Below are 144,179 nucleotides of genomic sequence, written 5' to 3' on the forward strand. Positions count from 1 at the left end.
ATGTTACCAGTGTCCTATATGTTACCAGTGTCCTATATGTTACCAGTGTCCTATATGTTACCAGTGTCCTATATGTTACCAGTGTCTATATGTTATTACCAGTGTCTATATGTTACCAGTGTCCTATATGTTACCAGTGTCTATTGTTGTTATGTTGGCAGTATGTACAAGGAGAATAGCAGAGAACCAAGAATCGAGCCCTGTGGAATACCAGAACTGATGTCGTGTTTGTCTGAGTCAAACTCGGCTAGATTGACAAAGAAACTTCTGTTTGATAAGTAGGAGGAAAACCAGGACAGGGCCGTACCAGACAGGCCTATCCAGTGCTCCAGACGCTGTATTAAGATTGAATGATCAATCGTGTCAATCAGTGGAAGTGTCCTATATGTTACCAGTGTCTATATGTTACCAGTGTCTATATGTTAGCAGTGTCCTATATGTTACCAGTGTCTATATGTTACCAGTGTCCTATATGTTACCAGTGTCTATATGTTACCAGTGTCTATATGTTACCAGTGTCTACTATATGTTGCCAGTGTCCTATAATGTTACCAGTGTCTATATGTTACCAGTGTCCTATATGTTACCAGTGTCTATATGTTACCAGCGTCTATGTTACCAGTGTATATATGTTGCCAGTGTCTAATATATGTTACCAGTGTCTATATGTTACCAGTGTCTTATATGTTACCAGTGTCTATATGTTACCAGTGTCTATCCAGTGTCCTATATGTTACCAGTGTCTATATGTTACCAGTGTCTATATGTTACCAGTGTCTACTATATGTTGCCAGTGTCTACTATATGTTGCCAGTGTCCTATATGTTACCAGTGTCTATATGTTACCAATGTCCTATATGTTACCAGTGTCTATATGTTACCAGTGTCTACTATATGTTGCCAGTGTCTATATATGTTACCAGTGTCTATATATGTTACCAGTGTATATATGTTACCAGTGTATATATGTTACCAGTGTCTATTATATGTTACCAGTGTCTATATGTTACCAGTGTCTATATGTTACCAGTGTCTATATGTTACCAGTGTCTATATGTTGCCAGTGTCTATATGTTACCAGTGTCTATACTGTATGCTCCCAGTGTTGTTAGGGTCCTACTGTATATGTTCCTAGTGTCCTATATTCCTAGAACATGACAAAGTGTCCTATGTGTCCTATAGCCGCTAGCAAGTGCCCGCGGTGAGCAAGAGTTCGCTAGCTGTAAGATGGGCGGATTAGGTTGTCAGCTGTTTTGACATTTTATCTGTTTTTTAACTTGCACATACTGTAGTAGGCCTACTTGTGCATTGGGCTAGCTAACATTAGCGGGCTGGCTGCAAGCGGGCAAACTTAGCCACACAGCGCATCGCTCACGAGTCACAACACATCACTTTGAAACGGGTTGTGAGCTTGTAGATTGGCAGTTTTCAATTTATTGGCCTTATCTTGCCTAAACTCTTGGCATTTCTTACTATTTTGAAAAACATTTTGAAATAGTGAAAATAGCCGATCTACATCGACACGCTGTGAGCTTGTAGATCGGCTATATAAACTAAAAGTTTAGGCACAAGGCGTAAGGCCAGATAGGGCCCAATTAGAGCCAAAATAGACCCCTGAGGGACTGCAGTCGAACTAAATATGTATAGGGTTTAAGCCGTATAAGTAACATAGAATCCTGGAAACATTGGTACTCTCCCGCTCCCACTCTGTCATGTCGTCCTCATTTTCTCCCCCGCTCCGTAGCCTTGACTTCTTCCAGTCCCCCATTCGTTGTCTCAGGGGGAGCCTGGCTGCGTTTGGATGTGTTGGAAACTCTCTCCCTCTGCTCAGCTCCACTCCACTGTTCTCATCTCCCCGTTCTCCCAAGAGGCGAGTATAGTTTGCCTCATTAGGAGCTTCGCACCTGGATTCTGAGAGGTTCCCTTTTCTTTATTTTTTCTCATTGCAGTGCAGTGGAGTCTGTGTCGGTCCCCGGAGGGTTTCAATGGAGCATCCACCATCCAAGACCTATAGGAGAGCTGTACTGCAGCTAATGCAGATACAGCACTGTTACAGTATAGCTCTGACTGTACAGTGGTACATCTGACGGTGGCTGCCCGACCAAGTCCTCTGAGGAGTTGGACAGGATTGCCTGTCCGCAGCGTTTCCGCAGGCTCTGGCGCCGGTAGAGGGAGGTGAGCGAGGAACTGTGGCGCCGAAGAATTGGAAAAGTAGACTCACAAAGCACTCAGCGTCTGCTGAAGTCAGCAACATTGACAGACACCTGCCACTGCGAGAGTGTGAGTGTGTGTGTGTGTGTGTGTGTGCGCGTGCGTGCACGTGCGTGCATGCATGGGGATGTGTTTGCATGGCGGCATATGGGTTTGAGCTGCATGGGGTGTCCCACCATGCAGATAAAGGTGGTGACATCCCATCTGATTTGGTCTTTTTCATTGGGCGCCCGACCTCATTCACATTCTGTACCGTTGGTATTTCCACACTCTGCCAAGTCATATCTCTGACTATATCCCTGCAGCAGCCTCACACACCAAGAGAGTATTTTTTGCCCAAGTACAACCACTGCTCATAGCGCTATATGGAGATTGGGATGGAAATTTGACCTTTTAAATGTTGATGAAAGGAATAGGAGCATGGTCTTTTAAAGTTTTAGTATACACTTACTGTATGGCACTTGTTCTCTTCACGTTTATGTCACAGAGAATCACCTTCTTCTAGACCAAATACTGGTTAAAACTGTTATTTTTATTATTATTTTAACCACTTGAAAAATTCTGGAGCGACCATTCTGCAAAAATAGCAGTTCTACAATCTTGCAATTAATGCTTCGCAACCTAATATATAGCCCTGGGGGACCCCGGTCAACTAACCATATAGGTTTTAAGAGGTTACATTTTCTTAATACTATCATACTACATGAGATGCAAACATAGATAAATGTTAAGACTCAAAATGCCAAAACATAAAATGTCCCCAAAATGCTGTTGTTTTTCATGACAAAATGAAAGCAATGAATAACAAAGATGCTGTCTTCTAGGGAAGGTCTTGTACCTTTGTGTCAGTCATCTACATACACATTAACATCCACACATATCACAGGCCAGCGCTTGTCAGTCTAAAATGAGATGATTGAGCACAAAACCATGTTGTCCTTGGATACTGTATATGTGGAACACCTCCTGCAGGCTGCCAGGTGTCTCCTGGTAATGCTTCGCATGTTTTTCTCACCAAGAAAGGAATTTACTTTACATCTTGGCAAAAGTTATTAAGTACCCGCCGTGATTTATGGTTTCGTACAGTTTTCCCATTATAACTCTCACATTAGGCGCTGCCTCTGACTCATAAACAATGCACTTTAAATAGAAGGTGAAGGGGTTATATGCAGTAAAAGTGAAAATAACACGGAGGAATTTACTGCAAAGGCTCCTCAGTCCCTACCACTCAGTCTGCCCTTTACATACAACCCAGGACTTATTTTAATTTATAAAATAAAAATATAACCGATATGGTATGTTACTCGATAACAAGTAGGCTATACATTGTAACCCTATACTGTCAGGTATAGGACACCTAATGGCACGATGTCAAAGTAGTTATTTGAAGCAGACGGATCATAGTGGACACTATACTGTAGTTACACCTCCTTTGTTGCTTACTTTGACTTCTATCATTCCATACGTGAACATGGCTTTGTTTTGAAGTCTAAATATAGCTGATTGTCATATAGTACGCCTGTTCTTTTACATCACACAAGCTTTGCAGCGTTTGTGATTTCTAAAAAAAAAATGTTCTACTTTGTAATCATTCTGTCAAAGCCGGCTCACATCTCATATTGCATGGAAAGCGTTGCAGGAAATGCGAGGCCTGCAGGCCGGCCCTCTCTGCGCCCGATCATAATTGAGGGCGGTTGGCCGTGGCAGGCAGCGATGTTTTGGTGATTTAAGATTTAATGTTACTCTGCATCCTCCAGGAGGATGTTGGTTTATCGACCGTTTATAAAAGACCGGGAGGCTGTGTCTTTAGGCCCACAGGTCCCGGCATATCCCTGGCTATTGATCCGCTGGGGGTAATAGACCCTGGGGGGGGGGGGGGGGGGGATGGGGGGGGGCGGGGGGGGGCGACCCTGGTTGGGGGTCAGCTATAGGTCTGTGGGATAGGCCACCCGGTGTCAACCGGGCCAAGAGGACACGCCGGGGCCTCGTCTGTGATGTCGAGAGGTACATTTGATATGCAGAATTAGATTCATCGATTTAACTTCCGCGGAGGAGGTATATATATGAGGATGCAGATCACGCCGAAGCGTGAGGTTGAAATGCCATCCGAAACGGATCTTGTGTTTTTCAAAGATTTTGCGGGGTGAAGCATTGGATTCCATACTGAGAGAGGGTCTCATGCTGTGCTGCTATTGAATGGAGGGTAAAGAGATATGCAGACGGAGAAGCCACCATGTCCCTGACAAATTCGTTATATTGCAGTCGCCGTCCAGGTGAATGGAGTTGCGTTCTTTGCTCTATAATAATAATGCCCTTTTGCTATATTAGTCACTGGAAATGTATTCTCATCCATACCTACAGTATATCTCCATACAAGACCAAAGCTCAACATAGAAATGTCACCACATAACCACTTAAACTCTATTATACTTTGTTGACCGGAGTCCCCCATACTCATCCTTTTCTCCATTTCTCTCTACACCAAATGTTTTAGCTGAAAATAGCGGATACAATCTTCCTTGTAGATCTGCTATTTTTGCCGAATGTTCATCATTTATTTATTATCACATTCCCAGTATGCCCCATATACATCGTCATAAAATAGCACTTCTAAAATCTCTCAACCTATTGAGATAGCATAATGTTGTGAGCTATACAGTAGACATTGTATTATAGTGTTATTTTCACTATAGCCGATTTGAAGCTTTTACAAATGTTGACATTTTGCATGGCTTTTAGAGAGTACGTCATGTACGGCCGCCACATCTATGGGATGCAATGTTTCTTTAGAGCACTAAACGACGACATAAGACATCATAAATACAGTGGGCACGTCACGAGTGTTATTTATTTAGATTTTCTTTTTTTAGATTTTCACACTTTGTGTGTGTGTGGTGTGTGTGTGTGTGTGTGTGGGGGGGTTATTATTATTATTATTTTTTGCTGCCCGTGTCAATGACCTGGATCAAAGATCCTCTTTTCAACGGAACCCTGCATTAGCTGACTAAAGGTAGACCGGCTACGAGGCTGATATGGTTCTAACGTCTCATCATCGACTCACTGCCTGCGGTGCAAATCGCATTATTACCGACACGACAGTCTCTGACATATCTCCCGAGGCCCTAACCAAGCTTTTCCTATAGGCTACTGAACTTCGGTTAGAGGACGCAAACGTCCCAGGAGGAATGCTGTTTGTCATCTATCGTCATCAACACCGCACAGGCTGATATATATTTTTATGTGTTTTAGTTCGGGGTGTTTTTTTTGCGACACTGCAGAATGTGTCTAAAAATAAGTGGCATCTATAAATGGCTGCTCGTGATGCACGGCTTTGGTTCCTCTTCCTATTTCCTTCGAACCATCTCGAGGAGGAAGAGACACACATTAAAATGTCAACAAGCACGGATCCATTTCGCCTCTTAAATAAAGCCAATTTGTGTGTGTGTGTGTGTGTGTGTGTGTGTGTGCGTGTGTGTGTGTGTGTGTGTGTGTGTGTGCACTCATGGGGGCTGGGGCACTTGGTAAGCCAAGGAGTGAGCGTGTTGATTTCAGTCCAGTGGAGCGACTTACTGAGAAAATCCGCATAAATTCAGGGAGGCATCTCAAACCCAGCTATTGTTAAAAAAAAAAACCCAAATCCTATTTGCCTATTTGTTCAGCATCCGGGGTTGATATTCAATTCTGACAACTCTGACAAAAGAAATGGAACATATTACTGGGGAAAGGACTCTAGAGTATCTGTGAGTCTAAAGCCTAATTTATTATACTCCGTTGTACGGCGGCGTCGAATCTACAAGCTCAATAAATTAAGCATAACTGAAGATCTCACACAACTTAACCAGAAAACTTTTCAACCCATTTTAATAGCTTATTGCACAAATGCACATACTTACAATCAGGGGGATTCATAAAATATCCATTGGCATTATATACTCTAACTAACTACACAACAGTATCTGTACTACACATAATGACAACATTGGACAAAAAAATATAAATCAACTTTTGCAATAGCAAACAGGGAAATCTGGGCAGTGCTTTCCTCATGTAAGTTTCAGTCATGTTGACACACCGGAGTAAAATCCGCCACACAAAACAAATCGACTCTTGTCGGGTGGAAAACTTGTATGTCCTCGTTTAATTTTCTTATATTGTAAATTAATTAATCTATTTTATCGAACAACAGTGTCAAACAAAATTAGTGAAAATAACCGATCTACAAGCTCACAACCCATCGCATTGCGAAGTGATCTGCTATTTTAGCTATTTCATAACAATTTGGGTGATCTATGGGTTGTATATATATATATATATATATATATATATATATATATATTAACTACATTTGACTTACAGGTTCTCATTTCCATTTCCTGAAAAGTGAAAGTTTTGGACATACAAGGTTTCTGCCTGATGGCGACAAAATCAACATTTTCTTCTCTTCTCGAGTTTCATACGCTAGAGGGTGAAATGACATGCAGTGCCGTTATCATATAGCCTACTATCATCTGTGAGGATTTTGATATCTTGTAATTAAAGCACAGCATCATGTCTACATCCATAGAAAATAAAACTGTGGTAACTGCACGTGTGTGTGTGTTTGCGACTTTGCGTCCATGTGTGCGTGTGTGTGTGCGTGTGTGCGTGCGTGCATGTAAATAAAGATTGATGCTAAGCTAATTGTGGCTAATGTGTCGCCCCTGAGGTTGCTTTTGTTGCTTGAACTTTTACCATGCCTGGCTGACAGCCACGCCCCTCCTGGGGAGAGAGCAGGGTCAGTTGGGAGGGGTGGGGTGGGGGGGTTAGCAGTAATTATAGCCCCTGCAGGAGTAACCTGATGTACACATCTGGTGCATATTAACAAACAACACTTGTGCATACATTACAAAAGATGTGACTCACGTCACATGGCCCTGGATGTATTGTGTGTGTGTGTGTGTGTGTGTGTGTGTGTGCGTGTTTGTGTGTGTGCCCGTGCCCGTGTGTGTGTGTGCCTGTGTGTGTGTGTGCCTGTGTGTGAGTGTGTGTGTGTGAGCTCTGCTGTCATGCTGGCGATAAAGTGTCCATCGTTGTCTTCAGTTACAGTTTTTGTCTTTTTTTCTTTAAGTGAAACGTCTCCTCTGTTACCCTGCATGGGAAGTGATGTGAGCACAGCAGGTGCCTCGTCTCACATCTCTCTCGCTCTATCTCCTCACCTCCTCCTGTCTCTCTCTCTCGCTCAAACTCAAAACGCACGAGCGCACGCAGGCACACGCACACACACACACACACACACACACACACACACACACACACGTGCGCACACTTAGAGACGGTACTTTCTCAGGAGCTCTGATTGCCACATGTACTTCCTCTCCGGAAAGTGCTCCGGGATCCTAATGCGACGGAAGTCCTGGATGCATTTATCCAGCTCCTGCTCCGGCGTCATCTTCTCCTTGTTGGCCTTCCTCTTCGCCGCCTCGCGGTCCCGCAGGTGGCCGAAGGTGCGCACTCGCAGCCCGTCCGTCTTGCGGCGCTGCATCTCGGCCTGCTGCAGCATGTTGTGCGCGGCGGGCCCCTTCTTCATCATGGCCCGGTCCAGCGTCTGGACGTTGTTGTTGTGCATCATGTTGGGGGGCAGGGGGCGCTGCTGCTGGCGCGCCACCGGCCCGCAGATGACGGTGCCCTGCGGGGAGCTGGCCTCCGACTGCGTCTCGGAGCAGGACGTGGACAGCTCGTTGAGGGACGTGCCGCTCTCGCCCTCCCGCTCGCTCTTGTGGCTCTTGCAGCAGCAGTCGCAGTGGGACGAGGACCACCTGGAGGGGCCGCCTATGTACACAACACACACACACACACACACACACACACACACAAACACGTTTCAGTTAATATACTTGTGTGAGGATGTTTGACGTTTTATAGGACGGTGATTTTTATAAATGCAATCGCCCCCTTTCGCCCGCCACCACCCTTTTTCTCCACTCCTTGGCTTATACCAAGAGCCCCAGCCCCCCCCCATAAAGGCCGAAAATACCAGAGCTGCGAGATCACCGTGACCATGATGTAGAGACTGGCGTAGTAGCCTATAAGAGCATAACTCCAACCCCAACCCCTAAATCTAACCGCTATACTCCTAACCCTAACTCCAACCTGAATCTTTTCCGAATTGAAAGTCCTCACAAGGATAGCAATACAAGCACAAGCACAAGCACACGCACACGCACACGCACACGCACACACACACACACACGTCAGTTGTCATAAGCATACATCACAGCAGATGTATACAGTAAAGATGTGGAGTACTGCTGCAGCGGTGTCTGCATGTGACACACTCCAGCAGTAATGAAAGGGAACGGATTATGTAGCGATCAAACACAACCTGACAAAATGTCCACAGCCATTTGAACGTCTTCCAAAATACTGTATATAGGATATGATTTAAACATTGTTATGCTGGTTTCAATGTACAGAATGTTATTTGAAAATGTTAGAGTGACACTAGTTTACCTTGGATGAAGATCCTATAGTTTCATACAGGCCGGTCGGTCTCTCTTATGATGAATTTAGCTACATAGAAATGTCTATTTGTATGTCTCTAAATGTTTGTATGTCTTTAAATGTTTTGATGAATTGAACAATGTGGACCCTGTTGTAAACAAGTGTAATGCTTAATTGGGTCGTCCACTCACAGTTGACAGTCTTTGTATTGAGTTTGTGCTTAAAATGTACTGTAAATTCTACAAACTGTTAATAAATATTTCAATCAATCAATCAAACTCTGCATTCTATGTGATCGCATCGCAGTAAGTATAAGGCATTCATTCACGAGAAAAGACAAAAGAAAAGTTGAAATATGGAGATACGATGTATTTTGCTCGACAGCAACGATATAAGAAGGTGTAGGTTCTTAACTTTGACCTTTAATAACTGAGCTTTGGGGTAGCAGTGGTCCATGCTATGCATATTGCTCTGTCAGAGAAGAAGACCCCCAGAGCGCTCCACTGAGCTCTGGGGGTCCCGCGGCAGCGCTAGCCTCGTAGCCAAAGTAATCAGCTCATCCTCGCAACGTCTCATTAAAACCATAACCTGGCCACCCCGTAATAAAGAAGACAGTGTATTGTTTCGGCGCTGTCGGGGCAGAAACCTCATATCTCAATTAGGGCTGTCAAAGTTAACGCACTATTAACTAGTTAACTCACAATCCTTTTAACGGCACGATTAACGCACTGTGAAGTTTGACAGAATGGTTGAGAGATGCATGGCAATTTTACACTGAAGAGTTGAATAATTGTTAAACAGCTGCATTACTTAAGTTAATTTAAGAATTAGAAAACATGTTATTTTGATCAACATGGCCTGTTATCTCTCGTAATGGTACCATTGGCCATCAATACAGTTCTTTAGTTTGGGTCTGGAAGGCTAAATGTCATCAAATGGTGGTCCGTGGCTCAAATGCAGAATAAATAATGGACCTTGATATGAAAAATCTTGAAAACCACTGATTTAAGGTATATTTAGAACGGATAAAAAATATGCGATTAATTTGCGATTAATCACAGTTAACTATGGACAATTATGCGATAAATCAGATTAAATATTTTAATCGATTGACAGCCCTAATCTCAATATGTTTTTTTTAAATAATTGAATGCCCTACTTTGATTTACAAGAGTGTGTGCAAAAGTATAGCGAAAATAGCCACTCTAGAACATCACATGTTGGCAACGCGCCGCCATTATAACCTCGTATAGATTTGCTATTGTCAAAACTTTTGATATATTTTTGAGGTGAAAGTCGTTAAAGTCTGTCTGGGGTGGGTTTCATTTTTAGTATAAATCATTAGCAAGAGCTTGTGACTAAATAATAACTACATTGGATCCACGTGAACACATGGTTATTTTAACAGTGAGTGACCATTTTTGGACATACAAGGTTTTCGCAGGAGATCCTGCTGCACGGTCAGATGGGGTTGCAGCAGCGACGTCGGCAGAATAAACCCAAGAAGACATCATAATAAGTCATCTCTGGCGCTGCGGAGCCGTAGCAACAGAATGGGGTCAGTGAGCAGTGGGCCGGTGCCAGGAGACCACTGTGGTGCCCTGTTGTCATGACCTTACTGTCACACACCATGGATATGGAGCTCAAGTGATTCTCAATCACCCCCCCCCCCCAGAGGTCCTTGAGGAGGGTTCCAGGCGGGGGTCCCCGAAAATATGAATGACTGATAGTTAAAAGGACGACTTCATTTCACCCATTTTCAGAATATCTTCATGTAATTGGTTCCCACTGAAGCTCATGATAAAATGGTATCGTTTTTTTCCTACTTGGTCTGTGTCTCACAGGAGGACTGTGGACACTTCAGAAAGCTGCCTGCTAGTGACATCACCATTAGGCAGGTTTATTTGTGTGTGTGTGTGAGAACATTAACCAGACCTTTAGCTGTCTAATACCTAAATATACATGGATAATAAAATGGACGGACGGACGGATACAGACAGACAGACAGACAGACAGACAGACATTATCTCCATACCTACAGTGCATGGAGCAAATGACACACCACATCGAACCAACTCATGTCCTAATAATAAGTATAACAGAACTTTTCCTCCTACTCACTTATCTTCCTCCTGCAGTTTATAGAAACATGAGAACACATTACTGCTGGCTGTCTGGTCTAGTTTTCTGTATAGAAGGAACCAGGTTTCTGTATTGTGCTCGTCAACTATACAGTTTTTATAATAGATTGTCAAAAGGCATTGTTGTGGTGTGTCTGTGTGTGTGTGTGTGACTGTGTGTGTGTGTGTGTGACTGTGTGTGTGTGTGTGTGTGTGTGTGTGTGTGTGTGTGTGTGTGTGTGTGTGTGTGTGTGTGTGTGTGTGTGTGTGTGTGTGTGTGTGTGTGTGTGTGTGTGTGTGTGTGCGTGCATGCGTGTGTGTGTGCGTGCGTGCGTCTGGAGGGGGAGGGTGCAGTATCAGGGTTTCATTTAAGTTGACAAAACCAATACCTTTCATTCTACATTATGAAAAATCCTAGAACTACATTTCATTTGATTATCAAAAAGGCACTGAAACACAAACACACGCACTCACGCACGCACACGCGCACGCACGCACACACACACCCACACACACACACACATGCACTGCAGACTGCAGAGTAGAAATATGGTTTGATCGCTATGAAACAGCAATGTGTACTTGTGTAGGAAACAAATGGACTCTGGCCTAGGCTTGGGGAAGGAAAAAAAACCACTCCTAATAGCTTTTCCGATGTAATGCTGTAAACTCAATGGCAATGATATCTCAGTGGGAGCAATAATTCAGCCATTAGCTCCTTCCACTGCATACCAATTTATATCGAGCAGAGTTCAAGAGGGATTTTAAACCCCTCTATGTTCATTGTAGTAATGACCTTATCGCCAGTGCTATGATTGCGTTGGGCTGATAGTGGGAGACACCCTAACAGCTTTTTAATGGCTAATCCATGAGCAAAGAGACCAATCAGAACACCAATTTCCACCCACAGAAAATATGCCCCCCCCCCCACCCCCCTTGAAACCGCATGCAAATCGTCGCTGTCTGTGTGAAAACCTCATTTGTCCAAAAAATCTTCCTTTGTGTTATTATTAACAAATTAATTAATTAGTTCTTAATTAGAACTAGGGTGGGGAGAATATAGGTAGAAAGTAGACATATGGACATAACAGGTTTCTGCCTGACAGCAACGAAATGGAGGCCGATGTTTCAGCAGTGAAACAACCGGAAGGGAGGAGACAGCAAGTATATTATTTCCAGTGGTGGAAGAGATACTTACAGAAAAGTAGCAATGTTACTAATGTGGTACATAAAATACCCTGTTCAAAATGTTACCTGAGCATAATGCACTTAACGTATTGCCATCAAACTGTGCTTAGTAAGTAAGAGTACTAAAAATGAGAAGATAATAGCCAACCTACAGGCTCACAATGCAATACGATACAACACGTTGTGAGCTTGTAGATCGGCTATTCTCAAATTTCTGAAGTATAAAAATAAGGCTTAAGTGTTCCTCTGGCGGGGGCAGCGGCTCAGAACCTCTGAACAGCGCTCAGCGGGTCAATGGAGACCCAATTGGTCTCCGGTTCCAACTCCGATGTTGCGGATTTTCCCCCTGGACCGCCCTGGGGTTTAGGAGGTTAATGCATTTTAATTATTTATATCTGCCAAGTAACTAGTATAGCTAGTACTTGTAGTGGAGTAAAAAGTACAATATTTGGTTCTCGGATGTTAAAGTTAAAGTTTTAAAGTAGGCCCTGTCACGAAATAAGCGAAAACAAAAATTACCTTGAAATTGTACTTACGTGTAGTACTTGAGTAAACATACTTAAATGTTACTTCTAAATGGATGGATGCGAGTCCAGAGGGTCTGCCTGTATGTCTAGGATTCCGGCCAGCAACCAATAAATAGCATCATTAATGTTCAGGCCAGTGCAGGGGGATGAATTGTAATGTAAGTTAACCACTGACAGGCAGGGAGGAGCCGGCTCTCGCACTTTGGGTCGACTAAAACATTTGACTCTTGTCTAAGAAATGAACCTCGAACAAGGTCCTCAGGGTTTGATTTGTAACCGCAAAAAACAGAGGGGGGAGACATTTTCTTAATCGCTTAGGCCTACTTGTTTGTATATGAAAAATAGCACATTTACAGGCTCAAAACACATCGTTGCAACACTGTGAGCTTGTAGAGCTGCTATTTTGTACTTTTTGCTACAAAATTGATTTTGATACATTTAGAAAATGTGCCCAAAGTAAGGGGTTAGTGTGGTCAATAGAGCACGATAGCACTACATAGACAATTTGGCCGATATCGATATCTGATAATATACAGGGTCCAATCGGCCAATACCGATATATTACATTATTAAATATTATATTTATATTGAGCTCATTGCTGAATTGTTTTGATTTTCAAAGCACATTATCACATTATTATTGCATCAATCAATCTGTGAAATATCGGTCAAGATCTGTGAAAAGTATCGGAATTATTTTGACATCAGTTCAGTTCGATACCAATATTTTTCTGAAATATCGTCCGATATGGATATACCGATAATATTGTGCATCACTAGTGGTCAACATTATTTTGTGATTGTGATATTATAAAATATCAATATCAATTTTCAAACATATCAGACTGTCACTGTCACATAAATATATATATATAATTATATATATATATATATATATATATATATATCCCAATTTCCAACCAGAGTTAAAAGCAGAGTCATCAATTTCCCCCTCCGAATCCAACCCTGAAGGTCTGGTATACGTACAGCATCTTGAACATGCATGCAAAAAAAACAATAATGATGGTGGTGAGCTGTCATGTGTAAAATGTGGCTTTTAAAGTGCACCGTCTGGTGTGTAGCAACGTTGACGTCTTTACATTTGATGGTCATTAAGACAGGACTCTGTAATAAATCTTGCCAGGAAACGGCGTAGTCACAGGCACGCAGTATTTAAACAAGTGGGTGCGTATTACTATGGTATCTTTTCAGGGAAGCCATTGATTTTTAATGTGCTTTTCTTCAGATCTATAGAGCCTGCACAACAGATCATATTCCAGGCCCCATTAAAAGACTGGGGCTTCACTTCTGTGGCTGTGTGTGAGTGTGCATAACTAACTTATAAGTCATGAATAAGACAGAGCGATGTAGGCTGTCTGTTGTTATCTGCACTGTGGAAGGACAGGGAGAGAGCGCGTTTTACGTCGGTGCAAGGCAGCGCTGCCACTGCTGTCAGTGGCAACCGGTTAGTTGCACACAACTGGTGCCACTAACTGATCATTTGGTCACACAAAACATTTACCAACTGAGGAGCACCCCCAGTGACACAGTGAGTAAGAGCATACATGCCACAATAAGGTTATAGAGTTCTGACCCTGGTTCGAAACTGACCCTAGTATAGGCAATATTTATGAGAGAAAGACCATGAAATTAACAAATGACCATTCTAAACAGCTGAGCAGAGTGCTGAGGGATTGACATGTATCTCTGTGACATGTTGCTTATAATGCAGATTTTAAACTCGAGTCAGAAATCCAGTCATTATGACAAAAGTTTGCAGATTCTCTGTACTCCATCATTCTAGACAACGCAAAGACAATACAAAGACGTATTCTATTTAGGCGTATGTATTGTATCACCATAGCGACAACATGGTTAGTTGGCATCATATTCATCATTGCCTTTAAGCCTAACATTTGAAATAAGCTAAAAGAAAGCTCTTTCTGCGCAGCGATACCTCAACACATTATCGGGGACAGTATTCAAACCACTGACCTTCAGGTTCACAGGTTGCTTATCTAACCATTGTGCCATGAGAGAGAGAGAGAGAGAGAGAGTGTGTTGTCTGCTAATTCCCCCACACAGTAACTCTGTCATTTCTCGACCGTTTCGGACGCGGGCGGCTCACCGGAACTGGGCCGGCACCCTGGGAGCGTTCCTGTGGGTCTGGAAGTTCCGGGTATACCCACCGGGGACCCCCACATGGAGTTGCACCACTCAGTTCACACGGGTGTGATTTTTTATTTTAGCACACAGATTTGGGCAGTTAGTCACAAACTGGACATGTGCTGTCGTCTCCACTTTCTGCTTTTTCAAATAAATGTAATTTATTCTCCAAAGCACTTGATGGTGCCAAAGTGCTTCCAGTCCTACCTTGGCATGTGCCAAAACTGACCCAATAGGCATTGACAGCCTTCCTTTACTACCTCGCCTATATTTGGCCATTAACTGGTATATGTGCCAAAATTGTCCCAGTCGTCATAGCAGTGCCACCTACTATTTATTTTATGGCACTGGATGGGGCGGGTGACAGAGAGCAAGAGAGAGGGAGAGAGGAAAGAGAGAGGGGAAGACGGAGAAAGAGAGATATACAGAGAGAGAGAGAGAGAGAGAGAGAGAGAGAGAGAGAGAGATGTTACAAGGATATTTTACTACTATATTTAACTACTTCATCTCTCTTAACTTAACTTAAATCTCGCAACTTTATGGAAATTCAATGTTTGCGTCAGGGACGGCTCCAGGTGGGCTGGGGGGGCTTCAGCGCCCTCTGGTGAAGGCCCAGGCCCCCTAAGCCCCTCTCCCCACAAACCCAATTGACTGACTTCAATGTAAACCAAAAATAATTAGCCCCCCTGCTCTGAATAGGCAACCCCCCCCCCCCCAATAGTCCTCCCAGTCACAACTTTCTGGAGCTGTCGCTGGTTTGCATGTCTGAATATTAATTTTTTCATTTGAACACAAACCAAAAACAATTCAGTCAGTAAATGTGTGGATGTAGGCTACTTACTGTAGGAGTTGGGGATTGAATGCAGTGTTCTGTGACACAAACAGCTTGCATGCAAATGTCAGTGGATTTATTGCCGAATTATACTGTTTGTTTTGTCTCTGTTGTCTATATTGACTCATTCGTGTTTGAGATGGAGGAAGGGTGGAAGGATGTGTTTCTTTTAGCAACCTATTCATCTGATGCTTTTGCAATCATGGAATCTGTCAGATGCATGGCAACAAATTGAATTCTCCACCATGATTGATCGATTTTAATTAAAGAATTGTAGTTTATACAGACGGATGGACGTATGGACAGACAGACAGACAGACAGACAGACAGACAGACAGACAGACAGACAGACAGTCAGACAGACAGACAGACAGACAGACAGACAGACAGAGACTGGTGATCCATAGCCATCATCATCATGTTTATCCATCACTAACAGAAATGTGAGTCAGAAGACCATCAGGACAACAACAACAAAGGCAGACAGACAGAGGAAACCCCACTGGGTTGAACTCTTCTTCAAGGCATTGTGCAATGTCAGCGAGCTGTAACAGCAATCCAAGCAATCCATTGCATACAGTGGCTTCAGAACCCGACAGCCTCTCAAATATGAAGTATCCAATCTCAGTGGTAACATGCTCCGTGGCCCCAATACAAACAGATAAAAATAGGACTGGGGCACAAAGCAACCTTTCGAGAGCTAAGCTGCTGCCTGCATGATTCAGACCAAATCTGGCTGAACTTTTGAATTTCAGAAGATATAAGTTTTTGTTTGTTTATTTGCTCGCTTACTTGCTTGAAATCCCTTTTTTGTATGCCATCTGTCTTCCCACAATAACAGCCTGCCCTGCTAAGCAGTGTGAATAATCCAGTAAAGACACTTTCATTCTCAAACACTGGAGTGATGACATCATTTTGCATGGTTTTAGTTCAAGCACATTGTATATTCTAGCCTTTGATACAAAACAATAAAGACAGAAACAATGCACAAAGCACCAAAGCTGTTAGTAAAACCCCAAAACCTTGTCATATTTATACAGCCAGGCAGAGTTAATCTCATATCATGTAATGTAATGAATTGCATTTCATAGCGCTTTTCCAAGTGCTGAAAGCGCTTCAGTTCACAATGGTTCATTCATTCATACATTGGGTGGTGAAGCGGCGAACAGTCGACGGCACACATTCACACACTAATAGTGGCGAGCTCACACCAACCAACTCACTGGAGGCAATGAAGCGTTCAGTGTCTTGCCCAAGGACACTTCGACACGTGGACAGGAGGAGGAGCCGGGATTAGAACCGCCGACCCAGGGATCATTGGGCGACCTGCTCTACCTCCTGAGCCACAGCTGCCCTGAAAGTACAGTTACTTGAGTACTGTATATACTCCAGTACTTTAACTCAAGTACAAATTCGACTGAGCAACTTTCACTTGGAGATGAGTAATATTTGACCAAGAGTATACCCATACTTTGACTCAGAAACTGAGGTTGAGTACTTTGGCCAATGGCCACCACTGCATCATGTAAGCAAGCAGAGGTAAAATGCTAGATACAGTTCTATTTTTTATATGCTTCCCATCTCCAGTTACCCAAATGATTTCGTCCTGCCACCGCCTCAGGAGGATGAGCATTGTTTTTATGTGCTTGTTAACTCGCAAATTAGGCCAGAGTGTCCTTGCAGTGGAAAAAGACTTCTGTCTTATGAAACCAATGCCAGTCCTTGCTGGGAACCCATTATTACCTCCTTGAGTGTCAACCTTTCAGCAGGTGACAGACAGGTCTCAATCATATTTGTTATACTTATATAATATAGAGAAAGGACTGCCCCGCCCTGACCTATTCATTTCAATGAAGTTGAAACCAGGGGGGCAGTCAGACAGATATTTTGTGAAGCCACTAAGAAAATCGGGACTTCCTGAAAGTTCATATAATGGCCTGTTGGCGCTGTCATTGGGCCCAAAAAAACCCATAGTATTACCATGTATTTGGGCCAAACTTCACCTAGACTGTATTACCTTAATAAACATGGTCATGAATACTTTCTGCTTCCAGTCACTAGTTTAAAGTCTCATAAAGTTGCGTATGTTCTGAGGGGCGTGGCTACCGTTACAGTCTATGATCGGGAGCCACCCCCCGTTCGAGTCAAAATAAAAACCAACGAAGAAGAAGGGGGCCTTGTTGTCTGGGCCAGCCAATGGCCAGCTGGGCCCCAAACGGATGTACAAAGATGGCGACTTACAGTTCAAGGACTGACAGGCTTCATTTTACGTCCATATAAGACCCGGAGAACACTTTGTCCATGTTGGTTGAAACCAGCACACAAAGCTCTCTGATGTACGCTTTTTCCGTATTTGAGCAGAATGAGCACCAATCAGGATTGCAATCCCAGATTTGTCCACAAGGCCACGGCAGCTTCACTGTTCTATACTGCGGATCAATGCGGGCTTGGTCTCAATCCACAGACCCGTGCCCAGCGGACCCAGTCAGCACCTCGCTATACCTATTACAATATACAGTATGTCCATAATATTTGCATACATTTGAATATCAGATTCCAAATTACCTTGGCTCATTCAGACCACGCTCCTGAAGCAACCTTTAATCAAATTCTTTATGATGAAAAAAAAAGAGCTAATGACATCAGCAAGATGTCCATCTAAGAAGGATTGATGGTGACAACCCAAGGGCACACTGATGCTCACGCTGCCCGGGGTATTTGCTGTCTGCAGTCCGGTCCCTGAACCAAGTTACAATTGAATTCCACTGGCTGACTGACGGTGACAAGAGGGCGTTGTCCCAACCCGGAGTCAGAAGGGTGACTGGCTGAGTGTCTCCCATGACAGAGAAATGAACAACCCCTGAGGCTCTGAGTCTCTCCCATGACAAGAGAAATGAACAACCCCTGAGGCTCTGAGTCTCTCCCTGACAAGAGAAATGAACAACCCCTGAGGTTCTGAGTCTCTCCCTGACAGAGAAATGAACAACCCCTGAGGCTCTGAGTCTCTCCCATGACAGAGAAATGAACAACCCCTGAGGCTCTGAGTCTCTCCCTGACAAGAGAAATGAACAACCCAGGCTCACAGATTGGAATGTTTTGTGTACTCTCCCTCCCCACAGGCCTGACTCCTATACCCCAACCCGCAGCCTCCCATCAACGAGTACTGATGGAGTCAGATGAGTCAGGGAGAGAGCAAGAGAGACAGAGAGAGAATAAGAGAGTGAGGGTGGGAGGGAGAGGGAGGGAGAGAGAGAGAGAGAGAGTGAGGGAGAGAGTGGGGGAGAGAGCATGAGGGAGAGAGCGAGGGAGGGGAAGATTGAAGGAAAGATGGAGAGAGTGTGTCTTGGAGAGTATTGGAGAGCTCTAGTCATCACATAAATGATTCCCCAGAAGGTGGTGTGTGTGTGTGTGTGTGTGTGCGTGCGTGCGTGTGTGTGTGTGCGTGTGTGTGTGTGTGTGTGTGTGTGTGTGTGTGTGTGTGTGTGTGTGTGTGTGCATGTACATGCGTGTGTGTGTGTGTGTGTGTGTGTGTGTTGGGGGGGGGGGGGGGGAGTTCTCTCCCTGTCAGTGCAGTGAGTGCAGAGGATACAACATTCAAAGACATGGTGGGTGTAAAAGTCCGACCTCCGTCATCAGCTCTTCCGTTCATTGCTGTGGCAGTAGGTGGCCGCAGCGGTCCCACCACGAGGAGGAATCCTCGCTGGGACCTTTAAACGGTGTTGTCATTTTGTTCTCCAAATTGGCTACCTTGCACACGCAGGTGTACAGACGCCAATGCAATCACTGCCTTACAAAGACATCATTCAGAGGCTTGGACGCGATCAATGATGCAAATTAAACCATTGTCTCTGTAAAATATAGCTGATACGGCTGAGGTAGAGGTCAGACCGAGTGTTAAAGAACGACCGGCGGGCCAAAAATGCCACGCGAGCCGGCACAACTGCTAATTGGCGTGGATGAGATTCAGGGTCGATGGGATTCTTGCTATCTGGCTTTGTGCTTCACTTCATTTATATTATATATCGAGGGAGGGGAGGAGGTCCTCGCAGCATTCCTCCTGCATATACAAACACCAGGCACTGTCGCTGGCATTTCAGTTGATAAATAAAAATGACATGTCTTGTTTTGCCTATTAGGCTTTCTTTGTAAACAAAGAATGCTGCAGGGCAGATAATGAATAGCTTATATAAAGCCTGTCACTGAAATATATACGAAATTCATATTTTTTTCTAACTATAAATGCACCAAGTTTCTGTGTGTGTACTGTGTGTACGACTGTACACACACACGTAACTCGAGAACCGTTCGCGCCACCTATACTTCAGATTTGACACGCGCGTTCCACACCCCCACAGGGATGTGGTGTCGAGCCGGTCGGAGGACCAGGACCGCCACAAAAGGCCTCTGCCCAGGGCCGCAGCTGACATCACAAGGCCTCTGCCCGGGCCAGACTCCATATTTAGTAAGTAAGTAAGTAAATTGTATTTATAAAGCACCTTTCTTAACAAGGTTACAAAGTGCTGCACAGTGAACATAATAAAAATCAATCAAAATTAAAACAGGACAGTGTAATGATACATTCTATCTACAAAGAGTAGAACAAGCAATAAGAACAACATGATCAAGGTCAAATAACATCGGGAAAGTGTTTCCGGAATAAAAACGTTTTCAACAAACTCTTAGAAATATTGACAGACTCAGCGTTTTTTAAAGTGCAAGGCAGGGCGTTCCATAATGTAGGTGCAACTACTGCAAAGGCACGGTCACCCTTTGTCTTTCGCTTAGTCCCAGGAACCATGAGGAGGCCTTTGTCAGAGGATCGCAGGGATCTCACATTGACCTTGGGGGGGCAGAAGATCACAGATTTAAGGTCCATGTAGTGCTTTAAAAGTAGTTAAAAGGATTTTAAAATCTGCCTAAAGACGTATTTGTCCCACCGACTTCTGACATCATTTGCATAGACTCCATATTTGGGCATGCCTGACAAAGATCTGTCCAGAAACGCCACAAAGGTCCTCGTCCACACGAGTCCCACGGGCACCGCTCAGTAAAATAATAATTGACAGGCCATACTAATTTTCTATAAAATTGTGCGAAAGAGTGATGCCAGGTTGAAAGGATAGAATAAAAGAGCATGGATAATGATGATTATGATGGAAATCCAGCTGCTTAGCCCGCTTTTATATTAGATGAATGGAAACGACGAATCAGCACTTATGCAAAAATAATTGCAATTAGCTCCAATAATTGCGATCGGGCGATTATGTAATAATTGCGATAGGCCTGCACGCAGACATATAGGCTATACGCTCCATCGCGGGTAGCTCTGATAGGACAGTGTCCTTGTGTCTCTGGGGATGACAATCTGAGAACCCACCCGCAAAGAATTAAGGAAAAACAGAGCCCTCTTTTGCCCTCCTTTGAATTTGAGCAAGTCAACAGTCTGCCTCGAGACACTACAGGGATCATAAAGCCTGTTTTATGCTTTCTTTGTGTGCTGTGTGTGTGTGTGTGTGTGTGTGTGTGTGTGTGTGTGTGTGTGTGTATGTGTGTGTGTGTGTGTGTGTGCGTGTGTGTGTGTGTGCGTGCATACGTGCGTGTGTGTGTGTGTGTGTGTGTGTGTGTGTGTGTGTGTGTGTGTGTGTGTGTGTGTGTGTGCGTGTGTGTGTGTGCGTGCATACGTGTGTGTGTGTGTGTGTGTGTGTGTGTGTGTGTGTGTGTGTGTGTGTGTGCGTGTTTTAAGAGGGTCACCAAATCTAATCCATAATGACGATTGATTACATATCAAAACAAAAACTCTCTCCCATTTCCTTCTGGATCTTTTCAATATACTGGGGGGGGAATACTCCAGGGTGAGGAGGCTTGTCTAGACGGAATGATGGAGCATCCATGGTCGAGCAGCTCTGGTGAGAAGAATGGCAGAGGCTTGCGCGTCCATAGACTCCATACCTCACTCCAGACCTCTTTAGACTGACGTGACTTTATTCATAGGAGCTCCATTCATCTCGCGTAAGCACCGCCAATCCATCCCGGCTGCAACCAGCCTCTCTGGGAGGCTGGGACGGCCCAATCTCAGCCTCCATTACACCCAAGCAATTGATTACCTTCCCGTCTCTTGCTGTCGTCTTGTGGCCATTGTTCAGAGGCCATTATGCCCACAAATCATCCCATTTCGCAGGCCAAAAGAAGACTGCACATTTATATTAACAGAGCACACCTGGAGAGCGCAATCATTCTCCATCTGTGTGTGCCTCTCGTTTTGACAGACACCATTTCACAGCTCTTTCAGAAGAGGGAAAATGAAATTGTGTCTGACATTACCTGCACTGCTGTACAATGATTATGTTCTCTGCCACAGTGATGTGGAAGCAATATTGCCAAAGCCTGTTCCGAGGCCATGTTATGCCACAACAGTAATAGCACCTCATCTTCTATTCTGAATTTCCCTCAGCATAAACGATGACGAAACAAAGTTTCTCCCTATGGAAAATATGCCATATTGTTAAGCAGTGTGTTAAAACAGACATTAAACTAAAGGCTAATGCGTTTAATCATCTTGTCAATTTGGCTTAATCTCTCAGGCAATTTAAAATGGGACATTGCTTGTCTTTGATAATAAGTTGTAACTCTCCAGTGGTTTAGTAGAGACAAGGTAATATTGTAAGAGCTCAGATTGCTTTTTAATTAGGCAACATTCTTCCCATCCCCCAGAGATAATTAGTATCATGGAGCCTGGTCCCAATGCAAATAGGAGGTTAGAGACATTTATCACCATGGCAATAATGTTGTCACTAATAATCTACAACCTAAACGTCCCCATCATAATAAATGACCTACATTTCAAGCAGCTCAACAAATAAAATCATAGGTTCATGATTGCCACAGTGAAAGCCTCTCTTGTATGCTTGACAGTCAGCTTCTCCCAGCAGAAAGCAATGAACCCATGATCACGACACGATGATTCCAAAGCTTCTAATCACTTGAGCCACCACTACAAATCCTGTTCATTCTGACACACATGGAAAATGCACTCTCTCTCATAACACTTTAAATGCAAATGTAAAGTGTCATTCCTATCCAATATAAAAGGTGCTATACCAACTCTAACCAACCATATACTTAACCTCAATATCCCTGGAGTCCCTATTTTGTTGATGCCACGAAAATTCTCAAACATAGCCTAGGCCTGCCTGCTTAATTGAACAAGTCGTCCACTGGTGTGGTGCAGCAAAAATAGCAGATCTACATAATGCATTGCATCGTTACGTATTATGAGCTTGTAGATTGGCCATTTCCATCATATGAATGGAATATACAGTAAGTGTTTCATGCAATGACATTGCCGTCTCCTTGTTGATTAATTGAAAGCATCAGTGTTCTTTTTTCTCTGAGACAGAAAGGAGACACCAAACGTGTATTCCTTACTTGGCAGGCCTGCAAATAATAATTGACAGTACGATGTCTTTACGTCAAAAAGGGACAGAGTCCACCCCACTGTCGCAACAGATGAGCCATTATCAGCCACTCAGCCCCCGAGGCCAAGCAGTGAATCAGCGAATGTCTGCTTGGGTGTCATGATGCTGAAAGGAGTTAGTGAAGCCTGCAGGAAACAACTGGTGCATATGACAGGAAGGAAGGACCGTGTGACTGGCATTGAGGAACCCATCGGTCTGGGAGAGTAACTCCCAATTTGTTTACTGCACTGCACTGCCTTTCCCCAACCCATCCGAACAAACCCAGAAATCCACAATCCCAGCTTTTCGCTCCGTAGAAGCCAAGTGGGAGCTTGCAGCAGCACCAGGCAGGCAGCACATGCTGCTGAAAATAAAACACATCTGTTTTGAGTGCTCCCAACGGCGCGCTTGTCTCCATTCATTCCTTGGTTCAAGTCTACCTGACCCAGGTCTGCAGGCTGCACCCCACATTCCGAATCGGGTTACAGTATTGCTCTGATCAGGGGAGACCGGCCAGGTTTGCTCCTGAGGAGTGAGGACTGTCCTGTCAAGTCAGTCCATCATTGAGATATTAAGCCCACCTGTCTTTTAACTCTCTCTATCTGCTTCCCCTCAGCCTCAACCTTGTCTGCTCTCCTTCAATTTCTCTGCTGTCTTACTGAGCTAATTCTCTCTCTCCCAAACTCACCTTCTCCTTTACTTAATTTTTCTATTTTTGCTCTCTGCCCCCTCCTCTCCCTCTCCCCTTTGGCTCCCTCCCTCTCTCTCTCTCTCTCTTTTCTCTTTCTCCCTCTCTCTCAGCCCATCTCTCACCCTGACTCTGAGTACATGCTCTCTCTCTCTCTCGTCAGCTCTCATGCAACTTTTACTCTCACTCCCACTCAATCACTCATCCGTCCATCTGCTCTCCCTTCTTAGTGCACTAAGTATAAATTATCCTTACAGTAGGCCTATGTCTCTGTTCCTCTCTCCTCTTTGCTCTGTTCTCTAAAATGCTTCATGCACTGTTTCTCCCAACCGGGAGGCAAACTCTAACCTATACTCTTCCCTCTTCCATAACCAATTAAACCTATTTATCATATAGTGACTAGAATTGAATGGTGGAGTGATGGCTTGGCTATAAAATCCTATATGAATAGTGAGGTCAAAGCGTGTCTCTGTGTTTTCATTTAACATGGGCATGCACTTCATTAGCAAACCATATGCCTTTATGTTGCTCAATCCACCCCCACCACCAACCTTGACCTACTGTGCTTTTTAGTGCTTTTTAATTGGCCATATGTTCCAACTTCTCTCACCTCAAATAAAGGAATGAGTGTGGCTGTAATGATGGTGTAGTTACTAGTTATTGCCAAACGTTGTCATTTTGTGTGTGTGAGGATACAGCAGCAGCACTGAATGAGGAGTTTTGCGGGCCAAATGGTATTAAATTATGCATAACATATGTGCCCCCTTAAGCTGCCCGCATCCAGGCAGTCATCCATGTTTAAGTACAGTGTATGCATAGCCACAGGGGATCCAGACATACTGTAGAGTGACTCACATCCCCTGAAACCAGAGGTCAGGGTTGCCTGCCTCTAATGTCGGGCAGATTAAAAGTCATCCTCTGTAAAAGATGCAAAATGAGAGTGGGTACTAAGAAGTAAGAACCGACCCAATCATGCCTCCTGGCGGTGTGAGCCTGCCCTGGACCATCGTGCAAACAAACGGGCTATGCCTCCCAAAAGCAATGCATATTATGATTATGTAACAAAAATATACACTTACGGTAAAAGACATACTGTGTGTAATTGGACCAGACTCTGTCGTCCGCGTAATGAGTGATGGGGGACGCGGTCAGCGAAGAATTGCAGGCGACGATGTGAAAGCCGCCCTCGGACAGCATATCAAAGGCTCTCTCCAGGTGTCTGAATTTGAGGTAGACCCTGCACGTGTAGCGGTCCGGTGGCCTGTCCGACTCGCGGTTCTCGCTCAAGGTGTCACCGAAGACCTCTTTGGCCAGACCGATTCTGCCGCTGATGAAAATCCTGGGTACTTTTTTGGGCGCTTTGGCATCGACGACGTGACTCTCCCTGCCCCCCGCGGTGCAAGTCCCCTTGTAGCCGACCGTGATGTAGCCGTACCGCCGGTCGAGGGAGTAGGAGGAATAGAACCTCTGGTCGCTGCCCTGTGACGGCTCGTCAAAGTCACTGTAGTAGCAATCATCTGGAACTAGTTTGGATTCGTCGGAGGACAAAAGTTTGCCCAATTCGGGCAGCTGGAAGTATTCCGCCTCTCGTTTCAACCTGCCTTTCTCGGGGAAGTGGTCGGGCAGGACAATCTGCTTGTCTCGGAGGTAATCCAATACATACCTAAACAGAAAACCATCTCTGTCGATGAAGTATCGTCCTCTAAGGTCCCGCGACAAGTCATTTGAAGAGCCCTTCTTATTAGAAAACAGCTTTCCAAGTAAAGAATTCGGGATGCTCGTCAAGGTGGTGTGCCGGGTGTAGTAAACCTGTCCACCTACATTTAGTTCAATGACATCTGACGGTGGGTTCTGAACTGACCCTTCCTCTTTTGCAGGCTGGGTTTTGCAGTTTTCACTCAATGCCATGTTCAGAATCCGTTCTTATTGCTCGGAAACCGGAGCTTCAATCACGGAGCGGCGCAAATGTTCCAGAAGTTCAGCAGCATATGGGATGCAAATGCATGCTGCCTGTCGATTTCCCCCACACCCACATATCAGCACTGATCCAAGCTGCAAAGCATGCCTCACAAATGTCCACGATAATCAACCCTCGAGCTGTGCCCAAACTGCCCATGTACTGTTTAACCCCATGCGTAAACGTGCCTATCCGCGGTGCCTCCCTTTTGCACGGAATCGATTATTTACAACTACAGAACGCATCATGTTACACTTACACACATCTGCCACCACCACGAGTCATGGCTGTGACTGCATATGCTATGACTGTAATCCTCTCTTCACACAGACATTTTCCACGACGAGGGAAAAGTTTTTAAAAAATATATAGCCTATATATCTCAGAGTTTCCTTTGTTTTTGTTTGTTTTTGAAGGAAAAGGTTCACCTTCACGTGTCTGGGTCCTCATCTAATTAGTCCACCGTAATTGGAAATCTGCGCCCCTTATTATTCGTCGCTTGTCATAAAATGTGGTGCTGGAATTGAGACTCCGATGTTACTGGGAAAGGCGGTGGGATTTGGAGCCCTGTGCGCGCCCATCTCTCCAAAAGTGCAGCATAGGTAGGCTACGGTGGAGCTAGCCGCGTCGTGCGTGCACAGCGCGGCACAGCAGAGCACACATGATGATGTTGCTCCAGTCCAAGCTGGGTAAGAGGGGGGGGGGGGGGGGGGGGACGTCCCATGAAGTAATGTCTTACATCATCTTAAAGGCAAATTACATTTAGGCTGCCGAACGGTCGACGTAGAATGAGTTCATTGTTGTGAAATTGTATAACACAGTCTATTTATATATTGATGTCATTGAATGGGGTAGTGATGATAATTGATTGTTCAGCTGATGCAGGATCTATTTAACCTTGAGTTATTTTTGTTCATTTTAGGACATATATAGGACACAATGCAACAACACAACAATCCAGAGACTATCAGTGAGGTCACAACAAGAGATGGAATTCAGAATGTGTGTGTGTGTGTGTATGCGTGTGTGTATATGTGTGTATTGTGTACAGTATATTCAGGCTTAGCCTTTTATTTATTTATTGCAGTGTTATTGAAAACAAAACATTGTACTTTTCCTTTGCTTTTCTGCATGTTCATTTGCTGAACCTATAAAACAGAAAACAGTGGTGAAATAAACGCTCTGAGGCCTTTTATTATTCTTGCATAGCAAGAAGGCGTTGGTTGGTGATGAAAGGACCCTTGACACATGGTTTTGAGCAGGCAGTGGTCACACTAAAACACTGATCATTCAGAATAGCCTAGTGTGCTGTGGATGTAGGGGTTGCTATAGCAGCCACGATGGGGACTTGAGTGGGATTCAAAACAGTGGGGATTCAGAGCTGTGAATATGCCATATGGAGCCAGCCAGGTCTCTCGTTGGCTACAACCTATATACACATAGTGGCTCCCTTTTCCATGTCAAGGACCCCAAAGTTGACACTAATTAGCCCGCAGACCCCCATTTGAAAACATATGCCAGGGACCCCCATAAGACGGCTCTAGCAGTGATTCTCACCCCATTTAATTTCAAGGACCCCCTGCAGTTTGACATGAATTCTATACGAGTCTACGGACACCCATTTGATGGCATTTCTATCTCTGGGACCCCCAATTTAAATTGTAAAATCAATGTTAATTTAACTCTGAGAATGTACAAATGGAACCAAATGGATTTGTACACTCAGAGTTACAGACCCATAAGGGTCCATTTAGTTCCAAACTATCATTTAGCTGGGGACCCCCTGGAACTCCCTCAAGGACCCCTGGGGGTCCCCGGACCCCACTTTGGGAACCACTGCACTATAGAATGTTTTCATGTTTCATGGATCGCCTGGCCTATGTACCATGCACCGTTGTGGTTGGGCTTTCATCCCCAAAACTATTTTTTACAGTCTATGGTTTCAACTGTAATCCTGTAATAAGTAGTAGGCTACATGTGCAGATGTTGTTGGAGGTGGTCTGGTCTCCCTATACTCTTCCATTGAGAAATAATAGACTCCTGTGTCGGGATGAACCTGTGTAGTTTATGGCTGCTCCAACAGTAGTGGCAACATAAAAAAAAAAACCAAAAAAACAGAATGTCAAAATATCTACCACGGTGGCTGGGACCAGAGCCATAGAGTAATGGTTGAGACAAAGCAGTGAAAGGTCCTGAAAGATACATAACGTTAGTCTTACCCAATACCCAATCTTTCTGTTTTAGGAACACAAGGCTGCTGTACTTTATACCTCATACTTTAATGCTTAGTACAAGCTCACAACTTGTCGCAAAGCAAATATTGGTACATTTAATTGTGTATATAGGTCTGAAATGGTTTTGTAATAATCAAAATTGTGGCATAAAAGTACAATATTTGATAGAATATAATTAAAATTATAGAATTATAGAATATACTCCAGTTAATTAAATATTCCTAAAAATCATGCAGTACAATTGTACATTTCCACCACTCCTGGTTGACAAGTAGTCCTGCCTGAAGCTTAATAATGATAACTGTATTAATATTTGATACAGCCAGTTTCTGGAGAAAATGGAATTAATGTGGCCACAAAAGCCTTGAAACTACAAGGGTATGAAAGCAATGTCGCTGCTAATATACGTCACGCCCAGCTGTCAACACATTGCACAGGTCTCCACCAGGATAGGAATGTAGGACATTGCAGCTTGCCTTCATCTGGTGGTTGGATAAAAGGGCAACAAAAGTAAACTAGAGAGACTGTGTACCAATTTGCGCAATGTTTGGACAAATGCTGTAGGTGTACTGTGCAAAAACTTGTTTTGCACAAAGCGGCCTCCTGGTGGCACTATAACAGGCCGTTCTGGAAATTTTGGGGCAGAGGTTCATCGTTGGCATCCAGGGAGTGTGTGTGCAAAATTTTGCATCGACCGGGTTAACGGTGCCGGAGATTAGCTGCTCACGGACACACGGACGGACGGACACACGGACGGACGGAGTGCAAAACATACTCTCCCCCCATGCCTTCGGCCTGGTGGAGACAATAAAAAGTACACAAACCTGTGGACTGGCGCCCTCTACTGACAGTGACGTCAGGACTTGAGGGATATTGCTTGCTTATAGGTGCTGACCAAACAAACAAAAAAAGTCTAGAGAATCTTCTCTCGCTCATCGTCCTATTGGAACTATTTTCTCTTTGTCACTCATCTTGCTTTATTTGCAGTTTTGCAATAATACTCCAGGTTCTATACGGTGTGAGTTTCATGCAACTTCAGCTTGAATAATGTAAGACAATATGAATGCATCCCAGCTGAGTGTGAAGTAAGAAACATAACTGTACCATGGATTATATTATTATATACACTCTTCTTGTTCAAGCTAAAACATAATAGGCCTACTAAATTCTGAACCGCTTAAACCCTGCAGGGATTTGTGGGAAAAATAGCAAAAATAAAGAATCTACATAATAATCTCACAACGACCCATGTCTATAGAGCATGGCAGTTCCAACCCTCTCATGACGACAACAGGCCCGGAAGAGAATTCCCCAGTCATTTTTCCCATAGATGTTTCAATTTTATTTATTTTTATTGAAAGACATTTAACCCTCGGAAAAGGCAACTCTTGTTGTGACAAATCATGACAATAAAAAATTTTTTGGGCCGATCAAATAATTAGAAAGAAGAAAAGTGTTGTACCCTGCCCTTTTTGAGTGGTGCAACCACTCCATTGCGGAGCTATGTGTGTCTCTGGCTGGGTCCCTGGCTGGCTGGCTGGCTGTGGCCGAGCACGAAAATGGTTTGGTCGTTTTTCACCAAACAGTGTTACTGTTGCGCAGCCTAACACACACACACACTCACACACACACACACACACACACACACACACACACACATTAACTGTATATATGATGATTTGGGGTGTGACAATACTGTGACAGTACAGTACAGGGACCCCCTGGGGACGCCCACACGGTAACTGTCATTTCTCGACTGTTCCGGACGCGGGCGGCTCACCGGAACTGGGCTGGCACCCTGGGTGCGTTCCTGTGGGTCTGGATGTTCCGGGGACCCCCACACGGAGTTGCACCACTCAGTTCAAAGGGGTGTGATTTTTTCTTCTTCCTAATTATTTGATCGGCCCAAAACGTTGTGTTTGTTCTCATGATTTGTCACAACAAGAGTTGCCTTTGTCCGAGGCTTAAAAGGGAAAAATGAATGGGGAATTCTCTTCCGGGCCTGGCGTCGGAGTGTAGATTCTCGTCTTACACAAACATTACATTACCGTTGACGATGAATGGAGATTTTACGTCATATATGAACGAGCAAATCGGCTATTTTTGTCCACAGAAATATTAAATTCCCATTGACAATGAATGGAGAATTTACGTCATGGGTAGATGAGCAAATCGCTATTTTTGTCCTACACAAAGATTCATTCCCATTGACAATGAATGGATGATGTACGATGATAACAGCACCCCTCACGTCAAACGGGTGTGATTTCTGAAAGATTATATGACATTTTCTTTTTAAATATTCACACACCGTGCCCAAAATAGGGATGCAGTTCGAAAGTGGTTATAAGACGTTTCATTGCAGGTCAGGTGCAGGGGTTGAGTGTCGGAAATTGGTAACATTTACTCAAGTAATTATGTGCTTTTACCTTAATTATTTCCATAAAAAACACTATACTACTACATCTCTGAAGACATTTTTTTACTGCCCTAATTATTTGACATGTTCAGTTATTAGTTACTTTGTAGATTTAGATTAGTAGTATTAGTTGCGACGCATTGTGAGCGTGTAGATCTGCTATTTTCAAATGGCCGTAACTAGTAACTAAAGTTTTCAAATAATTGTACTGAAGTAAAAGTAAAGATTTTGGCTCAGAGATGAAGTGGAGTAGAAGTAAAAGTATTGGAAATTGGAAATACTCAAGTAAAGTACAAATACCTCAAGACTGTACTTAAGTACAGTACTTAAGTAAAAGTTACTTTCCACCACTGTATTACACCCAACGCCAACCAATCACATTACAAACCTATACCAGCTGCAACATTAACGTGACAGACACATTGATGGATTACTAATTACAGTTTATGTTTTTACTGTATGTGCTGTATTTTCATGCCAATACTTTACTTTTACACAAGTGCAATTTTGAATAGGCCTACAGGACTTTAATTTGCAACAGAGCAATTTCTACATTCTGATTAAGTAGATCATCTGATTATTTCTCCCACCACTGGGTTGGTTTCAGAGGAAAACCCTGTTTCTATGTCAGTCGTTCTCAAACATTTTATGTCAAGGACCCCCAAAAATATATGTAATTGGCCGCCGACCCCCATCTGAAAATATATAGTTCCAGGGAAAATAGCAGATCTACAAGCTCACAATGCGACACATTGTCAACTTGTAGATCAGCTATTTTCATCAAATGTGAAATTGGTTCAAGTGGTTAAGTCAATTTGAGGATAATCATTAGGATGGAATCTGGATGGATTAGGCCATGGATACCCATTTGATAAGTTAATTGTCTCTGTCTGGGATATATTTAATATAGAATACAACTGATTTTGCCATGAGATTATGCTGCAAACAAAGCATCTATAATTTACTTGTGTGACTCTGTGAAGTTAAATGCCCCTGCGTCTACTCTAGCTGTAATACCCAAACAGTAATTGTTTGGGTATTGTTTCTACAGCAAGCCGATAAAACCTTTTAACACTGAACTACATTTATTGGAGCATTGTTATTGCTTTAATTTTGTGTTAATGTGTTTTGCTGGACTACTCAGCACCCAAGGTAATACTGTCTAGACAAAAGAGACAAGAGAGCATTGATTATTCACTATTTAGTGAAGTTTACAAGATAATTGTAGTTCCTAACAACTTCAAATGTTGTTTCTTTTACACAAGTGTACCAAAGAGACGGTAGGTTTCATCATAACCCAGCAGTTAGGCTCAGTGTTTGCCAACAGTTACTCATTGTTTGGACTGAAAACAAGGCTGGGCTAATTGTGTTGATCTCATAAATCTGATTTGGGTTGTGGCCATTTCAGTTCACAGGAATGTTCACCTGGGCCCCTAGAGGGCAGTGTTGCATGTATGTGTATGGAGAAAGAGAAGCAAGGCTTTTGTACCTAATGACTTCTGCAGGGGGGGGGGGGGGGGTCATCTCTCAAAATAGTCCAGTCCAGGGTTGAGAGACGTTAAACACTGTATAGGGTCAGAGTAATTAGTTCAATGTTCCATTGTCTGTCCTGATGAAGGTCTAAGTGACCGAAACGTCGACCTAATAAAGTTAGCGGGCAAGGGTATCTGTCTTTCAAAGATAGTCTTTTCAAAACATTAATGTTCAACATTAAAATCTACATAAAATTACAGCAAGATAACTTCTATAGTTCAAGTGCACTTGAATACTGTCCTGAAGCTGAAAATGTATATATATAGTGACTCATATAATAGACTATGTGACTATGTGACAACCAGGTATAGTCTGGTGACCACCGGAGAGACAGGTGACAGCCGGAATGTAGACGGCACCCCGGGAGCAGTATGGGTTAGCGCCCCAGCCTGCATCCTCCGTGAGGAGGAAGCCCAAAAGCCTTCGATGAGGCCTTTAGGAGGGCCATTCGAGCCACAAGTGGAGTCTGCAGTACTACCGTTGCCCAGCGGTGGAGCCTGCAGAAACATTGCGGCTCAAGACTCCACCACTCCTGGACCTGAATGAAGTGTCTGGTGCTGGGAGTCTGGTGCAACGCACAGGTCCTGGCGATACTCCTGGTGAGAGCAGGAGTGGACCTGGTGAGACGTAGGAGGGGCCTGGACAGGAGGCAACCCACAGAGCCTATAGTCCCTCCACACAGAATTGTACCTCTCAGTCCCGGCACAGTAGTTCCGGTCTTCCGGAGTGGTTCCAACGGATTGTGCGGCCCTGTCTTTCCCTAGTGGGTCTGATCGAGGGTAGCTACTGGGACGTAAGTTGGGACTTGATCACCCCGGCTGGGTCACTCGAGTGAGGGGTATATGATGTTCGAGACCCGAAACCCTGATGACCTTGGGATACATCACTGAGGAATGGATACGTCCCAGTTGCATCCAGGCGATGTATTTTCGTTCTATATAAATAGCTAAAAGAGACCATACGAGTGTTCTGTGTGTATTTTCTTGTTTTTCTTATTTATCTTCTTAGAATTAAGAAGGATATCAAGATATTTTTTTATTTAAGGAGGTGTTCTCAGATATTGGCTCCAAAGTCAAATATGTTATCTATGTCAACCATCCTCAAACAAGAATTACATTGTAATAACATGTCCCATTGACCACGTTTTAAAATAATAATAATACAGTGGCTCCCTGACCAGCCTTTCATTCACAATGAACATAACATTATGTTAATAGTAACATTATGGGTTGCAGATTCACTACAGGATAGATTTGATCACAGCTTGTGGCTTCACAGATCCTTTCCTGTTTGGAGATATGGTGCATGATAAACAACTCATTTCTCCGAATAGCAGGACACAGTGATAACATCTATGACATATGTCACTTCATATCAAAACACGATAAACAAATATACTTTATATTAACATGCTTGTCAATGTGTTAGAGAAGAGCAAGCTTTTACACATGCAATAATGTAATTGTAATGTAATTTTTGAATTGTCATGTTGGTTCATTCTTGGTTAAATTAAATGGAAGTGTCCTGAAAGTCCATGGGCTGGGCTTCCTTGGAAGCATGACACTTTAGGCTGTATTATTCCTGCACTAAGCTACACTCATTTTATCCCCGTTTCTCCACTATGCTCAAAATGTAACACGACAGAGGGCTTTTCTTTTTTTGGCCGTGCTCCAAACCAACAACATTTTGGAGTGACATCTTTAAGTTTTTCTCAGACGTGTATGACTGTGTTATCAACCCATACCCCTACTGTGCTATTCTGGGTGGATTTCAAGACCTGTCATTTCTACCTCATCACATCCAATTTCACTTGTTTGGTATTATATTTAAAACTTATTTCATTAACAAATATCACTTACAGTACCTTTAGTTTAACCGTATGAACCCTAGCCTCGCTATTCCGTGGCAACTTTGGCAAAGCTAGCACATCTACGAGCTTGTAGATCGGCTAGCTTTGCTATTTGTCGTACAACAAAGCATACAGTGTATGCCATAAGGCAGCAGTTAAAGCGCTTTTGTGGAATTCAGATTCTTCAATCAAAACTCATTGACATAAATATTTGATCTTTAATGGTCAAACATACAGAGTTGGAATAAACAGAATTGGGAGACAGTTCAGAAGAGTAGAAGGCAGATCATACGTCATTCTCATAGTCAGCAGGATTCTTCCTCTTGCCCTGCATATGGACGTTGTTTCCCCAGGTGTATGTCAGGTACATCAACGTCACCTCTGCAAAACAGTTAGCACAGAAACACATCTGATGAAAAAACTATTGGTGTGAGTTTATAGGTCTGCGAAGGTTAATCAATATTGAAGAATTCTCTTTTTTTTTTCCTTTTAAACAAATCGATTTTGTAGGAATTTCGTGTTTTTTTTATAGCAAATCTACAAGCTCACAACACGAGGCATTGTGAGCTTAAGTGGTAAATCAGACAAATCCATGTATTCGATTATAATAAAAAAAAAAATCATACTAATAACATTATTTATAAAGGCGAATGTTTCATGATACAAAATCTATACAGATATGAATACTTACGGGGAGACCATCTGAAGACAGAAGAAGTAAACCGTCTCCATACATTGGGGATTCCTTTAGAGAAGTAGTTGGGGAAAGCCCTCTGTTCAAATGGGGAGATAGTGAAGGAAATGATGTGTCTGACCTTGGCCAGGTTTCCGAAGTGGCGACCCATGATGTCCACAGAGCTGAAGTGAAATAAATTGTAAAATGTTACAATCTTAGATAAACCAACCATAAAAAGACACGAACAACAGTACCACTCGATTGCACTGGAAAAGCATGGGTACTACTTTAAAAAAAACATGATCCCAATAGATTTTAAAAGGCTAAAGTCAATCCCTGCATACTGAAACTTTTATTATGCAAGTGAAAAGTAACACATTTCACATGAACATTCAACATAACGTAAATCCCAAAACGAATCACTGTTGGGCAGAAATCTATCTCCATATTTAATCTTAAAAAACAAAACAATAATGGCCTATGTTATGCTGTCATAAGACCCCGTCATACAAAAGTAGACAATCTAATAATCAATGTATGGATTTTTAAAGATTCCACTCATTCCAGGAAATATATGAACACTCTGGTCCACACACATCCCTTGACTCCTTCAAAACCGCTCTCAAAGGGCACCTACGGACGGCTGCAATTCGAAACCGGCCCCCGTAAAATCTGAATCCCCCACTCACCTGTTTTCCCCTCACTGTGATGATTTCCTGTTTTTGGCTATATACATAAGTGTATATTTGTACGTATCAATCAATCAATTGGACATACAACCCTTTAATAGCGATGATGAATTTCGCAGGCTGTTTGACTATTTGGACATCCGTTTATTTGGAAAAGCCCATGATGCATATGACTGCATTAGCATTTACATTTGACAAGCCAAAGGTAAACAAAGGGCAAGGAGGTTAGCTAGTAAGCTAACTAAGGCTAACTACCTAACAGAGTCCTCGAATATTTAGCTTTTTACTTTCGTCAACACAGTTGTTTAATAGAACTATATCAAACTATATCAAACCCGTTACACAAAAATGGAGGACTATCTTAAATATATTTGTTATTGTAGGTAAATATACAGTGTCACATTTATGACATTGAATCTCACCGTTCAGCTGCTGCTCGAGATTAAGGAAGCCTTGACCGCTGACCGGATGCTGTCTTTCGTATTTCCGTTGCATCATTGGGTAACTGCGAAACATCGACTTTGCAGTTTGCACCTGTTTTAGAGTAATTAATTAATATATACTCTAAACTATGCACACAACTTTATATACTGTTAATCGAATAATAAAATGGGAATATCTTTTTTCTAAATATAATTTATTAAACCAATGTTGAGCATATTTTGACTTTATTTTATGAGATTTATGTATGAATTATTTGTGCTAAAAAAAACTAAATATAATCCCCACTCCCCACTGTTCGTTTACAGGCTTTTATTTGCGTTTGCATTCGGCATCATCAACACTAATATCATAGGGCTAGCATATAGATCATATGGCTCTAATGCCGATTGCTAACGTACGCGGCTTGTTGATACGAGGTCTCGGGTTCGCTTCCCGGCCACTAGCAACATATATAATTATGTGTATGTCTCTATAGCCAAATTCCAAATCCAATACCCAAAATCTCACTCACTCACTCTAGCATAGTGGTGTTACGATTCGTAACACCACTATGCTGGAGTGAGCGTGGTTAACTGCCGAAATATGTGACCATCTTGTGGACTAAACACGATTTACGTGGAGGTCTTTAAATACCGCTAGAGTGAACTCTGCTAATAAACAAACCACAATGATTTCCGTTCGGACCATAGACTGGTTCGGACACTGAGATTATATGAAGTCCACATGATTGTCACATATTTCAGCAGGTCACCTGGAGTGAGCGAGTGGCCGAGATTTGGGGTATTGGAATTTGGTTTATGGGTAGCAATACATTACAAATAGTTTATTTTATGAATTTAAATGTCCAGATGAATATTGAGAATACACAGGATCAGTTTACTTTAAACAATCCACTCGTGATCCTTTCATAGATTAAACCTTTCCATTGGCATTTTAGACGCTACTGCCATCATGTGGTGAAGCAGAGAAAATAAATAGCTGGCAGTACCACATCAAGTAGAATTAGTAGATCGTTTCATTGTCATAAAACCATTGCCAAGAAATACATTTATTCCATCCATGGGATGTTATGAATGTATTCCATTTGTCTTTACTATATGTTTATTGGAAATATTGACATTACTAATTCAGTATAGAGCAACTGAGAACAGACACCACAATCTCTGCATGCTAACTTTTTTTTTTTAATTTATATTCCTTTTTTTCAAAGTTTCTCATAATGTGAACAGTCATCCATCAGATGAACACAGACATAGTACATACATTCAATTTACATAAATAGACATGACACGCATTTAGAGTTAGACAGAATTGTCAGTACAAATTCATAAGTATGCTGTCATGTGATGACCAGAGGTAATAAATAGACACTATTTTTGATAGATTTCCATTAGGGAAAACAGTTGTCAGACAATCATCTGTAATCCCAAGGGATAAAAAGGAATGTAAAAGGTATGACATATTACCGTGTTAAATAATAGACAGACCACCCACCACCTAAAATAAATTAAGAAAAACTTTAAATAACAAATTATACATTTTCTTCGTCAAGTGCATCAAATTCTCTGTTAAAGAAACACCCCCACCTATTAATTAAATAATAGAAAACAAATCAAAGAAAAATAAATTACAAATTTATTCATTTTCATTGGAATAAAACAGCTCACATCAACGTTTTACAACTCCTAACAGACGTCATTGAGCCTAGGCAGGTTATGTAATGGTCAACATCTAGTGAATTAATCCACTGCTAAGAAGGGTTTATGGTCGATACGCTGTCCAGCTTGTACTTTATTCAAATACATAATGTAGAAGTGGACTTAGCGACAAGTGCACCTGGTGGCCACCATATTGCTTAAATCCTTAAAGACATAGGATCCATCCTTATCGAATATCATGACACTCAGAGGTCTGTAATGGGAGGGGACGCACGAGGGTCTCGGCACAGAGGAGTCCAACTTCTCATAGATTATGTTCTGTACCATGGTATGGTAGATGGATCCGTAGATGAAGCCCATTGGACTGGGACACTGGCCCCTGCAGTACCTGGGGTTATACTTGGGAGGGAAAACGATCCAGTGGTCTAGTTTGAGCTGACTGAATCTCACTCTGAAGTCATACAAGTCACAGTCGTTTGTTTTGAACTCAGAGCTGGGACGAAGGTCCGGTAGCTGAGTCTCCAGGCTCTGCTCACCTCTTTTGCTCTTTGGAGATTCCCTCCTGATTCTACTCCTGCCGCCAATCCTTCGTTTGGGTTTGAACTCCTCCCGGTCAAGTTGGTTCGCTGAAGTAACAAGTCTCTGGGCTGCTTTCCCAGGCGACCACTGATGGGCATGCTTGCTGGGGTCATTGAGATAGAGGAGGAGAGATAGAGACCGCATAGCGGGTTCTATTGGAGTTTTGTTCTTGTCCCCTGCACAGCTCAGCTTGATGAGCAGATGCAGGTTCTTCCTCTGAAACCTCAAGATTGGGAGGAGAAATGTGCTGATATCAACCTCCACCCAGTTCTCCCTGCGACGTCCGTTTCCACTTACTGTGAAGTTGGTAGAGTGGAAGCCGGGGCAAAGCATACACTGGTTCAAATCCTTCTGCTGCTCTTTGACCTTCAGGTAGCACACAGCAGAGAGAGGCACTTCTTGGTGTTGGTCAAAAGAAAGCAATAGAATGGATCTCAAGAGCTGCTCATTGTCTCTCAATTGATCCAGGTTGTAGAAGACATCCTCCATAAATAACTCTGTGGGGGATGAAATCATACATCAGTACAGTACACTACACTGTCAGTCAATCACAAAAATAGGTACAAAAAGAAAACCCTCATCCATTTAATTATTTGAGTTTTGCACAGAAAATGTCAGCACATTTGGCCAAGAGCTATGGCTGTTTATCCCAGTGGGTGTTTTTTTTGCTAAACTAATACTTTGAATGGATTCAGCATCATGAAAACTCCTAGCCCTCCAAGCAGAACCCAATGGTACTGAAGTTTCTGACATTTTGTTCGACCCAGTCCATGGGGTCCTGTTGCATCACTACCATGCCACCTGGTACGCGGCCATTCATAAAACATAAACAACATGGATGACGCCTGTCTGCGCTATTTGACGACATTTTTCCGTGTGAGGCTTTCTGAATATGTGAAGTATAAGTACCAATACATGCCGCTGCGAATATCTCCTGTGGCACGGAAGCCGTATTTTTAATCTTTGTTTGACCGATTTGGTCGCTTTGATTCTTCTCTTCCTTCCTTGTTTATTGACACCTCATTGTACCGCCTATCTGGCTAGCTAGTGGCGCTATAGCTATGACACAGCAGATCAGAGGCAGGGACGTAGCCGCACAAGCCAACCGCACACCGGGAGGCGGTACAATAAACGGTAAATAAACAAGAAGAAATAAAGCGACCAAATCGGTCAAACAAAGATTCAAAATACTTAACGGCTTCCGCGCCACAGGAGATATTCGCAGCGGAATGTATAGGTACTTAAAGTTCCCGAATTCAGAATAACTTAAACTAAAACAGGCCGTCAAACGGCGCAGATTCTATCTTAGAGAGCATGTTTACTTCCGCGTTCCGGAATTCCCATACGAAAATATAGTCATGACCAGGGACCCAACATAAAACTCATCAAAATTTCAGAAAAGCTTTATGTAGGGTCCCGACTCCCGAAAGGGGCTAGAAAACTCCCTAGTTTGACACGTCACATGCTACATAAAGCATGATGAAATTTAGATTTTCTTTCTTTCTGTAGGTTGTTAATGGTATGGTCACATATTATGCAAATTATGAAAATTGCTCAACATATTATGCAAGTTAGCATCCGGCAGTTTCTACATGCTTTGGACCCATACTCAACATTTCTAACATAAAACCTTGGTGTACTCAACGGGGCTCTATGGGCTGGCTATTTGTTTTTCAAAATAATTTAAATGTCTGAAACATTATCATCAAGTGACTTACTTTACTTAATCCTCTTATCATCAAGTATAATGTGTAAACAACAACATTTTTGTTGTTTGTTCCAGTGATGGAATGTCAAACGAATCTACGAATCAACAAAAAAGTTGAAGACCCCTATACAGAGTTCAGTTCAGTAACAGTCTCTCTGTCTCTCCAGCAGAGTCTAGCTCTTTTAATAGTAAACAGAAGATCATGAAGATGTATTTTCAGGTCAGGATAGCCAACCAATTTTGTCCAATCAGGAGAGAAACTCAAAAGCATAGTAGGCTATATCATCATTCATGAAATTACACAAAGAAGTAACCTACTGGACACACACACACACACACACACACACACACACACACACACACACACACACACACACACACACTTTGTCTTTGTATTGAGTGTACTGTAATGTAGGCCTACTGTAATTCTGCAAACTGTTAATAAATATTTCAATCAATCAAAAAAAACACACACACACACACACACACACACACGCTTACCTTTGCTTGGGTCCAGACATTCACCTCGAGGCTTTATCAGTCGAATTGTGTTGATTTGGTTGTTGTCCCAGTCCCCCCCATTCAAACTCCTGCGCTCCCTCGACAGCTTCTTATGAACATCTCTCATGTATCTTATATATCTGTAGTCAGGTTTCATCAACATGTCTTCTTTTAGATCTGTGGTCCAGCTGGTCTTTCCGTGCTCTGACATGGCTTTGAACAATGAGGAGAAGATGCGTGCATGAGGGATCACGTCAACATCTAGAGATTTCACCAGGAGGCCACAAGGTCCACTACTGACAAGAAACACTAGAACAAATGCACGGACATAATGGAGTAAAACTGACATCAGCGTTTGTGTCTCCATTACAAAATAAAACATAAAAAAGGGGAAAAGAAAGGGGAGAGTTCAGGTCATCTGAACCACACGCTGAGTGCCACTAAACCCCAGGTGTTTCCAATCAATCATCATCAGTAAAAACTGACGGGGATGGATGATTGACCCAGCTGTGATTGACTTGTTCATTAAATAGCCTACGTAATGCTAGCCCTGATACATGACTGCCATGATGATTATCATGACAGTCATGACGTAACTGCACCCTGTTTTTTGCACTCGCTACATTTACAAAAAATCCGTATATATAAACATTCGGATTACAAATATAAAGTACTCACAATTTGTCCCACGGGTGTTAGTTAGTAGCAGCGCCAGCGATTAGAATTGCTGCATCCCGCGTTGTTTAATAAAAAGCATTTTTATCCGAGCGCCCCGGCTACTTTTTTCAAACGGGGTTCGTTTGGGAAATCCACAGTTGCACACCGGGAGCGCACTCGCCTATTATTCTGTATTGGCAGGGCGGTCAGCGTACATATATCGAACACACCGAGTGCCACCCTCCTCCCGACCGATAGGGGCGCGTAGTTGAAAGCCAATGGCAAAATAACAGCTCGGATAAAAATGCTTTTTATTAAACAACGCGGGATGAAGAAATTCTAATCGCTGGAGCAGCAACTAACTAACACCCGTGGGACAAATTGTGAGTACTTTATATTTGTAATCCGAATGTTTATATATACGGATTATTTGTAAATGTAGCGAGCGCAAAAAACAGGGTGCAGTTACGCCTTGACTCTCGTATGAATACGAGAGTCAAGAACCAGGGCTAACGTAATGCCGTGGTTCAAAAACACAAATTGATAATTTATATTTTAATAGGCAGCGAACCAGACCCTAATTGAAAATGTCTAGACCACCTCCAATATGTCCCAGACATACGCATTTGTAATTGTATGTCCCAGACAAATGCATCTTAATTGAAACTAACTGTTGAAACAGAAGTAGATCTTTAATGGAACCTTTAATCTTTAATGGATTTAACTGATTTATTCTTTTCAGAATCAGAAAGACTTTATTGTCACACCTAAAACAAATAACGGTAAAAGGGGGAAATGAATGTGCCGAATTTCATGGCTCTATGATATCACAATATAAAAGATCAATACCTAATAAAAAACTAAGGTGCTAAAATGTATGTATGCTTTTGTAAACAATAATTACAAATATGAATAAACATACAACTATCTCTACACTCTTCCAACTCCCTGGCATCTCCCTCACTGCTCTTGTCATATTCTAGCTTGTTGTTCTTGCAAAATTTGCCATGGCAGTTACCACAAGCAGATATGCACTGTGCATTAAAATGCAGTGTGTACACTCCCTCTCATAGTTGCAACTGACTAACTTCAGAAGATAGTCTGGTGTGATGGGGTCTGTTCATTGACGGTACAGACTCATAGCCTTTGTCACGGTCAAGCTTCCATCCATACTCCAGTACATTACGGATGGAGATTATGGATGGAAGCTTGGTGGTGGTACACTGGATGTACTGTACATCCAGTGATGGACTTTGCAGCAGCAGCCAATCTCTGGTCTGGATATAAGCTCGGAGAGAGTGCTGTGCTGCGGCTCCTGTTGTTTGGGGCAGTTTTTCTGGTTTGATACTCCCAGTAGCGGTAGTAGTTCTGCAAGACTGAAGTGGAGAGGGCTATGGAAGTTTTGGACATCCAAGCCAACAAGGAGGAGGACCTCATCACAGCCAGCTGTGAACTATTCAAGTTCATGTTCCATGGGAAATCGCACGAAAGTTTTGGGGACTGGAGACTTGACATCTTCAGCTACTAGGAGTATAAAAACTGAAAAACTGCCCCCAACAACAGTGCAACACGAGCAGCAGCACAGCACTCTTTCCGAGATTATGTCCAGACCAGAGATTGGCAGCTTCCATTCACTCACATAGCCTACTGGAGAATGGATGGAATATTGGTGACAAAGGTGACATATTAGTTATTACGCATGTTTGGGACATACAAAAGCAAGTCATTTTTACTGAAAGGTAATGGCTGGAACAGATTCAGCACCCCAAAAGAAACCTATTTACACACCTCAGAAGCTCATAATGTCCTGAATTTATCCTAGGCCCTACGTGTGTACCCCAACTTTGATTGGCTCCCACAAAGTTTCCCAAGGGAGTTGGCTTGGAACAATTTTTCTGTGATAGTAGACACCTTTATGAACACATCTCTGAAGAAAGCGAGTGGTAAGCATTTTTTTTACCAGATATGCCACAACTTAAGCTAATTTTCCCTAACTATAATGGGACTGATCAAGGGTAGCTACTGGGATGCAAGTCAGGACTTGATAACCCCGGCTGGGTCGCCTGAGTGAGGCGTATGCTGTCCGAGAGACCCGAAACCCTGATGACTTTGGGATACATCACTGAGGATACGTCCCAGGTGCATCCATGCGATGTTTGTTGTTATAGTATGTCATTTTAATCATTAAATATACAAATGTAATAAACACTATAACATATAATAAACACAACATATTGCTAAGATAGTGTATAGCATAGTATTACATGATTTACTATAACACTAATAGTATGGCATGTTTTAGTAATGACATCTTGTAATATTGTTTGTGCACAAGACAGTGAAATAATGGTAAGGTCACAGGAGTCAGAATGAGATTTAAACAACTGGTTGAGGAATGAGCCTCCAGCTCCTTTTCAACCAATACAATACACAGTATAATTGCTCCAAAGATCAAACGTGAAAATAATTCCTTCCCCAAGAAGGTTTGCACCTTGAACTTGAACTCAAATGAAAGTTTCCCCATTAGCTTTTAAGTGTCCCTACAGAGGTGGAGAGAGTACTCGACCCCAGTACTAGTAAGAGTACAAATACGACCTGGTCAAAAGTAGACTTGCTTTTAAATCTACTTAAGTATTCAAGAGTAGATGCTTTTAAATAGTTACAAGTACATTTCTTATTTTTCACACACACACACACACACACACACACACACACAACAATTTGCTGTACTTTTTCACAATTCAGTTATAGGACACAACTAGTGTGAGAGCAGAAGTGGGGAAATATTTGTCTTGGAAATGTACTTGAGTAAGAATAATAAGTATAAAAAAAATCAAATACTCAAGTAGAGATCCTCAGAATATGTACTTAAGTACAGTATTAAAGTACATTTACTCAGTTACTGTCCACCTCTTGGTCCCAGTTGTCAGAACTGATAACTCCCCTCAGCTAGCATTCAGAATGTGACACAAGGAACACAAAATGCCTGACAGAAAAGGCATTATAAACTCAAAATAGATGGTTTGAGAATTCCCACCCAACTCCCTTCAGTCAGTAGATTTTGACTGTCAATGAAACAAGCACTGTGATGGAAAAGCTCATTTATTTAATGAACAAGTGCTTGCTGTGACCATTAACCCATTCTGAACGGGCACCCATTTTGGTGTTGGCATCACGTTATGCTTTAGCTATTGAAAAATAGCAGATCTACAAGCTCATATCGCGCCACCGAGTGGCGCGATACGAGCTTGTAGGTCTGCTATTTTTTGAAAAATCGAAGAGCGACTGACATTTTTAGAATCTGATCTCAGGTCAGAATGGGTTCATCAGGACCAGTGTGTGTCTGGCGGAAACCTCGTGTGAATCTGATCTCAGGTCAGAATGGGTTAAAAGCTTACCGTTTCCATTGTTCAGAATCAAGTTAATATCATGTCATACATCACATACAGTTCCATGTTTTGAGAAGTACCACACAACAAAGACATAGTTCAACATTTAATCAATGGAGGAAAAGATCAACAGGAATTCACACTAGAGAAATAATACAGAGGATATAGAAAAACTATTATTTTGAGACAAATACACCACATTTTTTTTTACAATGGATTATATGTACATAATTGAAACTTTAAGCAAAAACAAAGCTTTAAAGAAAGCATATACCAGTGAACGTGATCCGCCCTTAATTTCTCAAAAGTTAATGTCTGCATATATTTTATACAAAATAGATTTTCAAACAATATTTGGGTAGTGCAAATTCTTTCTTTTCTTTTTTAGATTCAAGCTGGTTGATTACTTTCACAAACAGTTTGTGTGGAAAACTAAACAAAACAAAAAAACGGACTATTTTCCTATTCACAGTATTACACAATTTGACCAAAGCCGTCAAGATAGAATACAAAATGTGTTACAAAACAAAGTGCTGTACACTTGTCCTCTAAGAGCTAGAGTTATGTTGAAATATGCTGAAAGTTTGACTGTTATTTGCTTTGGTCACCTTGTATTCAAAACTCAAATAGGCTTTCCATTGTGTGCAGTCTGCCTGAATAGTCTACTGACACAAGCATACATCTTTTCCTGAAAATCTGGCCTGCAGAGATAAAGGATAAGTGTTCAAACTCATCTGAGTGAATAGCTTATATTTTAAAGTAAGAACAATACATCAAAGGAAGCAGTTAAATGTCTTTTCATGCAATAATGAAATAGTATGTTTATCTGGCATTTCCTTTGCATATTCGGTTGTCCTCGTAAAACGTCTACAACAGGAAGGTGACCGTAGCCTATATACGTTTGAGGAGAGAGGCAAGTGTGTTTTTTGTATATCTGTTAAAAAAAGAGGTTCTGAACAGCAGCAGCAGCAGAGTTGTGAAGACGCACTGGATGTGAAAGTAACCGTTCTGCAGTTTAAAAAGGAAGGTTTTCACAACTATCTATTGAATCACCCAAAAGGAAAACACAATCATTCATTTTGGGACATGGGGGAGGAGTTGAACGGCTGGGAGGATGACACTTGTGATGACATAAGCCCGATTTATTCTTCGTCGCGCGACGGCGTCGCGTCCGAAAATAGCCCGTCCATGAGCTCACGACGTGTCACATTTGCAACGTGTCGGGAGCTTGTAGAATGGCTATTTTCAGTGTATGATGGAGCATAAATGAGGCAATCGGCATGGCAGCACATACACACCCGGAAAACTTACCTGATCAGTCTTAAAACACAAAACACACAAGCACACCATGTGGGGGAGTCCAAACTAAAAACATGGTTTTTGTTTTGTTTTACAGTCTACCAGTGAACATGGGTGACCACAAACACTTTCATCAAACTTCAACCAATGGTGACCTGAGCACGGGAGTTATTAAGTAATGAGTATCACCCCAGTAGCTTCACATTGGATGTTGGCATTAGAGTACTGTATCTATGGTTGTGTGTGAGAATGACATTTACTGTACTGCTCGATCTCTGTTCCAATAGGTTATCTATGAACAGAAAATGCAGTTTTCAAATGACTCTTAATAATCATAACAACATCTCAAATTTATATAGCGCTTTTCTGAGTACCCAAAGACTCTTGATATCCAATCATCTAAAATATGGACAGCGTGCCACCTTCGGCGCTTTTTTGTTAAGAAAAAGAGCAATATGCGTTCTTTCTTTAGAGGAGTAGAACAATTTCGGCTTCAAGATTCAAATTCATTAGTAAATTTTGTGCTTTCAAACACAAAAACATAATAACAGGGGTATTAAAGACAGCCATGACAAACTAAGCAGACAAACCCAAATGGCGCCAAAATGACAAAAAAAATAAAATAAATGACAATATCAACATATTTCAAACTCCCATTTACTTTCATAACACAATGAGTTACTGGTAGACCTATGTTATACTATGTATTTATACAATTAACGAGTGAATCTCTTGCAGTAGAACATAAAGCTGAAATAAATTGATCTTTGTTGTGATAATTTTGTTTATGTAGTGAGTGTTAAATAAATTCTATTTAAAAACAAGTTTACTTTCACAAGCTTTACTGTTGGGATACATGTTTCTCCTCTGATACAGTATAAACACTGACTTCTGATCAAAATGATTTAAAACAGGCAGAAAAACAAGAGTTTGGCACTGAAATCGTTCCCAGAGAATGTAGGATGGAATCTGCCTGCTATGAGCTGAGCGTGCAAGGTGGAGTCACATACTAGACAGAGTGCTTTCAAACATTGGGGTTTGTCTATGTATTAACACACGCGCGCACACGCACACACACGCTGCAAATATATGCGATTATGCGGCTTGCACACGTGCACGCACACACATCATACACACAATAAGAAGCGCTTAACATTTATCACAAGGTGCCTAAAAAAAGGTCTCTAAAAGAGGTGCAGGGGGCCTGGATGGTAGATCTGAGGTTCTCAACAGCCGTGTGAGGTTTTACCAGATTACATGCCTGCCACTGGTGGTCCTTAATCACTTAAACCCTATAATACTTAGTTAACCAGACGACACTAAATATCTTCCGTGAAAAAGCCGTTCTACAAGCTCACGACGCTTTGCGCTGTGAATTTATTAGATCGGCCATTTTTGCAGATTGTTTTGCCCCCAAATAGGGACACTAGCCCATTCTGACCGGGCACCCATTTTGGTGTTGGCATCATGTTATGCTTTAGCTATTGAAAAATAGCAGATCTACAAGCTCATATCGCGCCACCGAGTGGCGCGATACGAGCTTGTAGGTCTGCTATTTTTGAAAAATCAAAGACACTTTTAGAATCTGATCTCAGGTCAGAATGGGTTAATAATGAAACTGTCAGGATGTAATAGACATTTTTAGAATCTGATCCCAGGTCAGAATGGGCTAGGGTTCAGTGTTTATAAAAGGACTCAAGTGAGGGATCACGTTTGGCAAAATTGGGACTGCATGTGAGGTTTCTATTTGTCCATCGTGACTTGTAGCTCCCTAAGAAAAAGGAAATAAAAACTTAATAAATGATGTCCACTTTCCCATCATTCCGAGCCACGGTTGAACCACAGACACCAGCCAGCCTGGAACATGACATATGTACCATTCTAGTACATAAAAGCCTAACATGCCCTCTATAATCTGATTGGCCGACGCAGATTTCTCTTACATTCCAGTCACATCACATAATTGGGGGGGGGGGGGTCTTGACAAAGAGACAAACAATACACCATCATCCTTCTGTACAGAGATCAGTCCAGCCTCTCAGAAAGCCTTCCTTCACAGTCTTTTTTTAAAGCCTTTAAGTAAGGGGTGTTAAGTGCTCAAACGTGTGCCGAGGGAGGGAGTTCACGGCAGGAAGTTTTCCACTCCGGTTTAAAGATCACTTCTTTTCTGTCGTGATATAAACGCAGAGGATGACAAAGCTGCCACTTCGGTAGATGAAAGTAGTTTCAACAGGAAAAAGTGTAGACACTTTGTTTCAGTGTTAGATGATCCTTTTTTTTTTGTCACCGAAGCATAAATCAGGCTTAAGATTTCCACGGAGGAGGGGAAAATATGAAACTGCATGTCTTTCAAAAAATACAATCAGGTATGATGAGGGACTGTGACGAATGGATGAAGGGACTCTCACACAGGTACAAACTGAACAGCTAAAAAGCAAAATTGAAGCGAAAAGGCACATCATCTCCGTTTCCCTTTTATAAACAGACGTGTAAACCTGGAAGAGGTTAGCTTGTGTGAATTGTACACATCCTCATAAAAACAAAACAAAAGTAATTATCCAACTAAATTCCATGTTACGTCCCAACAATATTGAAGCAATAACGTTAAGCTTTTGAAATGACTGTTTGGAAAACAGCGATTGCTTTCCTGTGACTGTTAGATCACGCTGTTCCTGTTTGTGAATCCCTAAAAACGAGTCTACAAGCCTGTTCATTTAAAAGCACAAGTTCTACTTTGTCATCTTCTCATGTAACGAGGACCTGGACAAACTGTATAAAGTGTGATATTTGAAAAATGTAGAAAATAGCCTGTACATAGATATCTGTCTTATCTACTGCGGATACTGTTGTTTTTTTCAAGGATAAGAAACCTGAGATGACATGAATGGTTAGCCTATTTCACTCCATGATTATCTCATATCATAATCTTACAAAACAAAATAACAATCCTACTTGTTATTATATACTGTATCTCAGACCGTTCGACAAAACTAAAATCTCTGCGTTCATTCTCCCGTTAACTACATAAATGTCTCTCACTCTCTCTCTCTCTCTCGCCCCGTGAAACCACCACAAGTTGCATACTCGCTCCCCGAAACATCCGTCGCTCCCTCTTGTCTCCTGCCTTAGAGCATCTCCATCTCTCCAGGTTCCGTCCACTAACGGTTCCTTTTCTCTGTCCGGTCCGTGCGTCTAGGGATCCTGGGTTGGGCGTGGTGGGCTTTTAAGGCATTGTATCTCAGAGAGGGAGGGGTAGGTGGGTAGGTGGTATCGGACACACAGTCATCTCTGGTGGAAGAGGAGCGGCTTCACGCTCCCGGCTTTGAATTTTGGTAACTGGTTGCTGATGATCTCGGCCAACATCTCTGGGAACTCCACGCTCAGGGATTTATTCACAAAGGTGTAGAAGCAGAAGTTGAGCAGGCCGCCGACCATCTAGAGACACAGCACCATCATCATCACTACTCAGCCATGCATCAGAACTTTATAGTGGTCGACTGTAAAAGCTGCCGAATGACTAAATGATTAAAAAGGGTAATATTAATTTGCCACTGTATAAAGCATCTTATGAACGTTTATTCAGAAGTAAATTCAAAATCTATTTGTTTTAAAAATGATTTCCCAGCCTCTCTTTCTGCCCATGGAGAAAACAAGCCGTTTTGGTGTTATGTTGCCAAGGAAATCATATTTACACACTTTTGTTTTTACGTATACACAGCTCTGATTAGTTGCCAGACTGGGACAGCCAATAGAGCGTCGCAGTCCCGCCCCCTTTCATGACGACGGCAGGCCCAGGAAATAATTCCCAATGCATTTTTCCCATAGAGTATTTATTTAAAGACCTTTGAAGCGTCGTACAAAGCCAACTGGAGTTGTGACAAATCATGACAACAAACAATGTTTTGGGCCGATCAAATAATTAGTAAGAAGAAAAACAAAAATGGTGTTGTATCCTGCCGTTTTCTTTTTCTTCAAATGATTTGATCGGCCCAAAACATTGTGTTTATTGTCATGATTTGTCACAACTCGAGTTGGCTTTGTCCGCAGCGTAAACGTCTTTAAATAAATACTTTTTGAAAGGTCTGAGGAAAATGAAAATACGACGCTCCATTGCTATTTAGCATTGGCAATTGGCTGGAAATAAACTAGGCATTTACTAGGCATCACAACATATTCTGGAAAGCCATGTAAAGATTCACGCACTCTCACATTTAGGAACAGCACATTTGACATCAAAGTGCTACTTATTTAATATGTATTAAATATCTATGTCAAATCTATCAACAAGGACTAACTGAGCCCATCCAAGGTATGGTGTTCAAACAGATGGTTGAAGATGACCGGGTGGACCAGATGGGAGAGAGGGGGATCTTCCCAGCCGCGCCATCACGACTTGGAAGATCCGATGTTCCAAACGGCATGTAAAAACAACACAAGTACATGGGGGGGGTATATTCGATAAGACAGTATTTCCATACCTCGTGCATGGAGTCCAGCAGTTTGGTGAGCTGGTAGAAGCGCTGCCAGTTCTGACTGGAGTTCTCCTCTCGCTTCACGATGGCTTTGCCCAGCTCTTTGATGTAGGACATCCTGATCTCGTCAAACACCGCCTGGCTCTTCAGCCCGTCCTTTGGCACTGCGATGAAAGAGGCAAAGTCTGAGTTAGCGTCCGACGATGGCACTCTGTGAAAGTGTGACGTGACCAAGAATCTAAATGCCTGGTTTGTACAGCGTTAAGAGTTATTGGGTTTCGGCACAGGAATCAATAATGAGCACAGAGAGAGAGAGAGAGAAGTTAGAATGAGTTCAGAGCATTGAACTGGAATTGGACAGAACGGATGTTACACCGTCCGTCAAGCTAATTCAGCTAGAACACCATTAACCCATTCTGACCTGAGATCAGATTAAAAAAAATTCTTCTACATCCTGATAGTTTTCTGTGTCGGTCGTTCTTCGATTTTTCAAAAAAAGCAGACCTACAAGCTCGTAGCGCGCCACTCGGTGGCGCGCTATGAGCTTGTAGATCTGCTATTTTTCAATAGCTAAAGCATAACATAATGCTAACACCAAAAGGGGTTAAATGGGAATTGTGGAATAGCTACAGTAACAAAGCAATGGTGTCATGAACCATGTTATTGTTCAGTGGTTAGTTTTAATGGCAGTAGTACAGTATGTGTGATGTTCACTATATTTAGATACGGAACAGAATGGACAAGAAAAACCTGTATTAATCCCCAAAACTGTGACTTAACCCACTTTGGGGGGCGGGAACCCCTGTTGGTGTTTTAAGCATTCTGTTATACTTTAGCTATTGAAAAACAGCAGACCTACAAGCTCATAGCGCGCCACCGAGTGGCACGCTACGAGCTTGCAGGTCTGCTATATTTTCTTAAGTCGTGAAAAAGGGGCGCAAATCTTTGAATATATATTTCAGAGCGAACATGGGGGGGGGGGGAACTACATATTTTCCGTGGCCCAATAGAGATAATTCTGTGGGTCCTTGACATGAAAAAGGTTGAGCACCACTGACATAGAAACATGTTTTTTTTTCAGAAAGGATTTAGAAGCCTTTTTTTTTTTAATCGACCCCAGTCCAAAATGGGTTAAACTTTTTTACTTACCTACTTAATTTTGCCAAATTTAACTTAGAAGACAGCGAGTGTCTGCTTGCAAAAATAATTGTCAACTCAGTAGTAGTAATGGTTTATACAGAAGCTAGTCCGGAATGGCCACCCCTAAACCGTCCTGGAATGCAGACTTAAATAGTTCTTCTAGTTCTGTGCTGGCAAGTTAAAGGAGGACGGATGTTTGTAGTGGAGGGTGAAGTACAGTAGAGCTCTAAGTAGAAGACAAAGTGTGAGTTTGACAGACAGACCTGTGCTGAGCAGCAACAACACCTTCATACAAAGGTATTCGTCGTGGGAAACCTGCAGTCGGACGAACTCACTGGAGATCTTCAGCATCTGGTTACACTGGTCAGACATGTAGGGCAACTTCATGCGGTCTCTGGTACAAACATGGCACAAACCACAAAGTTATTCAAAGCACATATGTTATTTACAGAATGTACGGTAAGTATTCCCATATATTCTATTTTGGATTTAATTTATTTGGTAAATCTATATACAGTAGGGCTAGGCGCAATAACCGCAATACTGCGGTTGTGAAGGCATACCGTAACAGCAATTATTTTTTTTGTATTTAAAATTTTAGCCCACGATTTTGTAACCCATTTTTCCCCCAGTGCCAATTGCCTAAAAGCTGTAATCCTGGGTGCTACTCTCCCTCTGCCAACCTGGGGAGAAATGAGTGTGCTCACTGTTCAAGAGTTGCACTATAGGTCAAAACAGACTCACACAGTCATTCACAGACACACAGGAGCTAAACAACAGACTCACACGGTCACTCACAGACACACAGGAGCTAAACAACAGACTCACACGGTCACTCACAGACACACAGGAGCTAAACAACAGACTCACACGGTCACTCACAGACACACAGGAGCTAAACAACAGACTCACACGGTCACTCACAGACACACAGGAGCTAAACAACAGACTCACACGGTCACTCACAGACACACAGGAGCTAAACAATCTCCGCCTTCCGGAGATAACAACATTTGCCACTTACAAACATTGCTGACTCTTTGCTAGACACAATGGAATAGGTATATATGATATGATATTAGCCCATTTTTGGCTAATATTGCCCCCAGAATATGATTGCAGTGAAGCAGTTGGCAAAAGTGGTATTTTAAGAGTTTTAATAATATCATTAATATGCCATGCCAGTAACAGACCAACTGTACACTACCCTACATCATGAGTTCTGGTCTATAGAGGATTGCAAAACATACTCGTTGATGACGAGATCTGGAGCGAAGCAGAGCATGTTGCCGTTACACTGCTGGTACGACCTCCAGCCCAGGCCGAAGGACATGAGGAAGAGCCAGGAACATTGCAGCAAAGTCATCTGGTCATCCAGGTGCAGGTTCCTGAAGCCTAATGCACAGCAACATACATACACTTTCAAACTGACAACAATAGCAACCATTCTATGTCATTTGTGTACTTCTGTTCCGTTTTGGCTTGTCCCCTACATAGCAAACGAACATGTTTGTCTCTAGCTTAGATGAAACTGGCAATTTGAACTCCCGTCACCAAAACCTCATACACACATACAGTCACAAGAGAGTGATAGAGAAGACCGTTTTGTTGTGTTCATGCCAGTTCAAATGAATTATGAGCTTAACTTCCTCAGTGAATCAAACAAGACAGAATCCAACAACAACAACAAACCCATTATTTTTTAGCACAAAAACAGAATGACATTTAACCCAGTCTACCTGGAAGAGCCTTGGCCCACTTGACGGCGGAGATAACCTGCCGCCCTCCCAGCCGGTTGAGGGTCGTCATGAGACGGGTGGAGGTGTCGGGCAGGGTGCTGTCATAGCCGGCGTAGATGGTCTCCGGCTCGATGGCCTTGAGCAGCGACAGCATGGTGGGGATGAGCTGCGGCATGGACTTGGGGACCAGGGACCGAACCTCGGGAGGAGGCGGAGGGGTCAGCTCTATCTGGTTGCTCTGCTGGACACCCTTTAAGCGGTTCAGTTTTTTGGTTTTACGAGCTACGGTGAAGAGGAGAACAAATGGAGAACAATCAACCTTTACAACGGCGTCTGCTTTCATCGAGTAGTTACAATGTAAGACTGAGATTGCCGTCTAACCACTTAGTCCAGTCATTATAGGCCAGAATTAGGCTAAACCTAGAACAAATTGCAACAGTAGCAAACTCAACTGATTTTGTATCTTACATATGTCCTGAATAACATACAAAAAGTCCCCTGAAATTGTCTGAGGGGAAAGTGTTGAAAATGACCTGTACAGTATGGCCACCATAGACATCCAATATAAGGCAAATAATTTCAAAATGTCCTTTTGCTTTAAGTAGCATGTGACATGTCAAACTAGGGTGTTTTCACGATGCTGAGTCCATTCCAAGCATTAGTTTTGCATAAAAACACTCCTTGGGCTAATAACAGTCATAGCCGTCATCACAAATGTGATGAGGTCAGCACATTTGGGCAAGTGGCTATGGCCGGTATTAGCCCAAGGACTGTTTTTATGCAAAACTAATGCTTGGAATGGACTCAGCATCGTGAAAACACCCTAGTTTGACATGTCACATGCTACTTAAAGCAAAAGGAAATCTTGAAATTATTTGCCTTATATTGGATGTCTATGGTGGCCATACTGTACAGGTCATTTTCAACCCTTTCCCCTCAGACAATTTCAGGGGACTTTTTGTATGTTATTCAGGACATATGTAAGATACAAAATCAGCTGAGTTTGTTTTTTTTGCAATTAGTTTGAGGTCAAATTACATTATTACTGGACTAACTGCTCTAAACCACTATCCATCCATATTCTAGGGGTAACATTCGCCGTACATAGCAGATCTACAAGCTCATGATGTGTCGCAAATGTGCAACGACGATGCATTGAGCTTGTAGATCGGCTATTTCCGGCAAAGACATTTGGTGTAGTAGGGGGAAAAAGGCCCACCAAGTACAGCGCCAACTTAGGTCACTTGTATTAAGTATAGAGGGTTTAAGTGGTTAAGACTTGTCATTTGATATTATATTTATAATAAAATATATTACACACACACATATGGTCGGTTCGTACCTTCTAGGTTCATTCCCGCCATCAGACACTTGCGGAAGCGACAAGCCGGGCAGTTTTTCCGTCTGATCTTGTCTATGATGCAGTCATTCCTCCCAGCACACAGGTAATTATGTTGCCCTGAGGGACACAAGGGGGAGGACGGTTGGTCTGTATACTGACATGGCAAAAAGCAACGGCTGCAAGGGAAATAGCACATCAGCGTTGGACTCCAACCAAGAGTGTACTTCAGAGTTATAATCACATAACGACTGGTGCGGAAAGTGCAGAGATAAATGCAAGATGCACTATCTTCAAGATGGCATGGAGATTGGAGAAGTGGCCACAATGTGCAATTTGGGAATGTTTTTCCTCACAAAACGTGTACTGTCAATGTGAGGAGGAATGCCTGGACACAATATCAACTGCAGTATCTTTGCAGTGATCTTTGTATCCATTATAGAAATGTGTGTGTGTTTAGAGTAGACAGCCATTAGCTAGGGTTTGTTTGAGTGCAATATTCCCAAACTGCAAATGGTTATGACAGGGTTACGATGGCAGGGTTATGACAACTGTTCTACTGCATAACCCGCGTTCCCCGCTATTTAATCCAATATTCTACGCTGACAAGATTGTTTTATTACCTTTATACGCCGAAGTATTTGCAGCTTTCAACCACAAAAATTAGGTCTTTTGTTTTGTTGTTGATCAGAAGCACCAGCGGCCATGACAATGCGAAACGAAACCACCATGCACAGCCTGTTGTAGTCTAAACAAACGGCCCGTCCACTTGCATTGGACTCAATTTCCCAGAAGTCCTAGCAGCCCAGAGGATGACTTGATTTACAGTTTCGTCATCATAACGCGACGGATTCGTCACCAGGTCCGGGACAAATCCGCTGTTCCCTTTTAATTATTTTTAAAACGGCGAATTAAACGCATTAAACAAATAGCGGGTTTAGCGTATTACGCGCGGTGGAAGCCTGGATTAAACAATTAGCCGCCGTCAAAGTGTTAAGGACCACTTCACCACTTTTGAACTTATCTTCATATAATTGGTCCTCACTAATGTTCATGATAAAATGAAAAAATCCTACTCAGTCTGTCTCATAGGAGGACATCAGTGGCACACACACAAACACACACACACTTTCCCAATGGATTCAACAGCAAGCCGGCTGGGAAGGCCGTTTAATGGCGTGGTCAGGGTGTTGTACATTTGAAGACATTTTCAACAGGACAGAGTTTTAAATGTTTTTGTGGGATCACCCGTCTCTCCTCTGCAGTGGTGGCAAACCTATTGATTGGAATGGGCCAAGCACTGTCGAGGACGGGTGTGTTGTGTTTATATAGTTTTTTTGGCTTTATTATCTGTGAATGATTTGGCGCCTGGGGAAACATTATGGAATATATTTGTAACTTCAATACGTCCTGATGTAGCGTTAAGAGTGTTGTTTTGGCCAGCGTTTAATTTTTAACTATTATTTTGCCCGGGCTACACACTGAATTAACCTGCACTTTGGAGAGGCAAATAAAATACAAAAAAAAAAACCTGCCTCGGTGGACTTGTCATCTTTTTGGAGCCATGGCCATTCGAGCATTTCCAGTTAGTATTTGGGTCCGCACCACCGGAGGAAAATAAAAGAATAAAATCGGTGCGCGGCCGAGGGGCCTCTCCAACTCTATTTCCCAGGCCCAGCACGTCCCTGGTATGGAACGACGTGACCCTGCTCTTTCGCTTGGCATTTCCTCACTCCCCTATCCTCACTTGAACCGGAAGTTCAAGTTGGTTCGCCATTTTGACGGTCACGCCATGTCTATTACTCCTGCCCCAAGGAGCAAGGATTAGGAGGCATCTCTGAGGAGTTATCAGCGAGGAAATTTGAGGGCATCCTTCCAGAAGACTTTTCAAGCTTAAAGTTAAGACTCCACCCCTACAGCTGGCAATGATATAGTATTAAGTTGGTGTCGCGCATGCCAATTTGAAACTGTAGCAGAGCAAATTAAACTGTGACATAATGGGCAGCTGTCTTGGGTAGAGTCTGGTAATAAGACTGCCTCTGAGGCTCTGTATTAATACTGTATTAAAGGCAGAGGACAACTTTCACGTATGTGGAAAATGTACCAACAAAACAAAAACAAGAAATGTGAGTCATTATTATCATTAAACAATTCAAAACTGTTTTTTTCATTGCAATTTGCAATCATTGTTTTTTTTCTGTGACTGTCTATGGGGTCAGGGATAAATGTACCTGTACCTTCCACTGCTCTCTTGAAGAACACCTTGCAGCTTCCACAGGTGAGAACTCCATAATGGCAGCCTGAGGCCTCGTCGGAGCACACCAGGCAGATTTTATGAGTGGTTCCGCTGGCCTTTCCCTGGGTTGTGGCTGGAGCAGTGCCCCCTTCTTGCCTGGAGGGGACAGACAATGTCCAGTTACAATCAATAAACTCTGTAGAAGCGAAGCAGAGCAGCTAATAGTCAGCTAATAGTTACCTTTTCCTTTGTTTTACCATTGTATATATTACTGTAGTTCTTGTTAAACCTAATATTTATTTTGCTTTGCTTTAATGAAGTTATTTGTTATGGAATGCATATTTAAATGTCAGGACAAGTGCTATAAGTCTGACATTATTATTAAGAAGTTGGAAGTTAAGTATTAACCCATTTTCCTCAAATTCTAGATTCAGTTGATTTCAAGCACTGATGTTATGAAACTGTGCACAGATATTCAAATGCTTTTTTGTTACATAATTATCTCTGCTTTGTACATGGTCTGTCCTTCCCAAAAATGGAAAATGAGGGTACAACCTATCTTACAATCCAGAATCCAGTAAGCATGACTTATCTTTCTAAATAGATACTCAAATTATTGAACTTCAAAATAATTCAGTGTTTATTGAATTCTGTCTGTTTAACCTGTGAAAATGCTGAAAGCAATAAACATTAAAAAAAATAAGTTATTTGCATAGAACCAATACAATTCAATTGCATTTCTCCACAGGCAACTGACACATTAAAGGTTTTATGACATTCATTTTCATTTATTTTTCTTTTAGGTTTTATGACCTCAATTACACCCAAAAACCTGAACTTTGAACATTCAGTGGATTTTCTGTGGTCTGAAGTTTTCTTTGGGGTTTGGAAGCCTTTTGAGCTGCAATGAAAACAGGCAACACAGTGAAAACAGTGACATGTGCTGGCAAATCCCATTGACATATATGGGATTTGCAGGGTCTTACATCACTTACTGCCGGCAAATCAGAGCACCTGTTTGAGCCAGAAAACCCCAGATCACAGAAAATCTACTGAATGTTAAAAGTTCATGTTTTGTGGGTGCAATTGAGATTAGAAAACCTAAAGAAATAAGAACAATTCCAAAACCATTTTTTTTATGTCACAATCCCTTTAACAATTTATGTCCACACAAAGGACATTGCATACAGGACATAAATAGTTTACGTGTCGTGCAGCAAAGTTACATCCACAAAATCAAGGCATATGTCCTCAGTCACCACGCACGCGCGCACACACACACACACACACACACACACACACCAAACATTTTGATTCATATATTTTGTACTTTCAACTCCTACTGATAAGATGCGTGTGATAGCAAGCAATGTCCAGTAGCGTAAAGAAGGATATGAAATGAGTATCATATTTAACCCATTCTGACCCGAGATCAGATTGATACGAGGTTTTCCGCCGGACACACACTGATCTGATGAACCCATTCTGACCTGAGATCAGATTCTAAAAATGTCAGTCGCTCTTCGATTTTTCAAAAATAGCAGACCTACAAGCTCGTATCGCGCCACTCGGTGGCGCGATATGAGCTTGTAGATCTGCTATTTTTAAATAGCTAAAGCATAACATGATGCTGACACCAAAATGGGTGCCCGGTCAGAATGGGTTAATGAGTCTAATATATAGGCCTAATAATGTGTGCATGAACATCCTTTTATTTACACACTACAAGCAGCATACCTTGCTGAACCTGCTAGCAAAGATACTTCCGCACAGAGTGCACTCACCAACTCATTTGGCAGGCTTCAGTCTCAAAGTGCAACATTTTAAAGTTGTAAAAGATTGGATAGCTTATAACCTTTACAGCAAATGTTGACATCAGTATTTTTAGATGCGGAGTGGTTTGGTACGGTATGGCCACATAATATATGACCAAACAATCTCTGGGATCTTGACTGTAACCTATTGTTAGTGTACAATAGAGCAAGAATGTTGACTCTGCATCTTTGTTCTCTTCAGGCTTGGAAACTAAGACAATGCTTCGGGCAAACAAACAAAAAGGTCTAAAATAGTTTTTGATATAATTTTTACTACAAAAAGGGATATTATTTGTTTGGATTTTAACTACTTTATCCCATTTTATAATTTGGCTATTTGAAATAGTATGAAGCACTGAACTAGTAGATTGGCCATTTTCTTTAAATGATTTTTGAAGAAATTGAAAATATAATGCCTATGAGATGCCCCAATTAATTAGAGGCGCCAGGGTTAATGTGTTAAATACATCATTTAATTATTTTAACTGATAAGTGCGCTCTGCGGTCTCAGCCACTCAATTTGTTCCATTCTGGCTTCCTTCACCTACCTACTGTCTCCTACCTACCGAGAATATATATATATATATATATATATATATATATATATATATATATATATATATATATATATAACTATAAATCTATGTAAGGAGCTGCAGAGAGACACAAATAGTTAAGCTCTTCTCCTGAAAATATCTTCTCGGTTTCCACAAGTCTAACTTTAGTTCACACACACACACATATTTACGTGTGCCTGGTCCAGTTTACAAACAAGCTGCGCTGGAGCACCTCCCAACAGAGAATGCAGCCTCTGTTGTGTTCATTACCCCAACTTAGCATCAAGTCCAACATCTTAAGAAGAGGGCGAGTCCCAATGTGGCTTCCTTTTAAAAGACTAAATGATCCTGCGGTCTGCTCATCATGCCAGCAGTTGTCATAAAGGAACTCAGGCCCTTTGATTTGAGAGTAACTGCTCTCATTCAGCCAGAGTAATGGCTGGTTTGAAATGCGTCCTTGCTCAAGACCACCACTAGAGGGCTCCTGGCTTTGCGGCATTCATTCTGCGCCAGAGGTCCCCACCCCCTTTCTGAGTCTGGCCACAGCAACAACACCCACACTCAGAGGATATGGAAGTCTGAGCGAGGCAACAAACACGTCTGTCCGTCCGTCCGTTCATCCGTCCGTGTGTCAGGACGTCTGCCACCACAGCAAAAACAAACAGCTACATTTGATAGCAGATATTTTTTTTAAGTGACCATCAGACATGCACCTAGAAGACCGTTATACATACTGGCCCTCAAAGATGTTCACATGTACAAGATTTAGTTATTAGATATGAGAGAGAGAGCAGGCCAGGACCTGACAGTCAGTGGGTGTTATTGACAACATTGACCGGCTGCATTAAACTTCAAAGAACTGACTCCAGGAGCACTCAGCAGCATGATAAACACCCATCAAGTAGTCCGCCCTACGGACATGACAGGTCTGCTCTCAGTGCTCCTGGATGAAAACGACACCGCAATGTGGTCAATAGCGATGCCTGGTCAAGTGCCCTTTTACCTTCGGCAGAGATGTGGTCAACAGTTTTGTTCTGTACTGGTTCGTGAACTTTAATTTCCTGCATCTTCAAAGTGCTTTTGCATCTGCCTTCATTGGTGCGCCCGAGCAGAGCCCCGAGGGCAGGGGTGGGTACGATTTTCCCAGTATTCGACAAACAGGCAACGATCAAACCATCGCCCATCTGCTCTGCCAAGACTGGATGGTCCAGGGTTGTTTTTGTTCAGTTCATCATCTGACAAGAATGCAACGCAAGTCAAGACAGAGAAGACATTCACACCCAGCCTGTGGTCATTGATCCGTTTGGCCTCTTGCTATAAACATAAAAGAATACCGTTGTGCTACAACAGGTTGTATGTTCCAATTGCACACTACCCGTTCTTCTGAAGTTGTGACCTATGCGATACAGTGCGCCTGAAGTACCATTCAGTAAGATTTTTTTTTTTTTTTTGCCCTTTGTCCGAGTCCTCATGTGATCTGGTCATTTCCTTTCTCCACGTAGATGTTGACATGTCAGCATTGTGACACTGCTTGAGGAAGCTTGAAATGTACTGCATTTGAGTAGTTTGCATTCCAAGCCACTTTTTGTGTAGTGTGCTTTTTGGACATACTCTTTGTCTAGTGCTGCTATACGAGCAAATCAAAGATCATGTGCATTCAAGTGGCTTCCTAAACCTCTTCTTCGCTCTAGAAGGATTCTCTCCATTAGTGCATAAAATGCCACTGAATGACTTCAACCTAGACCTGCATGGGCAGCGGGCACAGCGCAAACGATCCCAGTTTTCATGGATCGGCATTCGGCTTTCTTCCTGCATTCTTATCAGCCCTTATATGCCACAAAGAAGGGCAACGTTCATGTCGGATGCTGACAAATATATATATATATATATATAATTTATATATATATATATATATATATATATTCAGTATATTCACTGAGAACTTGCGGGGCGCTGTGGTCACGCTAATGACTGATGCATCAGTTCTCTAGTCTTTGAATGAGGGGCATGCATCACTTTAATGTGCTGGTGTGAATAGAGGAGGGCTACAGATGGAGCAGTTACTGGTTGGACTATAAACGGAGAGATGCTGCCACTGTCCTCTTTACAAGTGTCTGCAATGCCCTGCAATTCCTTATGTCATGAACATTAAGCCCATATATCTGAATGCCCATATATGGAGATCCCTGGAGTCATCAATATTGGCCAGCAACTCTACATCTGACCTCAAAAACCCTTAGATCTCCATATATGGAGCTGACCTGTTCTGACATTCCATATGTTGATCCTTCCCCATCCATCCTTCCTCTTCGATGTCTCACAAGAGTTCTAATCGGGCCCGAAAATTAAGGCCCGGCCTTAACTGGGAACTCATCAAACCCTGTACACTCAAGACACTTCCCCCGCTGCCACCCTTAGATCTCCATATATGGAGCTGACCTGTTCTGACATTCCGTATGTTGATCTGACCACATCAAACCCTGTACACTCAAGACACGCTCCATACATGGTCTGTACAGAATTCATTCCATATGTTGATCTGACCACATCAAACCCTGTACACTCAAGACACGCTCCATACATGGTCTGTACAGAATTCATTCCATATGTTGATCTGACCACATCAAACCCTGTACACTCAAGACACGCTCCATACATGGTCTGTACAGAATTGATTCCATATGTTGATCTGACCACATCAAACCCTGTACACTCAAGACACGCTCCATATATGGTCTCTACAGAATTCATTCCATGTTGATCTGACCACATCAAACCCTGTACACTCAAGACACGCTCCATACATGGTCTGTACAGAATTCATTCCATATGTTGATCTGAGTTGCAGCGTGCCCTTTTAGGGGGAGGTTGCTTCGCACTCTCAGGTGTCTTACTGGTGTATATAGATATATGTACATACACTATATTATAATTATATATATACAGTGTTACACACATATATAGTGTATATGTACACAAACTATAACACAGCTGTGCGGGTGCTATGATGCGACCAACATGCCATCTGTTTAATCACATGACTTCACTGGACAGTAGAAGGCATTTTCTCACACACACACACACACACACACACACACACACACACACACACACACACACACACACACACACACACACACACACACACACACAGCAGGGTGATGTCACAGAGGGGAGTGGTTGCAGCCAGGCTGTTCCTCATTGGTCGGCTGAGATCAGGGCTAAAGGTATGAGCAGGACAGCTTTATGTGGAAAGACTTTAGCGCTACTAGGCTAAATCCAATTACTATGGTATTGAGCTTGTTATTCCACTTTACTCCAAACAACTAATTAGACCCAGAGTGACTGCTTGCTTTGCCCCAACACATTTCTGTGCGAACAGGAATGGCCCTATTTGTTGTACAGAGTAAAGAACGTATCCTCCAATGTATATCCAGAGACCCATTTGGTATTTAGAACCGTCCCGGCTTTACGCGGCCCAACCCTTGCCGTGATAAAGGTCAAAAGCTGTTTATCTGTGGCACACCAATCACGGGTGCATGACGAGGCGGGGAGACAGAATTTCCTCTTTTTGAAACCATATGGCGACTTTGAGTGCCAGGAAGCTTGTCTGCCGGAAGCGCTCACATTTCTCTCAAGAGTATGTCTGAGCACAGAGGCAGGGGCCGTTGTGCACAGAGGGGGGGCTGGAGCTATACGGGGCTGTGCACCGTGACTCGCACTGCTACTGCGCATGTGAACGCGCGCCGCAGGCTGTGCATGGGGACTCATGCGGTGAACGGGGAACCACGCTACAGGCTGTGAATGGGGACCGGGGACCACAGCCAACTTTCACTCGCCTCGAGCGAGAGAGAGAGAGAGAGAGAGAGGTGCAGTAACCCGGTGTGATCACATCAGCGCAGGTTTAAATAAGGTACTTAGCCTGTGTCTCACCACTGTTCTGCTTGACGAGTCCTAATCCATGGTTATCCGTCAGGCTGGCAGATCAGAGCAACCTCCCATCTAACATCTTCATCTTTTCAGGTGACACGTGTGTGTGTGTGTGTGTGTGTGTCTGTGTGTGTGTGTGTGTGTGTGTGTGTGTCTGTGTGTGTGTCCGTCCAACTCCGCACGGCCACATTTGTCCCACTTAGAGCCTGCATCATCCTCATTAACCTACTTTTGCCCTGTCAACCACACACACTGACTGACACAAACAGGAACACGATCCGCATTGCTTTTGGACGTGTGTGGGGCCTGTGCTAAGGACAAGGTCACACACACCCCTAAACAAACCAACAGCCCGGAGAGAGGGTCAGCAAGGCAGTGCTGGGTAGAGGTTGGCTGTGTGTTGGCACTGCCGGGTGGTCCTCGGTGGTTGTGGCTGGTGCAGAGTGGTCTAGGGTGGTGGTGTGAATGGGAATGTGAAATAAACAGATGGGCCTAACAATTATCTCACCATTTCTCATCTATCTGGCTCACATGAGCCAACCTCATTACACACCACGACTTATCTTAAACTACCTCACACCCGCTCTCTCGCTTAAATACTCTCTCTCTCCCCCTCTCTCCCTCTGTCTCTCTCTCATAAATTATCTCTTCTCTCTCTCTCCCGCCCTCAGATGGAACCACTCCTTCCCTGAGGGTAAGAGTCACCAAAATAGACAGAGGAACTGGTCCCTTCACTCTGAATCATGCTCACACGACAAACAAAAGCATAAGGCTTTGTTTGGTCTGGCCGAAGCCTGCAAAGCTTACAGGAGATTCTGCCCCTACCCTGCCTGCCTCCCCACAGCAACATGGACTAATTCTCATCTTATGACGTAGCTAATTAATTCTTTTTACGGACACCGGGCTGCCGCGCGGGTCTGTGGGATATTCGCGTGATGCAAGCCGTCACAAGAGAATTAACTGCAAATCTGCAATAACTACCACACCGTGTATCCTATTCTGCCAGCTCTTCTTGGGAGCAGCATGCTACTAGTGGCACAGGGAGGAGGGTTTTCATGGTCACACTTTGATTATATTCACGATACACTAGCGAAGGAAGCCCTCACACTTGGTATCTCTAAACTGATCCGCCTCTATTCTTTCACTCCTCTATCCTGCCACTCCCACGAAGGCCCTAGAACCGCTCACTGCATTGGCCATTTTACAGACTGATTTTCTAGTTCAAAAATAGATGGGTTACTCTGCATTGATGACAACGCATTGCACATTTGCAGCAGGACACATTGTGAGCTTACAGATGAGATGTTTATTTCCAATGTGCAACACAACTAACCCTAATCAAGTATAAAACGGGCATTATTCACATAGTTCTGTAGCCAGAAGCAGTCAGCCACCATTTGGCTTCACACCTCAGAAAGGAATACTGAACCTAACCCTTGACTCCACACAAAGAGAAAAAAAAAGGTTTCCAAATAAGTTTCCATATTAAGCACAGCAGGGACTGCGTGGCTTACTGGGCTGTGAAAGTGAATTGGAGGCTACTAGGGTAGCTACTACTGTTGCTGGAATGCATACCGCTGTATGTGGGAGGAACTCCTTCAGAGAACGTTTCAATCTGCTGACTCGACAGCAAACGACTGTACGGCAGCGAAGCGATCAGGATGTGTTTATCAAACTGAAAATACAGGATTTCTAGAACCACGTTAAAAAACAAGGCAACAATAACAAAAGAAGATGTGGTTAAAAGGAGGAGGAAGAAAATGTGTGCAGTAATGAGAGAAACGCAACTGGAATGGCAGGCATTTGATCCGGAGTGTTTACCCTGCGCCAGCTGTGGGACGCAAAAGGGAAAAGTAGGTCAGGAGAGTGGAGGAGCGCTACACAGCACAGCTCTGTGGTCTGCCTGCCTGCTAGCCACAGCGCTAATCACACACCCACACGCACTCACACATGCGCACATCACCTACACACTCATGCATACTTGTGTGTAGGTGTGGGACAATTTCTCACTCACGTGTATACGCATTCATGCACACGCACACACACAAAGCTGCATAAAAAAGGTGATTTATGTTAGATCATAGCTTCCGCTGACTGTCAAGGTATCTGCCCTTGTCTACAGGAAACTGAAGCACCAAAGAGGACAATAGCAGTAAAAGGGAGAATACGAGAGAGAGAAAGAGAGGGCCAGAGGGCGTGTCACAGACCTTAAGACTGAATAGAGACCCTGTTCCAACGCTTGCTCTCAAAACACTATGTGAAGACGGAGGCCTGAGACTATTCCTGTGGCCTAATAAGATGTGAAAACAGTTGATGACTAAAACACACACACTGACCCAACTGTTGGGCAGACTCCAGTTCAGCTGTGCGGCTGTGCCCCACCTTCCCGGGTTAACCCATTCTGACCTGAGATCAGATTCATACGAGGTTTCCGCTGGACACACGCTGGTCTGATGAACCCATTCTGACCTGAGATCAGATTCTAAAAAATGTCAGTCGTTCTTCGATTTTTCAAAAAATAGCAGACCTACAAGCTCGTATCGCGCCACTCGGTGGCGCGATATGAGCTTGTAGATCTGCTATTTTTCAATAGCTAAAGCATAACATGATGCTAACACCAAAATGGGTGCCCGTTCAGAATGGGTTAATGCTTGTCCCTGTGCTGAACCAGGCATGCCAGCGGGTCAGAGACACTTCCATGAATACTAATTATGTTGCATCTCCGTGCCCGAATAGATTGACATGCTCATAAGAGCCCCGGCCTCTGCGCGTATGGGGACCTGGAACTTGGATTTATTGTGGTTTGATTGGGCTCAGGTTTTAAAGTTGGGAATAATTTGCTAAAAATGTAAATGTGAGAGGATATCAGCATCTGGTTACAAGTCCTAGTCAACACAAGGGCCAGTCAAGCACAGCTCAGAACAGTATTGCTGAAATCTCAAGACGTTTCCTCATCAGACACTGGTAACTACAACAGACATTAATCACCATGCTAACTTGTGTACATAAATATTTATATGTTATTTATGTTTGCATGTGTCTAAGAGAGCCACGGGGCAGTGGTTGGAAATGATCCATATTAAAATTGCACAGCTATACCAATGTTATTCATAAACAAAAACATGTCTTTTGACAGCGGTTTCAATATTTATAGTCTTCTTTGCTTTATGAACCTCAACCAACTGAGTCAGTGGCTACCCACAGCTTATGAATTACAACAAGAAGCCCAGGGAAAGTGTCCATTTAATTTCCCCAATCACACACACTGACGCAGCTGTTCCATCATACAGGCTTTTAGGCTCTCGTCATATGAATATATATGGCCCACTGAGTTATAAACAAACAAACAAATGGGTAGAAAAATAAAACATAGCAATGTTGAATTGAATTTTTGTTTATTCTATTGCTGTTTATTATATTGATAGATGAACTAACAGACTAGATTATAATTTAAATTGTATTCGCTGTATTCTGGGGTTTCAATGGGTTTGTTGGTAGTGGTACCGTTTGTTATATGTGGGTCTGTCGACATATAGATTTGGATTCATGGGGATATTACTCAAATATGTTAAATCAATCCTAGATAGGGCCTTTTGTCAATCATCATTATAATTGCATTCAATGAAACGTGCCAAGCTGAGAGACAGACGTAAGAAGAGTTACTGGTGTAACAAACTAATCTCTCTACGTTATGATTTATGATCCACACGTGGATCTAGAAGCACAGTACAGGAAACGAGGGCAAGCCTGAGTGAAAAGTTAAAACCAACGCCTTGCATTCATCTGAAAGCCTAAATGACACTTTGAAAACATGCACATATCGGTAATAAAGAACTTCATTCTGGAACACACAGAACATGCCTTTGTGTAACAATTTGTTGATATAAATCACCAGCTTGGTGATTATATCAACACATCTTTTCATGGAACCCTAACGCTGTGTTCTTTACTTCCACACATGATTTGGCAGCAATCCACTAACCTATACGAGACATTGGGAATGATCATATGGAGCAGAATGTCACTTATTTCAGCAAGCAGCCATCTCTAATGTGATAAACAAGAGCGAGGCTGTTCTGAAGTCAACGGCAGCATATGTGCTAATTCTTCATATTATGCTCGTTTCCATACAACATGCGATCTAAATTCTGTGGCATGTCACTGACAGGCCTCATAGAGGAAATACCACAGGGGAGGGGGGGGAACAAAACTTTATGTTACATAAGACAGACTGCTGGGTTAGTGGGTTATCATTCTACACGATACCCATCCTGCGACATATTTTCATGCAGCTAAGCTTACAGGTAAACCCTTAACCCATTCAAGTGAACTCAACATCAGATAGGTCACGGTGACATGAAAAGAAATGTGAACAAAAACGTTGAGGGTGTGGGCTTCCAATTCAAACAACAAGAGAAAACAAAGCAGACCATTATAAAGACATTGTGAGAACTGGCCCTTGAGTAACATGGTAAATGGTGATGCATAAACGCAAACTTGAGCAGAGGAGAAGGTATGGAAGAAAAATAAACCTTTGGCCGAGGAGGGAGGGAGGGAGAGAGGCACACTGGCATGTTATTCCACCTTTTCTATGACCAATAATGACAGCGGGGGGTGCAGAGTAGATCCTCAAAAGGGGAGGGGCAAGGGGGAGACTGCAGGGAGACATTCTCCCCCCCCCCCCCCCCCCCCCCCCCCCCGACACCAGTGGGGCTCACACAGGCCCACAGAGCTTCAACTTCAGCGGTGTCGCTGCATGCTAATTCAGAGATTCGTCTTTGGCGAGAGGAATCTCTCTCACCAAACCCCCTGAAATCCAGGGAGAGGAGATGCCATGTGCAACACCCCCCCCCCCCCCCCCCCCTCACAAAACTATGTCCAACTACAGCAACTACCGGTCCACGCAGCACATGGAAACACAGCCACGTCATATGACCTCTCACGTGCACAAAACTACTGGGTGCTAGCACAAAGATCGTGCTTAACAAAGTATGACCTCCTGTATACTCAGTCACAACGCATCGCAAACCCGTTTTCGCTACTTGTAGATCTGCTAATATGAGATTAGATTAGCAGAGATTTTTTGAATAACTTCGCCTATAATGACATGCCCAAAATAGGCACGCACGGGTGAAAGTGGCAATACTTGAAATAAAGATGTGGCATATCTTGTCACGGCCACATCTGTTCCCAATCATCGCCATTAAGGCTGCTTAAAGGAATCCATGACGTCTCATGACAGAAGGCGTTGTCCATTCAATAATATTATTCTGCCAGTGCCAATGTCAACTCAGGTCAAAGAAAATCATTTGGGCAAAATGATTTTTCATAAAGAAAAACAAAACCATACGCTGGGGTGTACTCCTGGTTGGAATGAGACTCTTCTGCATGTCATGTTTTTGTTTTTTTTAAAGACATCACCTCCCTTGAAGCTCTGAATCAGACAGGTGTGATGAACACGCGTCGACGGCGATTAACACCGAGAGGAACCCGAGAGCTGCTTCACTCTTAAGACGTGTCAGTGTCAGCTACCGGGCCTCGGGCCCCATGGCCAACTTTACAGGAAAGCCTGTAAAAATCTACACAGGCAGCAAACAAATAAGTGGACAAAAGATACATTGTGGGGTCTCACGCAACACCAGTAACACGATGGAACAATTTCTGTACTCACTGTAAATGGCTACAAGCCTAAATGAAGTCAGAAGGCAGCTCTCTACAGGAGTCACAACGTGGACAACTTATACTGCCCCACTTTTTCCTCCTTTCTGTTATTCCATATTGAAAGTGCTTCCTCTTACAGAACAATTGGCTGTAGCATTCCATAGATGATACATACGGTACAATCCCATTCATTCCAATTGTTGAATGAACCCACTGACCTGCTCTGAGTCTTTGGGAGGGAAGGGGGTGGGTTCTTGGATCGCCCAGATACTGCACACACTGTGGATTTATTTTTGGCACTGTGCAGCTGGAGGATTTAATGAATATGCCTAAAATGACTTAACCAAGCGAGTGGATCATTCTGTAACTGTACATCTGTTGAGATTAGCTGGAGCTACTCAGCAGCACAGCAGGACAACAAACTTAAGTAGTTAAAAAATGCTGGGTGGTTCTTAAAATGAACAATGACAAATGTTACGGTCACGGTGGTAGGGGGGGTCAGCCTGCTAAAGAAGCAGTGAAACTGACGCAGGCTTGTTTTGCAGTTGAACGTTTGAGACTTCAGGGAAGTGGAATTCCCCTGGCGTTTAGCAATGGGGCCTGTTTTCACCACAACACAATTCTGAGCCCATTATTGCAACGGCGTGTCGGCGTCATCACTGAACATTAAAGGCTGTGAGATCCAAACATTTCTCCAGCCTGCCATGAGACAGCACTTGTTGCACCTTTCAGTGTACTATTACTAAAGGCAAAAGCACTGTTGGTAAGATAAGGAATGACAGCGGAAACGCCTGGAATTTAAACATTTCTCTCTAGTCTCTACACATACACCACACACAAAGAAAGCGAACTGATGCATGCTGATGCAAGCCTCAATGATGCAATAAACAAAACGTTAAGTTACATTGAAATAGCTAATCTTTACAAAACAATGTACCGGTACCTAATTTCAGAAATTATGTTCAGTTTGATACAACATGGGGCATAGGCAATAGTTATATTAAAAAGGATTGCAACAGTTACTCAAACTAATTGATTTAATGTTTAAATAAATTTGTTTGATTACATTTTAAATACATTATAAAAAAACACACCCGTGTGAAGTGAGTGGTGCAACTCCGTGTGGGGGGAACACACCCAGGGTGCCGGCCCGATTCCGGCGAGCCGCCCCGCGTCCGAAACGGTTGAGAAATGACAGAGTTACCGTGTGGGGGTCCCTCTACTGTACTGTACTGTACTGGCACACCCGAAATCGGCATATATACAGTTAATATGTGCGTGTTAGGTTGCGCACAGGTGGTGAAAAACAACCATGCTGTTTTCGTGCTCAGACGCACCCACCCACACACATAGCTCTGTAAGGGAGTGGTTGCACCACTCAAAAATACTTTTTTATGAAACAATCAGAAAATACTGTTTCTCAAAACGCATCATGGTGCATTTTTAGCTTATACAACGGCTAGTTTCAAGTATAGAAGAGGGATTAATAATTAAACTGTCAGGATGTAATAGACATTTTTAGAATCTGATCTCAGGTCAGAAACTCAAAATGGATTAAGTGGTTCATCCATCCCACTACCAGAATCAGAGACAACGCCGCTGTGTGCGTCAGCTCATCACAGGCTGACCAGCACTCCACCTACCTCCAAATTTGCCACAGACTCATCACTTCTCGTCCATGATTCTAGGCTTATTATCCCACCATCAATGTCTTCACATATTATACAGTTAACACCCCGAACGCCCAGGGTTATTTCATCCATTAAATCATAGCGCCCAGCGATTTATAGCAGCGGGGCACATTTAGTGGCGGATCAGAAGCTATCCCGGATGTGGCTGAAGTAGTAGTGGTGTCCATGTTTTTTTTGTATAGATTGAAAGGATATGCAAGAAGATGAGTGAGGTCTAGCCAACACCAACTCAGGACTCCTGAATCACTGCCCTCTACAAAAAAAATCACTTTTCGTTTATTCGATTAATTGAAAAAATTAATCGATAGAATAACTGCAACGAAAAAAAACTGATTGAGTTGCTGCCCTAATATTAAATACAGTAACATAACATTCAAAATGGACCTATGAAATCATACTCATTCCAAGAGTAATGTGTAATGCCGTCTGGGTGTACAGGAGTTCATTCCACTCATGGATCTAAACATAACTCTGACACAGGCCTCCGACAGACCACAGCACACATTCCTTACCTGGAGTAGCTGGCAGTGGAGAAAGTCTCGTTGGCCCTCTGCATTCCCGCTGCGTCTCCGGCTCCCTGGCCCCGGTTCCAGGAATCGCCGATGGTCGTCAGCTGCTGGTACACGCTGAACACAGACTTCTGCTCTTTCTGCTGCGGAGAGCCGCCGCCGCCGCCACTGCCAGAGGTCACGCTGGTGCTGCCGGAAGAGTTGACCCCGAAGCGGTAGCTCTGGCCACCCGAAGTGCTGACCCCGCAGATGGAGATGGTGGCGGCGGGGCTCGTGGGGATGTCCGACGAGGACGGCGTGCCGCTCACCTGGCAGTAGCTCCGCCCCGCCGATGACTTCTCCTGCTTGATGACGCCAGGGGTGCAGAGCTGAATGAAGCCGGCGTCTTTCTCTTTTTTGACCACCACGGTCAGGGAGGTGCTGGTGGTCGTAGGTGCTGCTACGGGGGTGGTAGGGGTAGGGGTGTTGGATGCACTAGAGCTGGATTCTTCCTGCGTGCTGAGGCTGCTGCCGCCATTGAGAGTAGCGACGCCGGCATTGGCGGTCCCACCCAGAGAGGACTTGCCGTCCTTCTCCGAGGTAACGTCCCCAAGCAGAGAATCGTCTGCCAGCGTGGACAGGAAGGCGTCGTCCCCGACATAGAAGTCTGAGGGCGAGCCGGTGAGCTCGAAGTCCTGGAGCAGGTCCAGGGTGTTGTCGTTGAACAACTTCTGGTTCATGTCCATGTCTCTCCCGATGTGCCCGAAGGCAACGTGATCCAGGTCCATAGGGTCCTGGTCTCCCTTATCAATGGAAAAGTCCTCCGTCTTCATGGGGAAAAGGTTGGGGTCCGAGCCCCCTATGAGAGAGTCCATGGAGGGGGAGTGGGTCAGGTCTGCGATGCTGCTCTCCAGGCGGGAGAAGCAATGGGTCTGAGCCTGGAGCCTCTGGTCCTTGGTGTTCCCTTTGGGCTCCGGATCCTCCAGGAAGAGGCCTATAGAAGCAGAGGTGAGCTCCTCTGGGAGAGAGATGTCGCTGAGGCTGCTGGGGACGTCGCCGGGCTGCATCAACGGGCTGGACGGTAGGATGACAGAGGAGGCGATGGACATGGCACTGTGGGGGGCGATCTTCAACGGGGCTCCCTCCTCTGGACTTTCGGTGTAGACCAGCTTACTCAAATGATCATCTCTGGTGTATCTGATCTTCTTCACTCCACCTTGATCCATCTTTCGATCCTTTGTCAGACAGACAAACGGGCATATTAGAGGCACAGGGAGAGAATGGCGGAACAAACAACCTATCAAATCAGGAGTGCACTAGCAAGAGGGACATCACAACAGTGTATGGAAGTTGAGTTAGCAGCCCTCGTCACTCAAATTAGTTAAATTACAAGAATGATCCCAAACTAGTACGTTTAAAATATGCAGTATGTGTTTTTTTGTTGTTGTTTTTTTTGCAATTTCAACTTTCAAGTCCCATTTATGTGACCGTCTGCAACAACTGTATATTTCTAACACAAATATCACGTTGACATGTGCAAGTCCCACCAGTTACTTGATAGATTACTTTTGTGTTCACGTTACACGGGGAGAAGTTGCCACGCGCGCCGGTGTGGTCCCCCCTTCTCTGCGGGCAAGCGCGCGCCCTCGACAGTTAAACCTTTCAGCTAATAAACTGCTCATACACACGTCATAAAGTTTACGCTACAATATCACCGAATGCGATACATTTGTAGGGGGGAAAAAACTAATTCTAAAACCCCATATAGTAAACACAAAACACCACGGTTGGTATTTATTTAGCTCACAGTGCATGGAAGTTAAGTCCGAGAAGCTAGGCTAACGTTAGCTCAGTGCTGCTGGCCATTAGCCTGACATTCGCCCCTCTAAAATGTCGTTAGCCACCTAGCTAGCTAGCTTAGCCACCTAGCTAACATAAACCTCCCGTTAATCCCCTCTGTTTGCAAACATACCCTGCGGCAATAATATCACCACTCAACGACAAACAACAACACGCAACGAAACAACGGGTGCATATTTACCCTTTAAACGTTTGATAGCTGGTGCGTTTCCATAGGTCATCTGACAGCATTGTTTTGGTTGCTGCAAGTTGCTATGAGATCAACAGACACCAAGACCAAGCTGGATGTTTACCTCCACCAGCTAACCGTAGCCACCGAGCTACATGCTAACGCCAACTAATGTGGATAATAATCGCGCACGGGCTTTCTTCTCTCTGCGTGTGGACTTCGATGAAGCGCTGGGACGGTTCGCGGAGGAACGCGTGAAACGGGGGGGCCAGCGACGGAGGAGTCAGCACCTTAAGCCATGGAGAAAGTAGGCGCTAACCTCCTGAAAAACATACAAAATGGAGAACCGACAAGAACATGTTTACAACACGCACCGCCACCTGCTGGACGCGATGGAATATGGCACATTGTTGTCAACAAACGGCACCGTCGATATCCTACTAATTGACACAATTAATTGGATTATTATTCTGGCTGAATATGATTCCCCCCCCCCCCTCCTTATTTTACATGATATGGATACACTTAGATGTGTGGAGCGTGGATTAAAAATAAACATGTATCTGGGAAAGGCTGGCCCTTTGGGCATTGACAAATATTGTTTTAGAGTTTTAGACGGCATATGCACTCAGCACGGGTTCAATTTACTCTTTCTTGCAGTTATTCGCTGTAGGCCTACAGTAGTGTACCCGGCCCGCGTGCTCGACGCACGCACGTACGCAATGCACAAATTAATGATGAGCAGGAGACACTGCGGTGCAGAGGGGAAATGTGACCACGTGTGTAAATAACGCGATAATAAACATGATAAAACGTCACATCATTTCTCCATAATAGACGATAGACAGTTGAGTTGACGTTTCTCTAAAGAACAATAGAGCGAGAGAGGCGGGGAGGGGGGGGGGCGCGAATGGAGAATCGTGTGTGAATTCATTCATCCATGACGTTATGGCCTTTGTCTCTCAGCTGGTGACTGACTGGTCTGTCGATGATTGCCGCGACTTAATTTTAGCATAGTATTTTGATGATCGACTGCAGCAGGGGATACTATTTATTTGAGTAATTACTAGGCCTACTACGAGAAATAAATTCGCCTATTGGTCCATAATATGGGCAGAGTCAGCTGAGAGGGCAGAGAGGGAAAACACTGTCACTATGGGATTTTCTGTTTTCCTCCACATAAAGTTCCATCCATCCATCCATCCATCCATCCATCCATCTTCAACTGCTTATCCGGGGGTCCACCAGAGTGTTCCAGACTTCCCTCCAGAGCAACATTAGTGACTTCCTCCTGGGGGATCCAGAGACGTCCCAAGTTTCCTCCAACTGCGCCTTGGTCTGCCCAGTGGGACGTGCCACATAAAGTTGAGCGATATTGTTATATATTTTTTTGTTAGGCCTGCTATAGGCCTATTGCTCTTTTTGGAAGGGGGGGGGGGGGGGGGCATGGTGTCTGACAACTAAATTGAATTGGGCACAGGTGCAGAGGCTTAATCTGGGAAAGCACAGGTAGGGGACCTATTGGTGTTGGGATTTATGATGTCTCTCCCTTTTTGAATGGCACTGCAGCAGGAGAACACAGAAACTTGTTGACCTCCTTCCTGCAGTGGAGAAAGGACCCACAGGTGAGGTCTGGAATTTCATTATTTTAAGGGCAATATACGGGTGTTGTACATTTTTTGAGGATACAAAGGCCAAATGAAATTATTTGAAACAACTAATATAATTGTACACATCAGTGAAATAAATAAATGTCAAATAAGCTGTTTATTGAAAATAAATCAAATAAAAATAATCAATATTTATACAACCTATAGCCTACAGAGTCAAAAGATCATAAACCCTCAGCCCTTGTAGTTAAGATGGGGATGTGGATTGAGGAGTCGGGGATTTTAGAATTCAATAAAATTAATGACACTGGTCTAAGACCAAACTGAGATTGAAATTGAAAAGGGAAGTACGGTACGTATAGAATCAGAATCATCTTCATTATCACACAGTTTTACAAGTAAAAAAGTGGGTGAAATTAGTTTTTGTGCATATCCCATCATGTTATGGGGGGAGGGTGGGGGGGGGGAGTATGAAGACAAGAAGATAAATAAGAAAAACAAGAAAATACACACAGCACACTCGTATGGTCTCTTTTAGCTATTTATATAGAACGAAAATACATCGCCTGGACATGCAACTGGGACGTATCCTCCGTGATGTATCCCAAGGTCATCGGGGTTTCGGGTCTCTCGAACATCATATAGCCTACCCCTCACTCAGGTGACCCAGCCGGGGTGATCAAGTCCCAACTTACGTCCCAGTAGCTACCCTCGATCAGACCCACTAGGGAAAGACAGGGCCGCACAATCCGTTGGAACCACTCCGGAACTACTGTGCCGGGACTGAGAGGTACAATTCTGGTATGTGGAGGAACTATAGGCTCTGTGGGATGCCTCCTGTCCAGGCCCCTCCTACGTCTCACCAGGTCCACTCCTGCTCTCACCAGGAGTACCGCCAGGACCTGTGCGTTGCACCAGACTCCCAGCACTACTGCACCAGACACTTCATTCAGGAGTGGTGGATTCTTGAGCCGCAATGGTTCTGCAGGCTCCACCGCTGGGCAACGGTAGTACTGCAGACTCCACTTGCGGCTCGAATGGCCCTCCTAAAGGCCTCATCGAAGGCTTTTGGGCTTCCTCCTCACGGAGGATGCAGGCTGGGGCGCTAACCCATACTGCTCCCGGGGTGCCGTCTACATTCCGGCTGTCACCTGTCTCTCCGGTGGTCACCAGACTATACCTGGTTGTCACATAGTCACATAGTCCATTATATGAGTCACTATAATAAACTTTATTTGTATAGCACCTTTCATACACATATATATATATATATATATATATATATATATATATATATATATATATACATTTTCAGCTTCAGGACAGTATTCAAGTGCACTTGAACTATAGAAGTTATCTTGCTGTGATTATATGTGGATTTTAATGTTGAACATTAATGTTTTGAAAAGAGTATCTTTGAAAGACAGATGCCCAAACACGTCAGACAATTGCCCCCCAAAAATTGCTCTTTATTAGGTCGACGTTTCGGTCACTTAGACCTTCATCAGGACAGACAATGGAACATTGAACTAATTACTCTGACCCTATACAGTTTTTAAGTCTCTCAACCCTGGACTGGACTGTTTTGAGATACAAAAGCCTTGCTTCTCTTTCTCCATACACATACATGCAACACTGCCCTCTAGGGGCCCAGGTGAACATTCCTGTGAACTGAAATGGCCACAACCCAAATCAGCAGATTTATGAGGTCAACACAATTAGCCCAGCCTTGTTTTCAGTCCAAACAATGAGCAACTGTTGGCAAACACTGAGCCTAACTGCTGGGTTATGATGAAACCTACCGTCTCTTTGGTACACTTGTGTAAAAGAAACAACATTTGAAGTTGTTAGGAACTACAATTATCTTATAAACTTCACTAAATAGTAATAGTAATAGTAATAATCAATGTAATAGTAATAGTAATAGTAATAATCAATGCTCTCTTGTCTCTTTTGTCTAGACAGTATTACCTTGGGTGCTGAGTAGTCCAGCAAAACACATTAACACAAAATTAAAGCAATAACAATGCTCCAATAAATGTAGTTCAGTGTTAAAAGGTTTTATCGGCTTGCTGTAGAAACAATACCCAAACAATTACTGTTTGGGTATTACAGCTAGAGTAGACGCAGGGGCATTTAACTTCACAGAGTCACACAAGTCAATTATAGATGCTTTGTTTTCAGCATAATCTCATGGCAAAATCAGTTGTATTCTATATTAAATATATCCCAGACAGAGACACAACTCTTATCAAATGGGTATCCATGCCATGGCCTAATCCATCCAGATTCCATCCTAATGATTATCCTCAAATTGACTTAACCACTTGAACCAATTTCACATTTGATGAAAATAGCTGGTCTACAAGTTGACAATGTGTCGCATTGTGAGCTTGGAGATCTGCTATTTTCATTTGGTATTGAGGGACCTAGTAGAGCTCTGGGGGACGGTCAATATGGTGTTTAAGCTAGAAGGTCCTGGGTTCGATTCCCGCTCGGGACGCTGTGGGTGCTGGCGGCGTGTTTCCTCCTCCACGTCATCAGTGCCCATACCCGAAGGCGGGGTTGGCGGAAGGGCCTTTCTGTGTGGAGTTTGCATGTTCTCCCCATGTCCCCTAGGGTAGGTACCCTCACAAAAAACATGCAGTAATCCTGGTCACTAAACTGCCTCCCCCTGGCCAGCCGGGGCGCCTGATGGAGGGGAAAGGAACTGGTTGGAATAACGTGTTCCTTCCACGCGCTACGTCCAACCAGGGAAACTCCCCCCTGTCAGGTGTAAAGGAGCAACTTGGACACTCAGGCATGAAGGAAGCATGAGTTCAAGTCCGTTGCTCTCCCCTTGTCCCCCATATATGGGGACTAGGTTGGTGGAGGGTGTGTAGAGCCCAGGATCACATTAGATGATTGACACGGGTGAAAAATGGGTTACAAAATCGTGGGATAAAAATATATATTTAAAAAATATATATATGGTGTTTAAGTGGTTATACTTGAAAAATAGCAGATCTACAAGCTCATAGCACTGCACAGAGTGCCGCGCTACGAGCTTGTAGATCCTTCTTTTGATTCATGCATCCATTATATCCTGGCTTGATTACTGCAACAGCATATTAAAAGTTCTCAATATACTCCATTATGTTCAGAACACAGCTAGGTACCACCAGTTCTCCATGACCTCCACTATAGCTTCCTGTTAAGCAAAGAATCCTCAAACTACTGCAAGGCACTCAACCTCCCCCCTCTACCCATATTGGGGAAATAATAAATGTTGATTTGTCACTATAACTGTAGTCCGGCCAGACATTAGCATGGCCGAAGTTATATTACCAAAGTCTATCTAATGGGACTGGAAGATCGAAAGACCAAAACGTCAGTCAATTCTTAATAGAACCTGAATAAAAGGCTTTAACTGTCCAAGCGCCCTTTTTTTGACACTTTTTTCTTTTTCTGGAGTAATCGAACTTCCGCTGTGATTGGCCGAGCTTTGCATAACGTTTGTAGCAGCTAATTGGCTGTTGTTGGTTACGTAACCAATCTATGTTTTACAATCGTTTATAAAGACATAAAAAGAAGAAAAAATATAGAATCTTGTGTTTCTTGTGTTTGGCACACTGTGGTAAAGCTCTAAACACAAAATATCTCGTGAATGGCACAGAATTTACCCTGTGGGATTAATAAAGGTCTACATTACATAGTAAATGTGAACGTGTTCCTCGGTCATGTTGCAGGTCCTTTGGTGTGATCCATGGTCAGGCAATGACCTTTTTCTTGTTTATTGTATTAGTATACATATGATACGGTTGATGATGCTGCGTGTTTGGTCGTGTAAACTAATTTGAACTTTTAATTTGATTTATTTGTATTTTTATTTGTTTATCTTGTTCTTTATCCTTGTTTATGTTTATTATGTTTCTGTGTTCATTTCATATTGTCCATGAATACGTATTCTGTTGTTGTTGTTGCTTGTGTTTGTGTTTTCTGTTTTCTGTTTTCTGTGTTTGTAAAGAAATCTAAATAAAGTACTGATCATAAAAAAAGAAATACATTACATAGTAAATGCGTCGGCTTGGAGTTGTTATTGGTGACTCCTGTAGGACTTCACTACACCATACAATGCAATCAGTGGCTTAGGATCATTAACCTTGTATGAAAAGGTATAAATACACCTGTAATTGGCTAACAATATTAGTGGGAGGGGCCTATGTAAGCGACTGCGGCAACCAGTTGGGGGTCACACGAACATGAATGCACTCTTAAGTCCAAATCCAAGAAACTAATTTAAAGGTGTTGGATTTTACAGGACATGAATGTTATACAGTATATTTATTTTATTTATTTATTTGACAGGGACAAAGCTCATTAATCAACATCAATGTAAATGCGGCCCGAGTTAGCCGAAGCTAAATTTAATCTAGTCCCTGGGCAGGCTCTTAAAAAATTAATAATAAAAGAAAGACAAAATGTAGTGTGCCTGCCCTGCACACAACATCATGCGTTGATGCCATGTGTGCATATGTGCAAGCACCCAACACTACGTCCATCCTGATATAGCCCAGGCGTGCCCATACTTTTTTTTACTTGAGAGCTACTCTCAATCTGACCAGCTCAAAAAGATCTACCCACCAAAACAGTTTAACCTGAGGGGGCTTTGAAATAACGGCGCTGGCGTTACAGTACATACGAGACAAACGCACTTGGGATGGGAAATAGAGTGGATAGGGGGAAATGGAATTGGTAGGGTTTTTCTGTTTTTAAATAACCTAAATGCTACTGAATGTTTGTGACTGTGTGCAAGTTTTGCATTGTGGGTTTGAGCTGACATGCCCCTTTTGATGTAAATCAATCAAGTCACCTAAATTGAAGTATAGCAGATGTGCCAAAAATAGTTTATTTTGTATTTACTTGCGCAAGCAGAGCGCGCAAGTAATAATTTCGCCCGGTCTTCGTTCATTGCGACAGCCACCCGCCATTTTATGCGTATGCCAATAAAACAGCAAATCTGTGCCTGGTTTGATTTGACCAGATCACATAAATGACCATATGTCTTACATCATCATTTAGAGCTAGTCATACGTATACTATATACATAATCAATAAAATAAAATAGCAAATTGTGCCTGATCTGCTGGGACCAGAGTACGTGGTATGTATATGTATGACTAGCTCTCAATGATGACGTAAGAAATATCAAATATGGTCATTTGTGTAGTCTGGTCCCAGCAAACCAGGCACAAATCTGCTGTTTTATTGGCATACGCATAAAATGGCGGGTTGGCTGTCGCGGTTTTTGGCGCAAAGTAACCACAATATACCGCTAATCAACTTACAACTACATACTCTATATAGTATATGTATATGTATACGTATGTCTTACGTCATCATTTAGAGCTAGTCATACGTATACTATATACATAATCAGTCAAATAAAATAGCAAATTGTGCCTGATCTGCTGGTACCAGAGTACATGGTGTGTATATGTATGACTAGCTCTCTCTAGAAAAATTATAACATTACTTTTAAATTAAAAACAATGAACACAAATTACAATACAATCAGGAATGACAGAGAATATGATATAGGTGGGGGAGTTATGTTTGCTATAAAAGAAGATATTTCCATTGAAATAATTCAAAAAGAAATCAGGATATTAGAAAGAGTAGAACACGTATGTATACATGTAAAAGATAAAGATCTATATATCATTCTTATGTACAGATCACCTAAAACAGACCTTTCGAAGTTAAACACATTTCTCGAAAACATGGTAAAGTATCTATCATCACCGACTTCTGCAATTATGATAATAGGAGATTTCAATTAAGACCATTATACTGAGAAAGATAGAAGTATAAAGACCTTCATGTCTAGATTAGGCTTTAAACAATTAAATACAAATCCAACTACAGATTACGGAAGTATTGTAGATCATGTATATTTTAAGTTTTTAACAAATGTGAAAGTATTATTACAGAAATTGAAGTTAGAGACACATATTACTCTGATCATGATTTAGTATTAATATCACTATAATCCAAGATGAAATACATTTAAAACAATTGACAATTTACAATAAATAATAAAATAATTATACTGTATAATATATTTTAAATCAGTTTATATACCTTTTTTTTCATCACATATCAATGATTTATTTTTCTTTGAAAAACTAAAAAGGGATCTAGAATATATCTACATCGATAAAACTGTATTTCTTATATAGATAGAAACTTGAACCATACTTAATAATACTAGGTGTTTATATGCATAAAGTAGGTAGGTAGCAAATAGTTACACCTAATAATTATACATTTCAAACGTTCCTTCACAGATATACTGAGATTTGACAGTTTACAGCGGTCGAAAGTATACTTGCGCGCTCTGCTTGCGCACTAGTTGGCCATTTATGGCCTACTAGTGTGCAACAAGCAAGTAGTTCTAGTTTTATATATTTTCAGGGGTTGCCCCGCGACCTGACTACGGCTAAGCGGTTGAAGATGGATGGATGGATGGATGGATCATCATACATCATCTCATTCCGGCCTATCACAATTTGCATCCTCACTTTTGTCTTCAATATTTGTTCTTACGTAATGTTTGTTTAAAATGGCCATTCATTTTCAATGCATTTAATGTTTGTGTTGGGACATACACTCAATTCAATGTTTCTGTTAGGACAATGTTTACACGCACCCTCAAAGCTGGACATGGGAGGGTCTAGCGCCCCTCAAAAATGATGTTTCCCCTCGTCAGTTTCAACTGGCATCCTGGAGCCAAGCAGAGTAGTAATTAATGACACATTCAGTAAAACCCAGAGTTGAGTACTGGTGACCAGTACGTCTCTGTTTAACTGATAGGCCTACAGCAGGGGTTTTCAACTGATTATTAACCAGGGACCACCACCCTGACTGAGAATCAACCTGGGGACCACTGTTGTGTTGGGAGGAGGGGGATATGGGCGTGGGGGTGTGGGGGGAAATTAACCTTAAACTCATGATGCTGTTCATTGCAATTTATGCATGACGAGCAGTGAGCAGACATTACATTGAGTATGGGCATATTTCTTTATAATGTTGACTCAACCAGGCAATCCGGTATACCTATACTTTTCCTTGAAGTTCGAAGTTCTTGGCGTCCGAGTTCCCAGTAACTGACAACACATGCGTCATCGTACGCCTACAGAATACTTTAACGTACATGCATGGTCAGGGACCACATGCCATACCTTCACGGACCACCAGTGGTCCACGGACCACCAGTTGAAAACCCATGGCCTACAGTGATTTGGGGTTGATATCACGATGTTTACTCATGGATCACCATTTTCTTTATTAAACAGAATTAATTGCATTGCATTGTGGGTTTGAGCTGACATGCCATCATCATCTCTGTTCAGAAAGGCTTCCACAGTTCCACTCTGAAGGGCCTTAACCCTTTTTTATAATGGAACAATGTTGTCCGATATTGGTATGATGATTGCACATCTGTAGGAGTATAGGACTCCAATGAGCAGATAATAGAATGGAAAATGGTACGAATCACTCCTTATATAATGCAGGTGGTTTTCGAGATCTGTATGTATTTTGCACACTGAAATAGTTACACAAAATGAAAAGAAAAAAATATATATATATATCACACCTGTGTGAAGTGATTGATTGATTGATTGAAATCTTTATTAACAGTTTGTAGAATTTACAGTACATTTTAAGCACAAACTCAATACAAAGACTGTCAACTGTGAGTGGACGACCCAATTAAGCATTACACTTGTTTACAACAGGGTCCACATTGTTCAATTCATCAAAACATTTAAAGACATACAAACATTTAGAGACATACAAATAGACATTTCTCTGTAGGTAAAGAACAGAACAGGAATTCATCATATGGGAAGCAAAAAAGGGAAAAGATACTATATACAGTGAGGGAAAATGGGGTGGGGGGGTGGGGGGGATTCAGATTTTACAGAGGCCAGTTTCGAATTGCAGCCATCCGTAGGTGCCCTTTGAGAGCGGTTTTGAAGGAGTCAAGGGATTCACATGTCTTAATGACTGTTGGTAGGGCGTTCCACATTTTGGTGGCATAGGAGCGAAAAGAATTTAGTCCCTTGTTTGTGCCGAATCTGGGTTGTACATGGTTTGTTGCACTCCCTCTGGTGTTGTGGGTGTGGACTTCGTTTACATTAAGGAAGTATTTAGACAGGTACATGGGTATCTTGGTGGTGTATCGAATCTTGTGGACCAGACCCATTGCAAGATGCTGTACTCTGTCGTCGACCCTAAGCCATCCCAGCCTGTCAAAGTGGGCAGGGGTGAGGTGGGTTCGGGGGGTGAGGCCAAGTAGGAGCCTGACCAGTTTGTTTTGAGAGGTCTGGAGCCTTGTTTTAAGGGCCTTTGAGGTGCTGTGGTACCAAGAGGTGGATGCATAGTCAAAGAAACCTTGTACGAGGGCTCCTGTTAAGGTCTTCAAGGTGTTTTTGCTGACCAGTGAGGAGATCCTGTAAAGGAATCTTGTTCTTTGATTGACTTTTTTGATTACGTTGGTGGCCATTTTATCACCGGAAAGATTGGCCTCCAGGATGGAACCTAGGTAGGTAATTTCATCTTTTCGTGTGATAATATTGTCACCCACTCTAACCAAGAAGCCATCTGCCTTGCTGAGTTTACTATTTGATCCGAAGAGGATGGATTCAGTTTTTCCCAGGTGTAAGGATAGTTTGTTATCAGCGAGCCAGGTGCAGATTCTACCGAGTTCAGAGCTGAGGGTCTTTTCAACCTGCAGTTTGTTCCTGTCCGAGACCAGCAGTGCTGAGTCATCTGCGAACAGGAACAAGTTGCAGTCACAAGCTGAAGTCATGTCGTTAACATAAATTAGGAACAGTAAAGGCCCTAGTATGCTTCCTTGTGGGACGCCACAGCTCACTGGGAGGGGAGGGGACAGTGTTCCGTTTACCTCCACCATCTGTTCTCTCCCCTCCAGGTAGGATTGCATCCAGCTCACTGATGTGCTATCAAAACCAATAGCTTTAAGCTTGTTAACCAGTATGGAGTGGTTCACGGTGTCAAAAGCCTTTTGGAGGTCCAGCATGACCATGCCGCAGTATTTTCCAGCATCCACCTCGTGTTTGATGTGGTCGCTCAAATAGAGGAGGCATGTGTCAGTGGAGTGGGATGTTCTGAAACCAGATTGGAACTCGTACAGCAATTTATTAGTGGCAAGATACTTTTCAACCTGTTCATAGACTATTTTTTCCATCACTTTCGAGATGGAGCTTAGAATAGAAATAGGGCGGTAGTTGCCGGGTTCTAATTTACTCCCTTTTTTGTACAAGGGGGTTACTTTGGCCAGTTTAAAATCTTGGGGGACCTGTCCCTGTTAGGGGCGCTAATATATTAAAGTCTAACTCATGTTGATTCAGGTGATGTAATGGTGAAGTAAAACAAACAGTGCCAACACAAACATTAAACGCCATTAACAATAAAGAGTCAATATGACGTAAACGACACATTATGATGTAAAATCTCCCTTCATTGTCAATGCGTTTACTAAACAAACTTTGAAATAAGACAAACATTATACCTGTGTATAGGAGGGGATAGCTCCTCTCAAAAATGAAAGAAATATTATCCAAGTTTGGAGTGCTTTACGTATAATTTTATGTCAATAGTTTTAGCCTACTTTTACCTCAAACCCTTAGATCTCTATATATGGAGCTGACCTGTTCTTACATCCCATATACAGTATGTTGATCCTTCCCATCCATCCTTCCTCTTTGACTGATACCTGTCCATTTAAAGTAAACTCTAGTCAGGCCTGCCCCAAAGTTATTAGTGCAGCCGCACCCGGCAGCTCCAGATCTCCATATATGGAGCTGACCTGTTCTGACATTTCATAATGTTGATCTGACCACATCAAACCCTGTAGACTCAAGACATGCTCCATATATGGCCAGTACAGAATTAATTACATATGTTACCCCCCATGCCAAAGCACCAGCGCTCGCCCAGCAGTCTGCCGTCACCTAGGCGAGGTCACTTCTCACCCCAGGCATCTTACTGGTATTACTACTTTAGTTTTTACATATTCCATAAAAGAAAGAAAAGGAGCAGGAAGAAGATCAATCTTATTAATACCTGCCCCTATCTATGATTTTTTTTAAATGAATAATTGATGCACTGCTACCAGCCAATTACCTGACTTAACCATGATTACATCTAAATAATAAGGAGAGAGAAAAACAAACAAAAAACAAACAAACAAAGAGAACAAAAAACAAAAATTAGAGAATGAAAGCAAAAATGAAATTCAACCCTGAAATTCGTAGTTTATTATTGTTCCCCTTTTAAACACTTTCTTAAACTGAAACACTGTTGTAAACTCTTCAACTCCTGGCTTTGTGAATTCCATAACTTTATACGTGCAAATTAGTTTTAGTGTTGTCGGAGCGGACAGATGTTTAACATTTTCTTCTATCTATGGTCCTCATCCTCTCCATTTCCACATTGCACTATTGACACCTTACTTTTTCCACCACTGAGTAGTTTTACTATTTTCCATACTTTTCACAAGTTCACAACTGGTTCAATTTATTTTCTTTTTTTTGGACCACACACAGGGAGGTAGATTCGCTCACGCGTTGCCTCGGTTACGGGTTTGCCTGTCCACTGTCTATCCAATCACAGGGGACAGTCCTTCCAGACTATGGGCTCTAGACATAACGAGACGGGGGTCAAATTGCTTTCTCAGTTTCCATATCCGCTTCAGAGAGGATACAGACACTTGTATGTGTGTGATGGTTGAAAGGAGCGGATACAGTAGGCGGGTTTTAGACCTGACACGAGCACTGAGCATGCAATAGAAACCTTACACGCCTGGGGATGACGCGAGGTTAAGACCAGCAGACACACACACGGCGGTGACGGCGACCGGCTTCAGCACAGCAGCACCTTCATGGAGAGTTCACACACATCCATGAATTTAACGCACGACCTGTAGTTACTGTCATTATTATCTCGCGGTTTTAATTAGCACTGATTTGTCATAGTTACTGTCCCAGTAAGCAACCGTTTGTGTAAGGATGTCGGTGGTCGGGTTTGACGTCGGGTTTATGAGCTGCTATGTAGCGGTGGCACGAGCCGGAGGGATTGAGACCGTCGCCAATGAATACAGCGACAGAAGTACACCGTGAGTGACACATGTTTCTCTGATTAATTAAACGGGACTGCTGTTGTTGACTTCATAATGTAAATATTAATGTATTTATGGCCTAGCTAGGCTAACGCTTGACAGCCCATTTAGCCGGCTAGCTAACTCGTTAGCTACCTAGCTAGCCATCAACGAATTTCAACACAGGAAATGGGCTAGCACGTGAATGCTAATGCTAACTGCTAACAGAACCAGCCAAGCCCGTTTGATTAAAAGATGGGAGTAAAAAAATACCAATGATAATCGAAACTGTTATCACGTGATCATATAGCTGTCCGATTTCTTCTCACAGACCACGTATTGTGGCACAAAATAATCTATGGTAAGGATGAGCCCCATTAGACAGCACCTTGTTTGTCCATAGAGGTGTTAATGATGGGGTTTCATGATGGGAGGAGGCCACACTGCTGTCACAAGTCACTACACCCCACACACAGCAGTGATTCTCAATCTCAACCTTTTACATTACACAGTCGGATATATTTTTTTTTATCTCTGGGACGCCCATCTACACAGCCAAATCATCGGTGTTAATTTAGCTCTGAGAGTGGTTGATAAATTGGATACATAGGACCACAATGGAAACAAGTCCCCAGGGCTTTCTTTGTGTGTTATCCTTTAACCTAAATGTCTGACAGCTCTTGACTGTACCTCGTGCTGTTTACAATAATCAAGTATTCAATCAAGTACATGAGAAGAACCACTACACACCCACGCCAGTGATTCTGTCTTTTTTTTTTTTTTACACTTTAGAATTTCAAGGACCCCCATATGATTAGACAATGGACGCCCATTTAATAGTATTTTGTCTCTGGGGAACCTTTATCTACTACTTTATCTAAATCTCTAAATTAATGTAACAGGGTGCACAAATCTGGTAACAAAATGGACCCATTTTCCAATCTGAAAATTACAGATGGTCCATTTGGAAGAACCCTTGTGGTCCCTCGGCCTGCACACGTTGAGAACCAGACATTACACTACACTAGTATATATTATATATACTACATCATGACCGTCCCAAATTAATTTGCTTCATTTACGCTTACGGTAATTCTTTTGACTTGCAAAGCTTCAGTTGGACTTTATGTTTTGTTGTTACAGGTCATGCGTTTCTTTTGGACCTCGCAATCGATCGATTGGCAATGCTGCCAAAAGCCAGGTATGGTTTTATGTGAAGTGATTGATTTGATTTGTCTTTATTTACATTTTGAGGGGATGTGTCATTTATTCAGATGCGTCACTTAAAGCAACACTATGTAACTTTAAATTTAAATTTTGTCCAATCTGTATGGTAGAGTGTAAACCAATCGGGCGTACAAAACAGAAAGTAGGCACTGCCAATGAGAAGTTCCTTCCACAATATGTTAAATATCAGTACACAAGTTGTACTGAACATTGTTAGTAGCAATAAGAACTATAACAAAAAGATAATTTAAGACTATCCACAGTAGGTAGAAGATGGAGAATAAAGAGAATATGTATAATAATTATTATCTAGACACGCATGGAGAGTGACTTTGCATTGTTTTCCTGTCTGTGTGAAACAGGTTGTTACGAATTGCAAGAACACAGTCCAAGGGTTCAAGAAATTTCATGGCAGAGCGTTTTCAGATCCGTTTGTCCAACGTATTAAATCGAGCCTGGTTTATGACCTTGCACAAATGCCTTCAGGCACCACTGGGATCAAGGTAAGACATTAACATGGCTTTCATGTGCATCCAGTGGTATATACATTTATTTTGCTAGTGTGACACTGACGTACATATCTACATGAAGTATCTCAGTCAAATATCAATGTCCATCTATGTGTATTTATATACAGTAGGCTACAGTATCAGCTCAGCCCCATATTTAATAGAGGTATCCCAGGCCGCTACATTAAATATCTTTGCAGAAAACGGCTGATCTACAAGCTTGGTGTTTGCAACGAATTGTGCACGACGCATGTGTGTAGAGCACCTATTTTTTTTTTTTTAAGATATTTTTTTGCGGCTTACGCCTTTTATTGATTTTTTTGAAGGGACAGACAGTAGGCTGACAGGAAACGGGAGAGAGATGGGGGGATGACATGCAGTAAAGGCCGTGTCGGGTCCGGGAGTCGAACCCGCGGCACACTGCGACTGGATTACCAGTCCGGTGCCCAGACCGTTACGCTACGGCCTGGGCCTAGAGCACCTATTTTAACCAAACATTTAGGTTAACAGATTTTGGGATGCTTAAGGCTGTGACTATCTGCTTCCATCTGGTCCTATCCTGTGCAGCAATTTGTACCTCGCCCCAAGTTGGGGTTGCTGTTTTCAGTTCTGATGTCACAGTTCTCTGTCAGGTTGTTTTTGGCCTCACTTGTTTCCGCTAAGGAAACAAGCTAGGCCTTGTTTGGGAAGACAGTGTAATGAAGTTTGATGTGTCGCTGACATGGTAGGGATGGGGATCAAGAACCTGTTCCGAAGTTATTGAGAACCGGAAATCAATAGTTTTTTTCTTATTCATTCTCTCATAGTCTAGTGGGTCCATCAAGTGCCGTTATGTGTCAAGAGACGAGTCATGTCAATTAAAATAAATCACTTCTGTACAAACGGTTCATTGTCTAATAACGTTTTGAATCAAGTTGAGCACACTGTCAATATCAAATCAACCTCAACGTTGCACTTCAGAAAGTATACACTGTAGTATGACGGTGTCGTGTTGCATTAAAAATCACCCCCCCCATCGCTAAAAGCTCCAAAGCGTTCATATTTCGAACGAGAGGCGGCTGAGAAGTCAGAAATGAAGCACTTAGTATATCCATCAGATCAAAACCACGGAGAGCGCCCAGGATTAGCAGATACGAGGCATTCTTTCTGCCGCGCTAACGGCTAAGTGAACGGGACGCTAATACGAATGAAGAGCGAAGCGTACGGTGGCCTTAGAGGCTCACTCAAAAATAAAAAAAGGAAAGAATTCAGAATATCATTATCTCGCCTGATATCATTGAGGATGCGCTAGGACGTCCTATGCATCCGTCGATTGGATTCCCTATGACGTGTGGACACGTCGGATGGACGGAACCTGTTAATGAAGTGGTTGCACCGCTCAAAAAAGAACAGATCTACAAGCTAACTCACAGACACAATGTGACACGTTAGTTTGTAGATCTGATTTAACGTACCCTACCTCCAATGACATCAAATCTGCAACATCTCGTTTCATTCTTAAAAGCAAGTAGGCTAGTACTCTTATATACTGTAGCTCAATGAATAGAGTACAGACAAACGACACCAGTGTGTGGACATACAAAACAGTTTCTTCAATTGGTCAAAAATATTATTGCCAACTTTATTCATTGATAAATAAATGGCAAGGCAGTGCAGTTCTGTTATGAATTTATTGTCTTCTCATCTTTCCGCCAAATGATCAGTAGTGTGATTGATTGGACACTTAATTTAGCACGATTCAACACGGGTATATATCAGTAAAATGAACCATCTAATGACAGGTGATGTACATGGAGGAAGAGAAGGTTTTCAGCATCGAGCAGGTCACAGCCATGTTGCTCACCAAGCTGAAAGAGACGGCGGAGAGCTCCCTGAAGAAACCTGTGGTCGACTGCGTGGTGTCGGTGAGTACCAGGCGCACAGCGATCATCTTTAACCCATTCTGACCGGGCACCCATTTTGGTGTCAGCATCATGTTATGCTTTAGCTATTTAAAAATAGCAGATCTACAAGCTCATATCGCGCCACCGAGTGGCGCGATACGAGCTTGTAGGTCTGCTATTTTTGAAAAATCGAAGAGCGGAAACCTCGTATGAATCTGATCTCAGGTCAGAATGGGTTAAGCCATTCTGACCTGAGATCAGATTCATACGAGGTTTCCACTGGACACACACTGGTCTGATTAACCCATTCTGACCTGAGATCAGATTCTAAAAATGTCAGTCGTTCTTCGATTTTTCAAAAATAGCAGACCTACAAGCTCGTAGCGTGCCACTCGGTGGCGCGCTATGAGCTTGTAGATCTGCTGTTCCGTGTGTGTGTGTGTGTGTGTGTGTGTGTGCAAGAACCACTAAAGGACAACTTTTCAACCTATCTTCATATACTAGGTTCTCACTAATAATCATGATAAAATGGCACCATCTTTTTTCTACTCGTGTCTGTGTTCATAGGAGGGCTGTGGGCAGGTCAGAAACGCGTCCACCAGTGACATCATCGATGGGGAATCCAAGCTAATAGACCAATTATTTGTTTACAAACATTGGGACTGGGCAGTGACTGTTTCATGTAATCAATTCCCAACAGATCTCCAAACCTGTTGTTTTGGGGAGCGCTGGTTTCAGTCCATTCAACCTCCTCTTGTGTGTTGGCGAGTGAGGTGCACCCTAGGAGACATTTATACTTCATTGCGCAACAGTGTTGCACTCAGAACAGCTGATATACAAGCTTGCGTCGTTGTGAGCATAGAGGTCTGCGTGCGCGGGACGAAGCATACATTATACTTGATGGGCTGCAGGTGCACGTGCGCGCGCACCTCCCGTTCTTATGACAGCGACTGTGGTTTTGAGGACAACTGCTTTGCTATTATTCTTCACACACAACAGAAACCAATGGATTATATATTTCAAGAGTGAGAGAATACAATAAAAGTCCATCATTCTTCCCCCCACACTGGGAGAAAAACGGCATCTGAAAGTTTGATGGGGCATTTTGTACACGTGAGTGCAGCTAAAACTTTTCCATTGCATCTTATGAGAGGCAGGGTTCTTATGCTGGTGCTTATCAGTGTGACGTCGTCTGTTAAGGTGTCTATAGAAACTGCAGGCTTTCTAGTCCTGAAAAGTGGCAATGCGAAAATGGAAGCCATCGTTCTCACGATTATAAAAATCGAAACATTTTTGCGAAAATAAATTGTTTAAAAGAAATCTGCCTTACGACGTCACTGGTGGACGGGTTTCTGAACTGCCCCCAGCCCTCCTCCTATGAGACACAGACTGAGTAAAAATTTTTTTATCATGATTATTAGTGTGGACCTAATTATATGAAGATAGGTTGAACATAGGTGAAGTGCCTATAAGCCCTATATAGTTCTAGTACTTTCTCGTATGAGGACTGGTTAAAACAACCCAATGCCTTGTGAGCTTCTAGATCTGGGGGGGGGGGGGATCTTCACCCATAATGACATGCTAGTATGAAAGTGGTTAACAGATTCAGACTCTACCTACAGTAGCAGTTTGTGTACTATAATATTGTGTGTGTGTGTGTGTAAAGCTTTGCAAATCAAAAAGTACAGTAAATCATCATTACGTGGTGGAATTGTATGTGGTTGATTGCATGTGTTTTGTTGCCAGGTTCCCTGCTACTACACTGATGCTGAGAGGAGGTCAGTGGTGGACGCAGCTCAGATCGCTGGACTAAACTGTCTGAGGCTCATGAATGAAACTACTGCAGGTATATGGTTGTCTGTCTGAAGAATAGAAAATGTTTACCTAGCACAATGTGGAACAAAGACAGGCATTGACATTTGAATTAAATTAATAATAATTCAATAATCGTATACCGTTTTTATGTCAATGGATGCATTTTTAAACACTTCAATGTTCCTCAGTGGCGTTGGCATATGGGATCTACAAACAGGACCTTCCTGCTCCTGAAGAGAAACCCAGGACTGTGGTGTTTGTGGATATAGGCCATTCTGGATACCAAACCTCCATATGTGCCTTCAATAAAGGCAAACTCAAGGTTGGTAAACACCATGGAGGTTTTTTTTTTAATTGTGGAGAGATGTCCTGTTTCAATAGACATACTAATACATGCATGCGTTAGGAGGAATGGCGTGCCCCTGTCAATGTAAGCAGCCTTGTTTATGCACTGCTTTGTCGATGGACTCAACCTACCTGTTCTCTACAGATGCTGGCCACGGCCTGCGACTCAGAACTGGGAGGGAAGGACTTTGACGAGATGCTGGTGAAACATTTCTGCGAGGAGTTCTCCAAGAAGTACAAGCTGGACGTCCGGTCTAAGCCCAGGGCTCTGGTCCGTCTCTACCAGGAGTGTGAGAAGCTCAAAAAGTTGATGAGTGCCAACATGTCCGACCTGCCCCTCAACATTGAGTGCTTCATGAACGACATCGACGTCACTGGAAAACTCAACAGGCGAGAGATCTTTTTATTTTATTTTATTTTAAGCCTGACACCATCATACAACAAAATAGCTGATATATTATATTACAACAAGCTATTCTTGCTGCTGTGCAACACTGCCGTACAAATGTATAAATTAGGCATATAAGCCGAGGGTGTTTTTGAGAATTTTCAACCTATAACGATATACCCAAAAGTGGGATGTTGGTGTTAAATTGGTTACATATTTTGTTTTACTTGGGTGTTAAATCTATGCTATGTTGTTTTGTTGTAGGGGTCAGTTTGAAGAGATGTGTGCTGACGTTTTGGCCAGAGTTGAAGCCCCCCTGCAGAACCTGTTGGATAGCACCAGTAAGTATTTACTACACCTTTTACATTATATGCAAGAGTATTCATTTGTCCTAAAATATGATCCTCATCCATGCATTGGATGGCACATATGAAGCTTTAAATATATATATGTTTCTAGGTTTTTTAACCCATTCTGGGCGGGAACCCCCTTTGGTGTTTTAAGCATTATGTTATACTATGGCTATTGAAAAATAGCAGATCTACAAGCTCATAGCGCAGAGCTTGTAGGTCTGCTATTTTTGAAGAATCGTGAAAATGCGGCACAAATCTGTGCCGCATATATATTCTTTTAGAGCGAACAGTTTTAACTTAAATCTTTCCTGGGGGTTCCTGGAATAACATATTTTCAGATTTGAAATATGGAGCACCACTGATATAGAAACTCAGGTATTTCAGAAAACTGTCAGCATTTAGAAGACATCTTTTAAATTTCGACGTCGGGTCTAAATGGGTTAATCTGTCAGTAATGGATGTCAAACTAAAGACAGCCGAGTTGTTTCATATTTTCTGCTGTACATTTTTATGCATCCTTTTGGAGCACATACTCAGGAAAACATCAATGGTTCATTCTGATTAAACTACATCATCATAGTTGTTTCATAGCTATATCTTTCATTTCAGCTGTGACGTTGGAAAAACATGGTCATGGTAGTATAATTTATTTGATCGGTCTGATATCGGATCCGTATCGGTTCCACATGAGTCACATATCGTTTTGACACTGATAAGAAACATGATGCGCACGCATACCGGCAGCACAAGAACCCTTCCTCTCATAAGATGCAATGGAAAAGCTCTAACTGCACTCACGTGTATAAAATGCCCCATCAAACTTTCAGATGCTGTTTTTCTCCCAGTGTGGAGGGCTCTTGCAGGGCTCGAGATTAACGGCGTCCCGACGTCCCGGGGTCTATAAAATATCTATTTGGGACGTAAATGTATCTCATTCGGGCCGGTTTCGGGACGAGAGGAGTTTTTGCATTGAAAATGCTTATATCGCGTGCAGCGCTGAGCAGCATGAGACTATCAGCGCTGCTGACACTTTTTGCACTATCTGCAGTGCCGTCAGTCAGACAAGTTGACAACATGAACACACCACCATTCATCCAAAGGAATCAATAAGCCGCTTATATTACTTCTGCCCCGTGGATGGGACATTTACATTGAAAAATCGGTTGGACAAGCGTGGTTAAAACCATGGTCGTGTCTTGTGTGCTATAGCGGAGGGAAAAGTTCCATATGGACACGGGGCTACCGCTACACTACACCAACGTTAGCTTCCATGCTAGGCTTGCTAGTAGCCCCATATGTGCCCTCTCCCTACGCTCATTCTGTAGCTCCGATGAGCGTAGGGAGAGGGCACATATGGGGCTAGGCTTGCTAGCTGCTTTAACATGTGTCGCATGGAACCTCTCCCTCTGATAGAGCTACATTATAACGGGTTCCATATGGGGCTAATGTTAGTCCAAGTCAAATCCAAGTAGGAGTTGGACCCACGTCGGTCCAACCCACAGCTGACCAGATTAAATGGTTACGGCAAATTGAATAATATGTTGGTATCCTCTGAAGCAACAGATTGTTGCTGCCCCAACACTGTAGAATGCACTCCTCAAAACGCTCTCATTCCACAGTTTTTATTGATTTTATTTCTTCATCTTTAGTGTTCCCCCTAAAAAAGTTTTTTTTATTTGTTTTCTCATGCCACCCATGTAAATCATTTGAGTATTCATAGACTACCTGCATTACTGCACGTTTATCTTTTGGTCTTGATCAAGCAGCCTACCACCAAAGTTGTATAGCTACTGTAGTCACTATTCATTGATTCACCAAAATAACAAAATCCATTTGAAAATAAATATCACTGTTCTCAGGTTGAATATTGATATGCGGTTAAAATGTGATTAATTTAGATTAATTAATTACAAAGCCTCTAATTCGATTAACATTTTTAACCCAGCCCTATTTTTCATCTGGGAGCATTTTGACTAAATCAGTGTATTTTCTCTATCTACTGAAGAAACATGAAGCCAAACAAATAATGTACTGCATGTATTGTATTTCTATTATGCGATAGGAATACAGTTATTCATTTCGCAATCTGAGTGGTCCTTTTTAAACGTTTTTTCCCGGGACGGTATACATTCACTTTGGGACGGTTCAAATTGTATTTTGGGACGGTTCCGGGACGTTGGTGAAAAAAGTTAGTCTGGAGCCCTGCGCCCTTGAAATATATAGTCCTTGGTTTCTGTTGTGTGTGTGAACAATAATAGCAATTCAAAGCAGTTGTCCTCAAAACCACACCTCCAGTCGCTGTCATAAGAACGGGAGGTTACGCTCATGATCACGGCAGCAGAGCCTATTTGTGCCATAGAGTATTAAAAGGATAGAGACTGATCTGGCGCGAAGCTCCGCCCCCTCCGCTATTCATGTCAGTGGAAGTTGCTCAGTGGCGTTTTGAAGCACCCGGAAGGACCGTCTATTTCCGCCTTTTTTTCGCCGATTTCAGCATTTGGGCACCAAATTTTGGTGCCCAAATGCGGAAGTGCAGCTGGGCTTTAACATTAAGCGCTCGGTTGCTCGGTTGCCTCGTCAAGAATCCACGGGTCCGCCTGCAGTCCTTCCTCTTACCACTACGGCCCAGCGCTTCAACGTTGGAGTGCCTCACTGGCCCCTTGATTTGTGCACGGCTGCACGCACACCTGCAGCCCATCAAGTATAATGTATGCTTCGTCCCGTGATGGTGTTGCGCACGCAGACCTCTACGCTCACAACAGTCGCTTCTGTGATGCGATGTGAGCTTGTATATCAGCTGTTCTCTGTGTGCAACACTGTTGCGCTTTGAAGTATAAATGTCTCCTATAGGGTGCACCTCACTAGCCAACACACAAGAGAAGGTTGAATGAAATGAGACAAGCGCTCCCCAAAACAACAGGTTTGGAGATCTGTTGGGAATTGATTACATGAAACAGTCACCTGTGCACCCAGTCCCAATGTTTGTAAACAAATAATTGGTCTCCCATAGCTCTATACTAGGTTGGCTAGTATTTTCCACCACACTGAATCTTTTTGCCGAAAATGGCCGATCTACAATCTCCAAATGTTTTCTCCAGAATAGTGATGCAAGGGTTCAAGTGGCTAATGTATTTGTGTAGGCTGTCCTAATTGTTGTCTTATCGTCCAATCAGAGATGAAGAAGGAGGATATCTATGCGGTGGAGATAGTGGGCGGAGCCTCCAGGATTCCTGCCCTCAAGGAGCGAATTAGCAGGTTCTTTGGGAAGGAGCTGAGCACCACCCTGAACGCAGATGAGGCTGTAGCCAGAGGATGTGCCCTGCAGGTTATTATTTAATATTGATAATAACTTTCCACCAAAGTATGTATAGTGCCTTTCAAGAACCCCAAGGAAGCTTTACACCAAAACAAAGGAAAAATAGCAATCCAAGGCAAGCCCTTGGCGATGTAAGAGATTATACGGGTACCGGGGGACACAAGCATTTGTAAGTAAGAAGAAGGAGTTAGTAGTATGTGATGTGGAATTGAACCGGTAGCAAGTTGCAGGTGGGTCAGGGTGGGTTTTATGTGCTGCCAGTGCTTGGTGTGGGTGAGAACCAAGTCACATCACGTTTTTGTGTGATAATTAACCCATTTTGGGCAGGAACCCCTTTTGGTGTTTTAAGCATTATGTTACACTTCAGCTATTGAAAAATAGCAGATCTACGTGGCACCGAGTGCCGCGCTATGAGCTTGTAGGTCTGCTATTTTTTGAAAAACGTTTTACTTAAATCGTTGCTTCTGGGGACAACATATTTTCAGATGGGGTTCCATGGCCAAATTCAGATAATTCTGGGGATCCTTGACATGAAATATTGAGCACCACCATTTCAGAAAACTGTCTGAATGGGTTAAAAAAAAGTAAAACTGCTTGTCTCTGCAGTGTGCGATACTGTCCCCTGCCTTCAAAGTGCGTGAGTTCTCCATCACAGACGTCGTTCCATACAACATCTCTCTGAAGTGGAACTCTGCTGCAGAGGAGGGTTGCAGGTAAAATGCCTCTTCTGCTTGTTTTATCTCTGTATTGGACCTGTTAAATATGTTGGCTTTTAGGAGCTGTTTTTGGTTAGAGTTTAATTGTCTCATATGTTTTTGGTTTGAACTCATTCACCGCTAAATGGCAGTAGCAATAGTTCAGCACAGGCCAACATAGATTTGTTCTATTTGTTTTAGAAAGAGTTTTAAGATTAAAAAATAAAGAAAAAGTCCCTTCAAAAAGGGACCTGGCCTGGAGTCACTTTGTGAAAAATAAGTTAAATAAGTACTTGGCCTAGAATGAGTGAATTAGTCTCAATTGCCTCGTATACTTTGGTTCTGAACTAGTGTTTTTCCACTGCAGTGATTGTGAGGTGTTCCCAAAGAACCACGCGGCGCCTTTCTCCAAAGTTCTGACGTTCTACCGGAGAGAACCGTTCTCTTTGGAGGCCTATTACAGCTGCCCTGCAGAACTGCCTTATCCGGATCCCACTATCGGTATTATGCATGTTAACAACTTAATAATAATCATATTAATGATTGTTATTTAAATTATTGAAAGAAAGTTGCTGAATGCACATGAGAGCCCACACCGACAGACGGCTATCTGCCTGTTTGTGTGTGTGTGTGTGTGTCTGTCTGTCTGTGAACAGCTAATCTCCAGCATTGCTAGCCCGGTATGGGAGTGAAACTTTGCACACACACTCCCAGTACGTCATGGAACTAGTTTGCACACACACACACACACACACACACACACACACACCCTGTAGGTCAAGGAAGAACCTCTTTCCCAACCTTTTCATATCATGGTGATGCTATAACGGGTCGCTTCTCATTTTGGCTGATGACTCTTGAACCGTAGGTCATACAGTAAAAAATAAATCCCTGTATTCGTTTGGATCATGACGCAACTCTCCACGATATAGCCCACGCCCGTTTTACACCTGGCAAGATTTTGGTACACATTATTTCTTACTCTAGTGATCAAGTTCTGTAAGATTTTTCATATTACATTCCAATTAACCACGATTGACGTAGCCTGGTGTGGAGATCTGCAATCAGATGACCAGACTTTTTTTTTGTAATGTTATTCCGTCTTCACAGTATTAACAGCTTTCAACAGGCCTGTGTTTTGGGATTTATTGCTGAGCATAAATCTGTCCTGTATCCTTCCAGGTCAATTCGTGATCCAGAAGGTGGTTCCACAGGCTTCTGGGGAGAGCTCCAAGGTGAAGGTGAAGGTCCGCGTTAACGTCCACGGAGTCTTCAGCGTGTCCAGCGCCTCACTGGTAGAAGTACAGAAGTCGGATGAGACGGAGGAACCCATGGAAACAGAACAGAGTAGCGAAAAAGAAGCAGAGGTGAACGAAGAAACCGTGTCGGATGATGTGTCCCGTCTGCATTTCCAGACTTGTATGATCATGATCGTAGAACTGTGTGGTTTGTTCTTTGTAGGGGAAAATGCAAGTGGAGCAGGATGAGCAGAAGCCTCAGGCGGAAACGCAGAAAGACACGGAGGAGAAAAACACAGCAGAACCTGAAGATGTGGACATGGTTGGTTCCACACTCCACCACTCTTAACCACATGAACCCTAGTGTTGTGTCGTCATAAGCAAATATTAAGGATACGTGATATAATTGGCGCCATCAACTTTCACTAGCAAAATAAAAATGTCAGCAATGAGCTCAATATAATATAGTAATAAATATATATATAGCAAATTATGACCCTGCAAATATTCTGAGATTGGATATCGGTCATAATTTCAATATCGTGCATCTTTAAATATTATGCATCGATAAAGTGTAATAATTGGATTTTTGGAACAAGATATATATTTTTTTCTTGGCCTGTATGAATGAGGCATCAACTGTATGTTTTAATGAAAAAGATTATTCAACCCATTCAGGACGGGAACCTCTTTTGGTGTTTTAAGCATTATGTTATACTTTAGCTGTTGAAAATGAAAATATCTACAAGCTATGAGCTTGATCGATTTTTTAAGAATCGTGAAATTGTGGTGCAAATCTTTTAATATAATTATTTCAGAGTGAATGTTTTTAACTCAAATCATTGCTTCTGTGGTGTCCCTGGAACAACATATTTTCCAAATTAATTCTAGGGTTCCTTGACGTGAAAAAGGTTTAGCACCACTGACATAGAAACTTTTTTTTTTAAATCTGCCTCTGGTCTAAATGGGTTAAAGTACAATTGTATTTTTTGTATGCGTCACACCCCCGGTGTGTAAAGTGAGACGTGGTGTTAGACATGTAATCAATATTTTTGTTGCTTCTTTGTTTCCATCAGACCTCGGCGGAGGAGGGTAAAACGGAGAAGAAATCTGACCTACCTCCTCAAGCCAAGAAAGCCAAAGTGAAGACAAAAGTCCTAGAGCTTCCCATTGAGAACTGTCCACAGTGGCAGCTGGCCAATGACATGCTCAATCTGTTTGTAGAGAACGAGGTAACACACACACACACACACACACACAAATGCACACTTCCATCCATCTGTTTATTGTTTGATTTTTTTTTTTTGTATTTGATATTGTTATAGCCAGTTTTGCACACCAAAGTGAACTATAAGCTCACAATGCATTGAATCGCTACACATTGTGTGTTTGTAGATCTTCCATTTGTTGATTTTTCCCCAAAATATTGATGCCAGGTAGAAAGTGGTCAAAATATATATTTTTGTGTCCATTATTGAAACTGTATGTGGATGTAGTCTACAGTGTCGTATGCATTTACTGTCTTAAGTGTTGTCTCTCTCTGTGGTACATAGGGTAAGATGATCATGCAGGATAAGCTGGAGAAGGAGAGGAACGACGCCAAGAACTATGTAGAGGAGTATGTCTATGACATGAGGGACAAGCTCCACGGGATGCTGGAGAAGTTTGTCAGTGAATCGGTGAGTCATCGGTGTGGTTGCGTCCTTCAACACAAACGGGGAGAATTGTTCTCACTGGTCTAGCATTGTTTAGCTGAAAGAAGAGATTGTATCATATTGTGACCTTGCTGGCTAATTAAATAATAATAATCTTTAATGTCCCGAAGGATATTCATTCTTCAGTCTGTTCAACACACCCACAACAAAACGACACATGGCACAGAAAACATATCACCAAAACAATACAAAACATCGCCAGTGCCCACTGTATACAGAACCATCCTATCGGTGGTGCAGTTTGATTAATGCCACAATGGCTGAGGGGAAAAGAATAAAAGTAATGGTGCATTATGTTTATGGATTAAAGTGCCCCATCACTGAATTTAGGTCTCTTTGATGCTGTGTAGAGTAGTCCAACATAATATGTTGTACTCAAACATAATATGTTTGTCTTGGTTAACTATTGGCTTTCTCTAAATAGTTTAAATGCAGATGCCCTTCAATCCATGTGTGTTTGATGCCCGTGTTCATGTGGTCTCAGGATCGAGATATATTGTCTTTAAAACTGGAAGACACTGAGAACTGGCTGTATGAAGACGGAGAGGACCAACAAAAGCAGGTTTACATCGACAAGCTGCTAGAATTAAAGGTAAGTCTTCAATTTAAACATTTATCAGATACTCTTAATCCAGTGGTTACCAGGTAAATGTCAAACCTAGCATCTGTATGAACTAGGGGTGCAACGGTTCAGTTAGACCTCGGTTCGGTTCGAACCTCGGTATGGGGGCCACGGTTTCGGTTCGGTTTCGGTACAGTAAAAAAAAATTACACCCGGGCCGGTTCCGGCGAGCCGCCCCGTGTCCGAAACGGTTGAGAAATTACAGAGTTACTGTGTGCCGGTCCCTCTACTGTACCCTCTACTGTACTGTACTGTCACTGTACTGGCACACACGAAATCATCATATATACAGTTAATAATGTGCGTGTGTGTGTGTTAGGTTGCGCACAGGTGGTGAAAAACAGGGTGCAGTACTTTGGTTAGACAGTTTTTGGTTTAGACTAGTCATTGGTTAGACCAGTCATTAGTCCTACATCTACAACCTATCTCAAACCCTCACCCTAACCCTAACCTCCCACGAGGCAGCACACCTAAACCTAACCGTAACCCATGTCTAACCAATGCTATGTCTAACCAAAGTATGCCTCCCGAAAAACAACCATGCTGTTTTCATGCTCATACCCAGCGAGCCAGCCAAGCAGTGGCTTGCACCACTCAAAAAAGTTTATTTATAACATTTTCTTTTCTTCTTTCTTTTTTTAGCATATATTATTTTATTAGGCATTTCTGCCTTTTCATTATTTTAAAGGGGGAAAAAAAACCTTATATTGCCATTTTAATGTGCCTCATCATTATTTTCAAGGGGAAAAAGAATGCACCTATGCGCTCACACGGGGCAGTGAGCACATGCAGGGAAGAGGAGAGGAGAGTGGTGGAGGGGAGGGGAGGGATTCAGACAGTGAATGCGTCGTGTACTCGTGTCGCACAGAAAAATACAAAAGTTTACAATAAGTCTACATGAGGATTTAAGGATATTATGCTTATATTATTAGAAGAAGGGCTTCTATCTACAGTCATGGATTGGACATTTTGTTGGGACTTTTCTGACGGAATTAATGTCCTGCTGCGTGCTGTTTTTGCTCTCACTCTCCCTCTTAATTAGCACTCAAACAGCGAGTGCAGATGCAGAATCAGATCTGAACAAATTTACAAAGACCGTGCTTAGAAGCCTGTTGGCGCGAGGTTACTGCGCTGTGTGTGTCTCTGTGTATGACGATCAATAATTATTCCAAGAACGACGTTTAAAGACGAGGGCTGGAGTGGATTCTCCTCATCATGCCGTCTCTCTCTGTGTGTGTGGGTGTGGGTGTAGGGGGTGGGCCGACAGAGTGCTACACTTCTGTGACCGAAAGAGTGCTAGACTTCTAAGTAGGCCGGTGTGTGACCGAGAAATACATTCTTCGCAGCTGTAAGAAATGAATGAATGCAAACCGAAATAGCGCGGTTCTTTAGAGCGCATTGAACCGTGTATGCTGTACCGAACGGTTCGGTTTTAAACCGAAAACCGTTGCACCCCTAGTATGAACATACATACTAATTTGTTGACAAATCAGTAGATCAGTAAGAATATGCATAGCACTTGTGAACAAGTAACCAACATGCATCTGTCATTCATCTAGCATTAACACTAGTTTTCTCTGGACGTTGCTTGATATTGAAGTTTTGATGTTCTGTAATGGCGGTTGTATTCTTAGAAACTGGGCCAGCCCATCCAGGAGAGGTTCATGGAAGCGGAGGAGAGGCCCAAAGCCTTCGAGGACTTGGGGAAACAGATCCAGCAGTACATGAAAATAGTGGAAGCATATAAAACCAAGGTGCGAACCGAAAGCTCCTGGAGAACAGGAGATGCAGTAATGGAGTGACTGGCTGGCAACAACACATTGATATAAACAAAGTTGACGTGATTTCCTATTTACTCATTTACCGTTGATATCGCCTTTTGATGCCTCCTGGTCCAAACGCCTTCTGCACTGAGTTCGCCTTTTGGTGCCTATTTTAAGATAAATTGATTACGGTTCATAACTGTAACGTAAGGGTGCGAGTAAAAATGAATGCGTAAGCCAGCGGAAATGAAAGTTCCGCTGGCTTACGCTGTCTATGGGAACGCAGTTTCTTTTAATTGTAATATCTCTGATTCTTTTTTTTTGTGGCTGAAAACAAGCTTGATTTGCGCCTCATTTCTCTAAAGTCTAAACGAAATGATCCCCGTTTACAAAATGTATGTTTTGGGTGAATTAAATAACAGAACCCGTTAAATCGCGATTATTGACTTCCTGACTCTCGGCTTCCGAGTGAAATGGCTTTCAAACTAAAGGTCTTGCTGTATTAAATGACTGGCTGGCGGCCCTGGAGTATACAATTCAGACACCAGATGGGGGTGTCTGTGGTAAATGAGTTAAACCAGTTTCATATTAGCCCTAATAATAAACACCTGAAAATGTACTAAAGCGTTGGAGAGACAGGGAGACCTGTTACTGAATTGCAATAATTACTATTAGAATAGAACATATCACTTGCAGCACCTTTTTAAAGGGGACAACACGCCAACTAGTTTATTTTTTTTTATCAATTGATTGATTTTTATGCTCAACACAACTCTGTCAAATTATCTATTGTCAAATTCTGTCAAACTATCTTTCATGCCCTATATCTGGCTCAATTGGGCCCTCTACTGGTCAAACCACATCATCTGCATTAATGTTTCCACAAAGTCAATAAGTTGTCTGGTCTGACTAATACCAATCTGTTTATTTATTTTAGCATCCTTTCATTCTAAAGATCAGTTTTAATTCCAAAGATCAGTACGCTATTTGATATTTTAAGAGCTCAGTGCGGTGTTGATGATTCTCTGTGTGTGTGTGTGTGTCAGGAGGAACAGTATGACCATCTGGACGAAGCGGATGTCAACAAAGTTGACAAACTGTCCAGTGAAGCCATGATGTGGATGAACAGTGCCATGAACCAACAGAGTAAACACAGTCTATCAGTAGAACCTCCTGTCAAAGTTAAAGAAATCCAGGCGAAAACCAGGGTGAGTGGATTTACTTGACGGCAAAGCATTTTGAAAACTAGGAAATTACGTGGATCCATGTAGAAACTGAACGGCTCCGCCTCCAATATTGATCTCGGACTTGATATGACAAGCCTGTGACGGCAGTCTATGACATCTCGTACGTACGTACTCCAAATTCGACAAACGGGGATGCCTGGTTGAACGTTTTTATTACAATAATAGATATTCAATCTCTCATGACACTTTAGAAGTAGGAACCATACATGTGCACTTTCTTTCATGTGCGAGGAACAAACGTCACATGTCATATGGTTGCTGCTTTTCACATATTTGTGTTTATTCCATTGACGAATGTCTCTTGCATTGTTTTCTTCTTGCTCTGGTTTCCCAGGAGCTGTACTCTGCTTGTAACCCCATCGTGACCAAGCCCAAACCCAAGGTGGAGCTTCCCAAGGAAGACGATAAGCCTGCAGAGCAGAACGGACCCGTGGGCGGTGCTGGACAGGAGAACGCCACAGACCAGGGAGCAGCAGCGGCGGCAGAAAACACAGGAGACGCAGCCTCACAATCCACAGAAAGCAAACCAGACATGGACCTTGACTGAGAAGGCCATTCAACAACAAAAATGACGACCTCTTCCAGCCCTGGCTTAGCTAGGCCCGTGCCTCACCCTGAAGCAACGTGTACGTTTTTCTTCACCAGCTGCCATCATCTATACAAGCTTTTCCTGCACCAGAAGTTGACATCACTGATGGAGAGAAATAAAAGCTATTCAATGGAAATTGTCTCTGTATTGTAGTCTCAGGTTTCCTAGAAGGTGTCATATCCAATTCCTGTTCAGGTTAATGTTTCCATAGCTTAATTTGATTGGTTCAGCAGATTTTCTTTTAACTGGAAACACTGAAGATGTCATGTGTTTTTTCCACTTCAAATCTCCTGCCAACCAAGCAAACCTATGGGAAACTGAACTGGAACAGTGTGTGCCACTTTCTAGAAACCTGGGACTACAGTTATGTGGAGAGCTTGCTGTATTGACATATTAGACGGCCAAACAAATAATACTGTTGCATCTGTGGAACTGTTCAAAAGACTTCTTCTGTGAGTCAAATATTAAAAGTAATTATGACGGAGCAAAAGGGAGTTAATTCTTTCTGATTGAGTTATGGACCAGATGAATCAGAGCTGCGTAAGAGTGTTGGTAAACTTGCAGTACTTAACAGTAAAATGCAGGCGTATGTTTTCAGCACTTGGCCTGAATTATCCACTTTGTTGTACAATGGTGTCGAGCGGCATGAGCAGGTACATTTTTTTCGTATTTTCGCTGTGCGACACTGTGGTATGGCGGAGCATTAGTAATACATTTGACCCCGATTCTTGGTGTCTGCTACCACGGCATGTACTTTATCCATTTCTGCTGAAATAACATTGAAAAGCCAATCGCAATAAGCCTGTTGACTGACAAATGAGCGCTACACATGATGGTATTTATTTCTGTTGTGTGCCCTATTATATCTGTTCTGGTCTGTGTCACATTATGGTTTTAATAAAGTTATTGAAAATCACTTCATTGTTCTCTTTGTATTATACCTGCTCTCCATTCACTGATAAGCTCTGAACGAACCCTATTAATGATATGTCCTTTAGATAGAGTTCCCCACTATAAAAGGTACTTTTTACAATACATGTACAGTATGTTAATTTGATGACTGTTACTGTTTTATGGTGAAGAAATGTATATAAATGCTCCTCCATCCATGACATTATTTCCCCGGACGCCCCCTCGTGGTATAAACCAGGCACGAGTGAAAGTGCTGGGGTAAAAGATTAGCTACATATTTTCTAAACATTGCCTTTGTACAATATGCTTATGTTTGTGTTTGAGGCCATGTTGTGCCGGCTGGAATCAGATTAATTTCCCACTATTAGTTCCAAATCGAGTGTTTACTGAAGGTTAGTCTCGCGAGCCAGACTGTTGCCTCTGAAGGATCAAAAAAGCTTTGCAGTTTACATATCCGGTATAGAAAGGGATAAGGGAACCTGTGTGTGTGTGTGTGTGCGTGTGTTTTATTAAGACTATGCGAATACACCCTATTCACGTGACGTCAGTTGCTCTTCCGGTTTAGACCTAGCAGGGGGAAATATTTTTTTATCCATTGAGTTTATATGGACCTCTTCGGCTCTACGGCTACAATATTTAATTTCGACCGGTACATTATAAGGTAATGGTATTTATGGCTTTGCGATGATCCTCTCTTGCTAATGTTATCGGTCTTTTGCATTTTACTGTTATGAAAATGTCTACGTTAGTTGGAAATGGAAGCTAACGAATGCTAATAATGCTAGCGATGTCCCTCTTGTGTATATTTAGCCTGGTTTATGTTAAGCTTTACCTTTTTATATGAATGTATAATGATCACTATACCTCCACCATACATTTGACTCTTGTCCAAAGCTTTTAATATAATCTGTTTCCATATATATCAATCATTTTAGTCATTTGTTTAAGTGATTTAGTCCTCTGACCCACTCCTGTGATGCATAGCCTAGGCTGAACTATGTTTTAGTTTTATTTACACTGACACAGCCTCTCGTTCATGCTTATTTTTGTTAAACATTCGGCCTACCTTTTACATGTATAATAACTTGCCATTATATGATATCAAAGCTACATTTGAAACCACTAAGCCGATTGGTGTTGGGAGTGTAGTTTCATACTAAGTGGGCAATATAACCGACATCTATTGTTATGTTAACATGCACACTTAGAAACTGCCATGGCCAGTGGCCTATCAACTGAACAGGCTGATACATTTATACATTTGTAAATTGCCTTGGGTTGAGAATGCTAGCAATTATTGCTAGCAAAAATTGGTTTGATACTTATACTGTCTCGTCTGAGTTATCTACATGCATCTTAATGTTTCTTTCAGGGCCAGCCAGGCAGTGTTTTCTGTACAGTGCAGGTGTGGCAACAGACCTCTGTGCAGATTAACAGTAGCTGCTAGATTTTGGCTGCTGCCACCTGGAGCTACTGTGACTGTGAGGGGCTCATACGGACAGACCAATACACGCATGCATTGTCATCTAGGTATGTGTGAGAAGAATAAAGCTTCCTGAGGCTTGTTTTGAATTAACATCATATCAAAGCTAATACCATAGAAATAAATCATTGTTCCCCTTTTCTTTCTCAGCGCTGCAGTATGTCACAACACTGCAGTGTCCCTTCATGCTCTAACAGCAAGAACAAAACCCCCCATTTGAGCTTCCATGACTTCCCGGGAGATGAAATGATACGTGCCAAATGGGTGACAGCAATCAAGAGAGATGAGGGACCAAGTTTTGCAATTACACGTGGAAGCACCCACGTATGTAGTGAACATTTCAACCCAGAGGACATAATGAAGTCAACCAAAACGAGTGGTGGACGTACTCGCATTAAACGAGGAACAGTGCCTTCAAGATTCCTCTGGAATGACTGGGGTAATTATCACATGACGATGTAAACCTAACTATTACAGTTGTGTACCTGTCTCTCCAGCTATTTAGTAAACTGTAAACCCATTTTCAGATCAGGATAGGCCTATCAATTTTGTCAATATGTAGATAAAAGGCAGATAAGTCAAGAATTAAAACCTAAAAATACTTTTTAATACAACCATCATTATATATCAATGCAAATTGATGCTCATTTGTCCAGATACACCTACTTTTACATAAGGTCTAAAACATCTGTTTATGAAGTACCCGTTATTGTCAGGAACATATCATCACCACCAGTCTATTTAACACCTGAAGAGACGAGACCAACTCATAGTAGCTATTCTTTACCGTAGTACCTGCAATTTAGAGACTTGCAGCTAAATACTTACTGATGGCCACTGAAATGGACTCTTTTAATTTAACACTACTGTACTGTGTCCCCTGACATTTTAAGTTGATAAATAGGTACTCTCCCAATTTGTTAAAATTCGCTACCTACCTGCAACTGTATTTTCTGTTTTATTAAAGAGCTGGATAAATGGGAGACCCCTGTTGCTGAACAGCAATTATTACCACCAGAATATATAATATTTAACCTTTCAACAATATATATTTTTTAAACTCCAAATTCTATTTATTTGAAAAAAGATGTATTTGCATTTACCCATGAACCTGGAACTTTGGTGATATGTTTTGGGATTTATTTTTTACACTACTGGGATAGGTTCAAGAACACGGGAGTCGGTGTACGAGCGAGCACAGAAGCGCCTGTGTGCTGCTGCCTTGGATGACTGTGCGGAGATGTCTGCCCCAGGTAGGGGTGGGCGATAAATATTGTGATAAAATATCTCCACGTTATGCCTTGTATGTGGTTGTACGGTTAAGTAACTTGAATAATAAACCTAAAAAACGCATCAAAAATATCATGTATCCTGAATGAAAAGATAGTCATATATTTTCCATATCGCCGACCCTTAGACCCAGGGGGAAGCACCGACTACAGAGGACATGGAGGAACAGACCAGCAGACAGGGGACATTCCAGCAGACAGGGGACAGTCTGGTGGACAGAGGACAACATCACAGAGGGAGTACACTGCAGGTGCAGTCTCCAAAGATCACGATTATGATGCCCGTCCATCTCCTGGTTAGTATACAAAATGTACTGTCTTCTTACAGAAAAGATATTGTAGTATTGAGTAAGTATTGACAGCATGGCGTCTTCACTTACTCAATAAACAAAACTATAATCTTTAAGATTATAGTCAAGGACATCTGACAAGTCCTTGACCAAAAAGTTAACTTTTTAATAATAACGTTTTCTTTATTGAACAACTGAAGACAGTGTGCCGGTGATTTATCTTTAATGTCTGCTCCAAGACTGTTTTAGTGAATTAGATTGGAAAATAGATATAGTGAAATAGTGAAATAGATCATGTGTCCTTTTTTTTCTCCTTCTTCTTAAGCTAAACTGGACACTGCCTCTGGAAGAATACGAGACTTGGAGCTCAAGGTCATAATGCTGGAGATGGAGCTTGCACAGATGAAGGTTGATGTGGAGCAGCCCCTTATTTACCAGTATTGTGTTACAGATGAAGACTACCGTTTTTACACCAGATTCATCTCGAAGGAGGTTTTCACTGTGTTTTGGGAGTCAATTAAACCCTCAGCTTCAAAACTAGTGTACTGGACCAAGGCACAGCGAACGGCACAAGATCTACCTACCTGTAGCCCTCGTCGCAAACTCCCACTCATTGATCAGTTTTTCATGTTCCTCTGTCGTGTTGCAGCCGGGCTTCATGAGAGAACTTTGTCAACCATATTCAAGGTCAGCCAATCCACAGTTAGTCGCAACATCTTAACGTGGACTAGCTACCTTTTTCTTGTTCTGGGCTCACTCCCATTGTGGATGACCAGACAGCAAGTAGAAGCTACAATGCCTGACAAGTTCAAGATCTACTGCCCTAAAGTCAGAGTCATAATAGACTGCACAGAAATACGCTGTGAAACTCCATCCGCCCTGTCACTACAGTCAGAAATGTTTTCCAACTACAAAAACCACACCACTTTTAAAGGTCTGATTGGAATCTCTCCATGTGGGGTAGTCACTTTTGTTTCCAAACTGTATACGGGCTCCATCTCAGACATCGAAATAACTCGTAAATCACAGCTGTTACAGTTACTTGAACCTGGAGATGCAGTAATGGCGGACAAGGGGTTTCTAATAGAGAACATGCTTTCTGATGTGGGGGCAACACTCATCATTCCTCCTCTGAAGAAATCTGCTCAGCTCAGCGCGGAGGACACGCGTAAGACCCAGCAGATTGCCCGTCTAAGGATTTTGGTAGAAAGGGCCATACGCAGAGTGAAGGAGTACCACATCTGGGATGGACTCGTTCCTCTGGCTATGACCGGTTCAGTCAATCAGCTGTGGAGTATCTGTTGCATCATGTCCAACTACATGGGGCCTCTGGATGTCGAAGGGGACAAACCAGTCTGAAGCCTCCCATTCATTCATCAATAGGGTTACACAGTACACACCCTAACCGTTAGGGTGTGTAACCCTATTGATGAATGAATGGGCCAAACAATTTGCATGTGATCCTTTTTAGTATGATAAGTAGAGTGCATATAGCCTACTCCTACAGTGTTTTTGGCAGCAAATTTTGATTTTAGTTTTAAGTCAGTGTCTTGAATAGTTTTCATTTGTTTTAGTCACATTTTAGTCACCTGGAATGTTTTATTGTTGGTCTAGTTTTAGTTGACCAAATATCATAAGATTGTAGTAGACTAAATCTACAGTTGATTTAGTGTCAAGTGTAATCTAAAAACACATGTGACTCATACAGGGGAAAGGCCCTTCACATGTACAGTTTGTGGCAAGGGCTGCAGTCAAAAGGGTAGTCTAAAAGTACACATGAGGACTCATACAGGGGAAACCCCCTTTAGGTGTACAGTTTGTGGCAAGGGCTGTATTCATTTATTTTTTTTATGATTCAAAATTTTATTGCTTTTTCAATTTAGTTTCACAAACAGTTAAGACAACAAACGAAACAAAACTAGACAATAAAATAATAAATACATCACACAACAAAATCTTTCGTAGGGGGTATTCATAATATGGCATTAAAAATACACATGACTCATACAGGGGAAAAACCATTTACGTGTACAGTTTGTGAAAAAGGCTTTAATCAGAATTGCAATCTAAAAACACATGAAGATGTGTCAAAGAGGAAAAAGCTGTTAAATGAGTGTTCTTCAAATAAGGCATTATGTTGACACGTAATGTAAATTATTCAGTTTAGTCCAGCTATATACATTAAACATGATGGACTATATCAATTATTTTAATCAATTTTCAACTTGCATAATGACCTGCTGATATTGATATAACTGAGAAGCAGTGTTTTCCGACATTCTTCAGCAATTACAATGTCACATTAATATCCACGGACTAGTGGTGCAATTGTAACTTGTCTCTGTGTTGAAATGTGTTGTTTGGACTAACATATTATCATAGTGTATTTCAATTACTTATTTTGATTATGTTTAGATTCTATGTATTATGCTGTCTTCATAAAATTGTAACAGAAGATATTTACTCTGTAAATTTATTTTTCAAATAAAGGATTGACAGCTACACATCTTTTGTGTGTTCATTACATAAAGGTCATCACACAGAACAATGAGAACATGCATCTGAAAAACCTTTCAGTTCTGAGATCTGAAAAGACAAATCATTAAGCGGAACTGCAAGAATATGTAAATATATAAAACTAGAACTGCACTCTGACGAGTGCCTACTTGCTTGTTGCACACAAGTAGGCCATAAGTGCACAAGCAGAGCACGCAAGTACTGTCAAATCTCAGCTTCTCTGTGAAAGAACGTTTGAATTATTAGGTTTAGCTATTTGCTACGTACCTAGTTTTGAGGTAAAAAAAAGTAGTATTGTGTAGTATGGTAAACGTAAAAGAGTAAGTAATAAAGTATATATACAATATATTATCAGGCCGATAATTATCGTGCATCGCCACTTTGTATTGAGTTTGTGGTTGCAATGTACTGCAATACTGCAAACTTAATACATATTTCAATCAATCAATCTCCTTTTTACCGGCTTAAGAACACATCCATGTACACATTGAAGTAAAAATGATCAAGTTTCTCTCTCATTGATTGGAAAATGTCTTCATCTCTGTAAATCCTTTCAACTGCATAGTCAGTGAGAGTGTCTGTGATGAAGTCACACCACTGAAGACCACTTAAGGCTAGCTGACCCTGAACTTGATGGTTGTATTTATGGCTCTTCTTAAGGTACAGCTTGCCGTTTACTGTGTTGAGGTGTTTAACTTGTGTCTGGTCTTCAACAACACAACTTTTTACCTCAACCAGCCCAAATGGTGGTGTTCCCTGTGGATCGATGACTTTACCATCAGGGCTAGCTCCAAGGTGAGGTGCATCAGGGTGGATTATGATGCCACATTGTGTCACAGACACATCAAAGCAGTCTGCATGTCTCCTCAGTATTTCTGGCTCCAGATCCAGACCTCTTTTCATTGCGGCTGTCTGAGGAGTTCCTTTGAGAATGCGGGCTGCCAAGGCTTTGGCGGAAGATTCCCCACGAACATGGGTGGCTTCTCTGAATCGGCTGGCTGTAAGACGAGGTTTGCGTATGTCGGTCCACAGCTGGCATTCGGACTGCTGGCGGGTTTCCTCTTCAATAGCAGCAGACAGATCCCATGACACCTGCAAGCTATCCAAGAGGCCCTGACAGGAAATAAAAAGGAGAACCGTCAAATTTTGATTTAATTATGACACCTGCCTTTTCACGATATCTGATTGCTTTAAACAACGTTAAACTCACTTTGCCACTCGATTTTCCATTGACATGCGAGATACCCTCTATATCATGGCACAGACCTTGATAAAAAATAGCAAGGTCTGTCTGGCAAAAATTGCCGATCTACAAGCTCAAAACGCGTCGCAGTGCAACACATTTTTATTTAATTTCAAATGCATTTAGTTATACTTTATACTGTCAACTTTATGAACTAAATACAAAACATTGGACATAAAAAAAAGACAATTACATTGTAATACTAGTCATTAAGCTACTAATATAGACTGAAGAAGTAATTAGAACTAGAAGTAATTCAATCGGGTCATGTTTGCAATTATGACAGCTGAAATCAATAACCTGTGGGCCACATTAAGTGAAGGTGGCGGCCCGAGGGGCACATACGGCCCTGTACGTATGTGGCCCCCGTGCCGCTAGTTGCCTACGTATGATATAATACCTAAGAAGTTCAGAAGGACTTGTTTGTGAGTGTAATCATAAAGTCCCAAAGAAATGGGTATCTAATGTATGTTGGTTAGCGGTCATACATACCAGTAAATGCCTGGTACAGTGTGCACTTAACACCAGTCCTGACCCTATCTTTCTTCTTTGGCACTGGTTTACGCACCACCACTTCATTAGTTGCCTCTGGTGCAATCCCCTGTGATAAAATAAAGATGAATAATGAATTGACAAGACACAAAACAATAGAATTGTTGAACTTGTTCAACATAAAAAAACATTAATATCTGACCTGTGTCCGCGGCCGGTGCCAGGTTTGCAGAGAGCTGGTACAGGCCAGAGGCAACGGTACCGATTTGGCTCGTAAGGTACTACATAGGCAAATAAAAATTAGAATATTGTGGAAACGTTTTTCTCCACGTAATTAAACCTACCTACATGCATTACAGAAAAAAATAACTTTACCATTATCCTTTTTTGTGACGTACCTGTAGTGTGCGGTTTGAAAGAGAAGTGCCACTATATGGTTACATAATGCCTTCCCAGCAGCACATGAGCAAGAAGTGCTCTCCAGTTCCACAGGAACCTTTTCTGAATGAAGTGTGATCTGTTAATAGGAAAAAAAACAATGAGCGTTGTTGCTGTAACACGTTACATTTACACTTCTACAAACAGCAAAGGAAAATAAAAACAGTTCAATCTCAAGTGGATGCATGCCAGTGTCCACAGAAAGAGAGAGAGAGAAAGAAAGAGAGATTTTCTGCCTTTAGATGGACAGGACACATGCAGAGAGACATGCAGTAAAAAAAAGGACTGAAACTCACAATGCACTGTCAGGCTACTTTAGAGCCTAGGGTGCCCGGACCACTAAGCCAACATGGTCAAATGTATTTTGATCAAACAGAGTCTTTCTCAGTCTTTCATTTGTCCACAAAAAAAACAATCTTTTGTTTTTAAAGATATGTCACTCTGACACTGTAACATAGGTTTTTGGAGTTTCACTACAGAAATCACTGACAGACTGAGAAACACACTGAAGTATATGCAACTTAGTGGGAACTGCACACTGTTTACACAAATCTTTTCCCTCTGCAGGGTCTCTGGCACAAAACCTATTCAGATAGGGGTCCACACACATTTATGTGGCTAATACGTTACGTTACGTATCAAAAGAATATGTTGTGCTGATGTTTTACTAACAAAGACAAAAGCACTTTACCTTCATAATCAAACAGATACTGTTCAATGAAGAACTTGTACCCCTTTTCCCGTTTGGAAGATGGTGTGTCTGAAAACTGAGCAGCAAGCCTTTCAACATCATTGAACCGCATTTTTGGCAGGTGGGCAAGAGATTTTGTGAATTCCATACCCTGAAATTAGCAAAATAATTAATAATGATACACATGGAAATGGTTTAAATTAAGAGCTTTGATCAAGTCAGTAATTTAGTGTAATGATGGATATCCACTGAGGATTGATGTCTATCAAATAATTGATATATAAAATAAATACAATTGTATTTTCGTGAAACATCATAGCCTACTTGTCTATCTATATGAAACAGATTATGTGCCCATTGAATCTTATTTCAAAGGGATTCACCTCTGTTAAAAATGTAAGGCTAATTTGTATACAGAGTTCGATACACACTGAATGGATGATAGTGTGTCATAGTGTGAGATTCATTTAATACTGTATTAAGCAGAAATGTAAACAGCACGATCGAGGTGCAGTCACATAAAATGATAACACAAAAAGTCCTGAGGGCTAAATAAACACCAATGATTAGTTTGCATCATGTGGGGTTACAATTAAATTAAACAGTTAAAGGATTTCTAGTTATAAAACAAAACGGACTCCCTGCCGTTTATTTAAAAAAAGAAATCAACCCAAATGAGCATAAATTAACTGATAAACACAGGCTAACAGCAGCCGCAACAGCATTAGCATTGATACTTACAAGTTACAAGCACATCCAAACAAGACATTTAAGGCAATTCCAAAATGGTAAAGTATAAAAGACGGATACCATTATCAAGACAAAAAGATGGTAAAACTGAAAACAGTATTAATGTTAACTTTACCTTTCGGAATGAAACGATATTGGCCTCTTAAAGTCTGTAAAATTGCATGTATCTCTATGGGCGAAATATGCCGCTCCCCTGTAAACTCAAACCCGGACGTGAACCGGAAGTTGTCGAGCGTCATCGTGAATAGGGTCTATCCCTTGACTCCTTCAAAACCGCTCTCAAAGGGCACCTACGGACTGCTGCAATTCGGAATCCCCCCCACGCCTTTTCCCCTCACTGTATATGTTTCTTTTCCCTTTTTACCTCCTTTATGATGAATTCCTGTTATGTTCTTTGGCTTTATAGTCTATAGAAGTGTCTTATTTGTACGTCTCTAAATGGTTTGATGAATTGAACAAGGTGGACCCTCTTGAGATTGTATCAATCAATCAATCAATCAAGTGTGTGTGTGTGTGTGTGTGTGTGTGTGTGTGTGTGTGTGTGTGTGTGTGTGTGTGTGTGTGTGTGTGTGTGTGTGTGTGTGTGTGTGTGTGTGTGTGTGTGTGTGTGTGTGTGTGTGTGCAATTCACCGGATACAGTAGACGGGATCTGAGCTCTGAACAGTAAATTGGAACCTGCCATGTGGGGGTCCCCGAGCCCCACCTTGAGAACCAGTGATTCACCTCAAGGAAGGAGTTTGGGTTTAACGCCCGCCTCCCTCCGGAATCCTCCGAATGAGCGTTGTTTTGCATCCGACTCCAGTCATATGACTTGATCTGGTTCCGTGCTGCTTTTTTCGGAGCACATTCAAGAGGCACAGCGTTGGATAAACAGCAGGTAGGCTACTGCCGTAGAGATGCACTGCAATTCATCATATTCACTTTTATTTTATAACAACTTTCCACAGCAATCAACATTTTACACTGGGGTTACAAATCGTTACAATAGTTGTATTCCTTCTGACACCCTTTTTATATTCCCCTTTATTCGCTCCTCCCTGTTGGATCATCATGGTGTTTATCAATGTTCTTTATGAGTCTAAAGTCTCGTTTCGGTGTGTTGCTTTGATTAATTTGTTCCAGCTCCTAACAGACACAGTTGCTGTTCTTGAGGGACCATGAAGCTCATCATCCTAAACGACTACGACCAGGCGAGCGAGTGGGCTGCCAAGTACATTAGAAATAAGATTTTAAAGTTCAGTCCTGGACCAGAAAGATACTTTACTTTGGGACTTCCCACTGGTAAGCAGATTTTGCATATTTTCTATTTAGTGTCTAGTATGCAGAAGGCACTTGAAATGGGCATGGGCACCTTTTTATTTATTGGGAAGACTGCCAGACTGGACACTATTTGAAGGAGAACTGACCTACTATAGCCATGGTTCTAGCCCTGGAACATGACTGCCATGATAATTATCATGACAGTCATGCAGTAACTTTGCCCTGTTTTTTGCAGTCGCTGCATTTACAAGATTTCCGTATATAAAAACATTCAGATTTCAAATATAAAGTACTCACAAAGTGTCCCACGGGTGTTAGTTAGTAGCAGCGCGAGCGATTAGAATTGCTGCGTCCCGCGTTCTTTAATAAAAAGCATTTTTGTCCGAGCTCTCCGGCTACTTTTTTCAAACGGGGTTCGTTTGGGAAAATTCGCAGTTGCACACCGGGAGCGCACTCGCCTATTAGTCTGTATTGGCAGGGCGGTCAGCGTACCTATATCGAACACACCGAGTGCCACCCTCCTCCCGACCGATAGGGGCGCGTAGTTGAAAGCCAATGGCAAAATAACACCTCGGATAAAAATGCTTTTTATTAAACAACGCGGGATGCAGAAATTCTAATCGCTGGCGCTGCTACTAACTAACACCCGTGGGACACTTTGTGAGTACTTTATATTTGAAATGCGAATGTTTATATATTTTAATTATTTGTAAATGTAGCGTCTGCAAAAACCAGGGTGAAGTTGCGTCATGACTCTCGTATGAATACGAGAGTCATGTTTACAGGGCTACCATGGTTCATGACTTAAAGGGACACTTCACCCTTTTTGCAAAAAGATATATGTTAATGACGTTTAGAAGCTTTAGATCACTTTCCTGGGGGTATTTATGTGTGTAATATGTGGTTTTAGATATTTTAGATTGTAGCAGTGAGCCTGTTGTCTCTGATGTCATGGATTCTGGTCTCACTACCTTCCTGGACTTTTTTCTTTGGACTTTTAATTCTTTGGTGCACTGCTCCTCCTTGTGGATAGGGGGAGAGCTGTCTTACTGAGACAACATGTAGTCCAGGAAGGAACTGAGCCCAGTGTCCATGACATCAGAGACAACAGGCTCACTAGCCAAATTCCAATACCCAATATCTCGGCCACTCGCTCACTCACACTCGCTCACTCCAGCATGGCAAATGACGGTGAAATTGGTGACCTGCCAAATGTGTGACCATCTTGTTCACACAACTATTACATGGAAGTCTTTAAATACATGGCCCTAAATACAGTTAGGTTGAACTCTGCTAATGAACAAACTGCAACAATTGACATTAGGACACATTTACATTATGTGATTGTCTACACGGTTGTCACATATTTCAGCAGGTCACCAATTCCACCATAACACCACCTTGCTGGAGTGACTGAGTGAGAGTGAGCGAGTAGCCGAGATTCTGGGTATTGGAATTTGGCTACTGCTACAATCTAAAATATCTAAAACCACATATTACACACATAAATACCCCCAGGAAAGTGTTCTAAAGCTTCTAAACGTCATTAACATATATTTTTTTGCAAAAAGGGTGAAGTGTCCCTTTAACTGCACCCTGGTTTTGGCGCTCGCTACATTTACAACAAAAACGTATATATAAACATTCGGATTTCAAATATAAAGTACTCACAATTTGTCCCACGGGTGTTAGTTAGTTGCTGCACCAGCGATTAGAATTGCTGCATCCCACGTTGTTTAATAAAATGCATTTTTATTATTATTGTTATTTTGCCATTTGCTTTCAACTACGCGCCCCCATCGGTCGGTCGGAGGGTGGCACTCGGTGTGTTCGATATAGGTACGCTGACCGCCCTGCCAATACAGACTAATAGGCGAGTGCGCTCCCGGTGTGCAACTGTGGATTTCCCAAACAAACCCTGTTTGAAAAAAGTAGCCGGGGCACTCGGATAAAAATGCTTTTTATTAAACAACGCGGGATGCAGCAATTCTAATCGCTGGAGCAGCAACTAACTAACACCCTTGGGACAAATTGTGAGTACTTTATATTTGAAATCCGAATGTTTATATATACGTTTTTGTTGTAAATGTAGCGAGCGCCAAAAACAGGGTGCAGTTAAGTCATGACTGTCATGATAATCATCATGGCAGTCATGTTTCAGGGCTAGACCTACTAGGGCTACTTGGGGATATTTGGGCAGAAACTGGAGAAATTGCAAATCATGTGTTGGTGAAAATTTGAAGAATAGGCCTGCACTTTGACATGGATTTGCATTTCTCTGTCACTCCCACTTCATTTTATTTTTCTTCTAGTGTATTTAATACAAATTATTAATAAAAAAAAAATACATCAATATGTTTATTCTTTGTATTCACATATGCTCTGTAGGAAGCACTCCTCTGGGTTGTTACAAGAAACTCATAGAGTATTTCAAAAACGGAGATATCTCTTTCCAGTATGTAAAAACCTTCAACATGGATGAGTATGTAGGTATGTACTGACTGACCATTTTCTTGCTTAAATCATTTTAGTTCTGAAATGGAAACATGTGAAGTGTGACTTTTGTAACACTTTGTGGGGAAATTACATAGGACTTCCCAGGGATCACCCAGAAAGCTACCATTCCTTCATGTGGAACAACTTCTTTAAGCACATTGACATAAAAGCAGAAAATACCCACATTCTGGACGGCAATGCTCCTGATCTTCAAGTAGAGTGTGAAGCCTTCGAGGAGAAGATAACAGCTGCTGGAGGAATTGAACTCTTCGTTGGCGGTGAGGAGGTCAAATGGTTCGATCATATTAAGTATTAACCAATCGTATAACACATATTATAAATAATTGTCTGTTGGGTGGAAACCTTATATGTCCTAAACTAATTCAAAAATAGCACATCGACAAGCTCAAAACGCGTCGCTTTACTTATGATGCTTTTGTGTGACGCTGTAGTATGATCAAGTAGACACTAGACAATAGGGTGTTAATTAACTAGAAAACGCAAAAAGTTAGAATATGGAGATAGGAGGTTTCTGCCCGCCTGCGATGATATAATAAGCACATTATACTTCCATGGCAGGTATCGGGCCAGATGGACACATCGCCTTTAATGAGCCGGGCTCCAGTCTGGTCTCCAGGACCAGGGTGAAGACGTTGGCCAAAGACACCATCATGGCTAATGCTCGCTTCTTTGATGACAACCTCTCCAAGGTGCCCACCATGGCACTGACTGTAGGCGTGGGCACCGTCATGGATGCCAAAGAGGTCAGGACTCAGGAGATTGGATTTGTTTTTTTGGGCGGTTTGTTATTTATTTCCTGTTCCTCGTTCTCGGCATGAAAGGTACATTTGTCACATTTATGAATTGCTTTCGTTCGTTTGCAACGTTCTGTTTTTGGTTAAATCACTGTGTTATTTGTTATGGCTTTCCTTCTCTACAGTTGGCTCATAACTGGGTGGAGAGACTTCCGAGGTGCGAGTGTCATAGCTTAGGTCTTAGGAGACAGCCAGTCATGACTAGGTTGCTACTACGTGATTGGCTTCACGAGTGGTTCAGACTCCCATTGGCTTAGGCAGTATGGGGTCAGACTCCCATTGGTTTAGGGTGCAGTCAATCATGACTAGGTCGCCAATAAAAACGGGCCTGTTGTACATAAACAGTTAAAGGTAGCCGCCTCTTCCGGCTCTGGGGCGACATGGAGGCAATGGGGCAACATGGAGGCAATGGCGATGTGTGATTGCATTTGCAAGCTTTGCCGAGATTCCTTTGCGAAGCATAGCGGAAGCAAAACAGAAGAATGGAAGGGGCCAATCAGAGGCGCGTGCCTTCAAGATTCCGCTTGACTTCCTCCTCCCGTTGCAGACAGGCCGCTACAACAAACTGCAGCGGCCAATGAGGCATCTATATATTTTTTATATCTATGCTGTTGTATGTCAGGTTTCACCTGACAAACAGTCTCAGTACTGGGATGTACTGTTGCTGAGTAGTTAGCACTGTTCTGGGTTTGAACACACTGGGGCACGTTCAAGGTTGTGCTTTATTGTCACATCTTGTGTACAGGTACATAAGGGTAAAACCATACCCAAAGACATGTATGTAAGGGACATACCTCTGCCAGTGCTCCAGGTTATTATAGTTTATTATTAGTTAGTTTTTCTTTCATTCCGACTTTTTGCTTTCAATTTCAGTTTAGTTTTGTGAAAACTGAAAAGGCTTTTAGTTTGGTTTAGACTAGTTTTAGTGTCAAGGTCCTTTCAGACAATTGCCAAACAACACATCATCATCCACATCATGGACGAGATAAAAAGAAAATCTGAAAATGTGTGAAGATCTACAAGCTCAGGGGTTGCCATGGCAATCAATTGGCTCAACACTAGGCCACTGCCAGTCTTTTCTGTTTTAAACCAGTGGTTTTCAACCAGTGGTCCTTGAGGGGGTTCCAGATGGTCCTCATCTAAAAGATGGAGAGTTAGTAACCAAATGGACCCTTATTAACTCTCAAGAGTTACATTACATTACTTGATATGAAAAGAGTTGAAAAGCTGCATTATTGGTGTTTATTGGTAATGGTATGTTATTTTATTAACCTGATTGAGGCAATTTCTGCAATTGAAACATTTTTATGGTTCTTTTTTTAACATTAAGTAGTATTTACAGTATTTACCCACTGCTCCTAATAGTCAGGATGGGTTAAATTCCACATACAGTACATGAAAATTTACCCAACAACAATTAAAACACAGACATATTTATTATTAACTTTTTTTTGTAAATTCTCCCACTGCTTTGCAGCTTGACTGAATTGTCTAACAGCCAGATAACACGACAATGTGAAAGATAACCTGGTCAAAATAGAAATATAATTTAGGTAGAATGTCAGTCTATTGTGCAAATATAGATGACTCATTTAGCAGCAGATATAAAAGTGTATTCAAGGTCATATATACATAACGAATGCCATAATGTGACTGTAGTGCTGTTAAGCTTGTGGCAGCTTGTGTCAACGGCCTTGACAGGTGGAAACGGCTCCATAGTCTGGTAGAATGGCTCTTGATACATAGGGGAGGATGGAGGAAGATGAACCACTTTTTACTTAAGTTGACCTGGAAGCAAGGCAAAATGAGATGGCAGTCAAATCTAATGATCTACACATATTTCAGGATGTCCTCTTATCAATTGAAATGATGAGTAAGCAGCTATGACAAAGGGCCATGAAAATATGACCTTTTCAAAAAAACTGGTCATGTGGCTCAATTTGCCCCAGGTAAGGGGTAAGTTGATCCAAAATTGAACCACATGATATTTTAATGTAAAGAGCTTAAACTTGAACAGATAATGTATTCACTTATTGAAAATAATTTAATAACAGTTTTCCCTTTTGCTAATAGTCTTATTTATCTGTTTATTTATTATTTAAACAATATAAAGACAATTAAATAAAGTTTGTTATTCAGAACCTTATAATATTTGCAATATTGTTAATACAATATAGCAAATTTGCAAACATTTGCAAACATCCAAATTAAAGGTCATTCAGTATAATTTGAGTAGCAAATACTTAATACAAAAATATTAATGGTGATTCACATTAAGAAAATTGGCTCAATTTACCCAAGGAATTGGTTCAACTTGCCCCATGGCCACTTTTTGACAAAACATGGCTAGCTTAATGCTCCAGACTAATGTTTAGCTAAATGATTCACATGGGTTTTATACATTGGTATATCACCAACATGCATGATATATAAGTTTAGACCTGGGTGCTTTTGCTTTAACATAAAAATGATTATTCCAGAAAAGTTTTTTTTTTACTTTGACCAGCAAAAAAACACTTTTTTGTGTATAAATGTACTTTCCACTTTGTCCATATGTCTCTCATCTTCACAGTCAGGTTGAAATGGTGGGTGTGTCCTGATTTTGAGGTCACATGACAACTCATGTGTGTAGTTTTAAAGATACAGGGGGTGGTTCAACTTACCCGACGGTTCATCTTCCCCCATCCTCCCCTACAGGTATTGCTTGCCTATGTATCTGTGACTTTATTATTATGTAAGTAAGTAGAGTGTGAGAGGCTATTTTCTGTATCAGAAGAGAACGTTGGAGTCTATCCCGGTTTCAATGTGCTAGACTCCTTGCTGAGATGTAGTGCAAAACCTACAGTACCATCAGTTACCAGTAGTTGCCGCACGACTTGCCGCACCCAAGTCGTGCTACTCCTACACTGGCGGGGTCCAGGATTGAACCTATAACCTTGTGGTCCAAAGATGATTACACTGACTGAGCTTATTATATTACGAATAACATTCGTTCTCTCCTCAGGTCATGATCCTGATCACCGGAGCACACAAGTCCTTTGCTCTTTATAAGGCCATCGAGGAGGGCGTCAATCACATGTGGACGGTGTCTGCGTTCCAGCAGCACCCGCAGACGGTGTTCGTCTGTGATGAGGATGCCACTCTGGAGCTGCGTGTCAAAACTGTGAAGTACTTTAAGGGTGAGGCTGGGTCATTAAAGACTCCATGACTCATTAAATCATTGTTTTATGGTCGTGCCAGGCCGCTCAAGGCTGCCTCCAGTTCTGTTTATGCCCCAGATCATCGCCACGTAAACAGGAATAATAAACTATCATGATTGAATGATGTGCTGATTAGTGTCAAGATTGAAAGTAAAAAATATATGAAGCTATATCTGGATTAGGATACTAATGATGATTAGGAGATACACTGAAGAAAGGAACTGCACTACGGTGGGAAAATGGCGGCACTCCAAAATAACGGATGCAGGACAAAGGCTCGGTTATGCATTCTCTTTATTTTAGGCTAACATTTTTCGGCCACCAGAGCAGATTCAAAGGTAAACTGAGGAAGTTCACAGCCCTCTTTTGTAGGTTACATGCCCTTGCTTACAATGAATCAATCAATCAACAATCGGTTGACAATATCACAGATACTGAAGCTTTTAGTCACATGACAATCATAGAGTACATCATTATCAGGGAAACGGATACCCGAGTGGAATAGTATGAGAGTGACGACACTAGCATTGACTCTCTCTCATTGTAACAATGGAATGCGGAAGTGCTCATTCTATCTCAATGGGATAGTTCCAATGTTTGGAACTATAGCCCATAGGCACCTGCTTTGCGGCAAGTTCAAAGCGTGTCGCCACTCTTACTATTCCACTCGGACGGATACCATCTTTGGAGTGCTGCCATTTTCCCACCAAAGTGTGGTTCCTACCCATCCCAAAAGTCTTCTTTTGCTGAGCACCGACTGCTTAAGAAAGCATCCAGAGGATGTCTGCCTGCTTTCCTTTCCAGCTTTCAAGATACACTTTGTATTAACCCATTCTGACCTGAGATCAGATTCATACGAGGTTTCCACCGGACACACGCTGGTCTGACGAACCCATTCTGACCTGAGATCAGATTCTAAAAATGTCAGTCGCTCTTCGATTTTTCAAAAATAGCAGACCTACAAGCTCGTATCGCGCCACTCGGTGGCGCGATATGAGCTTGTAGATCTGCTATTTTTAAATAGCTAAAGCATAACATGATGCTGACACCAAAATGGGTGCCCGTTCAGAATGGGTTAATAATACAATGATAATGATATCCATAGTAAAATCCACAGTGTGAGATTGTCACACAAACATTGCCAAACTACAAGCTTGCAACACATGCCATTGCACCGCATTGTGAGCTTGTAGATCTGCTATTTTTGCAGAGGATATTCATCGCAGAATAGGGTCATGTCATTAAAGGAACATTGAGGTTTTGCCACTGTTCACAGCATTCCTGTGTTGACGCTGGTTTGTCTGATTGTTTTGTTCAGGTATGATGCATGTACACAACAAGCTGGTGGACCCACTGCCCTGCATGGGCAAGAAGAACTGAAAGTACCGCTTTCATCTTGAACTTCAGTTGATTCCTTTGTCTCCTGGTGGAGAAACCTCGTTAAGGGAAAATGAGCCACGCTTGGACATTATGTTTGTTTTCTACAGTGTGAACAACAGAATAATCGTTAGCTAGTCTTGCGTGGCCAGACTGTGCCTCTCACAATTTTCAAATGCTTCTGTCATACAGTCTGTAGCGCGGAAGCTCTGATCATGAGTAAAGTATGAAGCGGAAGTGAAGCCTCCTCCCCACTTCCGTTTTGTCTTTACAGCCGTACAAATTTATCCTAATATAAATTTGGAAATTGGAAATAAAAAATAAAACTGAAATGACAAACAGATTACTCAGATTTCAGGAGGTGTAGTTCCAGACTATACAGATATTGTGAAATAGTTATGTGACTACGCGAGACTAATCGTTAGCTGACAGAAGCGAAATCTAATGACTGATGATGAGCGGGCATTACAGGGGTCCTTGACATTTGTATTGTCTTTCTTTGTAATCCTTTTAATAAAACATGATTTAATTTCCACTTTTCTAAGTACTACTGTATAGTGTATTGCTTGAGAATGGCAGCGGTGGAAACATTTGTGCAATATTTTACGGAAGTACAATGACTTTCTGTATTTGATCACCTTTGCTTCAGTTACTTTGCAGATTGAGATTAACAATATGAAATATAATAAATACATTAGGCTTTAATATCTATTAAGATTAAGATCATTTGAAAATGGGTGAAGTCCCTTCTGATCAATAATTATGTAATAAAGACTTGTATAATTATATATGTAGGCCCTATTTATGTTATATTATAAAGTAACATTATGAAATAGACCAATGCTGCTTTATTCTTTATAATAGTTTTAATTTTGGTGTTTTAAGTATATTTTGATCATAATACTGCACGTTTACAGTTGTAACACACTCTACACCGGTATGTCTACTTTCACTTTTAATTAAAATTTCGGATTACAGTAGTACTAATTCCACCACTGGAGAACGGGTGCTTTGCTTCATGCTGTCTCTTTTCTTCTTGTATCACATGACATGGAACGACCATAACGACAGGGAAACATGCGCTACACTGATATGTGTGACCTATACAATAGTGTGACTCGCTGTGGATCTGTCTTTTTTTACGTTTTTTACTTCAGTTACGGAATACGGCCACTGTGACACTGTCCACATGATAATTGATTTGATAATTATAAATCTTGATGGCTGTTGATGGAAACTGATAACATTCTCATTATGTATGCTTTACAGTCAGGCATTTAACATTTTGGTAATTAGGCGACCCATGGATTCAATTCAAAATCGATTGGTCACTAGTTTTGGTGTAACGCTGAGCGTATTGACTGGGACGGGCGGGGGAAAAGGAGATGGCCGACTTGTATTGAAGTCAACGTTATCTCAGCTAATACGAAGATCTGTTTCATACAACAATACTAACGCATCTTCAAGCTTGAAGTGGACGTTTCTACATCATTACAGCGATCTGAATACAATGGCGGAGCAAAACAGCAACGTCAGATACCAAGAGGTACGTAAATTCGACATTTCACAGCTACATTCACGGCTGAAAACGCCTCATTTGTATTTTTGTCGCATGACGGTGTCGCTCGCCGAAGATAGCAGATCTAAAAGCTCACAACGTTTCGCGATGCGACGCGTTGTGAGCTTGTGGATCTGCTATTTAAACAAATAAATAAAAGCATAATAAAAGCACTTTAATCAGTCATCTCCTCCAGTCTGTGGAAAAGAAAATATCTTGTTTCATTATATTAAATCAAATGTGTTTGTATCAAAGTGATAATCGCCAAGTGGACTGATAATTAATTAACTCAATAAGATCATGTTATGTTATGTAACATGATACAAGTAATTATATTTGACACGTTTCAGTTTAAAAGCATCCAGTGCCTCCTACTGGCCTAAGTATGGTATAACAGGTATTCCTCCCAGTGTTGTTCTAGTCTAGTATAAATATTAATTTGTAAACAAACACACCCAGTCAGTGCACCGCCATGCCCATGGGATGGGACCTTTCCGGTCGACATCAACCTTTTTTAATTTCAAGGTCCAAGGACCCCAATTTGACAAGATTTGTATCTCTGACCCCCATCTAAAATAATTATTACACATTGCAGTAGGCCCTATGTCATTTAATTGGTCCAGGATTCCTTTATTGTTTGTGTACTGTAATCAAATGAATGTTACTTAAATCCAATCGATAACTCCCGGGTGGTGAGTGGTGACAGTCACTTTTGAAAGTCTGAATGAGCGCAACTGCTATACTTGTAAAATGTTAGCAGCATCATTGTTTAATGAATAACCAATAATATTTAATGAATACGGTTGCTTCCCCTTTCAAACACTCTTGCCCGTCGGGCAACTGGAAAGCAAACTCCACTTGCTCAAACATTTTCTTTACATGCCACAGGCAGCCAGGCAACTGTTAGTGTCAACCCCTTTTTATTGTCATTGTAATAGTAAATGAAATCATGATAGCCTTACAACCCTGGTCCATTGGTTAGTTACAGCGTGAATGATTACTGCTTTATCAAAGGTTACTGTCTTCAGATAAGCCTGCCTCATTTGGCAGGCAGGCTTGTGTCTTTGAAGTAGGGCTGAGTGATATGACTTGACCTGAAACTTCATTTCACCATTCTGTCACACTTTTTCCTCGATTACGATTAATTAACATAAAAAATATATATATTTCTGTACACCAAAACACAAAGTATAATACAGGATTTAAGTGGTTTTAATTGATTATATATATATATATATATATATATATATATATATGGAACTCCAACCTCCCCCGACAAATCAAACTCGGCTTCTTCTACGCGACGGTAGAATCTGTTCTCCTATATGGCAGTGAATGCTGTACCCTGAAGCCAACTCTGCAGAAGGCTCTAGACGGGTGCTACACCAGAATGTTACGTGTAGTGCTCAACATCAGCAAGAGTACACATGTTACCAATGAGAATCTGTATGTCGGAATATTCAGGGTGAGCGACAAAATAGCAGCCAGGAGAATGAAAATTCATTTTAAGATAAAATAAAACTTGCTTCTCGTTTATTCGGTTTAATATAAATCACCCTTATATCACTTTATTTTCTGTTGATTGACCAGCACTATGACCACCAGACTATGTTTCTGTTTTCCCCTGTTTACATGCCTCATGCTGTGTATAGAACCATGTGACGGTAAACATGTGGTCTGTTAAACATGCACATGCACTGTGTGGTCGCGCCTGCTTACGCTCTCTAGTACTGTGGTAATTTCTCAAACATTTGTGTCCAGGAACCCCATAAGAGAAGATCCAGATTAGTTTGTTTTTTTTCAACATGATTCAACATATGAATCCAAGAAAACAAAAACAGAAGAAAAAACAACAAAAAAACGCACACAAAGGTTAACAGAAAAACAGCTTGACATAACTACAACAGTAAAACATTTTTCAAATTTGAGTGTAAGGCTAGGCAGGAAAAGAGCAGGAGACATGACTCACAATATACATCAGATATATGACCTTATTAGTCACGGGCCCGGCCTGCATCCAGCCCTCGCTCGCACCCCGTGGAGACAGAGGCCCCGGAGACCCCCACAGATTAGTTCTTAGATTAAGATTTAGTACAGAGTTCTACAACCTGTAGGTGGGGAGAGAGAAACGTACGATTCTCATATAGAGGTCATTTCACCTTCTACCTGGTGAAATTATAGTGAAATTAACCACTTTCAGCCTCATGTTCATATTTTGAGCATAAATGTTCAATCTTCATGCAAAATAGTGCTTATAAGTGGTTATACGGTTTTTCATTTTGCTGGGAGTCATATTATATCAGCTTGCGGTAAGCAAAAGCAAACCCCTTAAAACGTACTGTCATGACTCTTACTAAACATTATATTAATTTATTAAACTCAAGAGTTAAATGAAGGTGCCTTTCACATGTAAAGCTCACTAGTGGATTTATTCATGCACGGCACAAACAAGCCAACAAACTGTAGGCTAAACATACCAAAATAATAACTACTAGGCTTCTAATACAAACTTGGTTGAGATCTACACGCTACTATTTATTGGTTATTTGATTGGTTTAGGCTACGACGCAACGCAATGGCGGACGATCCATATCAGGACAGTGTTTCGTGCGATTTCACCATCGGAACACTCGCTCCTTGCCTGTGCAGATGAGGTGTAATGATCTAATAATGTAACTAGGCTGTTGTCAGAGCCTAGGGGGGAGGGGTGCTCTCTGTGAACCGTGTTGTTTCGGCCATTCATCAATCAAAAAGATCAATATATCAGACAGCATCACGCTGATAATAGAACCCGAGCGCTCATAGATGTAATGGATGATGCAACAATGCCGTTCAGAGTATGGGAGACATTGATTGTGGACTCCCCATTCGCTTAAAGGACAGCCAATGAGGAAAAAGTACTAAAAGTCAGTGCCTGAATATAGACCAGCTTGAATATAGTGAATATAGACCAGCTTGCAAGTTGGTAAAAAATGCTGTATCATTGCCATTATTTGCACCCCGTATGGCGTTGAACTTTGCCACGAGGACATTGTTGTGATTCGAGTGTGAGACATGGCTGTGTTTGTCTTAACATCTCCTCAGCTGGTGAATGAGGAGGAGCCCGCCCAGACATCCCAGGAGGAGGCCCCCGTCCAGGACGCCCCCCCACCCTACAGCAGCATCTCTGCCGCAAATGCAGGTGAGCTGCAAGCCGTCTCTTTCAGGAGACTCCCAACAGTCAAATGGCTCAAACAAACCCAGAGTCTTCTACTTCCTGTTATGCACAACTCCATCGGACCACTCCCTTTCCCCCCCTAGTCTAGACCAAATATCTTTGCCAAAAATGACCGATCTACCAGCTCACAAAGCGTAGCGACACGTTGTGAGCTGGTAGATGGGATATCTTTGGTGAATTTGAACCCTAAAATTAGGATGCTATAGGCTTCATGTGGTTAATTTGTACATTTTGTCAGGTTATTTGTACGTAGCTATGACTTTGCTGGCCCAGAGCAGCACATATTAGTGATTATAAACCCACACAGAGAGATGTGAAGTCTATATTTACTTCAGTTGTTGCTATAGAGATCTGTGTCCATAGGGAGTGTCGTAGAGAAGCCTGGCTGCAACTTTAGTCCAATCAGTTTAGTTCTGTTCAAGACGTTGTTCATACGTTGGAGTGGTTCATTCTCACTCAGACCAGAAGCCATTTTGCCTTTGTAGCATTTTTTGAGTACAAAGAAGATGGAAGCAGATTCCCCAACCCCCCGTCGTACAATGTGGCCACGACGCTCCCCTCCTACGACGAAGCGGAGAGAAGCAAAGTTGAGGCTGCCGTCCCTCTGGTCACTGGGAGAGTGACGGTACGTATGTTCTTACATATATCAATGTTATATTATTCCCTTGTACTCATTGACGTTTTTGGTTTTGTTGGTTTTCTTTTTATCCACTGTAAAACATCAGTGTTTAGAAAAGTGATATATGATATGTTTGATCTATTATTATTATTATTATTATTATTATTATTATTATTGCTCCAATATTTTCAGCAGAATTGATGTCTTGTTGCTTTTACACTGTCAGGGGAATATGAAGTTATACGCTAAATTAGTGCATACTGTACAATGTATTTTTATAATTACTTAACTAAATATTATTGTAATATAATTGGTAACTACGAAAAGTCGACCGGCCACCGGGGAAACTCCCCCCTACAGAAACCGTGGGTTAAAGATGTAGAATCTGGCCCAGGCGGTGGCGTAACCGTCTGGGCACCCGACTGGTAATCCAGTCGCAGTGTGCCGCGGGTTCGACTCCCGAGCCCGACACAGCCTTTACTGCATGTCTTCCCCCATCTCTCTCCCGTTTCCTGTCAGCCTACTGTCTGTCCCTTCCAAAAAAACCCAATAAAAGGCGTAAGCCGCAAAAAAATATATATAAAAAAAGAAGAAATGTAGAATCTTTTTTTGAAGTCCCTAATGTTTATATTAGGTATGTGTGCCAAAATGTTCACACACACACACACACACACAACATTAATAAGGGAAAACATAATTAATGTAATCTTTTTCTTCATTCTTTGTTCCTGATGCAGGAGGACGATTTTGTGGCACGGGACGACTTTGAAGATGCTGACCAGCTGAGGATAGGAAACGATGGAATCTTCATGCTGACGTTCTTCAGTAAGTTCAAGTTTCTGTTAGCGTGAGATGTGATTAGTAGCATTCTGAATGCTGATACGTTTCACATTATGTAAAGAAATCTGCTTTACAGGTGTGTGTGTGTGTGCACTGTGCTAGCATCACTATTCTAGAGTAAACATTTCACAAAATATAGCCAATCTACAAGCCCACAACCCTGTAAAGGACCTGTTATTATAGAACCCTACGGAACGCATATTAAATGGTTAAAGCCTGTGGCGGAAGCACAGAGTTATTATTCCTACTTCTAGTTGTCAAATATGGAATATAGAAGAAACAATTAGGTGACATTTTACTGTAGAGTGTGGACCTCCTCTTAATTATATATATTCAGTTCTTTGCACAGTGGACTCCATAGTATTAATCTGAGCTGCCAAACATAATTAGCGTTTAACCCTTCTGTTTAACGTCTTCTAAATCCTGACAGTTTTATTAAAAACCCATGTTTCTATGTCAGTTGTTCTCAAACATATTCATGTCAAGGAACCCCAAATATATATGACATTGGCCGCTGACCCCCATCTGAAAATATGTAGTTCCAGGGACCCTCTCAGTAGCAAAGATTTGAGTTAAAAACTCGCTCTGAAAGAATATATATTCAAAGATTTCAGGCACATTTTCACGATTAAAAAAAAATAGCAGACCCTACAAGCTCGTAGCGGCAGCGCGCCACTCGGTGGCGCGCTATGAGCTTGTAGATCTGCTATTTTTCAACTGCTAAATTATAACATAATGTTTAAAACACCAAAAGGGCTTCCCGCCCCAAAATGGGTTAACTAAGGTCAGATTCTCACCTAATACTTCGGTAGACTCAGATCCGTATGTGCGGGGAAATTGGAATCTTGCATATTTAATTGGCTGCGGTTTGCCTTCACACTGTCATTCGCAGCAATTGGAAACGCAGCAGGGGGGACCTTTATCAATGTGTTCCATTCATAAACTATAGCCTACACAGTGAAATCTATGGTGATAAAATTACACTCATAACGTGCATGTGTCGTGCCGTCTGGGACCCCCCCCCCCCCCCCCCCTCTCTCTCTCTCTCTACGCACGCAGCCGCCACACACTGTTCTTTTGGGCATGGAGGCACAGCGCTGCATGAGCGCACTGATATAACTCCCCAGTCCCACACAGTGACAGCACTCCATGTTTACGGCACGCACAGACAGACAGACAGACAGAATATTATGTAGGCTATAATACACTGCAGTGTTTTTATGTGTTTTCTTAAACAATTGATTAATGTACACGTCCTCATTTCGATCAGGGCTTCAGTCTCCTTATTCGACCACGTCTATCCACAGTAACGGGACATCTTTGCGCTGCGTAAAATATGCCTTCTCCGTCTCCAACTGTGTTCAGCTCCTCACCCGCCACATTATGTTTGCTTCATTTCCTTTATTTACTGCGGATTGCATTCACACCTGCACCGAATCGTAGTCAAGTGCGATTCGAAGCGAAGTGAAACCCACGTTTTTGGGCGGAGTAAAATGCGGTTATTTGCTGCGCATTAGGATTCGAATGAGCCTTCACACCTGCCAAACGAAGCGCACTTTCTGACAATGCGCAGCAGGATTCGTTTTAATCGCAGCAAAGCTCTCTGGTATGAATGTGACCAGAATGAAGCTGGCGCGTTTGCTCTTTGCTGTGAGCTGATGAATGATTGTCTCCTGGTGTGTTTCCAGTGGCATTCCTCTTCAACTGGATTGGTTTCTTCCTGTCGTTCTGTCTGACCACGTCGGCAGCCGGACGATACGGCGCCATTTCAGGGTTCGGCCTGTCGCTCATCAAATGGGTTCTCATTGTCCGGGTAAGAGCCTTTTTGAGCCTTATAGAACAGCGCTAGTCTGTACGTATACTGTATATATGTATACTGTATACTGTGTGTGTATGTGTGTGTGTGTGTATATATATATATATATATATATATATACATACGTAGGTAGGTAGGTAAGTAAGTTTATTCTGTGTTTTTAAAAGAACAAAGGGAGCACATAATACATACATATGCATATACATATATAAATCTACATACATGCGGTTGGATACATACACACACACACAGACACACACGTGTGCAACCCCACTCGCTCGGATGGCGCAGGAGTACAATACCTGCCCACCATAACCATGGGGTTAAGAATCCACCACTGAGCATCTGGATTGGCTGAGCGTCTATCTATAGGAAGATAATTAGCCGTGTCAGTGTTGGTGCGTGTTAAACCATTTTGGGCGGGAACCCCTTTTGGAGTTTTAAACATGTTATAATTTAGCTATTGAAAAATAGCAGATCTAGGTGCCGCGCTACGCGCTTGTAGGTCTGCTATTTAGGTCAGGCCTAAATGGGTTAAACGGGAGGAACAGGACTGAGGCACGCACTACGTCCTCCCATTGGGGCCTCCTAACTGGCAGGTGAGGCCAGTAGGGTGAAAACACAGTACAGCAGTGACAACACACAGAAATGTGTGGGGAAGGTTAAACGACTAAAGTGGGGAGAAAAAAGGGATACAAATAACTGGTGATTTTCTTATCGTATGCCTGTGTAACAACCTTATAATTAAGAATCGATGTATTGCTCCTAATCGGTTCTCTCTTTACAAACATTGCAGTTCTCCACTTACTTCCCCGGCTACTTTGATGGTCAGTACTGGCTGTGGTGGGTGTTCCTGGCACTGGGTGAGTTCAAACCGACTTTGGATACCTAGAAAAGCACTATATAAAACATTATTATTATTAAAGTTGGTGTAAGTGGTTTTCTGTGGTTATATTGTGAGTACTCATTGCTATACTGTATACTAAAGTGTTTGTTCAGTAACAGAAGTCTTCATGTCTCCAGCTTTTTTAACAGAAAATGCATTTTCAGGTCGAGATCAGGGGGGCAGTCAGCCAGATATTTCGTGAAGCCTCATTTGAAATCGGTAGTTCATATAATGGCCTGTTGTGGCGCTGGACTGGACCCAAAAAGCCCCATAGCTCCATAGAGGCCCATGTATTTTGGCCCAACTTCACCTAGACTGTATTACCTTAATAAACATGGTCATGAATACTTTCTTCTTCCAGTCACTAGTTTAAAGTCTCATTTCTAATGTCATAATATTCTTTTTGGAAAATTATGGTCCCATTAATTAAAAAAATGACCATAAAGTCGCGTATGTTCTGAGGGGCGTGGCTACCGTTACAGTCTATGATCGGGATTCCCCTCCCACTCAAGAGTCTTCTCCTCCCACTCGAGTCAAAATAAAAACCAACGGAGAAGAAGGGGGGAAGTCCCGCCTCGTTGTCTGGGCAGCCAATGACCAGCTGGTACAAAACGGAGCCAGCCAATGGCCAGCTGGTACCAAAAGATGGCGACTTACATCAGGAATTAGCATATCATTACAGGCTTCATTTTACGTTCATGTTAGACCCGGGGAACGCTTTGTCCATATTTTTTACAGTCTATGGTCGAGATACAAATTTTATCCAATCAGGATAGAGGATACAGATTAAACAAGTTACACAATTAAATGAGCAGACAACATTGGAACTGGAACACTATAACAACTTGAGCGCAAATAGCTACTCTCTCCTGATTGGCTGAAATGTTTTCACCGGGAGGCATAATTGCTTGCTTACCTCGCGATGATTCCGATAAAGTCTCTAGAAGCATTAATATAAACGAGAGGCATGTTGAAGTCAGAAATGAAGACAGAAGTACTGTATACCCATCTGGTCAAAACCATGGAGAGCTCCCTAGATTAGGAGATACCAGCCATTCTTTCTGAGCCGTAAACAAGGAAGTGAACGGCAGCACGCACGTGTGAAACGGCAATTTTCTGCATTTTCGTTTCGTTTGACATCGATCTCTGTAAAATCTCTGTTTGATCTACAAGCTCATAGCGCGACACATTTTTTTGAAAAATCGTGAAAATGTGCCTCAAATTTGGAACATATTTTTTCAGAACAAACGTTTTTAACTCAAATCTTTGCTTCTGGGAAGGTCCCTGGAACAACATATTTTCAGATGGGAGTCGGAGGCCAATTACAGATCATTTTTGGGGTCCTTGACATGAAATATGGAGTGATATAGGCCTAGAAATATAGGTATTTCAGAAAACTGTCAGGATTTAGAAGGCCTAAATGGGTTAAAGAGCTGGAGAGACAGGGAGACTCCTGTTATTGAACAAACACTCTAGCAACGATTACCATCAGAATTAGATTCAATGTATTGTCACTGAACACACCGAGTATACAAATACTTTGACAATGAAATGAAGTGTGGTGTCTAGCCAGAAGTGCAATACAGTAATGAGGATAACTACTTATTTTCTTATGTACAGTAATATACACGTAATAATACATAAATAAATAGTAAACAATGAGTATGGAAGAAAGAACCAAGTATACATATGCGGTAATGTGTAAGAAGAACAATCTGTACAAGTGCAAGCAATGCAAGATACAATATTAGTGTTGTTTATCTTTCAACAAAAACCTTTTTGTTTTAACCCAATAATATCACTTACCCTACCTTTAAACCACCCTGTAAAACCTTGAGTCACATTGTCCCTGTGTGTACCACTGTCCACTGCTATTATAATCTTTAAAATATGCTCACATACTCCTACATTTAAAGTAGGGTGTTTCATTTCTATGACATATTTAACACGTTTCAGTTCCTCCTGTCTTAAGAAATATCTTTTGAATGTTCATGTACTGTAGCTGTTGTGTGGAAGCAGCATACCAATCTCTACTACAAAAATGACCTAGAGCAGACCTGCATGAAAACTGTAATTTTACCCACCATTAAATATCCTGCTCCTCCTTATTTAGGTCACATTATGTAACCAGTGATGTAAAGCAGAGATTTTTTATAGAAATGAAATAAATAAATGTGACAAACAAAAACATTATAGAGGTTTCAGTCTGTGGGGTTTATAAATATTTAACCAATGAAAAAACATGAACAAGTCGCTTATTGACCAAATATTATCTACATCAGTTCCATTGGAACATGGGTTATTTTTTCAGACAATTTTTGACGTTACGCAGCAAGTGCATCAGCATGGAGATAAGATAATATTAACATAAAATGTGAACAAACAAGAACGTTTTGGAGAACTATTTCCAAATTCCACTTTCGTTCTTTGAACCTTTTTCAAGCCCTGGTTCAAATATTGATAATGTCCTGTATGTCCTGTAATTGCAGGCTTCATGCTGTTCATCCGAGGGTTCGTCAACTATTCCAGAGTTCGTAAACTGGCGGACCCTGCATACGCCACCCTCCCCCGGACAAGGGTGCTGTTTATCTATTAAAGGTCAGATACCGGTACACTATGTTGTTGAATGGCCACAGTACACACTAAACGCCCAACACATACTGTAGGTCTATCACAATTATGACATGATATCATTGCCTGAATGCAATTATTTGAGATAATCAAATCATTTAGCCACTATAAATCCATCTCTTGAAAAATTGTTAATACATCTTAGTAGCCTAAATAGTAGATCTACAAACTATGTTTGTGTAAAAGGTGAACAGAATTTCATTTACAGTATATGTTTCAATGTCACAAACACAATTGCACGGTGGCAAAAGAATGCTAAAAGGATAACCCAGATAAGCTCTCAGAGCTTGTTTCCCTTAGGGTCCTGTGTATTCAATTCATCGAGACATTTAAAGGCAAACGAAGTTTGATGATAGTGACAACCTTACCAACACACAATTCATTTTATCATGGCATAATGTTTTAATGCAATGTGAAGATTTAGTCCATTTCATCCATAACCAGGTTTGACTTGTTGTGTTTCTCTTCAAGCAGAACTTTCCATAACGTGGATTTAGGAACATTGGATGCAGATGAATATACCATCAGAGCCAACGACTCTTCTAAACGTTTCAAACTAAACGGAAGCCATCACGTCATCGCCGGGTCCGCCGGGGGAAGGTTAGCGTACGAGTTGCGACCGATGACAGCATGCATTAACATTCAGGAACCATGTCACAATGTGTGTTCTGTCATGTTTGAAACTTTATTAACGGAAAAACTGAAACAATAGTAGTTCTGTGCTCATTAGTGGCGAATGTTAAGTGCTATTCACTTTCACATCTGTAATGTATGAGTAATAATAATAATAATAATGCCTTATGATATCATTTTGATGGTAGTTGTACTAGCATGCATCTGCCCCTCCCGCCACTAGGGATCAGTGTTGCATTGATGACACTTTTGCTGAAAGCCAACAGGTATTTTTTTCGTGTCATTTTGATTGAGATCGCCTGGAATGAGGGATGAGTGGATGAATCTATATATATATATATATATATATATATATATATATACCCTGTTGAAATTGATCTGGCACTCCTCAGTTTGAATTACATTTTGCTCACCCCAGAGTTGTGGGTGACCAATTTTTGTTGTGATGTTGGAATCTGTTTGTATCCAGATTTAATATCTACGCAGTGATATTAGTCTGGCCATGCCAGGCTAATTTAGAGACACTTCCCATGAGCATGCAATATGTTTTGTCACGGTAATGTCACCGTTATGTGTTGACTATTATAAGATGTCTTCAACTGACCACATGTATCATTCGGTTGTTTATATCTCTCACTCACCTGTTGGCTTTAAGTATAGTGGTGTCCTTATCGGAGCCAGTGTCTCCACTGTTAATGTTTTCTTCTTTTTTATTTAATTTTTTATTTTAGAAACTATTCATAAAGATGTCATAATACAAACATTCATGCATGCAATCCATGTACACTATACCCAAGTAAAATATAGAAAGAACATGAAAAATGAAATTGCATCCATACATCAGGAATTAGTGCATTAAATCAGGGGAAAGTCCACTCTAGAGCAGAATGTGTTTCACTGTTTAGTTGTCCATCCTGATCTGACCTTTGTGAATGGTGTTTGCACCGATGGGAACATTTCCTGCTTTATACATTTGCCGCTAAAATGATTGAAAAGGTTCTTTTTGATGTACACTAAATACTTGAGAAAACTTCAGTCAGCATACAATTTATTATTCTTACAATGCCCTCAAGATTAAAAAAAAAATACAATTAAGTAAAAGTTCATAATTTTAGAGATAGATTGTTTTTAATCTGTTTTAGGGTGGATTTTTACACAAAGATTGAATTGTCTCTGATGGGATGTTTAGGGGAAGATGTTTATTTTTTCAGTTTGCGGGGGATTAATAAAGCGACTTATTGCATAGTATGTACGTATGTTAAGAGTAATTTAGTCGGTGTTAAAACTATGATATCAAAGATTGTTGTAAACGGGTGCACTTTTAGAAACATAACCAATTAAATCCCACAGGCTTCTCCCTACATCAGTGGTTCTCAATCTCAACATGGGCTCCTGTGACGCCCAGGGGTCCCCCCAGGTGGTCTGTAACTATTGAGAGTGAACAAATGGAACCATGTGGACCCTTACAGGTCCGTAACTCTACATATGGAACCGACTCTGATTGTATCAAGTGGGACCAAATGGACCCATAACAGTCCATTTGGTCCCATTTGTACACTCAGAGTTATAATAAGACAAATAATTGTAATTTTGTTTTATTAAATGCAGGCTTAAATGCATATCAAACTGGGGGTCTTTGAAGTTCATAATTACTGACCTACATACATGAGTGTCAGACTGAAGCGGTTCATTGAGTTGGTTCTGTTTTGTACTGAGCTTGTAACATTATTAGTCTGTTATTCATGACAAAATCCAACTTATTAGCTAAACCTGCTAAGGTTTTGTGTTTAGTTGGTTGGTTGTACCACAGAAGGTTGAACGCTGTAAGTTCTATATCTGCATCGTTCCAGTCCAGAGTTGGTTCTCTTCTGATCGGTACGACAACCATAGCTTCAATGCAAAACCATATATTTTATTCTGTGTGCCGTAGAGCTGCGACCTTGGGGTTTTATGTTATGATATTGTTTTATTGTAAAAGAAAAGCTTCATGTTAAATAAATGTCACTTTTAATGCATTTTGGCTTACTGTTCATTATTATTACAAATCAAGCACAGCAATACGTGCTTCATCAAAGCCGACATAATCGATTATTTAAAAACTTGATATTTCAATAAAATAATACATTCATAATAAAACATGAAAGAAACAAACAAATGAAGAGCCAAATCTACAATCTACACACCACTTGATGTGTTGTGAACTTGTAGATTGCGTACCTACACTATTTTTGCATGACACTTGTTATGAAAGAGTGAAATATATATACCATAATATATATAAATATATATTATCTTGATTATTCCATTAATGAAAAGTAATCTATGGATAGTATAGATCCATTTATTTTTATAGTGCAATAATATCTGTGTTTGACTTGGATTGTCAGAATTACAAAAATGAGATTACAGATTTAGCAGATCACAAGTCAGAGAAAACTGTAGTAGTGTCATTTCACTTGACAAAGGAATCCATGTACTGAAACTTTATTTTAGTGTCACGGTTCCACTGCTGTAAGATTGTGATGCCAGAGCGTGACATAGTGGAGCTGGGAACCAGTGTGAAGACTCTTATTGATTGCTGATCTGCCAGCACCTGGACTGTGATTAGGATGTGCATGCACTATCTGTCTTTGTCTAGATATAACTGACTGACTGAGATAACTCAGTGTCAGATCATCAAACCTCCTTCCAGTGACACTGAATTCGTTTTTGGCTATTAATATGCCCAAAATAGAGACACCTGGGGAAAGTGTTTAATTTCACTATCATTTCTGAATGACTATTCAGATCATATATGTATCTCTCTCCCCACCTACAGTACAGACAGTTGTAGAATGCTGTACTAAATCTAACACAATTCTTCTCTAATGGGGCCCCTGCAGGCAACAAATCTTTTCAAATGGGGGTCCACAGCCTAATGCAGTACATGTCAATTTTGAGTCCTCGACATGAAGTGTAGAGTTGATGGTGTTCTGGTACGTGGTGTAGTAGAGTAGAGTACACTAGTGGTTCTCAACCTATTCAGACTTGTCAGCCCATAGAACTTGTGAACCCGGACATTTTGAGTACCCTAAAGTTTCATGTTAGAAATGGTCCCCAGCATTTAGAAACTGCCGGATGCTAACTTGCATTATGTTGGGCAATTTACATAATTAGCATAACATCCAATATACAGTAAGGCAACATTTTAAAAAACTCATTATGCTTTTAGTAGCATGTGACGGGTCAAACTAGGGGGGTTTCATGATTCTGAATCCATTGCAAGCATTAGTTTTGCACGAGAAACACTCATTCGGCTAAAAACTGGCTTTTCAGCTTATCATCCGGCAGTTTCTAAAAGCTGGGGACCCATACGCAACATTTTTAGCATAAAAACTTAGGGTACTCAAAACGTCTGGGTTCACATTATGGCAAGTAGACTATGTTGCAGAACAATGTCAAATTAGATCATAATTGAAGCATAAAAGTTGTTTGTAGCTGGGCTCTGATAACAAAAATGAGTAGTAGACCATACTCTTGCACCCATTTCTGTGATCTCTCGATTTTCCAACTATTTTTGATTAATATTAGAAATGTTGTGTATGTTTTTATGTGTCTTGCGTGTATATATTGTACTTTGATGGTTTATTAGTATTCTCAGTATTATTTATAACATTTTGTGTTACACAGTTATAGTGATGTAGTCGAGTCCACCTAAAGCGAGTCAAATTAAAGACCAAGTCTGAGGGGGTGGGGGGGTGTGTGGGGGGGGAGGATCGAGACCGAGATCATTATCATCGGTTACTTGAAATACCTATGTATACCTACTGTCTGTCACAGTCACAGTAAGGGTTCGGATAAATTGAGAATCTTATGAACAGGATCACACTTTTTGATTGCCTGCAAATGTAGTCTTTTTTTCATCTGCTCCTGCAGATGAAACATGGAGTCTGCTCCACATCATCACAGTGTGATCATGCCCAATTTACTTTCATGAGTCATCTCCTCAACCCTGCTAGTTCCCTCTGTCTTAGGGCGCTTTCACACCGGACATGTTTGGTTCGTTTAAAACGAACCATGGTCCGCTTACCCCTTTGGTTCGGTTGGTGTGAACGTGCATACGAACTCTGGTGCGGATCAAAGAAACGAACCATGGTCCGCTAAAAAAGGCCGAACTCGGTTCGCTTCCAAACGAACCACGGTGCGGTTCGTTACTGGTGTGAATGCATTCGGACTTTATAGAGGACCAAATACAGGACGATAGGCAAAATAGCCGTCGGGCGTCGGCAGTTGTGAGGCTGCATTAATAATTATAGTTATAAAAGCATGTATTTTTTTACGGGGATCATATGACAGCTGACAGTCTGATTTTAATAGTAGACGCATACAGTATATGTCGAGGCGCAGCGCAGCATACGAGGTTCACATGCGCAAAATGTACAAGTTATCGACATGGAATGGTGCACGGTATGGCACACGATGTTAGCTTGTAGATCTGTTTATTTTAATCATGCGCCGGCCGCCGCCACGCATGCGAATCTGCGATGCATGAGTCTTCATGCGAGTTTCTCTTTCAACTCGTGTCCCCTCCTTTTTGTGTGTGTGTGTGTGTGTGTGTGTGTGTGTGTGTGTGTCTGTGGGCGCGTGGGCGCGCACGCACATGAGGGGACTGGGGGAGAGACCCATATATTTATATGGGAGAGACGCAGAGACAGAGAAATATTTAAAATCATCCATGTCGCGCAGGCCGCAGGTATCGAGAAAAAGCCAATGTTAAATAAGCTATACACATGTGGTCCCAAATGTTTAATTGATTACATCACTATAGCAAAAGACGTAAAACTAGGTCAACTCAATTAGCTGCAGCGGAGCTGTTCTGACTTGAAGCTCAATAACCAACTGACCAAACCATAAGATGACATGGAAATGCCCGCCGCGGCGCCGATTTGATGCGCAGAAATAACATGGGTGAAGGTGCACACATGGAAGAAAAGTCCTTTTTATCGGGGATACCTTGTTGTAGGCTATACGTCTCCGTGAATTTATGCATCAGCATTCAGCAGCAAGCACATTATTGTTCAAACACCTGCTCCTCTGTTCATCTGTTGCTCTTATTTGGCTAATAAAATAATTAATAAGAATGAATGCAATAGCAAGTTGTTGCTGCCTGTCATGTTGCTGTTCTCTTCTCTCTCTGTGTGACTGAAGGTTGCACCTGCAAAAATTGTAGACAGTGATTTCCCCTCATGTTCTTTTCCCCCCCACTATTTGGTTCGCTTAACATGTCCACGTGTCATTTGTTTACATATTTGGTACGCTTTACAAAGTCCAGTGTGAACACCAAACGGACCAAAATCAAAATGCAAATATTTGGTCCTTGGTCCTTGATCGGACCTTCTAAGCGAACTTTGGGTGTGAAAGCGCCCTTAGTGAAGGTGTAAGGGCAGCTGTGGCTCAGGAGGTAGAGCAGGTCGTCCAATGATCACTGGGTCGGTGGTTCGAATCCAGGCTCCTCCTGTCCACATGTCGAAGTGTCCTTGGGCAAGACAAAGACACTGAACCCTACATTGCCTCCAATGAGTTGGTTGGTGTGAGCTTGCCGCCATTGGTGAATGTGGGAAGTGACGACGCTGGCGTCGACTGTTCGCCGCTTCACCTCCCAATGTATGAATGAATGAACCATTGTAAAGCGCTTTGAGCACTTTGAAAAGCGCTATAAAAATGCAATTCATTATTATTATTAAGAGCAGACATCTCAATTGTAAATTGTTCAAGCTAACCTGCCGAGAGCAGACGTCGAAGAAAGAAAGAAACACCATGCTTTCTAAAGAAGTGTGATCTTCTGAGGTGGGAATGTTCACAGGTTTCTCAATTAATTTGAACAATGTATGTGACTGACAGGCTCCTGAGGTGACTTTATCTTGGACACTATAGTTTTCAATAGTGGTTTTCAACCCTTTTCATAACAAGGTCCATTATTTATTCTGCATTTGAGCCACGGACCACCATTTGATGAGATTTAGCCCCTCAGACCCAAAACTAAAAAATGGATAAGATAAGATGTTGTCCAAAATGCCATGCTGTATTGATGTGGACATCAGACGTTGGCAAACGTTGATCGAAATAACAATTCTTCTAATCTACATGCTCTAATTGGTGCTGCTGCTAGCGCAAACCCTCAAACAGCAGCTAATGGTCCCAGGGTAGATCTCTCCAGGGGGAGCCTATTATCGTTCTGCGAAATTGATGAAGACGAACTCCGCAAAACCATATCACAAATGACATCATCCTCCTGTTCATTGGATACAATTCCCACCACCTTTCTCAAAGAGGTCTTAGACAGTGTGATTGGAGATATCCTAAAAATTGTAAACAGCTCGCTACAATCAGGCGTCTTCCCAGACTCACTGAAGACTGCTGTAGTTAAGCCCCTTCTCAAGAAACACAATCTTGATCCCTCTGTTTTGGGTAACTATCGACCCATTTCAAATCTACCCTTCCTGGGCAAGGTTTTAGAAAAATGCATCTTTCATCAATTGGATGTGTTTCTACAGAACAATAATGTGCACAACAAATTCCAATCTGGCTTTAGGAAAGGTCACAGTACAGAAACAGCACTTGTAAAAGTAATGAATGATCTTAGGGTGTCTGCTGACAAGAAACATGTATCCGTTCTCTTACTTCTAGATCTAACGGCTGCATTTGACACGATTGATCATTCAATTTTAATACAGCGTCTGGAGCACTGGATAGGCCTGTCTGGTACGGCCCTGTCCTGGTTTTCCTCCTACCTATCAAATAGAAGTTACTTTGTCAATCTAGCCGAGTTTGACTCAGACAAACACGACATCAGTTCTGGTATTCCACAGGGCTCGATTCTTGGCCCTCTGCTTTTCTCCTTGTACATACTGCCATAAGCCCTATTCACGTGACGTCAGTTGCTCTTCCGGTTTAGACCTAGCAGGGGGAAATATTTTTTTATCCATTGAGTTTATATGGACCTCTTCGGCTCTACGGCTACAATATTTAATTTCGACCGGTACATTATAAGGTAATGGTATTTATGGCTTTGCGATGATCCTCTCTTGCTAATGTTATCGGTCTTTTGCATTTTACTGTTATGAAAATGTCTACGTTAGTTGGAAATGGAAGCTAACGAATGCTAATAATGCTAGCGATGTCCCTCTTGTGTATATTTAGCCTGGTTTATGTTAAGCTTTACCTTTTTATATGAATGTATAATGATCACTATACCTCCACCATACATTTGACTCTTGTCCAAAGCTTTTAATATAATCTGTTTCCATATATATCAATCATTTTAGTCATTTGTTTAAGTGATTTAGTCCTCTGACCCACTCCTGTGATGCATAGCCTAGGCTGAACTATGTTTTAGTTTTATTTACACTGACACAGCCTCTCGTTCATGCTTATTTTTGTTAAACATTCGGCCTACCTTTTACATGTATAATAACTTGCCATTATATGATATCAAAGCTACATTTGAAACCACTAAGCCGATTGGTGTTGGGAGTGTAGTTTCATACTAAGTGGGCAATATAACCGACATCTATTGTTATGTTAACATGCACACTTAGAAACTGCCATGGCCAGTGGCCTATCAACTGAACAGGCTGATACATTTATACATTTGTAAATTGCCTTGGGTTGAGAATGCTAGCAATTATTGCTAGCAAAAATTGGTTTGATACTTATACTGTCTCGTCTGAGTTATCTACATGCATCTTAATGTTTCTTTCAGGGCCAGCCAGGCAGTGTTTTCTGTACAGTGCACAGTGCAGGTGTGGCAACAGACCTCTGTGCAGATTAACAGTAGCTGCTAGATTTTGGCTGCTGCCACCTGGAGCTACTGTGACTGTGAGGGGCTCATACGGACAGACCAATACACGCATGCATTGTCATCTAGGTATGTGTGAGAAGAATAAAGCTTCCTGAGGCTTGTTTTGAATTAACATTATATCAAAGCTAATACCATAGAAATAAATCATTGTTCCCCTTTTCTTTCTCAGCGCTGCAGTATGTCACAACACTGCAGTGTCCCTTCATGCTCTAACAGCAAGAACAAAACCCCCCATTTGAGCTTCCATGACTTCCCGGGAGATGAAATGATACGTGCCAAATGGGTGACAGCAATCAAGAGAGATGAGGGACCAAGTTTTGCAATTACTCGTGGAAGCACCCACGTATGTAGTGAACATTTCAACCCAGAGGACATAATGAAGTCAACCAAAACGAGTGGTGGACGTACTCGCATTAAACGAGGAACAGTGCCTTCAAGATTCCTCTGGAATGACTGGGGTAATTATCACATGACGATGTAAACCTAACTATTACAGTTGTGTACCTGTCTCTCCAGCTATTTAGTAAACTGTAAACCCATTTTCAGATCAGGATAGGCCTATCAATTGTCAATATGTAGATAAAAGGCAGATAAGTCAAGAATTAAAACCTAAAAATACTTTTTAATACAACCATCATTATATATCAATGCAAATTGATGCTCATTAGTCCAGATACACCTACTTTTACATAAGGTCTAAAACATCTGTTTATGAAGTACCCGTTATTGTCAGGAACATATCATCACCACCAGTCTATTTAACACCTGAAGAGACGAGACCAACTCATAGTAGCTATTCTTTACCGTAGTACCTGCAATTTAGAGAATTTAGAGAATGTGCATTTACCCATGAACCTGGAACTTTGGTGATATGTTTTGGGATTTATTTTTTACACTACTGGGATAGGTTCAAGAACACGGGAGTCGGTGTACGAGCGAGCACAGAAGCGCCTGTGTGCTGCTGTCTTGGATGACTGTGCGGAGATGTCTGCCCCAGGTAGGGGTGGGCGATAAATATTGTGATAAAATATCTCCACGTTATGCCTTGTATGTGGTTGTACGGTTAAGTAACTTGAATAATAAACCTAAAAAACGCATCAAAAATATCATGTATCCTGAATGAAAAGATAGTCATATATTTTCCATATCGCCGACCCTTAGACCCAGGGGGAAGCACCGACTACAGAGGACATGGAGGAACAGACCAGCAGACAGGGGACATTCCAGCAGACAGGGGACAGTCTGGTGGACAGAGGACAACATCACAGAGGGAGTACACTGCAGGTGCAGTCTCCAAAGATCACGATTATGATGCCCGTCCATCTCCTGGTTAGTATACAAAATGTACTGTCTTCTTACAGAAAATATATTGTAGTATTGAGTAAGAATTGACAGCATGGCGTCTTCACTTACTCAATAAACAAAACTATAATCTTTAAGATTATAGTCAAGGACATCTGACAAGTCCTTGACCAAAAAGTTAACTTTTTAATAATAACGTTTTCTTTATTGAACAACTGAAGACAGTGTGCCGGTGATTTATCTTTAATGTCTGCTCCAAGACTGTTTTAGTGAATTAGATTGGAAAATAGATATAGTGAAATAGTGAAATAGATCATGTGTCCTTTTTTTTCTCTCCTTCTTCTTAAGCTAAACTGGACACTGCCTCTGGAAGAATACGAGACTTGGAGCTCAAGGTCATAATGCTGGAGATGGAGCTTGCACAGATGAAGGTTGATGTGGAGCAGCCCCTTATTTACCAGTATTGTGTTACAGATGAAGACTACCGTTTTTACACCAGATTCATCTCGAAGGAGGTTTTCACTGTGTTTTGGGAGTCAATTAAACCCTCAGCTTCAAAACTAGTGTACTGGACCAAGGCACAGCGAACGGCACAAGAGGTACCTACCTGTAGCCCCCGTCGCAAACTCCCACTCATTGATCAGTTTTTCATGTTCCTCTGTCGTGTTGCAGCCGGGCTTCATGAGAGAACTTTGTCAACCATATTCAAGGTCAGCCAATCCACAGTTAGTCGCAACATCTTAACGTG

At 42.0% G+C, this 144,179-nt stretch overlaps 7 protein-coding genes and 1 long non-coding RNA gene across 9 annotated transcripts in view; 4 read left to right on the forward strand and 4 right to left on the reverse strand.

Moving 5' to 3' along the window:
* Positions 1–7,516: 7,516 nt before the first annotated feature.
* kctd16a (potassium channel tetramerization domain containing 16a) lies at positions 7,517–25,574 on the reverse strand (the record flags this gene model as incomplete). Its single annotated transcript, XM_083785530.1, has 2 exons — positions 7,517–8,019; positions 24,746–25,574. The coding sequence occupies 2 exons, from the start codon at positions 25,572–25,574 to the stop codon at positions 7,517–7,519; spliced, it is 1,332 nt and encodes a 443-aa protein (XP_083641656.1).
* Positions 25,575–33,862: 8,288 nt separating this feature from the next.
* LOC310873430 (cytochrome b-c1 complex subunit 8-like) lies at positions 33,863–35,523 on the reverse strand. Its single transcript, XM_083785803.1, has 3 exons — positions 35,446–35,523; positions 34,350–34,516; positions 33,863–34,039 (listed from the first exon to the last, which is right to left on the reverse strand). Exons 2-3 carry the CDS (start codon positions 34,501–34,503, stop codon positions 33,945–33,947), a joined length of 249 nt encoding a protein of 82 aa, XP_083641929.1. The 5' UTR covers positions 34,504–34,516; positions 35,446–35,523; the 3' UTR covers positions 33,863–33,944.
* Positions 35,524–37,287: 1,764 nt separating this feature from the next.
* Positions 37,288–40,040, reverse strand: gdf9 (growth differentiation factor 9; the record flags this gene model as incomplete). Its single annotated transcript, XM_083785738.1, has 2 exons — positions 37,288–38,201; positions 39,914–40,040. 2 exons carry the CDS (start codon positions 40,038–40,040, stop codon positions 37,288–37,290), a joined length of 1,041 nt encoding a protein of 346 aa, XP_083641864.1.
* Positions 40,041–48,104: 8,064 nt separating this feature from the next.
* nr3c1 (nuclear receptor subfamily 3, group C, member 1 (glucocorticoid receptor)) lies at positions 48,105–72,705 on the reverse strand. Of its 2 annotated transcripts, none has more exons than XM_083785214.1 (9): positions 72,367–72,705; positions 70,350–71,560; positions 56,186–56,340; positions 53,952–54,068; positions 52,610–52,891; positions 52,121–52,265; positions 51,134–51,264; positions 49,737–49,894; positions 48,105–48,693 (listed from the first exon to the last, which is right to left on the reverse strand). In XM_083785214.1, the coding sequence occupies exons 2-9, from the start codon at positions 71,549–71,551 to the stop codon at positions 48,541–48,543; spliced, it is 2,343 nt and encodes a 780-aa protein (XP_083641340.1). In that variant the 5' UTR covers positions 71,552–71,560; positions 72,367–72,705; the 3' UTR covers positions 48,105–48,540. The 2 variants fall into 2 exon arrangements, with proteins under 2 accessions (XP_083641340.1, XP_083641339.1); XM_083785213.1 differs by having other exon boundaries at positions 56,180–56,340.
* Positions 72,706–84,876: 12,171 nt separating this feature from the next.
* Positions 84,877–103,752, forward strand: hspa4b (heat shock protein 4b). The gene is made up of 19 exons (XM_083785209.1): positions 84,877–85,149; positions 86,275–86,332; positions 86,721–86,861; positions 88,649–88,771; positions 90,497–90,596; positions 90,754–90,887; positions 91,056–91,300; positions 91,563–91,639; positions 94,825–94,976; positions 95,574–95,680; positions 96,030–96,163; positions 96,845–97,029; positions 97,124–97,222; positions 97,977–98,132; positions 98,454–98,579; positions 99,100–99,207; positions 100,872–100,991; positions 102,047–102,208; positions 102,582–103,752. The coding sequence occupies exons 1-19, from the start codon at positions 85,043–85,045 to the stop codon at positions 102,792–102,794; spliced, it is 2,547 nt and encodes an 848-aa protein (XP_083641335.1). The 5' UTR covers positions 84,877–85,042; the 3' UTR covers positions 102,795–103,752.
* A 9,951-nt stretch (positions 103,753–113,703) lies between these two features.
* gnpda1 (glucosamine-6-phosphate deaminase 1) lies at positions 113,704–122,746 on the forward strand. Its single transcript, XM_083785220.1, has 7 exons — positions 113,704–113,818; positions 114,064–114,222; positions 116,590–116,691; positions 116,793–116,975; positions 117,277–117,461; positions 120,517–120,691; positions 122,031–122,746. Exons 2-7 carry the CDS (start codon positions 114,099–114,101, stop codon positions 122,090–122,092), a joined length of 831 nt encoding a protein of 276 aa, XP_083641346.1. The 5' UTR covers positions 113,704–113,818; positions 114,064–114,098; the 3' UTR covers positions 122,093–122,746.
* Positions 122,747–123,456: 710 nt separating this feature from the next.
* Positions 123,457–136,304, forward strand: ndfip1 (Nedd4 family interacting protein 1). The gene is made up of 8 exons (XM_083785222.1): positions 123,457–123,635; positions 126,732–126,828; positions 127,350–127,489; positions 128,221–128,308; positions 130,012–130,136; positions 130,936–131,002; positions 133,515–133,623; positions 134,131–136,304. The coding sequence occupies exons 1-7, from the start codon at positions 123,600–123,602 to the stop codon at positions 133,619–133,621; spliced, it is 660 nt and encodes a 219-aa protein (XP_083641348.1). The 5' UTR covers positions 123,457–123,599; the 3' UTR covers positions 133,622–133,623; positions 134,131–136,304.
* Positions 136,305–142,334: 6,030 nt separating this feature from the next.
* The window catches only part of LOC310872996, a 2,058-nt gene continuing 213 nt past the window's right edge, over positions 142,335–144,179 (forward strand). Inside the window, exons 1-4 of the long non-coding RNA XR_014570441.1 lie at positions 142,335–142,587; positions 143,037–143,126; positions 143,291–143,458; positions 143,780–144,179. The exon at positions 143,780–144,179 is cut by the window's right edge and continues 213 nt beyond it. This is a non-coding gene — a long non-coding RNA (uncharacterized lncRNA). The remainder of the gene's footprint in view (positions 142,588–143,036; positions 143,127–143,290; positions 143,459–143,779) is intronic.

The sequence above is a fragment of the Protomyctophum parallelum genome (assembly GCF_964188405.1).
Source record: "Protomyctophum parallelum genome assembly, chromosome: 16".
Classification (NCBI taxonomy): domain Eukaryota; kingdom Metazoa; phylum Chordata; class Actinopteri; order Myctophiformes; family Myctophidae; genus Protomyctophum; species Protomyctophum parallelum.

Coding starts and splice junctions, on each gene's coding strand:
- LOC310873430 (XM_083785803.1), bottom strand. CDS start 34,503: ATGGGTCGCCACTTCGGAAACCTGGCCAAGGTCAGACACATCATTTCC. Junction 34,040..34,349: donor TGTCTTCAGATGGTCTCCCC/GTAAGTATTCAT, acceptor ACTGTTTTGCAG/AGGTGACGTTGATGTACCTG.
- nr3c1 (XM_083785213.1), bottom strand. CDS start 71,551: ATGGATCAAGGTGGAGTGAAGAAGATCAGATACACCAGAGATGATCAT. Junction 49,895..51,133: donor GTTGTTGCTGCTCAGCACAG/GTCTGTCTGTCA, acceptor CTTTCATCGCAG/TGCCAAAGGACGGGCTGAAG. Junction 48,694..49,736: donor TGCTGGACTCCATGCACGAG/GTATGGAAATAC, acceptor CTGTGTCTCTAG/ATGGTCGGCGGCCTGCTCAA.
- hspa4b (XM_083785209.1), top strand. CDS start 85,043: ATGTCGGTGGTCGGGTTTGACGTCGGGTTTATGAGCTGCTATGTAGCG. Junction 86,333..86,720: donor GCAATGCTGCCAAAAGCCAG/GTATGGTTTTAT, acceptor TGTGTGAAACAG/GTTGTTACGAATTGCAAGAA. Junction 90,597..90,753: donor CATGAATGAAACTACTGCAG/GTATATGGTTGT, acceptor AATGTTCCTCAG/TGGCGTTGGCATATGGGATC.
- gnpda1 (XM_083785220.1), top strand. CDS start 114,099: ATGAAGCTCATCATCCTAAACGACTACGACCAGGCGAGCGAGTGGGCT. Junction 116,976..117,276: donor AATTGAACTCTTCGTTGGCG/GTGAGGAGGTCA, acceptor CTTCCATGGCAG/GTATCGGGCCAGATGGACAC. Junction 120,692..122,030: donor AACTGTGAAGTACTTTAAGG/GTGAGGCTGGGT, acceptor TGTTTTGTTCAG/GTATGATGCATGTACACAAC.
- ndfip1 (XM_083785222.1), top strand. CDS start 123,600: ATGGCGGAGCAAAACAGCAACGTCAGATACCAAGAG. Junction 128,309..130,011: donor CTTCATGCTGACGTTCTTCA/GTAAGTTCAAGT, acceptor GTGTGTTTCCAG/TGGCATTCCTCTTCAACTGG. Junction 130,137..130,935: donor AATGGGTTCTCATTGTCCGG/GTAAGAGCCTTT, acceptor CAAACATTGCAG/TTCTCCACTTACTTCCCCGG.